The sequence below is a fragment of the Fistularia commersonii genome, chromosome 17, assembly GCF_037954325.1.
Source record: "Fistularia commersonii isolate RoL2024-O1a breed Wild chromosome 17, RoL_Fcom_v1.0, whole genome shotgun sequence".
Taxonomy (NCBI): Eukaryota; Metazoa; Chordata; class Actinopteri; order Syngnathiformes; family Fistulariidae; genus Fistularia; species Fistularia commersonii.
In genome coordinates this window covers 15,836,113-15,980,291 of record NC_141300.1, presented here as the reverse complement: position 1 = coordinate 15,980,291, position 144,179 = coordinate 15,836,113, and the positions used below count along the sequence as shown (strand labels likewise).

General features: G+C 44.4%; 2 protein-coding genes and 1 long non-coding RNA gene across 17 annotated transcripts; 1 reads left to right on the top strand and 2 right to left on the bottom strand.

Moving 5' to 3' along the window:
* Nucleotides 1-39,006: 39,006 nt before the first annotated feature.
* Nucleotides 39,007-70,427, bottom strand: mctp2a (multiple C2 domains, transmembrane 2a). Of its 4 annotated transcripts, none has more exons than XM_086163865.1 (23): nt 70,289-70,427; nt 68,858-69,898; nt 67,668-67,727; nt 67,481-67,577; nt 64,996-65,138; nt 64,816-64,892; nt 64,100-64,214; nt 63,960-63,983; nt 61,462-61,635; nt 60,637-60,767; nt 60,352-60,538; nt 60,032-60,125; nt 59,834-59,936; nt 59,637-59,739; nt 59,404-59,505; nt 59,228-59,302; nt 58,859-58,978; nt 49,158-49,277; nt 48,100-48,141; nt 43,383-43,492; nt 43,170-43,279; nt 42,002-42,099; nt 39,007-39,852 (listed from the first exon to the last, which is right to left on the bottom strand). In XM_086163865.1, exons 2-23 carry the CDS (start codon nt 69,884-69,886, stop codon nt 39,793-39,795), a joined length of 3,174 nt encoding a protein of 1,057 aa, XP_086019991.1. In that variant the 5' UTR covers nt 69,887-69,898; nt 70,289-70,427; the 3' UTR covers nt 39,007-39,792. The 4 variants fall into 4 exon arrangements, 3 of the variants coding, with proteins under 3 accessions (XP_086019991.1, XP_086019994.1, XP_086019995.1); XM_086163868.1 differs by having other exon boundaries at nt 61,462-61,632; XM_086163869.1 differs by having other exon boundaries at nt 67,481-67,574.
* A 2,424-nt stretch (nt 70,428-72,851) lies between these two features.
* Nucleotides 72,852-137,931, bottom strand: mef2aa (myocyte enhancer factor 2aa). 12 transcript variants are annotated; one of them, XM_086163864.1, is made up of 12 exons: nt 134,839-134,993; nt 115,351-115,548; nt 103,930-104,133; nt 89,250-89,381; nt 89,048-89,182; nt 87,397-87,619; nt 84,520-84,579; nt 79,790-79,974; nt 78,394-78,417; nt 76,936-77,065; nt 76,637-76,760; nt 72,852-76,436 (listed from the first exon to the last, which is right to left on the bottom strand). In XM_086163864.1, the coding sequence occupies exons 2-12, from the start codon at nt 115,402-115,404 to the stop codon at nt 76,100-76,102; spliced, it is 1,608 nt and encodes a 535-aa protein (XP_086019990.1). In that variant the 5' UTR covers nt 115,405-115,548; nt 134,839-134,993; the 3' UTR covers nt 72,852-76,099. The 12 variants fall into 12 exon arrangements, with proteins under 12 accessions (XP_086019990.1, XP_086019980.1, XP_086019982.1 ...); XM_086163854.1 differs by lacking the exons at nt 89,250-89,381; nt 134,839-134,993 and adding an exon at nt 137,713-137,931 and having other exon boundaries at nt 72,852-76,439; XM_086163856.1 differs by lacking the exon at nt 89,048-89,182 and having other exon boundaries at nt 72,852-76,439.
* LOC147225359 (uncharacterized) lies at nt 102,858-107,572 on the top strand. The gene is made up of 2 exons (XR_015107416.1): nt 102,858-102,888; nt 106,881-107,572. It is a non-coding gene; the product is annotated as an uncharacterized LOC147225359 (long non-coding RNA).
* Nucleotides 137,932-144,179: the final 6,248 nt, after the last annotated feature.

The following is a 144,179-nucleotide window of genomic DNA, read 5'->3' as shown; positions in this document are numbered from 1 at the left end:
CCCCTTCGGCAGGAGCCGAAAGACATCATCCGCTCGCGTACGCGGCGAGAAATGATATCCCGACGGGTGACGTATAGGAGATTCACGCGGTACGAAAGGTTCAACGCTAAACGACGAGCACCGTCAGGAAGCATTACGCCGGCGTTCACGGGAAAATCGACACAACATCCGAGTGAAGGGCGTGGGCTGCTCACCTTTCTGTTGTTACAGATGAGATTGAAGTTGATGCTATAAATGGGGCGGGTAAATCCCTTAAGGGAGCTTCAGTTGACACGTGTTACTAAATCTTACAGAGATGCCATCTGCCACTGTGCTAACAGTTGGGAACGCTGATCTCCGCAGACACCGAGGGCAACCAAAATCAGACCCGGAGACGGAGGGATTTAAAAATAGTCTGCCACTTTCTTTGTTTTGAAGTGGTTTGATTTCGCGTTCGTGCTTATGCATATAGCGTCGTCTGAAAACACCGCGGTTTGTGTACCCGCGTTCGTCCGTGCATCTTTACGCCCTTTGGAAAAACATGCTAGCGGTAATTACAAGAACATAATAACTTCCTTCCTCTCAGCGCCTAAGTATGTAAACATCGTTCGTATTTATTTGTTTTTCCTATTTTTTTTTTTTTTTTTTTTTTTTTTTTCCAGCTGCTCAAAGTGTTGGAAGGAATGTGTTGATCAAGTCCAGACTGTGTAACTGACACTATGGGGTTGGTTGTGGGAGGATACACTTGCCTGGAGCGTGGGGTCTTGACATTGACGTCCCAGGCCTCTCTGTCCTTAGCAGTGTGTGACGTGAGGAGGCAGCTCGCTGATGCCTTTCACGTGGGAATCACAGCTTGCGGCGAAACCGGAGCAAAAAACGTCTGCGAGACTTTGTGGGAAAATGCAATTGTGAGTTTTTATGTCCCTTAATGTTTCTCTTACAGTAAACTGCTGTCCAAAGTTTATTAGTTCAGATAACATTTTGGTCCAAAGAAACGAGCAGCTGTGTTTTCTGTCCTGCCCACGAGGTCACCAAACAGACAGCGACTATAAATAACTCCATCGCCAAATTTGTTGTTGCAACAATTGTCATGGACTCCGAGACGCTGTTTATTTCACATTTTTCGTTTGTCATCAAAGGGACGGTGTCCGTTTGACCGGAGAGATTATTACACTGATGACACTAATTTAATGAGGGGATTCTTAATTACCGCCAACAGCCGGACAGGACGGAGCGGCGACATCCGGCTGAAAGAACAGCTTCAAAGCGTCGCGCGTCCTCCAGGCGTTCGACGGTGAAAGCGTCGCCCGTGTCGGCTGGATTGAACCGCCGCGCGGCACTAATCAGTTCGAGAGTATTTGGAAGTTCTCCCGTCTGCCGAGCGATATACCGCGCGCACCTCGGTGACACCTTTCCTATGGAACGGCGGGGGGGGGGCGCTCGCTTTACGGTTTGCAAGTTCTTCACTGAGCCTTGCGTCGAAGTTTGCGGGCTTATTACTCAAGGGGGGGTCTTCACTGTTTTCCTTGCATGTCCCATGGGTGTCTTTTTCAGCTGTAATGAGGCCTCCTGGACCAGAAAGCTCTCTTTAAAACAGAGAGTAATGAGTCCTTGTTGGCAGAAAGAATGGGGATTTGCACTACTCAATGGAAAGGGAAGGTCACGGAGAGGAATTTTATTTTTGGAAACTGTCTTGTTTCTGAACTAAACAAAGCTTAAAGGGAAACACTACAAAGTCCTCGTGCAGGAACTGACTATAAAATGGTCTAAAGGCAATTCAACACCTTTGATGCTCCAAGGTAGTCTTGACAGCTTATGTCCTATATCCTAGCCCTGATGGCAGAAATGATTACAGCTGGCAATATCACTTCGCGGTGGAATTCTGATAACGCGCCGTACTTTTTGACGCGCGTGCATCTCGCCACATCTATGTAGATGTTTGCCAGAGATTGACGAATCGAAGCCAAAGTCGACAGGTCCGGTTTCTGCCGAACGGGAGATAAAAACGTCGCGTCCGTCGCAGTTTCATTTCGAGGTCGGCGATCTTTTATCGCTTTGACCCGAACGGGTCTGAGAATTCGGCGCGGCTTGCGAAATATCAAACCATTTGCACCGATGTTTGTGGAACTCAACGTCTGCTATTTTGCGGCGGAGAAAAGAAACGCGAGCGATTACCCCATTTCATGTCGGTGCACTCACGGCGCAAACGTTGACTTTTACATGTGTCAAGAGTTTAAATAATCACATAAAATAGGTCCCGGTTGAACACTCGGTGCACACTTTAACCTGAAAAATTACTCGTAGCCTCACATCGACCTTGAGGGGGGAAGAGCGAGCGCGAGCACCTGCGAGCCCGGGAGAGGCCAGGCCATTTGCGGCCGCCTCGCGTCATGCCTGTCCTCCCGTAATAGCAGCGGCGCGGCCCGCCGCCGTGACACATCCGAGCATAATTGGCCCTGACAAGAGGGCAAATCATCAACGCGGGCCGGATAAGCATTACAGCTAGATGACAGCGTACAGAAGTGTATTAGCAACAGTGTGACATATCACATTACGGCCGTGAATACAATAAAGGAGATACTAAACATCGTGGCGGCTTCAATGTCCGTCCGTTTCTTCCTTCCTCCAGCCCAGCCATTACGCCGCCCTATTTTTCCATCGCTAATTTGTTGCACGGATTTGTGTCACCTTAGACGCACTGGAAATGTCCTATACATCATGGCGACGCAGCAGATAAGCAATTAATGGATGGAAGCGTTCGAGCCATTCCTTTCGTCACGCCGTCTCCTTCACCTGACCTGAAGGTTAAATGTTTCGCTGAACATGGTGATTACTCTGTTTTTAAGGCACGCGGCACATAGGAGCAGTCGTTTCCACGAACGCAGATGCTTATTTTTACATGCACCGCATCCAAAATATGGATCGACTAGGTCGGCTATATCGTCGGCGCGTTACCACTATTTTCCCGTTGTTTTTTGTTGTGTGAAAATTACCGTTATGCTTTCAGCATAACGGTAATTTTCAGTTTCCATGCAGTGGATGCAAAATACGGATTTACAAAGTGAGCGCTATCATTTTCACAGTATCACTGTTTTCTCGCTGTTTTCGGTGCGGCATTTGACCGATTTTTACCTCAAATGCTCAAAGTTGCACTTTGATCCCGCACAAGGTCTCGTCGAGGACAGATTTTGTTTTTAAAAATTATAATCAATACGAACGGCACCTACTCTCGGTCTCGCTCCTCACTTTCTCAGGGGCCTTTCATGCAGACTGCGTCGTTGGCAAAAAGTTTTGGCTTGAGCTTTCGCTTCTCAAGTGGTTGGCATTAAGCGCCAAGCATATTGTCATTAAAATTGCCGGGCTATATATAAGTCACGCTATTATACTATGTATACAAAAGATCTCCGTTGCGTGGAAAAAACAACATTTTTTGCTTACAGTTCAGGGTTTTAGTTGAAGTTTTTATGACTGCCTTCAAATGTACTTACTCTGATTGGAGCTTTTATGACGGACTTGGGAGACTGATTTCTGACATGCAGACATTGGAAAATCCATTTCCCTTAATTGTTTTACCTCGTGTATTAAAGGCAGTGCCATGTGAAACAGGAGCCTTCAGATATCGGGACAGGTCCTGAACCTGATAAATTGTACATGTTTTATAGCTGTTACATTATAAATTATTTCCAGAGACTGGGGCCTTGTGGGATCATATTCTCTCAGCTTCAGTTACTGGTAACATCTTTTAATGATATTAACAAATTTGCAGCTCTAGTGTTTCAGCGCTATCTGGGAAATCTTAAACGTCTCCATGGTAAATACTTGGTGATGATATTATCTGGCACAACCCATTGCGTGCCGGGTGGATCATATGGCTATTAAAAGTGGGCCAGCAGTGGTAATAATTAAGCTCATAAAGGCCGGTGTAGCTTACGGCCCGGGACGCATTTCCTGTTGTAACCCTGAGATATTAGCTGGAAAAACGCAAAAGAGCACCAATCTTTCATGTTTTCAAAAGGCGGCCTTTTTTTTTACAGCTCCGCGGTACTTTGTTAAACCTCTCATTAACCTCGTTTTTTTTCCCCTTCCGCCGCTATATTCGGCACGATATTGCAAAACTGCAACGCTGCCACTTCTACGGGCTCCCATTCTACCAGCCTTTTGTGATTTTCAATAGATATATCTTCGTTTACGTTCGAACGCTCCCTCCAGAGGTAGCCACGGCAAATCAACCTTCTCCATCTAACCCTATTCTCCGTCGTGTCCTCTTTCACTCCATCCATAAATCTTCTCTTTGGTCTTCCTGGAGACCAGGGGTGGACAAGCTTTTTGACTGGCACGCCACGTCGGGCTCTAAAATTTAACAGAGGAGCCGGTCCGGGAACAGATGGATGGACTTTTTGTGTGAACTAACATAAATGACATAGAAAGAATAGCGGCGCATGGAAAAGCCATTACATGAAAAGATCTGGGCTTTTTAGCAAAGCGCGAATCTACAAGGCTTGTTTTCCAAATGCACTGATTTCATAACGCAGTAGAGAAACTCACATTCAGTGGGAACAGTGTTGTCGAGCTCCTTCTTCTGCCAGCGCATGGACGTCTGGAGTTAGTTTTGTCGTGGCAATTCGAAGGATGGATCCAAGGTGTTGGTCGGTTAACTTGGGACAAACCGCACACGTCACGTGGACGACACGGACAATCGTTTTTACATGCAAGACAGCAGAGCGGGTATGACTTGCGACCGCTTTGGACGAGGAAGTGATACGAGGGCACTGGAAAGATAGTGTGAAAAGGCTCGGCTTCTTTCTTGGGTTTTAAGTAATGGCGAACTTGCGTGGGTAAGAAGAGCGAGCCTGTCGGGGTGCTGTCCCCTGGTGTCGACGAGCCCCTCCGGTGGCAAAAGGTTGCTTTTGGGAAACAAGGGAACATTTATTGGGTTCCTGCAACAATTGGTCCGGTCTAACTTGGCAGTGTCATGGGGATGACGAGACCCGGCCCTTATCAGACCGCCTCTGTTTCCATCTCAGAATGCACTGTTGTACTGAGGTACATAATTCTTCGGTCAATATGCTGTTTCAACGTCATGAAATGTCCTTATAATGCACCACTGTCTGTTATGTCACGTTTTGTTGATTATGGGTTCCCCCCGTCATGTGATAATGGTACTGTCCGCCTCCTATATGTTTGACAGTCCGGTGCGACAATTGGTTCTCCGCTTTCATTCGAGACCGAGGAAGTTATTTTTGCGGCCTGTATTTTATTTTGTCCGGTGTGTTTACCCTTGCGGCATTGTTGTTCTCTGTTTATATTGGAGACTTAGCAAATTTTGTTTTGGGGATATGATGACAGTTTGACCTGGGTTTTCTGGTAATAGAAAATTTTACAGGAATCTCTCCTCTGCATTTTTGGCTGATCCGCCATCTTCTGGCGGTGTCCGCTCACCCATCCCGTCACCGCGTTCATGACGCCGAAGGTCCGCTCACATATGTAGGTCGAGCCAAGGCTAATCGCTAATTTCAATGCCAGCATAAAACTAGCCCAGGTTGTCATAGTTCTCAGTGATTATTCCGGTGGTTCGGTCTCATCTGCTGATTTGGTCCACCCGGATGCGCAGCTGCCGATCGCAAGCGATCAGCGCGAACTTAAACCCCTTCGCTTCCGGCCCAACTGGTCGTGAGGAAGTCCGGCTTGCCATCGTAGACCTCCCGGAACAAACCGCCTCTGTCGCCTCACTCCCTCGCCAGACGTCACTCTTACCCGTCTTCCAACTTTACCTTTCTCCGATTCCCCTGCTTTGTGTACGTTCTGCTATTATGATCTGTTCCCCCGATGCCAGGACATCAGTAACGTCTATGAACCCTTTCTCTGTTGCCGTGGCGTATCGATCGGGTCCGTATCCCAAATGTTGCGTCGGTACTCGGCTCTTTAATCCGGGTTTTCCGGCGAAAAATGTTTTGCCGTCTTTAGATCAGCCGGCAACCGTTCTTGACTTGACTGCTCAATAGCATAGCTAGCATGAATTTTGGCAAAGTGACGGCTGAAATTGTTTTATTTGAAAACCGCAACACGCTCTCGTTATGTCATGCGTACAACCATTGATCAGACTTTGGTGAAACTATATTTTGTTGTCCACTCCTTGTTAAACTCTCAATACTTTTCTGTGATATGTTCATTTTTACAGAAGGGTTCAAAGGGCAAAGCAAAAAAGTTTATTATATTAAATTAAAAGCATTTCAAGTTTAGCGGGCCGGATAAAAGCCCAGAGTATACGTCTCGTGAGCCGGCAAGTCCAACCCCGGCATCCTTCTACCAATACATTCGCCATCCCCCCTCTGAACCCTCTCAGTCTGGCCTCTCTGACCTTCTCTGCAGAATGTCTAGCGTGCCGTCGCTCTGATCCACTGATTCTGGATCCCATCCATCCTTGCGATTCCCAAAAAAAACCTCAACAGCTTCATCTCTGCAACATCCGGCTTTTCCTCCTGTCTTTTCTTCAATTCAATCCCACTGTCTCCAAACTGCACTCACCCTTCCTTTCAGTCTGGCTGATAATCACACATTATATATCTATATCTACACACACACACGCACACGCATATATATACACATATATTCTATGTATACATGCATATATACATAGAATTAGCTTCTATATATAGAGAGGGACACTAAGTCTATGTATATGTACAAACATACCCTCAAGTACTTGTGCGTGAGTGTGTGTATATTTAAATATGTACATGAGTACATATAATTGTGTATGTGGGAGAGAGAGAGTGTGTGTGTGTGTGTGTATATATATATATATATATATATATATATATATATAAAGCATGGATTCCTATTACAAATTCTGTCCATTTGTTCCATGTCTTCTCATTAGCTCCATGTGCACAATAAGGTTTTCATAATAGCCGCCAATAAACCAGGGGGTTGCAATCAGAGGGTTAAAAGTACTCTATAATATGCCATTTAAGCTGGCATATGATTTGAAATGTTGTGTAATGCATGTAATTTCATGGAGCAATAAAATCCAACGGCTCTGATCGAATAGAAACAGTTCCCACACCGTTTGTCTTTTAAAAGGGTGGGGACTTTTGGCTAACAAGGCCGTGGAAAATGGAACGAAACAGTGTTCAGTATTTAATTTTGTCTTACATACAGTGTTTTATTTGAGTTTATTTGACACTGTAATCTAGACCAAATTTGAAATTAGTTAATTCTTATCTGATTTATATCTGATACTGATGAAAATGTGCACGGAATAATGAGCTGCCAGATTATTATCCTAAAGAGCCTTGAAGACTTACTCTACCTCCGCGGCTACACAAGACATGACAACTTTTAATCTCAGCATGGAACTATGCCAAAGCCCATTTTATCCCAAAGACAGGGAGAGGGATTTGCTTCCACTAATGGAGTTCAAAGATTGGAGCATGTCAGATAAGGAGTCATGGGAAGTGAGTGACAGCGCTGGATATGAAGGGAAGATGAATATGTGCACAGCTATGTGAGTGCTTGTGCTGTGTTTAAAAGGGTTTTTCCTCCATCGCCCAACAGCCACTATTTTTTTTTTTTTTTTTTTCGCCGCCACCGTTTTGGTTTTTCGAAAGACTAACTGATGACGGGGAAATGTTGTACCAAAACCGCTCACGGTCTGACTTGAAGGGCCACCGGTAGCATCACACCGGACAGATATCTATGGGAGATGACAGTTTGCAAATATCTCAATCTAGGGGAAGCCACTCGGGGTGACAGAGAGGAGTGCCGTGAAATTGGAGGAGTCAGCAGCCAGCATTTATTTCATATGACTTTTTCCAATGAGGTGGAATTGCCTGACAGCGCGAGGTTAGCGGTGGAACACCCGCCGGCCAGCTCACCAGTGATATCGGCTTCCCCCCCCCCTCCCGACCGCTGTATTGCACGAAGAGAACGCCCAAATCACCGGTACACAACGGCGATATCTAAATCCAAGTTAGCTGTACCGTAGAACAATAACTGGCGGCGTTTGTAACCCCGGGTGCTCGATGGGGTCGCGCAAGGGGCATTTTTGAATAGGCGCTAAATTCGCTAAATTCAAATTCTTTCGCTTTAACACAGAACTCCAGGGTATCGACGAAAAACATCTAATCGCTAATCGGGCTCCGCTTTTTTCTAAACAACATGGAATATGCTGATTACGCCCACCGTGCTAAAATATATCTCTTCCTTCATGAAAAAAATATATCGCTTTGCAAATGCAAAAAGGGCCCTTTCATTGTTGATGTCGTCCGTTCACAATGGAGACAAAGAAACAGCCAGGTGGGCGGAACAAGGTAGCAACGCAGCTGCGATGAGAGGCTACCTGAAAGACTGCTGAAAAGGAACCAGTCGGTCGAGAGGGTACTCGGAAGAAAAAGATACCGAGAGGGCAGCGACGGGCATAAATATCGAGCGCAAACAGTCTCGGCGTTACGAAAAATGAATGCAGATTGATTGCTATTGACTAATAAGCAAAGGAGACCTTGTGAACGACTATTAATTTCACATCATCGTTTTAGAAAGCGCTGCGTTTACCAGCGGCAGAGCGTATACCGGTATTGTTCGAATGTTTTCCAGCAACGTTTGCGATGCGCTCTGACAAAAATAGACGACGAGATACCGTCGGCCACAGAAACGAAGGATGCGGTCACGGTTATACGCCGGAGAAAATCGTTTTTCCAAAAACGTAACACGCGACCTATGACCTACTTTAAAAGCTTTGCATAATAACGTTACTTTTTACGGTCCAGGAGTTGTAAAGAAACCGAGATATACCCGATCGGGGAGGTCATTTGAATCGAATACGCCATAATCAGAATCTTCGAAACATCTTGCGTTTTATTTATAGTATCCACGGGACTTTTTCGGCAGGTCGCATTTCAAGTTGTAGGTTCAATCGAACCCGTTGCTGAGATGAAAGCGCGGCCGCGGCCAATGACCGTCGAGAAGCGTGGATTTGAAAAGACTGGAAGCCGGTTCGCCGGCAGGTATGCGGTGCAGCTGTACAAACAATATTAAACAAATAGGGGGAAATACTTTAACATGGAAACCGGAAACGCCCCCCTCCGAAATTAAGGGGACGAGGTAAGGCTGAGGACAGAAAAGACCGAAACGCTTTCATCTGAACCTCCGCTCGGCGACCCGCGTCGATTCCGACTCGCTCTCGTAAGGTTTTTAAACCAAACCGCCGGCTTCTTTTGAGCGTACTCAAATGACACTCACAAAAGTAACTACGAAGTAAAAAAAAAAACACCTTGAAGGTGTAATTATACTAAACGCAGTCATATGGTGAATCGCGGGCCCACGCTAGGCAATTGTCATTTCGCTGAACTCTGACCTTTAAATGAGCCCTGGAACCAACTGATTACATCAGCAACAGCTGCATTTTTTTCACGACCCCTAAAACGCTCGCATTCCGAGGAGGCTCGTATTTCTGTCCACTTGCGCGGGTCGGGACCTTTCTCACTACTTTTAGCTTCAATCTTTATTATTTTGACCTGGATTTAATTGAGCGTGGCAGTGTGTTTGAGACAGGCTGCATACAAGTTTTGGGGCTTCTGATGTCAGTGCGGGGCTTTTGGGTTTAGAAGCTGCAGTTACCAAAAAAAAAAAAAAAAAAGGGAAAAAAAAAACCTCTACGACCTGTGTTGAATTAATTTTTTCGGCTGTAACTTGCAACATGTGGTCGAGACAAAATAATGGGACAGAATATCCAAAGATTGGTTTGTACTACTTCCATGTTTATACATATAACCGTTTAGGATGATGAAAATACCTGCTGGTGTTCACATCTGGTACAGGCAGGATTGCTATGTTTTTAAATAAGTTGTTCCTCAATGGTAAAAGTGCAGGTTCCTAAAAAAAAAATAAAAAAAAAAGACGCATACTTAGTAAAACAAGATTTCATTACATATTTTCATGTTATATTCTCTGTTTTTAATTATTTTTCGGGGATTTATTTGGTTCAATGCCACAGTGAACTTGTTAGCTCAGCGGCCCTGATAGCAGCGATGGAAAATGAATATTGAAATCAGCAGTATGAATGTATTTTTTTGGAAAAAAAAAAAAAAATCACAAATGCACTCGTGAAATATTAATTGCATTGAAAAAAAAACTGCCGGCCGGTGACGCGCGCGTCTTATAATACACGTCGAAACCGACTGTCACCCGTATAAAGCGATGATAAAATAATAGACAAATAATGGCTGAATATGAATCAAAACATGGTTCTGAGTATCACACATTTCCCACGTGACATCAAACGCAAGTCTTTAGGTTTAATCAGTTCATTTTTGATGTGGAGTTTAAAGCAAGGTCAAATAAAGCGCTCGGCGTGTTTTCACAGTCGGTGAAAGAAAGAGCTGATGTAAAGCCTCCCATTTAGGAGGGACTGTTAGGTGATACTTTTTAATTGCTTCAGACAAATTTGTTTTGAGACGAGCATCAAATTCAGAACATTAAAGTGGATTTCAGTGAATGAGCACGTAAAAGGCGTATCCTTGGGGAGCACTGTGATGTGCCGGTAATGAGTGGAGGTAATGAAAGTCTTCACATAGACAGATGTATCCATTTAAAATAGTAATAACTACAGTTAAGATGAGCAAAGAACAAATTGCGTGCAACTTTCACCAAAGCACGTGTTTATCCAGCCTCCGCGGGGACCTGTCATTTCTACGCGGTCCCTCGGAAGTTAGCGCGCGGCTCTTGATGACTCCCATTGCCCCCGAAACAAGGTCAAAACGGCGATAGAGCCAAAATGACAAGCGCTACCGGGTAATGCACCTCCGAGACCGGGCAGAGCTTAATGCGGCGCACATCCTGCGCTGTATATTGAACGCGCACGTCGGCTGAATTTAAATGATCTTGAAACACGCGCCGCGACGGCGCAGACTTCGCCGGGAGATTAAACAGTCAATTCGGTATTCGATGATCTATAGAAGTTCCTTCGTTTCTCGTAGTTTTCGAACGTCCGACTCCGACGCCGGCCCTCATAAAGATGCCACTCGCCGCCGGTCGCGACGGACAAAAGACATCCATCACCGATATTGAACCCGGGTCCCGGACGGCCCGCTCTGCACACAAAGCGTGCGTGACCTAGAGAGGATACGTGTCCATCCATATGGATCGTATCCGCCGGCTGACAAGGTAAATGACACTTTATAGAGCCGTGTCGCTCATCGGGCTACATGTGCGTACGGGCGCGCGGGTTAGGCCTCCCTCGCCTGTTGTCACAGCTACGGCCCGCCGGCTGAATCGCCAAAGGTCAATAGACTCCAATGACAGCGGCGAGCACTCCTTCATCCCCCGCGCTAATGGAGAGCGAGGAGCAAGTTAAAGAAGACCGCCGTTTGACAGCGAGCCGCCGCTTACCTGAGCAATCGCTCGTGCGGCGTAATTCCCCCGGCGCCGTGTCACCGGGAGGCCTCACGCGCGCCTATCGAGGACTCCCTCGTGGAGTCGCGCGACGTGATGGATAGCGCGCCGCTGGATGACGATGGACCCCCACCTGTTTGGGAGAAGGTCCCTGCCCTATGTGTGCTTATGCGCCGCCTCCTCCTTGTCTCCCCTCAGAGGAAACAGCCATTTATCCTGATTTGGTCCGGAGCGGGAACATCAGTACTTCCTCTCTGCGGCGGACAGAGACGGATATTCTGCCTCTTAGAGCCTCGGCGGCTACAAATCTACGGTGTAAAACTGAAAAATGCGAATTTGGGAGACGGATAGATAGAGACAGAGAGAGATGGCGGAGCGTTTGTTTGCGAAAGCTGTTGCCTCTCACAGTCAGCATGTGTGTAGCCCGCCTGTGCCAAGACAGTTCTTCCCACGCAGCTAATGGCGGGGATGCGGAAATGAGCCACCGGCCGGGGCGGCCGAGGCAGGGGATGTGTTAATTGAAAGTTAGGATCACTTTGTGGCCATTACAAGGAAACCCGAAACGTGTTAACGCAACGGAGTTGGGCAGCGCCTGCTGTCACGAGCTAATTGCGTTGGGTTCGGTCGTGTCTGTCAGGAACGGGGTCCCGTCACGTGTTTGCCTCGTGTTACAACTGTATTACCGCTGGAGCCCGGCGAACCCGCGGATCCTCAAAAGCCGATATAAATCTAAAAAAAAAATAGGCCGTCGTCGGGCGATTCCGTCGCGCTCGAACTCCGACGGCACGGACGAGCCCCTTATCCCGGGCCGAGCGAACGCGGGAACCTTTTGCGGCGTTAAGCGGCGATTTTTCCCGTGCAATAATAATCATATCGACTGACTGAAAGAGCGTCTGGTAGGAAAAGAAAAACCAAGCTGTGTTTCCAATTCATCCTCACTTACATATGCATCAGTCACAAACCGGGGTGCTGTGCAGATGACTCACTGAGGAGACATACTGTGCTTTTGAGGACCTGCTAGGGGCAGCAATGTATAATCTGATTTAGACTAGAGCAACCTCCTATTTATTTTTAATTGTCCCACTTTAGCATTTAAGAGCTATTGATCCCCGGAAAAGCATTAAGTGACAGAATCACTATTACTGTTAGTGCTCCCTGCTTGGGGAAGGCACATCAAACGACATTTTAATGTCACCGACTTTCTGAGGGAATTTGATGCACGGTTCTGAGCAGGCCGGCCTATTAATGGAAAGGACACATAATAGACAAACGCAGAAACAAACGTGAGGGCTAATCAAAGAAGAGCCGGGGATTGATTTTCACTCTCACGCAACGTGCGCGGGGGCAAAAGATTTCTGAGAATAACATTTAAATTAACAATGTTATGTTGTCCGATCGGGACAAACAGACAGAAATTGACAGATATAGATATTCGTGTACACATAGACGGGGATGTGATCGTGCATGATGACGCCGAACACCTACAACAAAAGTGAGCGTTTTGCGGCTGAAACACGACGCACAGTTTGCCGTTCCATTTTGCGACGAACGGAAAGATACGCTCTTCCTCCTCAACGCCACTCGCCGTGCAGCCGAGTCTAGATAGATAGATAGATAGATAGATAGATAGATAGATAGATAGATAGATAGATAGATAGATAGATAGAGAGCGTATTTACCGCGTCTCTCTTGCGTCGACTCGACTCAGAAAATGTGTCCCTTTCAAGTGAGACCTCCCCCCTTCTTCTGCCACCGTCCCCAGATGTTTTGATTAGCGGCGACTCGTATGCCGGTCAGATCCCGGGATTAATGATGGATAATTTGCCTCAGGTTGGCACAGCACACTGCCACGCTGCCAGCCTTTGGATGCCATATGGGCAGAAGCAGCTGTTTTCATTACTCTCCCTTGCCCAGATGTGTCAAACAGGATGCTGACATCAATCCGCAGACTTGCCGGCACTTGGTGGGGGGTGCATTCTACTAGCTTGGCGGCTAATTACTTTAATGTAGCCGAGTACGGAGGCCCCGCGTGTTTTTTTAAAGGCCTTTTACAAACAGCTGAATGCCAGCTGTCACCTCTGTGCACAATGAGGGAAGATGGATAGGCGGCCGCCGCCGATCCGACGAGCGCCGACCCCGGCCGGACCGAGGGCATCGCGGCCTCCGCTCACGAACAGCGGGAAGGTTATCCCGCGCGTCGACGGCGGCGGAGACGCCTCTAACTTTTACCCAAATCTGCACTTCAGATGCGCGACTTGACCCGCGTTGGCCCGCGCGGCGGCCGCGCCCTCTCTCCCGCCCGGCAAACGGCGGCCGGGTTTCGTTTAGCGGAACGACGGTGGTAATGTAAGCCGTCGAGGTGCGGTGCCAAGTCACAGCAAAGACCACACGCAGGATAAGCTGGCACAGGAAGAGGGGATGGCAAGTGAAAACAGAGAGGAGGATGCTGCCAGAATGTCAGCTGGGTCTTTACATGAAATTGCACACACCACGGAACACGTGTTCGGCGTGTTCCGTTTCCCGCCGAGCGGCTCTGTTTTATTGTCTGGTGATAAATCCCCGAGATTTGTCACGACCGCCGCATTGTCCGGGGGCCTCGTGCGCCGCCTTCAAAAAAAATGCATATAATGCGCTTTTGGGAGATTGACACCAATCACATCAAACCGCGGCCCGACGTCTTTTTTTTTTTTTTTTCCCATCGACTCCCGTCACGCAGCCTGAATAATGCAAATGATAGCTTTGCGCGTGCAGTCAATTCCATCATTACCGCAGCGCGGGGCGTCAATAAGTTTTCATTACGTTGAGACGCCGTGTCTATAATATCACTTAAACGGGCGTCGACGACACCCGTCCGCCTCTGATATTTCCATCGACGGCGCTCGATGTTTCCAAACCCGTTCGTCGTCTCAACAAGGGGTTTCCTGCTTTCAATACGCGAGGAGTTTGTTTTGAGAAGATGACGAAAGCCTGTTGTTGTCAAGTGACCCGAATATTTTCTTTTTCTGTTTTCTCGGGCGAGGGGGCCGAATCCGAGCATCCCGAATCCGGGGCATTGCTCATCGTCTTATCGACGGACCCGAGAGCACAGGCGATGCGGGGATACAGGCGGCGGCGGCGGCGGCGGCGGCGGCGGCGGCGCTCCCTCGCAGCTCAATCCAACAAAGTCACAGGGGTGTTGTTTTGTTGCTGTTGTTTTTGTTAAGTATTGATCCTAATGCTGCGCTTCATGTTTGGCTTCCATCGGGGGAAAAGATGAGTAAAGGGAACATTTAGTGAATCAAAAGCTCTTTTAAAGCAAGAGTACCAAATGTTTTTTTTGTTTTTTTTTCTTCTCCACTCCTCCTTTCTTTGTGCTTTGAGTGACATTTTGTTCAAATTACTGACAGTGCCTAGGGGAAGGTGAAGCCAAACCTCTAAACTGTTATTATTGTGTATACAAGCTCTGTTTTATTTCCACAATGTATTATTCAAAGTGATGTTTGTTCACGGAGGCTCCCTCAACACTTTTCTTTTTTCCCTCTTCTCTCTCTCTCTCAGTGGTGTGCATCCCTTTCACAGCACTTTTATAGTCATGCTCACTTTTGGGCCTCAGCCTCTTCTCCCACAGGAGCCTATTATCCTTCTTAACATATGCAAAAGCTTGCTGGATTGTGCATCATACTCACTTAGGGACTTGACACGTGTATTATGAGGCTGGCGCTTGTGTGCGCGCTGCTCGGCGTTCCTGCAGGGGTGCTCGCCGTTCTGCGGCGCCGCTCACAAAGAAAGTGAAGTTCGGAGCAGACGCGAGGGGTCGCACATCAGAAGGAAGGCGCGTTATGTCTTGATCAACCCGGAAAATCCCGCAATGTAATCACCAGATAGCGGCTAGGTGTGTTTTTATTAATTTTATTCATAGTCGGTGTTTATCCTCTTTTCTAAGGTTAGAGATGTGAGGCAGGACCTGGCGTTCAAGCTGTTTTCTACCGAAGCCCTTTGTGTGTGTGTGTGTGTGTGTGTGTGTGTGTGTGTGTTCCTTCGTATTTCATTTACCTGCAGACCAATGCATTCTTTGTACGTGGAAAAATGTTCAAAATATTCTAATTAGATTTGAGAACACAGGACAAGCTAGCACTTTTTCCCATCAGCACGTCTCCTCTGAAAGCACACTCTCACCAGAGATTGGGGCACCTCAGCAGCGCTTTGATTTCAGCTATGAAATTTTAATTTGAAAAAAGAAAGGAGGGAACATATTGCACTCATTCAAATCTAACTTTGTTCCCCCAAACTGGAAGATTGGATTTTCTTAATTAAATTATCCCCCTTGTTCACATACTCAAGGGGGCCATTGGCTCAAGGCAGTGAGAAAAATGCGCCTGGGTTTTTTTTTTTTTTTTTTTTTTTTTTTCGGTTGCGCGGCTGGCATAATGCTGGTTTGTGAAGAGAATGAAATGTTTTGTTCTGGTTGGACTCCTTTTTTCCATTCCATTTGGACTCCTTTTTTCTAACTGGCCGTCCCCGCTTTCTTCTGTGCTCCTCTGTGTTGTGCCAGCATCGGCCCTGAGCCTCTCACCGAGGGGACGCTTTGATGTGTCCCCGCCGTGCCGCCGCCCCCTCTGCGCCCTGATTGGTGGATAGCAGGCGGGGCCGGCGGGGCGATGTGGGAGTGGATGGGGGATGAAAGCGAGCGGGGCAGCGAGGGGGCACCTGCACACAGAGCCTCGCCTGTGTGTCTGCTTCATCTTCAACTGCTTCCCTTGACCGCCGGCTGAACTCCCGTGTCAGCGACCATCACACGGTCGCCGTGACCTCCCTCTCCCTCTCTCTCAATTTATTTCCTTTCTCTCTCCCTCCGTATCCTCCTCTTTTCATTCGCCGCCCCTTTGTCCGTCTCTCTCTCTCTCTCTCTCTCTCTCTGGGACGACAGGTGAATCTTTCACCGGCTATCGAACGGAATACGAATCGAATGAAAAGCCCCCCCCCCCCCCTCCCTTGTCTATTCGCCCCGATCGATTTCCGCGAGGTTAGAAAACCGGTCTCGCGTTCGCGACGATCTCGAAACGGCGTTTTTTTTTTTTTTTAGGCGTTTAACTACATCTGTCAACTTCCAAAGCGCTCCCCCGCTTCTCTCTTTAGCGGGGATTTGATTAACCATAAAGCAGAGCATTATGTCATTCATATTTGTGCCTGTTCGTGTTGCCAAAGGGTCGAAGCAAACCGACCTTTTTTTTTTTTTTTTTTTGCTTTTATTGAGATGCCCCGGCAATGAGTGCAGTGTTTGGGCACAGCTGTACGCCAAGACCGGGCCATCTGCAACAATGGATGTGTGTGTCTGAAAGTAAAAGCTGGATAGAAAAAAAAAAAAAAAAAAAAAAGATAATTTTTTTTTATGTCATAGCTGGCGTAGGGCCGGCCCGTGTGAAGGCGTTTAACGCCGTGCCGAATTAAGACCGAATTAACCGTTTTTTTGGTTTCGGCACGGGTCGGATGAACATCGTGCAAACTGGGGATCGGGTTTTCTCCGATCCAGTTCAGAGTCTCGTCCGCGCCGGGGGTGAAGTCCGACATGAATCAAGAACGCGCCGCTGAAACGGCGACGAAAAGAGACGAATCTTTGCCGGCGTTTGCAGATCTAGAGCGTAGTACAAGCGCCTACTTTTGCCCTTTTTTGCTTTTTTTTCTTGTAAATGTAGGTCCTGGTCGTAAGCACATGTCTTCGGCATGTCTTTTCACGTTGACGGTTAGTCAAGGTATGCAGTGTGTGTGTGTGTGTGTGTGTGTGTGTACGTTTGTGTGTCTCTGTCCAAAAAAAAAAAAAAAACCCTCACTAACCCAAGCTTACTGTTCTGTATATTTCCCGTGCATCGTGTATTTGCAAGTGTATTCGCAGTCCCTATGTCCTCTATTGTAAGTCGCTTTGGATAAAAGCGTCTGCCAAATGCAACGTAATGTAATGTAATGTAATGTAAAATCGCCGAACCGTTTGAATACGACGCAAAGATCGAAACCCGATCGGCGGTTGGGGAAAAACATAAAGAAACACAAAACCGCCTTCGCTCGGATGACGACGCTGCTCCCAGAAACAAGCAAATAAACAAGGAACTATTTCATAGCTTGTTGTGACAGTCGTATTTTTGATGTGGAATATTAGGCACAGCGCACCCAACTCATTACCTGTGGCGATAATTGACCTTAGGTCTGCGTACGTGCGTGCCCGCCTTGCGTATTGACTTCATTTTTCCTTTAAGAGAAGCCGTCTCTTCGGCTCCACTCGCCGCATTACATTTCTCTCCCCCAGGTTGTGACCCCGCTTTCCACCGCTGCCGATACGCAGTCGTGTTTCCACTATTAGGAAACACGATATGATTAGGATCCGGACGCTTTTCGGAGCCGTTTGGCGCGCGGGGATCTCAGCTGACCCTTTGTAAATGCGGTTGTTTCAGAGATGACCCGCTTGTAAATGAGGGTCACGGTTCAGGTGCTAAAGGTCACCAGGGTTCACGCTCCCTGCGCACCAGGGCACCTTAGCGGCGGCCGCCGCCCGACCCCCCGAATGCTGAACGTGCATTTGATTGCGTTAGGGCCAATAACGCGCGGCGCTCGGAGGCGACACGGAGGTCACCTCCGCGCCCGGCGAGATGTGAAAGGTGACAGGCGGCAGGGTCTAAGCCAATAGAACTCAAAGAGCATCTGTCAGACGTCTTCGACCGCGCTGAGTGTTTACTCAGCAATCGGGAGGCGTTTCTCCAAACACGCGCCGGTATTTGCGGGAAAGAAAACACAGTTTAGGATATAATTAAACGCCGAGCGATTTATTTGTTCCGATCGACCTTCGTGACTGCCGTCCGTTAAATGGCAACCGTGTTATCGTTTCAGCGGAAGCGGAAATATTTGAACTCCTTTCAGCGGAAGCGCGCTTTCCGATGATTCGAAAACTACCGTCGCATCGAAACGGGACGTCATTTTCGAACATTTCGTTCACCGAAGACCTTCGAGAAACGGCGAGGAATAGCGCGAAAGGCTCCCCCCGTCGCTGGAGAATTTCAAAAGAAGGCAGCATCACAACACACATCACTTAGGCCAAATCCCAATGGCCATGACTGGCGCAGCGTGTCCCACATTAGCTCAACCACAGCTCACTGAAATGGACTCGCCTGAGTGGAATGAAACCCATAAGGCACCACGCACACCACGCCGGCGGCTTTATCAGACCGAGATCAATGAACGAGAGCTTTCGCCCCGAGCGGCCGAGCCGCCAGGACAAATACAGTATCTCGGGAGGGTTGTGCGAGTCATTGATAGGCTTAGGCTGTGTATGTGTGCGTCTCGCCTCCTTTAATCAGGTTTTCCAACGGCAAACACTGGGTGCCAAGTGATGCGTTGCAGCCAGTGAGGCCTTTCAGGCTGGACAAAAGGTGGGAGAAGCCGCGGGACCCGGGGCCCGGCCCTCTCGTTCGCTGAATGTCTCTGGGTTTTCCAGTAGAGTTCAAAGGGCCTTTGCCCTTCCAGCTGTAAAATTGGCAGACGGGGAGCCTCGAAAATCCCCCGCTACTGTGAGTCCACACAAAACTGCAGCGTTTACTCTGAATAAGCTAAGCAGGCTGTTTCAGCCCTTATTAGACGGTGGTGAAAACAACTTTGTATTCATTTTTCTTTTTTGGTTTTTTTATTCAGAGTATAGCAATGAATTGAATGGGGTTTCATTTTTTTTTTTTTTTTTTCCTTTTTAAGGGGGGGGGGAAACCGCATGAAAAAACTTTTTTTTTTTGTTGTTGTTGTTTGGATTCACTTTTGTATAGAAAAGAAAATAAGAAGGCCGAGGTGCTGGTTACGCTTTTTGTTTTAACTTCAAATGGAGCAAATTATTTTAGAGCCGTCGTTAACAGTTTGGGTCGAATAAATCAAGTGAATCCACATATTGCGCTCAAAACGATACCGGACGGTCAAGACGATCGGTCAATCGAGCCGGGGGTCCATCTTTGTTTTCGTCAAATAGCTAGCTCCGCGTCGCTTCGGTGGTCATCGTGTCGGAAGCCTCCGAACGCGAGAACGCAAAGAAAACGGTCCGCACTCAGCATTGTTGCACATCCCGAGCCGGAGCGCTGAATTAAACTGAAGCCGCAGTCCCCTCGCCGAGGAATATCATTTATTTATGAAGCGGTCCGTGACCCCAGAGCTCTTAACTAGGATCGCCGATCTTATGAGGGATTTACAACGTACACTGTAACTTAAAACAATCGGCGCGAGAAATACCCGCGAGAGTCCGAGTAATTTGGACTTTGCAGGTCCACATTGGGTTTTCTATATTTAGTCCGGGATTTTACTTTAACGCCTGGACGTAAACATGTTAAGCGGGCCGGAGTTCATCCGCAGACGAGTTCAAAGAGTGCGGCTTCGTTCCCGCGGTTGTTGACGGGCCGCTCCGCTTGTGAATTTGTTTGCCGTCGCCGGCCTAATGGGATACGATCCGAAGGTTCACGTCATCGACCGCATTAGAGACCTATCGGCCTAATTGACCGTCTGAGAGCACGGCGTAGGATCTGTGGAAACATTCGTGGATGCGCTTTTCTTATTCCACTCAAAGGCATTATCAGAGAGAGAGGGAGAAAAAAAAAAGCCTTTAACACTGACACCATGACGGAGAGGACATCTCCACATGACCACTAATTAAAACAGTAAGTGGTCTTTTTTAACCTTTCGCAAACGTACGAAATTGGCTAACGACAAGCTTACGGCGTGGACGTCGGGGCGCCCGGAGGAGCCGAGGACTCCGGGCGCATCAGTCAGGACCCGGCCGTCTTGTTTACACGATTCGGGATGCGGCGCTCATCACGGCCCCGTGGCACTCTGTCAGGAAAAGAGTGAAAGGATTGTAACTTTGGCCCTATTGTTTAACAGCTTCCAAAGACAGAGGACACAGAAATTATTCTGAAGAGCAGGAGGCACACGGTGGAAAATGACCTTTAACTGCACTTCCTTAGCTGAATCTCATCCAATTAGAGGACTGTATATTTTCCCTAATAGCAGCTGATGAGGCAGGGCGTATGAGCGAGCACGCCCGACCGGCGTTGCTATGCAGCGAGATGGCTGCTTAGCACCGGAGGAGCGCTAGGGAATAAGTGAGCAGAGAGCTTTAATTTGATAGGGTTAGAATCCTGCAGGCTCCAGGGTCGCGGGTCACCAGGAGCTCGTCTCACACTGAATATGAAGAAATCAGAAGTAAATTGCTTACATCTGCTGCCAGTGGCTGTGAAGGCTGTGATTGGATCCCAGAGGTGTGCACTATCTAACGCAGCCAGCGGAAGAGGGCCTTGGTGCAAAGAAGCCTTGTAATTGGAGTAATTCTGCATTAATAGATGTTAAAAATCCTCCAAGCAGCTGGTTTGAAGAGAGAGCGGCTTCGTGAAATGCTGGCGGATCACGGTTTATGCTTTTTTTTTTTTTTGCTTTCTTCTGTACACATCCGTGCAGCGCAGCAACAGCCAGTTGCAAATGTCAGACGACAGCGCGGATAAATAAGGCGGCAAAAGTGCCGTGTGAAAATGACTATACGTCGACGTCGTCCCCAGCAGGGAATCGGAGGAAATAGCGTGTAATATTACTGCCAATGAATAATGTTATACCGGGTCAAAGATTGAAAAGCCCCCGTATTGCACGGCGCCACGTTTCTATCGACAGAATCTATAACCGTATCCGGCTTGTTTGTATTGTGTTCTTCGTGATTGGGGATCAGTCTTTTTTTTCTTTTTTTTTTTTTCGCTTGCCGAATATACCGTACATTTTCAGCGGTTCGTGTTTCTCATCGCGGCGTCTACTTTGGGACTGTGTCCAACAGAAAATGGGACAGGCAGTGAATTATCACAAATACTCTGGCAAATGACACTTCATTGGAAGGTCTTTGTCACCAATTATGTGTCTATTAAGAAACAGTCAATCAGTCAATGTGCAAATAGCCAACCCTCCAAGGGCTCGGCTATTGACGGGTCGCTGTCGATAGTCCATCTGATATGATTTAGCTGCGGAAGAACTATGTGCTCACCGCAGAGGATTGACAATACCGCCGTTTTTCGAGGCTAACTTCCACTCTCGCTTTGTTTATTGACCGACGATTACTTCAACGAGCCTTTTAAACATTTATTATTTATCATTGGCATTGGATCTGCCGAGTGCTTGCTTTAGACCCTGCGATTGCGAGGTCCTTCCCTGCGTCCGCGGCTCGTTTTTAATCGCTCGGTCCGATAAAAGTCTCCATTTCGCGTCGCGACCGGAACGTCGTCGTCCCCGCGGCCCCCCGGCGTGACATACGGCGGCGCGTTCGACTTGACCAAAACACAAATCGGGTGTCTGTGGAGCTAATTTGATTCCTCCAGAACCCTGTAACTGAACCCCTGTTAGTTAGCTGGGATGATGGACGCTCATATTGTGTTTTCAGCGTGTAACTGCAGCCCCGCCGACCATCCAATACCAATCAAAACAGTTGCTTCGGAAATGTTATTGCATTACGTTGCCATTTTCAGATAAATGGCAGCTCCGCCACCGCACTGATACACATGCGTGAGTACATTACATCCACCGTCACGCCGGTTCCATCGGAGTCGTGCAACCGTTGAGTGGTCGAGATAACGCCGTGTAGAACAATCGCCGCGGGTCAACTGAATGCGATAATGATTTCGGGGTCCGAAATTTTCGAGTCGACCGTCGAGAAAGGAAAATCCGTACAAAGAGAGTTCGCGGCGCGGTCGGACATCGACGAGAGAGACGTCGGCCGCCGGTAAGCAAATTAGAAAACGAGTGACGATGCCGTGACATCGCCTTAACCAGTCTGCCGGTTACAAAAGCCCCGGCTCTGACTCTGACACAGGCTGACGGATAATCAAACGTAGCGGCTGAAAATAGCCGCGGGGCGTACGCCGATGCTGCGCCTCAAATACAGTTATTCCTCATCATAAAATGCATGGGATTTGCCACAGCTATTGCCATTAGGTAGATAAGAGCATGTTTTCAATTTTCCCAAGCTCACTGGAGACTCTTTATGCCCAGGATAGATCAGACTGGCAGCGAGCGAGCCGAGGACCTGATAGTCCTCAACTATCCGCCATAATTACCGTGACAGACTCACTTAAGCTTCTCCTCCATCTCACAACATTACTGACATGGATAGATCTCCAGATTCTTGTGTGCATAATGGTCATTTGCCGCCAGAAGAAACAGAGAGTGTGGTTTAGAGCTTGTTCGTGTAATGAAATGTGTCACAGAAATGTAGGTGGACTAAATTCATTCACGGGAGGTCGAAGGGGGCCGGTATGGATTGATTAATCATAGACCGTATACGGGGAGTCAAACGAATCGATGCCTTATGGGCATCTATTTTTGCGGAATGATGAAATAAAACGCCAAAACAAAAAATGAATTAGAAAACACGTCTTCCTCGCAGATTTTAAGAAAACAAAACTTCTTTTCTCGCGTTCCGTTTTAATAGCTCCTTTGTATTTCCCAACAACGGACACCTCGGAACGCTTGTTTTTCGCTCCCCGTTCGACAATTACTTCCCGATTTCCTCCTTTCTGATTTTCAAGTTGAAAATAAACATATAACCATTATGTGTCCGGCTCCTAAATCGGCGCCGGCGTTCCAGCTGAGGTAGCTCAATAAGCTTTCCCTTAAACATTGTCCCATGGTAATGGGAATATCTGAGGGTCAATCGGGGTTAGGCAGTCTTCCTCAACAGGAAATGAGCTTTTGGCGGGCTGTGTTCCCAAGGTAATGAGCGTATGTGTGTGTGTTTAATCTTAGCTAATATTGTTATAATAACCGGATAAATTATTAAAAACAAGCACATGATAACACTCTAAAGACCACCAATGAACTTTGTTGTAAAACCTGACAACTTTTCACGGCGGCACAGAGTTTTAAATCTGCATATTAGCACGACGCCGGTGTTCCTCACGTCTTCAGGTCGTGTCCTTTTTCTGAATCTCCGAAAGGGACATTTTTGTTTTGTTTATTTATTTTCGGAGAATTTTAGAGGCGGGGGGGGCGCCAAAACATCGCATTCCTGAGCACACCCTCCCCAAACACACACACACACACACACACGCTAAATCTTTGAGTACGGTGTACTAATTTCTGTAAACGTTGAACTATTTGTTGTTTTTTATTTGCTACGCGTGGCTGAAAACGGGCCGCGACGGCAAGTGTGAAACTCCAGTCCCGATATGCAAATGAGTTCAGGAGCGTTCCTCGTGCACCTGGCGTGATTGCGGGCAGCGCGGGACAAATCGTCCTCGTCCGTGGCGTTTCGCCGTTCAGCAAAAGCTAATGTTGACGAGCGACGCCGTGCACGGAATCACCGTGATAGAAGCGAGCGTTAGCTGGAGGGGGGGGGGGTGGAAAAAAAAAAAAACGTTATTTTCCCTGCAATGCTGACTTTGTCCATAAGTCAGAGAACAAATGCATCAAATAAATACTTTGCTCGCACGGAGCTAATTTCACCGAGCCATTTTGATCACGTCATTCCCTCTGGAAAATTGCAATTAAGTTTGGAGAGATAAAACATGCCAACTACTCTGCATTTCAAGGTTTGATTGGCCTATCAGCTAGTCAGTATGCCGCCATGGTTTTCATCACTGTTAATTGATCCTTTCTTTAATTAATCTGGAAAGGAAAGCCCATATCTCTATCCTGTCTGATCATCCCCTCTGTCTGTCATAACACAATAAAGGCCCGATCCCAGCGCTAGTAACTCTGCCTTAGCTTCGCCGCCTGGCTCTCGGCCAAATGGACTATTTATGGCGCACCTATCTCGCCACGAGCCGCTGTATGGAGTTCAATGGCCGGGTTCATTAACGCCGCTTTACCCGGCTACTTCTAATTTGCATGCGGTGACACCTTGCTTTTAATATGGATGTGAAGGTTAGCGGTAGGCCGAGCCACTTTCTCCACGACTATCGGTCTAAGTATTGTTCCTCCCCGATGTCGCCGACGCCGCCACGTTTTCCCCCCTGATTCAATTAGACGCCCTCCTTTTTTTTTTTTTTTTTTTTTTTTGCTCCTCCGCCGGTTCGTCTCCGAGCGTAAAACCGCCGCCAGGACTTAAATGTTTGATGCGGAAAACACTTTGCGCTCGTTTGTTTGAGTCCGTTAAACGGTGACAAACAATTCATATCGAGTCGCGTATCTTGAAAAAAACGATGTTTAAATCATTCGGTATTTGAGCAAATAAATAAAAAACGCGCACACGCGCGGTTTGAAAAGACAGAATCGCCGTCTCGCTCTAAGTTTGCGCGTTTATATGCAAAATACGGGTCTTTGTTTGAGGAGCATGGGTGTGGTCTGCAAGCCGGAGAATAATGGTCGCCTCTAGGAGGTGCGAAACGAGGTCTTAACATTTGGCTTTTCACGAGGAATACGCGCTTCTCTCGGCGCTCAAAGTTAAAGTTACAATTGGACCGTAAAGTGCTTTTTCTTTTTTTTCTTTTTTTTTTTTCTCCCCCCCTTCCCCCTCAACAGACTGTAAAGAAATGGATGAGAGGCAGCTGAGAAATGAACATGTGAGTATCTGTTTCTGTCTAATTAAATCCACAGAACAGCCTCGAGCCTTCCTCTGCCAAGGCTGGATTCAGACGACTCGCAGACGGCGTGGCCGCCTTGTGTGGGAGCACACTGCCACCTATTGTTCGGAGCCCTCACCTCTCCCTCCGACACCTTTGTCTGCAACCTCCCTTGATTGTTGAAAAGACAAGTTAGCTGGTAACAGATAACTGAGGATAGTGACATCAGTCATCTGCCGGGATAAAACACCCTTTTAAGATCACATGTCTCTTTTGAAGGCTTCTTTATTACTATTTGTACAACACATAGGCTACCTCTAATGGCACAAATCATCTGAGCGGGAGCGTAATGCAACCCCGGCTCTTATGTGTTATCATTGTGAAATGTGTTTTCTTAGTGTGGGATTCTGCAAAGGCTCATTTGTTGTTGTTGCTCTTGAGAACAAAGCAAAAGAAGAAGTGGCAGCTGGAGGAGCAATTTTTGTCCATCAAGGGCTATTGAGAGTTCAATTATTTATCTTGTGAAGTATTCCAAGGATGTGGTCAGCTCATCAGGGTTATAATGCATGGAGCACAAGGAGGAGGATGTTGTTGTAGTCTGAAAAAAAGTCAGCTAGAGCTTGTTTCCAGATACCGGTACTCCCACGCTCTCTGCAGCTGACGAGGACATGTTTAGAAATGGACATTGTTCATATCTCTGCCGGCGAGGAGGACACAACTGTGAATGTTCGACACTTGTATCGGCTTCGGCTCGCGACATCCGGGGCCCTTTTTTTTTTTTTCGGAAAAAAACGTTTTTTCAGGGCGGGAAGTGAAACCGACTTCTGGCCCGAGACGGTTCTTTGAAAAACGCCAGGCTGAACGTGTTTCGTCGCGCCGGTAAATAAAGAGTCGGTATAAAAGTGTCGCCGGCTTCCAGTACGCGCATGTTTATATAATATCCACCGCGAGCTCAATTATTGCCATTGCGCAGAAGATCGGGAAACACGGGACAAACGGCGTATTTCTATCCGCCCGATCTGGGGAATAAATCGCGCTTTGTGTTATTTTTAACCGAGCGATGGATTAAATCGATTTACAGAAATCATTTTTGCTCTTTTATTTGTCCGAAACGGTGCTTATTTTATCAGTCTTGCATATCAAACTTAAAAAAAAAAAAAAAAAACAACCCCGACAATTCCTTCGATATGATAATACGTGATTGGTTAAATTAGCTTTAACCGGAGCTTTTAGGCAGAAAAAAAAGAGAAGGAATAGCGTTCGTCAGGAAGCTGTTTTCCACAACGAGGCGAATCGATGACGAGACTGTATTTTTGATGGAAAAAAGATGGGGCTGAAATGTAGTCTAAATAAAGATAAACGAAGCCAAATACGCTCTCCCCTCCTTGATAAAAGAAAGCAAACAATGAAGTACCCTTTTAGGAGTAAGCTTGGAGAAACTTCATTATTTCATAGAAGCCAAACAACTCTTGGGATAAGGAGACAGAAACAAGATGCTTGGGTCCTCTTACAATACAATGACTGGGAAAATGAAAAAAAAAAAAATCCAAAGGGTTGTTTGTGCCAAAAAAAATGCCTGGTGAGACATTAAAAATCTGAAGATGCGCAATAAGACTCCACAAAAACAAAATGAAGCGTTGTAAAAACGTCTGCGACAAAATTGGCTCGACAAACTCAGCTCGGAGGTGAACAGGGACGCACTTTTAGACGTCGTGACGACTTTACCTTTGTTAGGCTACACCCATCTGGAGCCTGTCGGCTTTTTATTTAAAAAAACAAAAGGAAAAATAAAGGGTTTTCCAAAGGTCGTTGTTCTTTCCTTGAATGGCAGCTTTGTAAGCTACCATAACAAACTCTTGAATTTTGTTTTCCAGGATCTCGATGGAAAAGCCGTCCAAGCCGAGCGCACCGAAACCCGCAATAGCGCTTGAACGGCGGCCATGAGCTCCCGGACGTTTGACGTCGGAACTTTGGATTCGCCCGAACCGGACGTAACACCTTCTCGACAGCTGTGAGATTTTTTTTTTTTCTTTTTAAAAGATATTTGGAGCGGTTTGCGCGGTACGTCTTCGCCGTCCGACGACGGCGCTTGAGATCTTTATCGAACCGAACTGGACAAGTAACCGGACGGAATGAGTCGGTAACTGGGTTCCAATGAAACGTAAACAGAATTAAAAATAGCGGAAAATATCAAGACCGGCTTTCGGAAAGATCCCGCGTTTCTCAATCGCAGACGCGAAAAAAAGTACATTTATTTCACAATGGAAATGAAGTCATGAAATAAACCTCACTGTCGGTTAAGTGTCCTGAAGTTTTGACGACTTACCCGCTCTACGGTTTAATAAATTAATCGCGCTCCAACGCTAAATAGAAAACATTGGCAGCGGCAGAGGGAAATGCTTAACCGATCATAGGAACAATTTATTGCCTACACTTTAAGCCGGGGAACCTTCGGCCATAATTTTCCCGACAAAGATACACAACAACTGTTAATGGAGTGCGGTTGGTGGGCAAAAACAGAAAATACATTAGGTCCATAAACAATGTCAAACTCCCGGATGACATAATTGAATGTTTCTGCTTTATCTTGCCGGGTACCATGTAGTACGATGTAGTACTGAGTACAAATGTATTCCCTACTTTCGCGCAAACACCGAAAGATTTCGACCGCCGGCGTTTTTTTCGGCCCTCGAAATCACGTGAGGAAAACCTTCCCGATCTTCGCTCTTTGACAGTTTTTCCAAAGTAAAAAATGTCATAATTTTGCACGCCAAGGAAAGGACAAACGTGAAGTAAGATCCATTAAAGTGCTGTTCCAACAGCGAAATCCATCACTAGTTTATCCAAAAATGGATCACTTTCAGACTTCCTGATAATGTTCATCCATTTCTCCCAGTCAAACAGACTCTGTAAAAGTGACTGATTTTACACAGAACTCAATAATCCCGAGCCGGCGCAGCTTAAGCCACGAAGCTGCAGTGTGCGCATGTTAACACCATTAAATCACCTCAAATGTCTCCGTGATTCAATCTTTTTCACAGTGGACGACAACCGAATTGAATTTCCTCAAAGTGGCTGTCCATTTCCCGTCTACGTGTGACGAGTGGCTACGGTTGCTGGGGAATTCAAATCCACTCTCCCGTTCACTTAACGTCCATATCGCGTTTAGCGCACGGTTTGAGGCTCCCCCGTCTTTTTCCGCGAACAAATTCCAAAAGATGCTCCGCGCTACGAGACAAACTGACGATTTCATGTATAGTTTACGTGAGATTTTTTTTTTTTTTTTTTTTTTTTTTCTCACCGATTGAATGTTTTTCCTCGTGCTATTTATTTATTTATTCAACAGCATGTGAATATTCTGAAAGGACTCCGGTGTTGTTTTTCATTCGGGCAAAGATGTTTTCTTTTTCTACAATGGGTTCAAAAGTAAACCATATTCAGTCCTTAAATTTGGTCGCGGTAGCCAGATGATGCCCTGGCCTTGTATGAGCCTGTCACTGGCATTCTATAGCACAGCAGCTCTTAGTGGCCGTGACTCCGTGACCCGCTTTCCCGCTCTGTGGTGAATAGCTGCTGGCACCTCTCTCCAGCCTGTCTACTAGATGAGAAGCCAGAATAAAGAGATACCAATTTTTTTTTTTTTTTTTTTAAGCTTCCATTACTTTTTTTTTCCCCTTGATTATGTTATTATTATTACACAATGCTACGCCTGCTTGGCTCCGCACAGTTTGACAATGCCCTTAAGGTCAGGTGTAAGAATCACCGAAAGACTGTTTGTGTACCCCTATGTCTCCCCGATGCAAGTGCTCAGCAGGAATTAAGAAACAGAGAAAAAAAATATGTATATATATATATATATATATTTAAAAAGCCATTAGTTTAAAATAAAGTTGGCTTTGCACTGCTATGTAATGAGTTTTGTGATGGGAAAAGGCCATGAGGAGACAAAGAAACAAAAAATACATGGGAAAAGGCGAAGGAATAATGGAAATGTAAAGAAGGAATAATGGAAAGTGCGCCGTGTGCAAATACAGATCTATATATTTTCAGATTTGACCAGCGCATGCTAAGCAATAGAGCTAGCATTTTCCTGCAAAAAAAAAAAAAAAAGCGATGTCTTTGGATTGATTGAAAGATTCAAAATCAACATTATTCAAAAAATATAAATGGAAATAACAAATGAAACCCTTAGATTTCGGGCCCGGATGAGTTACTTCTGGGGTTTGTGTTAATTTGCAAGTTTCTAGTTAACCGCATGACCAACTGGGTAAATACATCACAGATTGCATGTTGGTAACCAACACCAGCGGCGAAGAATAAAATCTAAAAAGGGGGAAAAAAAAATAAACAACTTAATAGCTGCAGCAGAGCGCTGTTAAATCGCTGTTGATAAAAACAAAATGTAAAAGCGGGCTATCGATGGAAATTCAACAAAAGATAAAACCAAGTCTAATAACCATAAACTCGTAAAGATGCCGATGACAACGCGCCATCCTGAAACATTGAAATTGACCTTGAAAGAGAATTAAACATTTGTTTTACTCATCAATATTATTCTATTAGATCATAGCAGCGAGGCATGCTAGCATGCTAGCCTTACCACCACGTGCTAATGACTTTACAGCTTTGTAAAGCGCGAACCCGTTCGGCGAAAACACAACACTTTGGGTTTTGCTCAGTGATTATTTTGCAAAATTTTGCGGCTGCAGACCGTCGCTCGTGCAAGAATCGGGCGGTTCAAAAGGGAAGCGGCGTTCATCCGGAACAGCAACGCCACCCAGCGGCGCACGTTTGTTTGCAACATGCGGCTAAAACTGACAGCTCCATCCCAATGACCTTTACATTTCAATGGGTTTCAGCCGGCGTTTGTTATCCTCTAACACACATATTATACACATGTAAACCACAAATGTCACCATGAAACACAAAAGGTGTGTTGTTTTAAAATTAAGAAACGAAACTTTACATCACAGAAGTATACCAACTCATTTGAAGCTGTTGCAAATGTTAGCCATAATTGTCAGCAGCGCCGAGCGAAACCCGTCTCACAGTGAAAGAGGAAGAAGTGAAGCAAATTACGAAACAGATTTTCTTTGCACAATAAATTTCCCTTTATGAAGAGTTCGATTTAGCAAAACTGTTAGAAAAATTGACTGTATCAGATAAAGAGTGGCTTATTCACCATTTTAATGGGTTGTGTTCAAAATCTCAGCTTTCTTCGCACATGCTAACTTTAGCACACAAAAAAATCACATTTAATATAAAAAAAAAAAATTTAAAGTTATTTTGGTCTTTCTTCCCTTCTGAACAAAAGCATTGATAACTTAATTATACAATTTGTCCTTGTCGTCCTTCAGTTAAAAAACACCTTTTGGTGAAAATCACTGATTAACATCATTTCATTCTTCTTTTTTATTTTACATTTTTTTCTTTCCAAGACTGGCAGGTGAGGCACGACCTCTCCTGCCTCCCCTGCCTGCACGTCACTGCTATTCTGAGGTATTTGCATTTTGAAAAAACACTACATTTTCGTCCGTGTCGTCCGCTTTCTAAATCAAACGAACATTCGAAGCGTGCGGGACTTTCTCGCGCAGGTTTTTGCCGCCGCAACAGTTTCTCCTCTAAAGTGCGAAGCGTCTAATCGATAGCGGGATAAAACCCCCCCTGCCGCGGACGTCTGATTCCCTCTGACAGACCGGGCCTGATTACTACCTGCTTAATCCTTAGCATTTTAAAACTGTGTTTGGAATAAACGGACTGAAGGGAATAGAGCACCTCGGAGCTGGAGAACCGGGCGGCTCTACGGGCTTGATTGGCAGGCCTTGTCGGTAAGTCTCTTCCAGTAAGAGGCACCTGCCTCGGCCCCGGTGGGATTCTCACTCCGGGCGCAGAGGCATTGTCTTAATTATCCCCGCCCCCCTCTCTCCCCGCCACAACAAGAAAGAAAAAAAAAAACACAATTAACAGTAAGCATTTAGGGGAGAGGGATTATTTACTGGGGCTCATCCAGTAGAGACAGACGCTCGGCGGTCCTGGGAGACGGACATGTCCATCAGCTCGGGGAAGCCGAGCAATCCAATTAATCAGGCGGTCCAAAGTAGACATCTTTGAGGCGGTCAGCGCGACGACGTCGCCGTTCATTATTCGCCGGATATTTTTGTAATAATTTCGCATGCTGTTTTAGATCACACGGCTTTTTTTTTTTTTTGTAAACGGCTGAAAAAACATCAGAGGGGCGTTTGAAAGCGGAAGAGACCTCTGAAACCGCGGAAAAGCATCAATGAGTGGCGCTTATTCATAATAAGCCGGTGTTTTGCCGCGATGACGTCGACGGACGTCGGACGCTCGGCTCGCGATCGAGGGGGGGGGGGGGGGTTCTCAAGTCCAACGACCGGCATGGGAGGAAGCGACGGTACTCTCTATTGTACGGAGGCTTCGCCCCTGCGGGCCGAGTCAGAAAAAGAATGCAGCGATTCAAAGAACAGGACTTTACTTTGAGCGAGGCAAACCAAATGAGAATCTGGGCCTCGGGTCCCCGGGTCAGCTAGCAGGTGGGAATGAGATGAAGCAGAGCCGGGGGAAGGAAGAAAAAACAGGACGGCGGAGTGGGGACGTAACATCTGGGCCGAATTAGAAAGGTAATACGGCGGGCCTCGGAAAGTGTTTGAGGATCTGGGAGGCAGATCTCCTTTCCTTAGGAACAGCAGGTTAGTATGTCAGCGGGGAGTCCAGATGAGAATGATTAGAGTTGGCCTTTGAGGAGCAGGTGCCTCTTCAGCCGCCGCTGCTTAGCACTCGATGGACCGTCATTAATCTTACATTGTCATAAGGCATTTAAGAAGATGATACTTCGTAAGCTTGTCAAATCACGCCGCGTATGTGGTTTGTTTCAAATGCCGAATTTTTCTCGCATTCGACCCGTTACGCGGAGGAGTCCTTCATCGTAGCCTTGAAGTCGGAATCGGCGGCGCGAGAGGGGCCTCTTAATCATCCTTAGCGGATTACCTCACCCCAAATTACATCACGGCTGGAATCGGCCGGCGCGTTATTCGCCGATATCGCGGTATAAAAAAAAAAAAAAAAAAAAAAATCGCGTGGGTTGGGGATTTAAAAGTGATGAGCGTTCGCTGCCAGCTCTTAAAAGCGGAGAAACGAACAAAAATCCCGCGCGAAGCCAAAAGAAACAACAATGCTTCCCAAAACGGTGTCATCGTTTCCCCTTTGGCATCGCGGCGCCCGCCGTCTCGGAACCCCGCCTGCGCCGCGGCGCAGGGACAGGCATGTTTGAGCATCGATTCAGCGCTACATTAGATAATCCGGTAATCGTTTACACCGACTTGCTTTTCCCCGAGAAACAGAAGCGTATCGAACCGGCGTGCGTGTCGCCACGAGGGAAACGCAGCAGGTCCGGGCGCAACGCGAGCGCTAGCCCGTTCGGACGGCCCGCGTCGGGGTCGCGCCCTTTTCTTCTTTTTTTTTTTTACCTCCTCCGGCCGTACGATGAAGCGGAAGATCCCCTCGCTTTTTCGCCGCTTCCGCACGAAAAAAACAAACGGTTAAGCCGGTCGCGAGAAGAAAGAGCAGCTGCGGACGCGGAACCCGGCATGAGAACTCCGGTGTAGGTGTTTCTCAACATAAAAAGGCTCCAGACAGACATAGATATTCCTTGACAAGTTTAAAACCACAGAGAGGCTCCTCGCTTTGTTATTCCCCCGTGCCGTCGTGCGCGTTTTCGGTCGACGCAGCTCTCTCGACAAATACTACGGCGCCATTGTACTTTGACGGGTTTTTGCACGTGTGTGCCTTTGTTAAGAAACATTTCGGAACATGCCTTTCTGTGTCGAACACGAAAACCCAAAGTGCTTTAATAAGGAGTGTATGGTCTCCAGCTGTGAGCTATGTCAAGCCTTAAACCTCGGACAAAGATGGGGGGAAATAGAAGAAGAAATCTCAGCCAAAGGCGCTCGGCGTTTGAACGGCTTTGCAGACTTTCCTCGGAAAAGTAAAGGAAAAATTGTTACTTTTCACCTGACTGTGTTTTTTTTTTTTTTTTCTTTTTCTCGCTTCCTTTCTTTAAATCCAAAAGGGTTTGCGTTTCCACGCGAAAAAAAAAAAAAATCCCCAAAACTAGAAACGGCCGTTTTAATTCCGAAAGAGACGAATGTGGTAAGCGGCGGTTATACGACGACAACTCCTCGCCGCCGTTATCGGAGGAATTCGACTCGAGCCGGCGAAAACTTTTGCCCAAAGTGCTCCCACTCACCCCCTCATGCAGGTTCCAGACGGAAGCGCGGCGGCGGCGGCGGCGGATCGGTAATGATTTACAAATAATAAGCGGAGAATGAACAAATCAATAAATCAGTAGATCTCTGGATATTTGCGAGGCAACCTTATTTATTTTATCTTACTTTATTCATCTAGGTGTTTTATTTGTTTTCAGCTCTCCAAGGCAGGAGCAGGAATCCCAAATTATCCGGGGGGTTAGGGGGCGTAGCGCCCCTGAGCCCCGAGCCCCATAGTGGAGGTAACATATTCAATGGCCTGGGGCGAGTGGAGGAGAGGAGCGGCCCTGCTGCATACTGATGGCAGCCGGAGAAGCCAGTAATTGGAGCTGCAGAGAAGAGGGGAGAGGAGGGCAAGCACTGGGAGATGATTGCTTTGTTTTCTCTCTTCCTGTCTGTGCTGCTCAAACTCCTCCCCCCAGACCTGGCTCTCTCTCTCCCTCGCACTCGCTAAGTAGAGATATGGAGAAATTGAATAGAGATACTTGCTAATTGGTCTCTTGCTGCTTGCTTAAAGGACCATAGACATTCTTTTTCATTTGCCTATTGAAACTAATAAACGATGTCTTTCTGCGTCCGCGTGTGTGCATCTGCGCATGTGTGTGTGTGTGGCGATTCAAGGATTACACGAAGCACCATGTGGTTAATGGAGAAAAGAGGAAGGTGTGAAAGATTGCTATTCCAGTAGTTTTAAGAATGGCTGTTATTGTTATTCCGGCCGAGCGGAGAGGGCTTCTCGTGAAAACGAGCATGTCCTTCAAAAAATCCCGGAGCGTTTTATAACGCCCCGCCAAAAGCCCGGCTGGGTTGTTTGCCGCGTTTATTTCCCCGTCTCACGGCGGAAACATATGCATCGTGTCCAGGAAAGCCAATTTTAAACCCCATCGCCGCCGCCGCGATGTAAATTGGTAAATGCTATTTTAATCAGAGCGCATCACGGCTAATTAAGTAAATTGCGTTGACAAACGGTTCGAAAGCCCGAGCCAACAACGCGATCGGGGCCCGTTCCTTGCGGCGGCGCCATCTCACGTGAACGCCGTTGCGTACGATTTCTAGCGAAATCCCGCCCGTGGAGGTGAAGCGGCAGTTTAGACGCATCGGAAACCGTTGACACCGTTAACCGATACTTTTTTTTGTTTTTTTTTTTCCCTGAAGCGGGAAATAGCCCGAGAGGCAGAATAAAGGTGGCTCCGGTGGCATGTTCGAGTCCTCGCAGTTGGCCGGTCGGCCCCCGAAAACAGGTTGGAGCTCACAGGTCACCAGAAGGACACGAGCGAGAGGAGCTTTCCAAGTCATCGGTCGCGGGCTAATTGGGCCCCGGCGGGTGACACCGCAGCATGATAAATAAAACAAACACCGTCGTGGTGTTTCTTCCACTGGACTCTTTAAACCTTCATCACAGAGCGAGCGGTTCTGATGAAACGCCGGGCCTAATTACTTTGGTACAGGGCTGTTATCTTTTCTGCCTGTACTGTAATTGATCCCTTTTTTTTTTTTTCCCCTCGCCTGCACGCGTTTATGTTTTTAATCACAAACGGGAGAGAGCATGCATTGCCTGAGAGCATGAAGACCTTGTAGGAGCCGATAATTAGCCGCTCCGGTTAATGGGCCCGGCTATGCTCGCGCGCTACGCGACTCTCCAGTGTCATAATGTGGCAGAGCGTGGAGGAGACGGCGCTCAGGGGTGATGCACACGTGATTAGTCCTCTCGCTTTGCCACCGTCCTTTTCGCACCTCGGCTTCTCAGTCACGATCACCGCTGTAGAGACATGACGCATCCTAAACCGGCTCGGCGTAAACTCTGACTGATCCGCGACCGGTGTCGGGAGACTAATAGTTTCCCTAAAAAAAAACAACAAATTCCCCCAAAATCGCTTTGTGTTTTTCCAAGATAGAGGAACGTGTCAGATAAAAGTAGCGATAGGTTTGTGTGTTTGTGTAGCAGCAAAATATGCTAATTTAGATAAATATACAACTTGCCCCGGGCTGTGAATTGTAAATCTGGCTAATAATAATACACTTTCAGTCACTTGCTTCTTTTAAATTCACATCGGATCAAAATACATCAGCACCGGATTGTCATGTTGTGCATTCTTCATTCTGCCGCAGATTTCACTTTGTTATTCAGCCGGTGGCTCCTTCCTTGGGACCATATATCCATATTCATTCAGAACCTATAGAATGTGTCAAATAGAGGTGTCCTAATTGTGTCCTTGATGAAAGGCTATTAATATTGAACACTTTCACATTCACCCGCGTGGTAGCGCCGAAGAAATGTGTTGTCCCTTTCTCTCAACGAGACAAAAAGCAGATCTGCTCATATCTCTAATGATACCTGATTCCCCGCGGGTTAGCGGCGAGACTCGCCGCGGCTTCGGCAGATTCATCAAACAAAATATAGCGCTCTTTCCTCTGGAGGCTGAGAGTCACATTGCGTTATATCACTGTTAATTGGAATGAAATATGCGGTTCAATTATTCTTGTATTGTTTTCCTGACGCATGTGCTTATGCTAACTGCAGAGCATTGACTTTACACCGAATGCTAGAGAGCAACGGTTTCTATTTCTTTTTTTTTTTTCATGTTCGTCCTAGCGGCGCGGCGGCGGCGGCTCGCTATTCGTCATACGGCTAAAACATGCAAATGAAAATAAGGGGCTGGGGACGTTCGAAAAAAAAAAAAAAAAGCATTGGGTGCCTGCCACGAGTTAAGGCACGGTATCCGTAGAGCGCCCGTTTCCCAAGTGAGGGTGTTTTCAAGAGTCTTCATGTGGCCGGCGTCAGCACCCGACAACCTCTGATCCTGCAACGGCAACTGTCAGGCCTGCACCTGCAACACCGAGACCTTGTGCCCCTCTTGTCCGCAACGCAGGACTCCGCTTAGACATGCTTTGCATCTCACCGGCGCTCGCCGGCCCAGGCAATACTCCTGAGACTGGCCATGATCCCAGCTGTTGTCTTCATTTTAATGCACTCTGAATAATATTAAAGCGGAATCAGTTGAATTTATTAATGCAGCTTGCCCCTTAGAGAGATGCTTTTAAAGGCCAATGATTTAATTTCAGCTCTTAAAGGCCATCTTCTATTCTCGATGCTATAAAGAATTATGGCTTTTGCCATGTCTTAACACCAGTGTGTACTGTAGGCCACGAAATGAATTATTAGTAAACCGGAGCCACTGAAAAGAGCTGCTATTAAGCAACCGTTTTTTTTTTTCCTCTCTGTTATCGCAGTCAAATTTTCACCCCTGGTCCCAGAGACAACATCAACCCTGGTAAACCGGGATTTTAAAATATAATGCGGAAGCGTGCCACATCATTCTGAATAGTCTTCGTGAAGCTCTCTTAGTACGACGCGGGCATAAAGGGAAAACCAGTTATCGCAGCGGAAAGAATCTCGCCTCTCGCGTGCATTGTGTTTCCACTGAACTCCGGCTCGGTGCGCCGGGCTCCCTGATAGCATGCATGTAGGCAGGCCGTCACCTCTGCACCGTTAATTCAGTCCCGTTGGAACTCGGGAGCACGCCAAATACGAACGCGCGGCAGACCTCTAACTCGCGTAACTTATCTATGAATCTAGCTTTTGTTACTTTTTTTTTTCCCCTACACTGCTCATCGTATGCCTCTCAGGGACGGGGTTGGAGAACCTTACAGTGCGGCGCATGTACAATTACGAAGGAAACACTGGAAATAGTCGCCTATTCAAATAATGAGTTGTTTTTTTTTTTTTTTTTTTACATCTGATTTGCTTTTCCTTGTAAAGAGCTGCGAAAGAGAGAACGCGTGCGGTGTTCTCTCTTTCGCTCGCTCGCTCTCTCGCGCAGCACTTGGTAGTATGATGCCTGCTCCGGGGCTGAACATCAGAGGAGAGGCTGCTGAAAAAACAGGTTGTATGGGTCCTTGCACACAGCCTGCCTGTGGTGCTGCCTGAAGGACTGCCATGGAAACAAGGAGTGTGACAGGCTCTGGGGGGATCCGCTACAGCTGCTGGCACTTCCTTTTTGACAGTCTGATGAAGACATCACGGCCATGCCATGCACAACAACAACTACTGGAGGAAAAAAAAAAAAAAAAAAAAAAAAAAAACGTGATCAGACAATGTTAACTGCGGCGTGGCTCAAACGTTCATTAGCGAGCTTGTAAAACATCCGGGGATTTTCCCCCGCCGCATTTGGGGACCATATTGCGCGGCGACTTCGTCCGCAGAGATTCGCCACCTTCCCAGGAGGAAAAACATTGATAAATAATTCTTTGTATACGATCGCACTTCTTGAAAGAGTGTCCGCGCGTGTAAGCGAATGTGCACCGGTGCGCGCCGAGCCAAATCAACAATTATTGTAACCTTGTCAGACTCCTCTGTACGATCCACCGACTATGAATGATACCCGGTACGTCCGCGTCCACAACCTCGGTGCCACGGATTCAAACATTTGACAGCTTGCAGGCGGGCCGGCGTATTCTCACGCGGCTGCTCGTAACGCTACCGGCAGCATTTCGCTCAATAATATATCCGTCCGTGTCGTAATATTATTCCGACTAAACCGCTCCCGCTCTCCTCGGCGACTTTATTCGTATCGAATTTTCACCCGAGAAGTATCGTCTCGCTAAAAAAGGAATTAGTCGTCCTTCCCGCGGTGGTTCGTTCGCCCGACAGCCGAGTGAAAACACGCCAGGAATATCGCTCGATTGGTTTCACCTCTCGGGGACGCTTCGTCAGGTACCGCCGGCGGGTACTCCGCGCCCCCCCCCTTAACTACCAGGTACTGCCATCCCTCCTATCACAGCAGAAACCCTGCCCCAGTAATGCCAAGAATGTTGGAGGGTTTCAGCCAGTGTGTGGGATTTAACTCGTCAGAAGCTCAGGGTCACCTCCACACCCTCTCGCTTTGAAATGGACCCCTGGTGCCAGTTCCTGGGAGAGCCCAGTGATGTCTCTATCAGGCTGTCAAAAGAGATAGCCCGGGGCTCCGCCGGGTCCCCCTGAGCCAATCAAACTCTTCACAAAGCACAGATGGATGCTCTTTCACCAGCGTGCCACCGCTGAGGCGCGGGGAGGGGGGGGGGAACCCAGACCGCGATGCTCCGTCCCCCAATCAGCGAGAATGAACCGTCAGGGTTCGAGCCTCGGTTCAGCCCGTTCATTTCTTGCTCTGTGTATTTTCACGAGCCTCGTGTCTATTATGAGAGAGACGGGGCGTCCGGGGGTTGGGGGTACTTGTACTTTTGTGCTACATTAAGCTAAATTGCGTGATCAATCTCGGTAGAATGAACCGTAATTTGTTTTACACCAGACGTATTTTCTCTCGGCCGTGCGTTAAGATATGAACGATCTAAAATTCGCCCCGGTGTTTTTTTTTTCGCGAAAACTCTAAACTGCTCATTATCCGGCTAAAAATGGAAAGGGTCATAACTGCATGTTTCTGAATGGAGAAGCAGATGGATAAGGAGGGGTTCGGGGGGGGGGAAGGCGTACATATGTGTGTATGCATGGAACCATTAGATAGACCAGGTGATTTTAGTGCAAATGTAAAGCGCTAAGTGCTAACGACAGAGAACGTACAATCTGTGAGATGAGCTCTCTCTCATCTGGACCGTGTTATTGTGAGAAGGCAACAAAGCAATGCATTAGGAAGCACAGTGAAGCCACACAGCTTTGATGTGAGCTCGGCAACCAAAGCGCAGCGGTGGCCGGGGTGTGAGCTCTGTTCCAATGGCTGTGTTGTGTAATCAGATGTGTTTACTGTGTATTCAAGGAAAGAAGTGGTGTAATCCATCCTCACTAGAGTGCGGTTATTGGAAAACACGGGCGAAAGCAAGAGCTCTGACTGATCAAGATGCTTTATTCGGAGTATTTTGCATTTCCGCGGGATGACGCGGGGTAAAAACAAAACTCTCAAATTGTTTTCGTGCGAGTCGCGAACTTCGGGTAAAAAAAAAAAAATTGAAATCGCTGAAAAATACGAATGCATAAACACAACATAAATGGCGCCGGCGTAAACTTGGGAAAGCCGCCGGCGTCGTACCGCTTCGGGTGAGCCTTTGCCGGAAGAGGACGATATATAATTCAGAACTCGATCCTGATAAGTTGACGGTGCGACTAAATTAATCATCCGACATTATTGAGAATACACATATTGACATATATTTCTATTAGCGCTCGGATAAAAACACGTTGCAACAGTTCTTGTTTTTTTTTTCCATGAATTGTTAAACTTGTATTAACTTTCGCTTCGGGCAAAAAAAAAAAAGAAAAACAGCAGAGATCTGCGGTAAGCCAACCCCGATGCTTTTCATTGCTTTTCTCCATTTTATTCAAAGATGAAGGCAGAGCCTTCCAGCGCTCTCTCTTTTCTTTACCTCCAGGCTCGTGATTGACAGGGCCATGTGCTGCCCTCCAAGCCGCCGCAGTTCACGGCCCCTTTCACGGGGGGGGGGGGTGGCGAACACGCGGGCCGGAGAGCGGCCGGCTGACCCCCGGCAGCGGGAGGCAGAGTTAGGATGCTGTGTCGGGGTGCGCGGGGGTCACGGGCTGCGGTGGCACTGAAGCGTTGTTGTCGGGTGGACTTCGTCGCGCGGATTTGAGAGGAGCCTTTCATCCGGCGTGTCGGCCCGGCTTACTTTTTCTTCCGCGGCTGGCTTTGGCCGGTGGGCGCTCTCAACGTGCTGTACTGCACCTGTAAAAACAAACAGGAGTTTGGTCAGAGGCAGGTAATCCGAGCTCAGTGGAGCGCACGGTAATGGCTCCCCCGAGGAGAGCTGGTGCGGCGGAAAGCGAGGCGGACTCGCCTGTAATGAATCATTTTTTAAACACAGGAGCAGAGGGGATTAATCACAGGGAGGAAGGATTTGAGGAGTCAAGAGTTCCGTACCAGTGTACGCCCCCCTCATTGTGCAGCGCAATCACAATATTAGAAACAGACATCAACCGTGGAGATGACCTACCAGGCCAGACGGGGAGTTGCAAACTGCATAATCTCTCACCGCGAAGCAACGAACGTCCCCTCGGAGAACTTTAAGTCCAGGAATAGTACAAAGCCCATGTTGTTCAGGTTAAGACGTTCCCAACATCGCTTCATGTGTAACTTTCTTCTTGGCGTCTCTTTGCGTGACTTTGATTTCTCTAAGACAAAATCCCGACCCCAAATGTGGCACCTCGAACTCGCATCTGTTTTCTTGCCTTTGATAAAGCTCGGAATTAAGCTTGAAACGCTCACGACGCCAAAGTTTGCCGTTTCCCTTTTTTCTCTCCGGAATTCATTGATGCACAAAAGAGTTTGCGAGAAAAATTCACGATCGGAAATCATGTTATCTTTTGACATTCCAGAAATTACAGACGGTTGTCCGTTTTTTTTTTTGGGGGGGGGGGGGGGGTTGTTTTAAAAAATTGCCACCGTAATCCTAAAAAGACTTATCACGGTATAAATTGAAAAGGAGAAGAGCTGGGATTTGTAATCTCGCGTTTGAAGCCTTCTTGCTGAGCTCCAACAATACAGCGAATCTGTTGAATAAAGGTAAGAACTATGCTAATTAGATGGTCTCCATTATTAGAATGGAGGATGGAATGTGGGAACAAAGTGACTGCCTCCTGCATCAGAACATGAAACTGTCCTCAGAACTGACAGATGCTTCTTATTTCAGACAGACACAGTGTTGTCAGAAGTCCCCGTTTGAGGCACACTTTGTAGATTTGCACAGGCACTAATTGCCAAGTCACATTTGCAAGAAAGACAGGAGTCAATTTTCAGCCTTTGTGGGGTTTTTATGTCCACACCTATCTGAGGATTGAAGTTCTAAGTCAACAAAAACAAAATATGTGGTCTATTGTTTTGGCTCTCCTGTGTATATGATGTTAAGGTTATTTTTTTCACGGTCCATAATGAAACATACTTATGATGAATCTTAAGGCTGTTTTGTTTTTCATGACTGGAGCTATTTTCAAGATGTACTTTCTCTTTTTAACCCAGCTAAAAAGTATTGTCTCCATGGGATTTGAAAGTGAGTCATTTTCAAAGCTCAAACATTGTGTCCCAATGGGGAGGAAGACATACAAAGGGATTCTGATTCAAAATGTATTCACCACCTTGTTTTGCCAACTCAGTCGGCCAAATCTCAAACAACACAGGCTCCCTCCGACATCACAGGGAAGTCAGCGATGGCTTGCTGCAAGAGGACATCAAGGGCGCAGCAGAGGAACGGACCGGGTTGAGGGTGTCTTTCCAGATCCAGGCTGTCGGGTTTTCTGACCGCATTCTGTCTGCGGAGTTACCTGGGAGATGAAGGCCTGCGCGCCACTTCATTTCCTGGCCGAGCAAATTTCTTGGTCGCGGAAGTGTAAGCATCCGGCGCCCGACGGACCCCCTGCCCCGGCCGTCCTCTGATGTAAATGCAAATGGCGTATCAACCGTGGCCGATATGTAATCGCATATGGCGCCTGGCAAGATGACTACATTAATTGACTCCGCCAGCCCCGAAGAGACGGAGGCCACCTCGAAGTCCCCGCAGTCGGAGATGTCGGGAGCCCTCTGACCGATCGGCGACTCCGAATGTCACGGCGCTTCGACCGAACACGCAAAATGACTCATGACGCTCCGAGGCTCGGCCGACGCGGCCCGCCTCGGATTTGAGCATTTCCTCATTCCGTAGCTACATGATGCCGCACTGAGTAATAATTGGAGCGGGGCTGCATTAAAGGTGAGGGTCCATTAATAATCAAACAAAGCCCGAGGAGATATTTCCCCGACACTCGGGAATCGTGGAGCAACAAATAATGCGGCTGTCTCAGGGGAATCTCCTCCCAATCTGTATGTAAAACTTAACCCTTACCTTTTCGATATCAGAAGGCACCCTTCTGAGAAAATCCAGTATTTCGTTGTTGTCGATCGCATACGGGTTCCAGAGCTTCTTGGTAAATTTCTTAACGCCTGTGAAAACAAGAAGGCAGTAATGAATTTAAACGCCGATGTGAGCAGCACCATTTTGCAGGTTTACTGTTCGAAAACTAAAACGTAAGCTATCTCGAGCTCTAATAATCGAATCGGTTAATTGCCGGTGCACTTCGGCTGATCGGTGGAAATTAAATCAAGCCGCACGGATACGACGGAACAGGCGAGGATACGGACGGGTTCGCCCGATTTAAAGAAGCGAACGGCTCTTTTCACCCTCGAATCTGACCATTTTCCAATGATCTAGCTTCGCCTTCCACATGGTTGTATACCACGGAGAAAAAAGAAAAAAAAAACATCTCTGGAGTTTTGTAATGGGACCATTATATTCACAGCTTGGTACTGCCTTACCTCAACATACAGACAAAGAACCTAAGGACTTAAATATGTGCAAGCAACTTAAAAGGCTTGCCTCGCAACCACAGAGATGGGGGTTAACTGGGGAGGCAGAGGAGTGTCTCAGACTGTGTGTTTTTGTTTGATACAATGGTTTTTTGGTATTGATTGTGTTGAAGGCAGTGCGGTGGTACAGTGGTTGTGGGCTTGCAGCTGGTAGAGTAGAGCCTGTTAAGGGCAACATATCTCCCTGACCACTGAGATGACTGTCTATTCTGTATGACTACAGCAGATAATGAGAGGCTAGACCAGGAGCCTGTAGACTGCCCAAGGACATCATGTATTATATACGGCTCTCTACTCTACCTCGGCTTTGTTTTCGCACAAACCCTGGGCCCTCGCCTCTGCTGGATTCTGCCGTATCAGCCCACACTGAGTGGAGCGAAACCTCTGCAGCGGTCTGATCTCTGTGCATTTGCAGAGGTGTAAAGATGGCAGGGAACTTAAACGGTTGCACTTCATTAAATCATGATTTTGCAGTCGCCGAGTCTGTAAAACAGCTGTGTTTTAAAACTATGTAACGAGAACCGGTGCACTTTCCGATGGGTTGTTTGACATATGGAACGCTCGGGCAAAAAAATATGAAGGGTAAAAACAATACGGCTCTGCTGGTTTGCAATTTTCTGATTGAAATTTATGGATGTAGAACTTACCCCATATCAGCACAATATATCGCAGTGGAATCAGATATAATAGGGATGCTGCTACAAACAGCACTAAGAAGGACAGGCACGATAGGAATGGAACAGACCAGTTGAATACGCTGTGGAGAGACAATATTTCGGAGAGAATGACATAAAATAATGAATAAGAAAATATGCCATCAAATAATGAGTGTTCCGTAAAGTAAAATGAGCTTCATTTACTTCTTTACTCGCTCGCCGATGTTCGCGATTTCTCCCAAAACGTTCTGAACGGTCAGCACGACTTCCTGCACCATATGTATCTTATCCATCAAACTTTTTTTTCCTGATTCCTAAAACGACAACAAAAAAAAAAGAGAAATAAAACAATAAAAAAAAAATGCTCCGGTGAGGTGCTCTGCATGTCAACTGTTGTGAGCAAAAGAGCAGTTTATGCAGTATAGCTGTGCTATTACGGCTGATTTATCTATTGAATGGCCCATAATGAGCAAACACTGGGTTTCTTTGGACTATGCTTTTGAAGATGAGACAGTCTCGGAACGCACAGGCTGTTATGTGGATGGCTGCGAGATTTTAGCTTTTGCCCACCTCGCACAATGGAGCTGTTGCACAAGTGCAGTACAATCAAGGCACTCAGGCAGATGAAAAGTACACAAAATGGCCATCTGCAATCAGGCAGACTACATGACCTAGACAAGAAGTCCGTGGGCCTCGCAAAGTATTCCAGCAGCAATAGGACAGTTTTGAAGACATTTTTTCTGTCACCCCCCCCTCCCCCCTATTTCTTTAAACCTATTCTATATCTTTGTCTGGAGGAGAGAAAACCTCCATATCTGCAGAGCGCAGCTTGAATTCACACGAATCTTTTCACAATAAGTGCTGTACAAGCATTATTAGCTTCCATACATTGACATCATCATGAATAAGTGTGAACAAAGCAATGTGTCAACACGTGACGGGGCGGGGGCAGGGCGCGGGGGGTCCGAGTGTCCGTCTCCAAATGAACTAAATGTGATCACATCAAGGCAAGAAATAACAGCGAGTGTGAAGTCTTCCAGAGGGAGAGGAGTGCTCGGAGATAACCCAAGTAACACAAGCTAAAGAGGCCTAAAAACCTCACATCAAAAGGAGGAAATAATGACAGGAGTGATGACAGAGAGCAGGGAGGGAGAGGAAGCGGGAAGCGGAATGAGAGTGTTGGGGGGAGGGCGCTCTGATGGACCCTAACAGGAGGCTTGAGGATGTCTATATGTTTACGTTACAAGTCAGCTAAAGCCGCAGCCTGTGTGCATTGACGGGGTCCAGGCTGAGCGCCTTTATCAGAGCTTCACGAGGCAGCCCCTGGGAACACACTGTCTGCCAGCACAAAGAGACTCCCCACTGTCAGACCCACTCTCCTCCACCAAAGGCAAAGCAAGAGAGCAATTCCCAGACTTGCAGATCCTCCCCCACTGGGCTGGGATCTGGACAGGCACCGGAGGCTCAGCACTGTCCAAAAAAGGAAAAACTATCACAAATATGCTTTCTTTGAGAGTCACATCCTTGGTCTCATCAAGGGGATCAGTGTTTATGCATCATCTTATGCTGCTGCTTTTTTTTTTTTTTTTTTTTTTTTTTTTTTGGGGGGGGGGGGGGGGGGTTCAAAACCTGAATCATAATCTTGGAATTTACTGCACGGCGTTAATTTAGTTCCTTATCCAAAGTTTTGTTTGAAAACATGGACTATTAGTGTGTCTCTGAACTGAATAGAGGACCTGGAAAACCTCACACTGGGGCGCTAGCTTTTATTTAGCATTATGAAGCTCAATCAGGAGGCTTCACAATCCTCTCCATGCGCAGTTAAAAGTACTGAAAACATGTCTTGGATTTCACAGGTATCGACATATTAGTGAATGGACTACAACGGAAAGAAATTAAAAGTGAAGGTCATGCGAAATATAGATATGATATGAATGGAAATAGATGTTTGATTTAATTTCCAGTGAAAAATGGGAACTTTCAAGATCATCATTATTTATTCCTCTGCATTTTTAAAGGCCCCAGTCACTCGACAACCATCCTGAAGAACATTATCTATCAGTTGCTGTGGGAAATGTATTATCTTTGTTCTTTTCTCTTTCCGGCATGTCAACATCTGTAAACAACAGCAACAAAATAAACAGGAATAAGGAAAGGAAAACATTGTGGCTAAACTGGGGATGGGCTAAATGAATCCTAAATGACTGGTGATTGAGAAAAACCTGTGTGAAATCATAGTCTCATTTCAGATAAAATTGTCAAAGCTTCCTCTAAGGTACGGGTAATAGAAAACCAATTTGATCACCTGCACAAAAGTAAACATACTCTCAAAAACATGTAGGGTGTTTTCAATCCCCAGAAAAAAAAAAAGCTCATTTAACATTGTTTTAATTAGAACGGTGCTGGTGTTTTAATTCTCTGACTGAATACTGTCCATGGATTTTTGGAAAAAACATTTGAATGCAGTGAACACACACACACACACACACACACACACACACACACACACACACACACACACACACACACATACATACATATATATATATATATATATATGTAGAGAGAGAGAGAGAGAGCAATAGATATGAAAGAAATGGATCAAAATTCAAATAATGTTGGTTTCCACAAAGGTCAGGGGTTTCTATGTGTGTCCCTGTGTGTCAGCGCTCATAACGCCACAGACGATGACACGCACAGTCTGTCCAACCGGTGTGTTCAATGAGACCCGCCGCTGACCGTAAACCATCGGGGGTGAGAGATGGAGTGAGCCCCCTCCCGCGCCCCCCTTCGCTTCCCCGACTCGTCTACCATCCCTACAGCCACCTCCTCACACTCTCTCCCAGCTCTCCCCCGGGCTGGGCTGTAGGAGCGAGTTGACGCCAGACCGGCTCTGCGAGCCGGGGGGCACGAAGGGGCTGTTTCATCTCGCTTGTTCATTTCTACTGAAGATCTATGAACTTGTTTTGCCTCTCTGTTTCTTGATGTTATGATTAAATATTGTCTATCTGCACAATTGATACCTGAGGCCAAAGGGAAGTCACTTTGCCCACACATAATTTGTAAGCTGTCTCTTTCCCCGAGGACAGATTTGTTCACAGACTGAGAATCTGTTCTGTATTATCCCGCTGTAACACTGCTTTGCCTTTCGACTCTCTTTAACATCATGCCTTCACATTCTTGGTGCTCCTTCTGAGGTTTACATATTTCCTTGCTCAAGGAGGAAAAAGGGGGGAGAAAAACATATTTGAGTGGTAATCATAACCTCCTCTCAGGGAAAAGGCTACATTCACATGTTAGAGAAAGGACTGGGGAGGGGGAGGGAAAAAAAAAACAAAAAAAAACCCAAAACCTTTGAAGCCATCAAATTGAACACTGATCACTCTTTAACCCCAAATATTTTAAAGAATACTTTGATAAGAGGTGTAAAGCTACACTGCTTGATCTAGCTGCATGATATCACATTCAAGTGACAGCACGACCATAACAAGACTTTCAAATAAGCCACTTTAAATTAAAGCTGACAGCTTAAAACAAACATGGGTGACTGCTTAATTAGTAAATGAAAGGAGATATTTCATTTTTCCTCGGAGTGTGAAAGGGCTTAGAAGGCTCATGGAAAACCTTTCAAACAGCTTTAAGAGGCGAAGGCTGAGTCCGCAAACACAAGCGGCGCATGGAGGGAATCTTAAATCTTCCCCTGCTATTTCTATACCTGAAAGAAAGGCTGACATTCCCCTTATCATAAATTGAGTTTTCAAGGCAAAGACAAATGTAATAAATATCCTGTCGAGTAAAGATGCTAAACTCAGTGCGCAGATTCAGAAACACCGAAAATATTCTCTCGGCGATGTTCTCGGTGTGGCTTCCCACTCGGCGAGAGCGGAGATATCATGCGAGTTTCATCTGTGAATTAGCCGATCCTTGCAGACAGGACTTGCAGAATGTGCCTGTGTTTTTAAAAGGGAGCGGGCTTTTTTTTTTTTTTTTTTTTTCGTAGCCCGGGGTCATCGCAACAGAATATATTGAGCGCATTATGGATATGAATCCCGGGCCTAGACACGCAGCACAAGGGTCATCGCTTGAAGGCTCTGCATTAGTTCCACACTTCATTGCCATAAAGCAATAATACACATCCCTGTTAACTCCTCGTTCCTTACAGAAAACAGCGGCTTGAGTATAATTGAATATTATGTGCTGCGATTTTCCTGTTGTTTTGTTTTTCAGGAGACACCAGAGAGATATATTAATGAACATCACTGCTGATTTCACACAAGTGAACAAGTGAAAATGACTTGTAACCCTTTGGGCAAAGTTTACGGCTTTGTTATTATTCTGTTTTGTTTTCTCTGGTATCAAAGACCATTCGCAGTCACTCCATTTACACACAGGGATGAAAAGCGGTATGATTTTTCCGTTATCCGCGGTCCAATCGATTACGCTCCTAAGCCAGATTCTGAATCTGTTTCCCTTCATGATTGCTGATCAGGTCTCTGTACAAAGTATGAGCTTTTACAGGTTTTTCAAAGTCGAAAAGTTATTCAAACGGTGTTCCTTATTATTTAGGTTTTTTTAGAGGATTTGGTGTGTTACGCCACCCGACAAAAATGCACAGTAAGATTTTATCCACTGACACATTTGCAGCATATTTTCTACATGTTTCCGTTCAAAGGAGTCACTTGGGCCCGACAAAAGCTGACAGGCATGTTGATATAATACATAGTTATCACTTGATTATTCGTTCTAAACTATTACGACACACGAGAAAAGTATCCGTACACACGTGTGGCATTTTAAAATCAACCAGCGCCGATGGCAAATATTTAAAAAACAAAGCAAAACTTGCATTCATTGTGACTTGGTCGCCTTCCACCGTAACATATTATCCCCTAGAATTTTGGAAAGAGACAAGATAAAATACCTTCTCGTCGTCCTCTTCGTCGTCACCCATGCTCATATTCACCTAAGAGAAAATAAAGGGTAGAAGGTGATTTCAAACGAAGGGGACATGTGGGCACTGGAGCATTTTTAACAAACACCTAGTAATGAAATTTTCTTTGAGTACATTCACCCCTATTGGGAGAGGCTTGTTTCCATAGAGACTGCATCACAGGGGTGACCTCACACAAAAGGAGAGGTGAAAGAGGGCCTTCCTCACAAGAGCACTGTCACACCAAAGCAATCTCATTTCTCCACAACATAAACACACGGAAAAACAGAAAGAGGAAAGAAGAAAAAACACATTTAATTCAGATGCTGTTGCCTATATCACTTTATATCAAGTCATCCCTGACCCGACTGTGGCGCACATTGTGACATTGCCTGGAAACAGAGCTTTGTCACTGCGGGCCAGAGGGTCACAAAGGGGTGACAGAGATTCTGGATATGAGGGTGAGCCTGGGCTTTAACATTGCCCAGGGACAGCATCTTTGCCAGCAGCTATAAACACAATCTACAGCGAGGGGACATTGCATTGGGGAGGGCGGGTGACTGGGCCAAGCCCCCGGCTGGCTGGTGAGAAGACTTACAACACAGAGAAATTGGGGGGCAGTCAGGAGTGTGAACAGCATTAACCTTCACAGACACATGTAGGGCAAACATAATTTCCATAACAGCACATAGTTTGGAGATAATGGTACCTTCCAGAGAGTGAAATAGGCTTGTCTTTCTGCGCGTGGTGTTAATAGATAAACAAACGATAGCCTACGGTTTACGCTGATAAAAATCTAACTTGACTCTCGATGATTGAACTTTTATCATCTGAAGACAAAGTAGAGAACTATTTTACAAGCTGTGCATATTCTGAAGTGCTGACATAGAGGAAAAAAAAAAAAAATCACTCTATGTTAAGTGATTGTGAAGGTTTTGAGGCCTTTCATGGTATAGCGCACCAAAACATTTCAATTTTAAACCGCGTGAAATACGAGTGACAGACATCTGATGATGGAAACCAAAGAGTTCGAGAGCCCCGTCACTCACCAGGTCCTGGCTGGAACCGCTCTTCCCTTTGGAGAGCTGGGTGTAATTCCAGGCGATGAGCAACAGCAGGAAGAGGGGCAGCATGTAGAGTTCCCAGTTCCACACCGTCAACAGGAAGATCTGGGGAGACGGGGAAGTGACACATGTGCTGAGCTTTAGCTCATATTAACGGACCCTCATGCGACGTCTAAATCTCAGCGGGACGGTTTTCTAAACCAAAGTATAAAATGGATTTAGCTATGTTTTAAATCTCATGAAATGCACTACAAACTGTAAAGCCCCTGAGATTTACAGCCAGTGGAAACAGATTTTATTCTGAGTGGTTTGAAAGTAACGTATTCATGGAAAACTTTTAATATCCTCAAATCCTATTTATACACACCAGTAGCACGGCGCTGACAGAGTGCCTTTTTGCTGAACAGAAAAGTATGACACAGATAAGCATGGTATACTGTCTTTTAACTAGCACATCAAATCCTCTTAGTTTCGGAGGCAGCGAGGCTCTCTGACAAGGCACATATGGCAAGTGGAGAAGCATTTGCAACATTTACCCCCTCCGTGGTGATGATACTGAGAAAAGCCAAGACCCCTGGTAGAAATAAGATGGATCACACTGAATGAGTAATCCCTCATAATTCTGTAAAGGAGTGGTGCTAAGCACATTGCACAACACCCACTGCATTTCACAGCAGAGCACTAATTGGACGGCTGCATTTAAACCCATTTAGTGACAGTCTAATGAGTCTGTCTCAACTGAAATTATCAGGAATGTGTGAGGAGGATCACACCAGCAAGTTGACAGGGATGAAATAAAATGTCCCCCACAGCCGGGTAAATCTTGAAATCTATTATAGCGTGATTATGTGCGAACATATGGTCCTTTTTTTAAATTTTTTTCATTTACCAGTACCATCTTTCACCAGGTAGATATACACACACTTTATATAACAAGGTTTTCTATAATTAATGCGTCTCTAGCATCATTAACATGTATTGCGCTTGCTGAACAACTCCCTTTTTTTTTGTTTTTTTTTTGTTTTGTTTTACATTTCTTCAAAGTTTATTTTGAAACATTGGCCATATCCGCTGTGCTGAACTCGCACGATGGTAGCACTGTGCAGGCGAGGTTAAAAGAGCTGGAGGCAGCTCAGAGCACAAACAATATGTTTGAGTTAAGCCTGAGACAGGATGTGAAACACTGGGGCCTTCGGGCCTCAATAGCAGGCCTGTAAACAGCAGACTGAGCCTGTCATAGCAACCACGCGGAGCCCGTTGCTCTGGGGGCTGGTGTACCTACTGTCACACCAGGGCTAGGTTCAAGCGGGCCACCAGGAAAACACGAGCAATGAGTAACGCAGACAGTAATGTGGCCCAAATGCCCTGGGCTTCACCACTATAAGACTTATCATCCCTCGGTGCAGCAGCGGGTGTGCCGGAGGTACAAGCGGAAACAGTGGGATTACCAATATGTTAAGATATGAACGATATGCTTCCGTGTCTTTTTTTTTTTCTTTTTTTAATAAGTACTTATCTGAATTATGTGTACAGTGACAAATTAGCAGGAGCGGGGGATAAAAAAAGTAAACAATGAATATGCATGACGCGCAGAGGTAGTTGCAGAGTATCTGATCTATGTTATGAATAACCCACGTCGCGTGTTGTCACCTGGGTTCCCACGAGACTTATTCGAAAGCGACCGTCCCCACCACCCCGGAGGGATTCAGTAGGCTGGTGGACAGGTAGCTTGTCATATTCCCAGTATTCTCATAAAAACTGAAAAAAAGGGAAAAGGGGGTGGATGTGCTGGGAAACTGACATGAGCCCAGCAGGAATGTTGAACCTCCTTGCCCTCCCTGCAAAAGCTGCTACATTAACCACTAAAGTCTAATTGCTTGGTCTCTGTCTTCCTGTGCGAGTCAACAGAGGGAGCCAATTCATTTCCGCCCAGGGAGCCAGCAGAGAGAATCTGTCAGGTATTCATAATCGCCCACTAATGCAAATTTCTGCTCATCGCGTTCTAGCTCAGTGGACAAGATAAAAGCCTACAGAAATACAATGCCTGGTGTCTAAACTGAGTGCTTAAATGAGGGTATAAACCAAAACTGTCAGAATATATTCTCAATTCCTCCCTTATGGTATGTCAGCCCATGTGTTCAGGATTTACATGCGTTTTTAACACTAATAAAAACGATGGAGGGAAACATCTGGGAAAAGCTCTCAGATTACTTCACTCAGGTGCACAGACTAACTCCTCGCCGTCAGATATTCCACAGTAATGAGCAGAGACATGACTATACCTTGCCCATGTGTACTCCTATTCTCCAGAGTTCCAGTGGAACACAGACGGATGTAATTCCCAACTAAGTGGCTTATATTTTATTAGCATCCAGCTGAGTGATTAAAGGACATATTAGACACAGAGCAAGCCTGCCACGCAGGAAGTGTAAATTTGTATAAAAATCATCCACATTTTAATTGCCATCAAACGTAGCCTTGGCTCTGGCTGTGGGAGGCTGAATGTGAGTTTTCATCCATCGGGAAATTAAATGTGACGACTGAAACCTTGAAGTTTCTTAACGTGACCATGCTAATATGTTGATCCTGCGGTAAAAAAAAATTGCTATGTGATAAACACAAGAAAGCCTGTAACAATTTATGACATACCTGAGAATTTAGGGGCACAAAAAGCAGAGCGGGATTACCAATGACTCGTAATTGAACAAGAGCTACTATATGTCTGGGAGGGGTGTCTCTAATGTAGAGAACCTCCCTTGACAAACACCATTTAGCTGAAAAATGACTGTATGATTATGCACCAGGCGCCTAGGGAGGAAAAAAAACAATGAATTAATAAAACTATTAGCACATGGTGGAGTAGATGATGGAGATGCACTCTCCTTAGCCACCTGTAAGCGCTTGGAGAAGGGGGCAACCCTGGGCAGAGCAATTCTGCTAGCAGGGTTAAGAACAGCCTGACAGATTTGTTTTATAGTGCCATTAATATGATTCCACTAAATGCATTCTGCACCTTCTCATGCAGATCCTCTGGCCAGCAGAATCCGGCACCTAATAATAAAGCACTCAGCGATTAAAAGTGTGAATAAAATAACTTAAAGCTGAGCAAGCATGGCAGCTCCCACCACCCACGCTCTCCCGGGAGAGAGAAGAGATCGTAGTGGGAACAAAGGGACAAAGACACCCTCTGGAAGACTTTCTACCATCCTGTAAATTGATTAACAGAGGAGGGGGTGGCCAGGTCCACCCAACCCAAACTAATGACTGGCAGCCTGAAAGATTGCCAAACGGTCGCCGTCTACACTAAAAGAGATAACAGGCTATAAATATAGGCATAACATCAATATGATACACATAATACAGTTGATGAGCCAGACTGGTGTAGTGTCACAACACATGGGGCCATATAATAGCATCGCTATTAGAACGGGGGGGAAAAAAAAGAAGCAAAAGAAACAACAGCACGCCATGTGAAAATACTTTTCACAATGCATGCTCACGATGCAAAAACAACCGAGATTTAATCTTACTCGAAGCTTCACTACTTTCTCTTCAGTTGCATGCCATTTTGGAAAGCTAAACAAAGCATGGAGTGCGCCAACAAGCACTTATGGGGGTCAGTTAAGGGGGCTGTGGATGGATGCCAGATTACCTAAACATATACTAAATGAATTTAACAAGCTGCAGTCTCTCTATGAACCCTGGGTTTGTTTATTTGAGTGAGTTACACTAAAATGACTAATAATGCAAAGAGTAAACTGGACCACATATATACATGTGCATTTTCATCGAATTGGATGCTCCCTTTGCGGGTCGAATTCAAGAAAAAATAAAACAACTACACATCAACTTAAATAAAATAAATATGATTAATATCAATTGCAGGTACAAGTGGCAGCACGGTGCACTCGGGTCTTTTATTTTCCGTCCGGGCAGTAACAGAATCTGCTGCTGAGGGCTTCTGCTGGGGACAGGAGCGGCAGGTTTTTAAAGTAGCTGTAAACGCAGAGCAATGAGACATGTAATTTGTGTTGAGCTCGGGCCAGTGTAGGGACAGGCTTTGAGGGGGTGTCGGAGGCAGAGGAAGCGCAGATAAGATTTCTCTTCGGGGCAGGTAGAGTGTGTGGGCAGCCATGGTGCTCTGAGCAACCGCTGAATAAATATTTCACATACGCTCAGCTCAAGTCTTATCGACTGAAGGGTGGGGGATGGGAGGGGGGGGGGGCTACATAGAGGCTAGGTTTGAATGAAAGGAATGAAAAGGGGAATCTCGTGCCCCACTTCAGCCAAGGGAAGTGAGTTTACCAGATCTGGTGTGTGATGACATTAACAAAATACATAGCTAAAATAATGTTATAAAAATGAACAGAAAATGTGTGGTTCTAGATCCAGGTGGTGTTTTAAAATTCACAGGTACTTTTACCGCAACGGTCGATAACAGGCACAAAAAGTTTTTCCTCCACACAAATAAATATCACCGACGAGTACCACTACTCCGGGAACATTAAAAACGAGATTTTAACGAGTATAACAATACGTATTCGCTGTTTTGTTAACAAAAGACGAAACAAACAGCCACAGCTTGGAGGGGCATCTGCACGACGATAGGAGCTTTTGATCGAAACGCAGAGGACGAGCGACCGAGTGAGGGGGGGAAAAAAACATTAGCATTCGCGCACGGGGCCATTGTCTTCTGGCCGCTGCGTCCCCACCTGTCTGACACATGCCAGGGCCAGGATAGCGCCAGTATGAAGCTGAAGCAGGGCAGTCAGCAGGGGACCCTCGGTGCCTGTCAGTGGTGGCTATACTGACCCTGCACGCCGGCACTGGCCACTAGTGTTTAATCCGTGTCGGGAGCGTTAACACTAAGCGACCTCCTGGGTGACAGATCTGCCATGTGAGCTTTTCCCCCCCGAGGAGGCGGGGAGGGAGTGGCACGGACTCTCTCTCCCTGTCAGCTCAGCTCACACACACGTTAACACACCAGGGCCGAGACCGGCCCCCGAACAGCCACACACACACAGGGGCTGACAGGTCACCGCGTCAGCTGCCTGGGGAGAGGTGTCTTCAATGAATAGGAAGGTGGTGAGTATGTTAAAGGTACCTATTATAATGTGGCACACACTGCTGGGTTAAACGCAGAGCATACCTCATCCAGGCAGAAGCCCTGAATGAATACACGAGATGTGCAAATAAAACCTTCTCAGTGCCACGTGTTTATTAAGTGTTGCGAATTAAAAGTTAGTTAATATGGGTTCATATTTCCAAACAAAATTTGTGATGAATCCGGGGAGTTTATGAGACCCGCTTCCTGGTACGGATGAATTCATAACCAATTACACAACTAATGAAGAGACATCTTATCAATTCTACTAGTCAAGAGGTCCGCGTCAAGGTCACACATTGCATTCAGCAAACATTAGGAGCTGTTGAGGGACAACTCTGAAAGAGTTGTTAATGATAATCATAATAAAACTGTAATGCGGCACTGCAATAATGCTGCACGTATTTCCAGCTTATCATTTAATAATTAATGGATCACAGACCGGAAACCATGAATGCACACTTCAACCGTCACAGCCATCATTTTTTACGACTAGACACATTCCCACTGCATGGTCTGTGAGAACTCCCACCGCCAGGGAGATGTAGTGTGCAACCCCCATGAGACTGAAGAAGCCGCTCCTTTGAGGCCTCAAACTTTTTCAAACAGAGGGAAAACAGATGCAAAGCAGAAACAAGGGAGACGATTCACAGGCGTGCACGCCGCTTTCACAAAACGTCGGGCTTCACTGCAATGCAGCAAACCGCAATTGGGTAGATCCAAGACTCACAAAGCATCTCGTTTTCAGGGACAGTGTTAACAAGAACAATTATGACAACTCTGATTATATCTTTGATCCTGGCCAGGCTGTTGCACTGGTTAATGGGCCCGACTGCCAAGGTTCTGCACAGGTGGTCACCCGAGACCTCTGGAGCCAGATCTGACCCTGCCCTGCCCTCATCTGGGGAGATGATGATTATATCAGCCCCCCAAAAAGCAGCAGTTGCAGCTGCCAAGTGTGTTTACAGCTGCACCGCATCAAACATTCATCAAATGCCATCTTTACAGTGTGTGATGTGAGGCAATCAGCATTTCACAGGCTGTCAAATGATGTCTAAAGCGGTTGCTACCTGGCAGTGTCAAAAAGAAAATGGTTCAAATACTCACATAAGGTATACATGTTTCTTTCTAGTCTAACTCCTGACAGATGAGCTACCTCGTATGTTTAAATATTAATTCTACTTAAATACTTAAAACAGTCTAATGACAGCAAAGCTCAAAATCAGCTTTCAAGTGTAAATTATCCCTTTTCTTTTTTGCAACTCTCATCCATTTCATCTAAATCAAAATTGTCCTCAACTTTAAAGTTCTGAAACAGATTAATTTGCCTGGCTAATACATGCTAATTTAGCTTTTTTTTTTTTTTTCTTCATCTTGTGTCTCTTGGTCTAATGCACAGAATGGTGGATTTCACTTCAAGTTGTTCCCACGAATGGCTCCTGTAGGAAGAAGTAAATGATCCCCTTAGCGTCGGCGATCCCCTTTCCAGCAGTGCTGTAGCTCCATCTACAGGTCACAGGCTTGCATGCAGCAAAGAACTCTGGGTGACCCCTCTGCAGTCACTGCTGATGTATAGCACATTCATCTCGCTCGGTCTTAGTGAAAAGCACATCTAAAAAGCCGTTATTTTATGAAGATTTTAGCTGTCACATTTTCTGTCTCCGAGAGAAGGGAACATGCTGTTGTCAAACTCTTGAAAAGAGCAGATCCTAGGCTCATTACTGTAGCATAAACAAACCGAAGGGGGAAAAAAAAAAAAAAAAAATCCAAATTTTTGTTTGTATTTCCATTCACTGATGAAAATGTTTATGAGCATTTGCCAGAACTTTGTTTAAATGCATGAGAAAGATTTTTTTTCCCTCTTTTTTTGTTAGATTACCTAATTAGAAAGACTATTTTAAAACTGTGAGCCAATGGTGAAACATCGAAGGCAACTTCAAGCGGTACAGACTCCGCTGTCGAGCTCGCACAGTAAAAACAAGTAGCACCTTCAAAATGTGACAGTCAGAAACTCTTCCCAGTCTTTCAAGAGTTTTATCTCGCACAAAAACACAGACTAACAACATGAGACCAAATAAACTATTAATCTGTAAATCGTCCGTTCGCATGTTCCCGGACGGCGTTTCCGCTCATGAGGAAGAAGCTGTCGAGCGACGGGCAACGTTTTTCACTTTCACTTGTTAAACATGAACCGGGAGTGATCCCTCATGCAAAATATGAATACCTCACATACCACATGCCAACAAGCACTTCATAATGTATACATGAATCTACATAAACAGAATAAAAATGGAGACTGCCTGCTGTTTGGAGGTCAGAAAATTGGCCTGTGGGACTGAATGATATAATGGCTAAGTATTCCTGGTAAAGCACTACGCAAGCATCCCGCAGTCCCAGTAGAAACCGCAGCAGCGATAATGCATTACAGGATGTATATGGTGTAAAAGGCTAGGACTGGTCTGCCTGCATGATAAATAATGTATTGTAATGTATATTAAAGCTAGACCCTCAGCTGCAGTGTTTCCTACCGGCATACCCTGAGAAGCCCTGCGCTGCCTGCTACTGTCGACAGCAGCAGACACTAGTGGTATAATTATGCACATCTGAGAGGCAAGTAGAGGCCATCTGTCAATGTCTGAATCAGTTACCTTATTACCACTGCCTAAAGATATAAAGATAGGAGTGGGAGCCGCTTTTATTAAGGCACATGGTGGCATGCTGCTTTGAACAATTCCAAACACTGACTTAATTACAAATGATGACTTGGAGGAGGACTTGTTGTACGGCGGCTGGCCGTGGAGTGGGCAGGGGCACTCGTGTGGCATAATGGTGGCACGTAACCGCAGCCGGTCAAGGCCCGTCGTTACCCTCTCTGCCTGACTTACTTATGGAAAGTGGAGCAAATGTAGGGGTTTTCCTGTAATTATATGCAATATTTACATGTCATTATGTGTGCTGTGAATTTAATGATTGAGAGCATAATCACCGGAGAAAAGAGGGAAAAAAAAAAAAAAAAAAAAAAAAGGGAAGAAAATGTCTCGTCTCATCCGGCTGATGAGTGGGCGAAGCACAGACAGCGGCAGATTCACTCCAGTCAGACCGTTCCCACCTGGCACCTTCGACACCAAGACTATTTGAAGCGCACCTCGTTGCAAACAAAGGCTGACTACTCTGTGGCTGTCTGCAAAATATCAAGCAGCGTGTCGGCGCCCATGTCTGAAAACAGAGCAGTTGTTTAAGAAAAATAAGGAGGGGGGTGGGGGTGGGGGGTGACCAAGAGGGGGGGGGGAGTCATAAGAATGACCGAGGTCGGGCACTGCAAAACAACGAGAAATATAAAGATTTGGGAGCTTCCGGCCCCTGTATCAACAGCGATGTTGATGAAAGAAGTGGATGTGTTAATCCTTTTCCTTCAATCTAGAACCTCTTTTTAGTGCGAGTGTGTGTTGCACTATTGAACAGCATGTGGAGTAGAAGTGGAAATGAAAGATTAGAGTGTGCCACCACACACTCCAATCGCCTGTGGAGGATCTAATTATAGGTGGGAGAAGACGGCCCTATCCCGCTGACCTGTCACCTGTCAGCTTGCCATTCCTCCTGCTCTCCTGCCCGTATTCCTGCTCGCCCTCCCGCCTCAGAGTCCCTTCCTATCTGCCATTGTGGACCGCACTCAAACTGTCTTCCCCCATTCTACGCTCAAACTTTCCTTTCCCAGATAGTAGCCTGCCTCCCACTCTGTCATTATACAATCGCCCGCATTGTTCTCGGTCTTCCTGTCTGTGTGTCCGCCTGCTTGTCTGTACATCTTGCTGCTCAAAAGGCTGTGATACATTGTGCCAGGCCATTGCCTGGGGGGATTTGCACCTCAGGATCAGTGAGAAGGGCTTCTAGAATACACCAGGTATGAATTGCATGTCATCCCCAGACAGCGCAGACAGAAGAAAGGTGGTTAAAGGAGAGTTCTTCACACACCCTGTCTGTGACCGCTTTCTCACCCTGACACGGCACTGGCAGGGCTTTCACGGCAAGTGTACACTCTTAATCATGACATTACATGTGCAGGACTAAGGGGGATTCACCGGGTGATTTAAGATTATTTAAGCTTAGGACCTTAGATCACATACCCTCATTAAAAACAGCTAAACAGAGACATTTAAACAAAGTTCAAATCTCAGAGGCCGGCTGTCACTCCTCCGCCCGAGGAAGCGCAGAGACTGTGATCCCCCTTACACCATCCCCTGGGTTAGAAGGCTTTGCTAAGAAGTCAGATGTACAAACACCAAAAACCCCACCCCTTCAAATACACTCTAATGTCATCAGAAGTGAAAGAAAGCCAAGTGGGGTTTGAGTTAAAGGATGAAGCACATCCATCACATACGCGAGGGATAAAAACAGAGGGCAGCCATTACCTTTCATGGGAAAAAGACTAGCAGACAGCGAGAAATGGCTAACCCGAAAGATTCCCCTCCAACGTCTAATTCCCATAAAGTGAAAGAGTTAACACCGGGCTGCAGTGAAATGGGACAAAACTTGTTCGCCCCGAGGCCTAAAGAGAGTTCATTAACGCGAGGCAATGACTTACCAGAAAGGCTATTATACTGCGTTGTGTGCTCTCCCACTGAAAACAGCTTTTAATGTACTGTAACGTGTACAGAACTGCTGTGCTGATTTTTCGAACCCGATATATATTCCGGGCAAGAACCTGATGGGAAGCAATTGGAACATAACACCAGTTAGTATCACTTGATACCGGACATATTCTTTATGACCGTACAGCAAGGCCAGATTGGCTTTTAAATCCCTCATGAACTTAAATGTTAAAGGCAAACCAAACTAAAGACTTTGACCGAGGCCAATCCAAATTACGACGACGTGTGTGCTTTGTTTGTGAGCGCGCACGACTGAACGCTGTTCCATCTCCCCATTGTCTTAAAACATAAAGAGAAGTAACCTTTTTGGAGAACTTTGGGTTATCCTCCGTAAATTTGGCTTCTTGTGGCTTGAATGTTCTGATGCCGGCTCTAACCTGGGTGAAGAGGAGGAAGAAATAAGCACCCTCGGATAATTTTACTGCTATCGGTCTCTCTTTAAAAAAAACAAAAAAAAAAACAACAACAAAAAGCTTACTTTATTGTAGATAACCTCCAATACCAGTGTGATGGTTCCCTTTGACAGACCGTTCAGATCCTCTTTCTTCAAGAACAGACACACCTGCTGCTTATTCTGCACCTATGAAAGCAACACAGCGCCATCGTAATTTGCCATTATAGACAACCACAGCTCACAAATAGTGTGTATAGGACGTAAATAAAGCCGAGCATTCCACATCAAGGTCTTTTACCGACGGGAAACAAACTCACCGATAGTAATGGAATGCATAATTTCCCCAAAAAGTTTGGTGCTTTTTCTCCATTTTCGTCTAGCACGGTGAACTCCGCCACGTCATGAATGTCCCTAATGGGCCTGCGACATCGTAGTACCAACGGTGTTATTTTCACTGAAGTAAAGAAGATTAAATGCAATCTAGAGATGGCGGCTCTTTTGCCAGATGTCTTACAATGTAAATGCTTTGTTCCACTCCGGATTGAGGTTCTTGTAGATTGTATGAGTTTGAAGTTTGCTGTTTCTGAGCTCAATAACACAGAAGGGGTTGCTCTTCCCTGCAAATCACAGATCCGTTTTAATATCTAATGAGAGAAGGTCAGTGACCGTGAGAACAGACGGAAAAGAACCACGGACTATTGTTCCACGTTACCGTTGAGGTCTGTTGCAGGAAGGTCATTTGCCTTCATGACCTTTACCTGGAGGAAGCCTACATCCCCCACACACTGGTACGAGTTCTTTAAGCTCTGAAAACATGAATACAATTACAATGTTTTACATTCCCGCCACTGTTTAGCCGAGCGTAGTCAAGGTACCGTAACAAATGGTATGCTCGACACTTACAACATTGGTGTGCATTATATAAATGTATTCCTGCAAGGGAATCATCTTACTTAGTACACTCTCTTGCTATAAATGTGAATAAGGGAACTCTCTTTTTAACAAAAGCGATTCAAAATAAAGGGGGCTTACAAATTTCTCCATTATCATCTCTCTCTCCTCCGATTTATCCAAGATAGCTGTCTCGCTGTCGGTAATGGAGACTCCCCAGCAGGGTCTAAGGGTGACCAGAAACACCAGGCTGCCCTTTCCTGGATCCAGCACATGAGTGTAGAGCTGCCTCTCCTTAACCGGAAGTCTCGAGAGGTCAATTTCGAATCTGACGGACAAAAGATAAAGCGCTCCGTTGAAACACGGCTCGTTCTGAGGAGGAGCAAACGTGAGCGAAATTAACACGACCCACCAGGAAATACTCACATTCCCCATGATTCCACACCTTTCCTCCCTCTCTTTGCAAGTACCTCCACCTGCAGAGGTTCCTGGTTATCTGCAAGCTGATTGAAGTCAAACTGCTCTCTCCACCGGGGATTGGCCTGAATGCAAAGGTTCTGGGGGCAGTGAAAACACAGACACCGCTCATACAGTAAGGTGGAAAAACACACCCTTCGACGCAACGACAAGTTTAATGCATGATCAGACTGAGCGACTCCTGCGTGACAGGTGGATTAAGTCCTCATTGAGTCCGACGAGTAGGAGACAGGAGAGGAGAAAGAGAGGTGTGCTGTGTGTATATGTCTCTATTTGTGTGTGCTTGTACGTGTACACCTCAGTAGCCTCTCTGGGATTGTAAACACTGACAGCTTCCAATTAGAATCAGCTTTGTTCAACAAACAAACAAACAAGCAGAGAGGTTTACAAAGGAATGACACGACTACACAAGACAAGTGCGCCATAGAATCATCAGGGGGGAGGCAAACAAGTACAGGTAGATGAACAGGGCATGCTGGGTATGCAAATGAAGGCAATGAAGCCCAGCACCCGAAGCACAGAGAGAAGTGAGTGGCAGCCTTGCCCAGTCTAATGAGCTGCCTCTGCCATGGCCCAGTGAGCCAAGGTGGAGGTGAGTCACCGAGAAGCACCCGCGGAAGGGAGAAGAGGGGAAGAGGGAGATCGGGGCAGGGAAGAAAGACTTCAAGTGTAAAGAGCAGATATTAAAAAAAAAAAAGGTAAAACGCGAGAGAAGGGAGTAGCGGAGGAGCGGGGTGAAGGATGAAAAAAATAAAACGCGTTTGAAAATCCAACCTTGCTCTTGTACTTCTGGTCGCCGAGTCGAAAGCGGACATAAATGTCTCCTTGGCCGTGGTGGGGCAGATCCAGTCCCTCCACCAAGGTAATTGTAAACACCCCGGTCCAGGTCTGGTTCCTTTGCAGATTCCTCTGCACCTCAACTGAGCCATGTGATGATATGACCTTCTGCTGCGGCGAAATGATACATACAAACAAACAACATATTTTCAGCTTTGTGCGCGGTCACTCTTTGTGCTCCCTACTTGCTGGTAACTCAGCCTGGCATCTTTTCATTTGCACTGAGTGCACAAAAGTGGGACAAAGGTTTACATAGAACACCACATCTCATTCGGAGCACATTATCACATCTTTTGTGACAGGCGAGCCACACCGTGGACGATCCTGGAAGGAGAGAGAGAGAGAGGCCGGGAGGCACGTCAGCAAGAGGCCAGATGTCCCTGACTGTGACAGGCCCACTCATCACTGGCTCTCAGACTGAGTGAAGGGAGGCAGGACACTTGGCATACTGCAACCAGGGACAGCAGGCGGCACTGAGTAATGATGCAGACCGCACAGCACTCTCATCAGCAAATTGTACATACATGCAGTATGTATGGCCAGTGTCGGATTTGGCTGTTTCCGACGCAAAAAAAAAAAAAAAAAAAAACGTAACCGGCGGAACGACTGAGTATTCTCTACCGCGGGTCAACTGACAAAAATGCGGCGCGCTTTGTTGGAGAACTCTTTGAAAATGAAGGACGAGCCCTGAAAATTCTGTTTCTGCAGGGTGTCAGGGAGGGAGTGAGAGAGAGGCATTGATATGTTTCCATGTTAGAGTTCCCGTGAGGCCGTGCGGTGATAGGCCAGAGCTGCAAAAACAAACAGCAGAGAGGTTGTGTAGGGCTGACTGTAATTAAAGAGCAGGACCGTAATCTTCTCTAACCTCTTTGATTGCCCGGCTCCTTCGGCTGCCCCGGCGACGCCGCTTCAAACAGCCCCACTACAACTCCCCTGCCACTCCGGCCCCTCCTCTCCACTACGGGGTCACAACCCACATTGCCACCCAATCCGAAGGGGATCAAAGCACATCTCAGGGACCTGAATTAACATGGAATACCACAGGCACAGCCCTATAAATATCAGCCCCTTCAAAAGAAGAAGAACAGAGGGAGTGGAGGAGCGATATAAAACAGGCCTCAGCCAAGTCATCCCAAGTGTTTATCTTGGACACATTTCTATCTCAGCGGCCAATAAAACAATTCCACTTAACTGTAAGTGGCCCCTAAAGAGAATCTATTCCTGGTCCTAAAAGGGCTGCGCGATTGCTTCCATATGTTGGGACAGCATGGGGACAAGCACGACGAGCTCAGACCCAGGTCCATTTGGCTGGTACCTCAGCACTGTCCATCCACAGCTGTGATATTACTTCCTAACATCTGGGTTATTGCCCACTATGCCTGGGAATTATCAGCCTTGCCGATCTTAGGCATCCCGCACTGGCAGCATGCCTCGAACAGCAGAGCAGCCCCCCCGCCCACCCACCTACCCCCCGGCCTCCTGTTTCTCCCATGCGCCCCCCTCCTGCTTGAAACACTATCACACAGCGGAGTTTTACTTAGGCACTTGCCATTCCCTGTCTCTGTGGTGGTATAACAGAGGGAGAAAACGATGTGTGTGTGTATGTGTGTGTGTGTGTGTGTGTGGAGGGGGGGGTAGAGCTACAAGAGCTGGCCATTCAGCACTTCCAGGATAGGTGTTAAATACAATAACATGTTGTATGTTTATCAAAAATGAAATTGGGAAAAAAAAATGGCATTGTTACATTGTTAAATTAGCACTGTGACTTAGGTAGCAGAACGCTGTGCACAGTCCCAGTGCACATTTCTGCCTCTCTTTGAGCATCTTTAACCATCTGTAGTGGATAACCCACAATGTTTATGAAAATGGCTTCATTCCTTTGTCATCTAATTTCAAATTGAGATTGTCTACTGGACCATCAAGAGACTGAACAGTGCTGAACAGTGGCAGATGTAGTGACTATATAGGTGTGAAAATAAACCAGTTCGTTGCGGTGCAAGTCCCAAACAGCCACCCAACTATTTCACTCTGAATCTAATTACAGCGGCAATATATTGAAACCCTCTTGAGAGGAGATGGAACTTTGTTTACTACAAAACCAATTACTGCTCAATAAAACTCATCTCGTTGCTCCGCCATGACAACATATTTGGTCAGTATTATTATCCTGGTTTTGATCAGAATGTAATATTGTGCCGTACTTTTTCAAGGCAAACGATACCTCCGAAAGTAATGTGCATTGCAAATGAGGCTCACACTGAAACCTCAGAAGCGATAGGTTACAATGAAAACTGAGTTCTGAGCAGACACCTTGTTCTTTGTTGTAACATAGAACAGTCAGCTACTGCCCCCTAGTGTTACATCTCAGAACCAATAACCACAACCCAACAATTGACAATAAATACATTGGGAAACTTTCACCGTAAAATCTGTACCTTATTCTTCTTTGCCGGCCATCTCTGAAAACAGGGAAACAAACAAACAAACAAACAAAAATTAGTGGAAATTAATTTTACAGGGTATTTCTGTTTGTTTTTTTTCTTCATGAAAAAGTTTTCATACATGTAATACTTACAGGGCTTCTTTTGATGGTGGCATCTCGGTACATTAAGCAGACATCTACAATAATAACGCCAATGTCATCGTCCTTATTTTTCGGAGGATCAAGACGCAGCTCCATTTCATAGGTCCTGTGCAGATAAAGAAACAGCAAATAAAACAAACTCCGCTAACAGCTTGTGGATATCATTTTAACAATCAATTCTGGGTTTTCCAATTCTAATATTGCCATGGAATGTAATAAAAATAAAACCAGGCTTTCAGTCACAGGTCTGATTATCACACGAGGTCAAGTATTTGTCCACATTGATTTCTTTTGTTTCGTTTTGTTGGTCAGAAACCGAACAAGTCTTTCAAAATGTGATCCTTAAAACAATGCAGAGCAAAGTCAGAAATGGAACTGCATCCACATCACCAATAGCAAAGTAGGGAAATGTAAGAGGTTGAGAAATAAAGGGAAATCATTTGAATACACAAGAAAATAATGCAATACTGGAGCAAAATATTTAACGTCATCTAACCAAATATTCACATGATACTTCCACTCAGATATGTTTTGGGATTATCAGTGAAATGTAAAGCTGACAATCAAAAGATGTTGTCCACCTCTTGTACCCACGCGGTACCGCTGTGAGCCACCAGGGGGACACCATTTATACTCTGAGGAATATAGGATTCAATTCATTGTGTGCAATTTGTAAATATTGAATAATTTATTTGCATAAAACTTACTTGTATAATTCAAGACTTTTCAGGGAAATAACGCTGGAACCCATGAACTCATCCGCTGTCCGATTTTTATCATACACCTGCAGTAACATTTGGGAAATGAGGACCGTGAGTATGGCCCGATGGGAGTGTGATGAAGGTGAGTCTTACATGAAGCTTGAGAAAAATGTGCGGTTCTCCTACCCGAACTTCCACGGCATGTTCTTTGTCTCGCAGCGGAGAAGAGAAGGACTCGTTCCAATGTGGATTCAAGCTTTTATAAACCACTTTGCTTTTATACAGCTGTTTTCCCTCAAGTTTGAACTTCACGTAGGGATCAATGGTACCTACAAAAACAAAATAAAAATCAGCCAAAAAATTGTTGTGGGACATGTGCAGTGATTACCTCGGGACGTTGGGTTAATACGTTGTCATTGTACAATTACAGTATAATGAGATTTGGCAGAATGTTGAAAGTTAATTATCTAAAACGCATTATGTTCATTTTGTGTGGAACAATGTCTTTTTAAAGACAATACTTGAAAAGACACCGATGAACATACTCATGCATGCACACACACACACACACACAAGCGCGCGCTCGCAGATGTACACACTCTTACACACCCTTCCCCCAGGCTGGCGGTGTGAGACACTGAAATATGCGAGGAGGAGGTGCATGCCACACATGGCATAAACAGAGGGATGTAGCTGTTTAATTGTGAAAGAGTAGAAACACTCACCAGCGTGAGGCAACCAGAAACTAGAATCTAGAAGCAACCAGTGTTAATCTCCCAAGCCTGTTAAGAAAGTCTGTTTGTGAGAAGGGCGAGGGTATGGGACTTCTTTGTTTCTGCAATTGCATGCAGATTGGCCAAAAAATGAAAGCCAGTTCCATGCCTTCATTTGTATAGGGGAATAAAGGGGTGCTTGAGAGAGCCTGCAGGGAGGCTTGAATCACATGACAAAGGCCCTGTGGGGATGGGCTGTCAGGCCTGTCAGCTCCCCACTCCAAATGAACATCTCGCAAAGGCAGGCAGGACCCACAGCAGCTCCACCCTGCCAGCCTGTGACAGGGAAACCTCCAGGCAACTTGACAGGAGGAGAATGTGGCAGCTAGCAAGGAGAAAAGCTCTGGCATGACTGAGAACGGTGACGATGGAAATTAATGGGAAAAAAGGACAGAACAAAACCCGAGGAGTGGGGGCTGGTGGCGTGGGTCCCTTCAGAATATGTAATGACAATGTATGCCATTGGTGGCCCTTTGGTACAGTGTTGATTGTTGGCCAAACAGTGGCGAGACAGGGGGTGTATGTGTGTGAGCGTTTGGGGGGGGAGGCGGAGGGGTTGCATCATCATGGTGCCATCTTGTCAGGGAAAGTAAGGTCTCAACTAGTGAGTGGAGCATCGGGCCTGCGGGGTCTCTTGGCACCAATCAGGGGGAAAATAAAAAAAACACCCACTGATATGCCAGAGCAGGGTCTAACATCCATTCAGACCATGGCACCACCTGAGAATTTACTGTTTCAATTAGCTGCGTTTGACACGGCTTTAAAGCGAGCTTCGGTCCCAGCCCTCTTTATCTGCTGATCCGAATGGACAACTCTGACAGACGGCGGCTACTTCAAGTGTTAAAGAAGAGGTAGAAACGTCCGACGGACAATGAACACGCAGACTGGAAAGGAATTCTGCATGATATCTTCGTTGCACTTTGATTTTCAAAAGCTAGGACTTTCTCATAGGAGGCAAGGATCAATAAAAACAAATGCAAGAACACAAGCAAATGTATTTGTGTCTTTGTCTCACAGCCCTAATACATTTGTCAGTGACAACTAGGTTTTTTTATCTGATTTAAGATATTTAACCGATCTTTGTGGTACAAACCTTAATAACTCATTTTATCTAGTACGGGCAGCTGATTAAAATAGGCTGTAATACCAAAAGTTTTGTTTTTAATCGCTTTCACTGTTGTGAGAAATGATTTTACGTTTTACTAGTCCAACCGCATTCTGTAACACGCTTTTTCCCCTTTGCACCAAAAGACCTTGACAGGAGATTTTATCCCCACACGCAAACAGAGGCATTAACCGAGCACCTCCCGTCACGCCTTTATACAAATATTTCCAACACAGACAGACACACATATTTGTTGGTCTCATCTTTGGACAGTCTGATCAGTTAACGCAACGGGATTAAAAACACGTGTAAGCTGTGTGTAAAAGTTCAGCTGTGGCCAAAAGCCAACAGATGAAGACAGCATTGTACAAGGAATGCACAAGGAAACTAAGGAGGTATTTTCTGATTTCCATCCATGCGCCCATAAGAAGGTGTGTGAACCTCCGCTGCACCCTATTCTGATTACATGAGCAACTATTAAAAATATGCACTGTGAATTGGAAACATGCATAACAATGTTTAGCTTAGAATAGAGACAAAGAGATTTGAACCGCTGTTGAGCATAGAGCTCACTGGTCTGCATGAGAAAAGAAAAGATAATTTTCTGTTTAATTTAGCATTTTTTTTCTGCCAGAATTGAGTTCACGCAGTAAGGGAGAAGAAACCGTAAGAAAAAGTAAATAACTTGCTATGTGTCACATATTTATGAATAAACTGTCATGACCACATCACCTGGACATTAAAATGAACCATTTAATTTGGGTTTGCAAAAGTTTTCAACCGTTCAACCTACCAGAGCGCTTGTTTCTCATGCACAGGTTCTTTCCCTTCTTTAGGTTGATGGATAAAAGATACCGCTGAAGCGCGACAGGCCCCGCTGTAGTAACCTGCTGTAGAGAAACAGTCACATGTAAGGGGGCTATCTGCGTATCTGCAGCATAGCGTCCTCCAGTGGGCGCAAAGATGAAGTTCGTACTCACAGACAGATCTGACGGGTCTTGCAGAGCTTCCTCAAAGATGTCGAATGATTCACTGGGTATCTATGGGGAAAGGGTTGAGAACAGATCAGAATGCAAATATGTCAAAATTACTTCTTGACATAAACAAGGAAATGCGTTTTAATTACATTAGGATACAATTACTACTAAATCTACATACAGGTGTACATAAATGCATCTAATGGCTATAACTTGAGCCAGTAAGGAGGCTATTTTGAAGATTTTATTCTCCTTTCACTCAACCCTGAAGCTCTGACTAGTGGAACTAGTGACACAAGTTTAAGGTTGATATTCCTGTGTGAGAGGTATCTAAACAAGGAAAAGAAAAAAGAAAAAAAAATCATCAGCTTTGGTTTCAGTTTATACCCAATGCTGTCATAACTCACGTCTCACCTGGTAACTTTACACTTAATAGCAGCCTTTTTGGGCTGCTTACATTTTTATTTTATTTTATTTTTTTTTTACAATGGGTGTATGAATAGGACTTTATAGATAGGACTGTTTTATCTGATAAGTATATGCTGCTAGAAGCGTAGTAAAACCAAAAATCTGAAAAAGAATAAACCAATTAACCATATAAGATGCTAGAGACAACTATTACAGTCAAGTTGTGAAAAAAAACATAGCATATTATTTGAAATTATCAAAAGTATGTGTGTGTGGTTATGGCGGCTGTTGATAAGGCATCAGTCTAGTTTATCTAACTACGATAATCAGGTGTGTTATTGTAATCGCACCACGTTTTGTAAAATAAGAGGAAATTGTTGAGGGAGTCCAAAGCCAAAGAGTGTTTGTTTTTTTGTCGTAAAAAAAATCTCTAACACAAAATCTGTGACAAGTGAAAACATGATAATGACACACACCTTTAACACACATTGTAGTGATTTGTGACTTGGAAACTGCAGCAAAATGCAATGTTGATGGATTGTGCAAGCTTAGTTATTGAGATATATTATTTTTTCTACAAATCTATAAATCACATAAGCCTGCTCTAGAGACATTTATGTGTAAACTTACAATTGTGTGTATTTCTTCAGTTATATATATATATATCAATTGACAATTTGGTCTATTCGGTTTCTCGCGAAGTGTGTCACACTTATCTTAGAGAACATGCAAACCCCAATAAATATATAATGTTCAATGTGTTTGTGGACAGACAGTAGTACAACCTCTGGCATATCTTCAGGGACTTCCTCAGCCTGGAGTCTATCAAGGAGAAATTCCTCAGTGCTGAAAACGCTCATCATAAAGGGAGTGACGGGCTCTTGGTCCAGTCCGTCTGAGTCGTTAGTCCATGGTGTGATGGCTCTCTCCTCGCTGGGAGTTCCACAGGTGGAGGCCTGAGATGTACCATCTATGCTTTCCACAGCTGTAAACTGGGTATCTAAAAACATCCTGTCAGCAGAGGCTTTTGCTTTAATGGCAGGCGGAGTTCTGTCAATCCTCTCCATGAACGGGTTTGGCTTGATGGCTGGTGTGGTCCCTTTTCCCGGTGACATCTTCCCCTGATCAAGCGGTGTGCTCTTGAGTTCCGTGAGGGAATTTATTTTTCCCCCCTCTGACTTTGAACCGGCGAAAGCCGTAGTGACTGTGCCTGGAGAGGCTCTGTCACTTTCAGAAAGTCTCTCTCTTTCCAAAAGACCCAACCTTGGTGAACTGCAATGTGCCTCAGTGTAAATAGATCTCGGAGAAGGAATGGGGTCGAAGGTAAATTTTGGCGGTTGTTTCTTGGTTTTATCTATCTGTGCATAAACAGGGTCTTTGGTAATATTCACCTTCCTCCAAGAACCCTGACCATTCAAATGAGTTTCTTCATAGGTGGTCCCTGTCGGGGCACTGACTCTATTCAAAGCCGGGGGTTGGTTGTCTGGGTGGATTCTGAGCCTTGTTTCTGAGGCTGAAGAAGTGATTCTGTTCACATAAACCGGACCGTCGGGGATAGAGCCGCTCGTAACAGAATCGGAATCACTCAAACCAGGGGAAATGCCAAAAGAAATGGCATCTGCAGCAGTTGACGCCAGGGCACTATCGGGGGAAAAGGCTTCGTTGTGCATTATTGTCAGGTCCGGTACAGAGATACTGCGTCGGTAGGCCAGCATTTTTCCAGTCTTTTCAGCTGGCTTCTTCCCAGGCCTTTTCAGGTTGGGCAACTTTTTGAAGCGAAAGTTGCCAAAGAAGTTCTTCTTTTTTCCATCCATCTTGAGAAATTCCTTTCAGATAAAAAAAAAAGGGGGAAAAGTCAATATAACCAAGACATTGGCACAATGAATGCTTTGTACTATCATTTTATTAAAATGACACAGCTATTGACCGCAATCTAAAGGTTACACACGCTTTCGCTATGAACTTAGCGATAATCTCGAGTGGTATTTTTAGCTCTGACGCAGATACTTTCTTTTTGTTAAAACCCTCCAATCCATAGAGACTCTGTCTCGGTTGTCTCTTCGGTTTCAGTTACATTTGACGGCAGACCGGTAGATTTTTGACCGTAAACCTCGAACAGGACCATCTGCGTGACCTCTGGAGTTCAGGTTAGACCGGATCCTATCAGCCTTGAGATAAATTATTTAGAAGAGGAAGGAAAAAAAAAAAAATTTTACCTATCCAGCAGATTTCTGTTGACAAGTTCTGAGAGAAAGACACACTAAATCCAAAATCCAATCGGCCCAGTAAATTTCACCAGCGGCAACCAAACCATTCTAACTACGCTGATAGACTGAAGCCAAAGGCAACGTGCACGGTTTCCTGCTTGAAGACGCGTTGCTTGTGGGAATTGAAACTAGCCGTACCTGTCTTACAAGGTGAGTTTCAACAAACATGCAAATGCCAAGCATATTAGTCCTGCCCAAGTCTGCGATTCTGAAAACAGCTGGAACAAGGGGGGGGGGGGGGGGATTTTTTGATTAATTTTTTTAAAGAATGGTGACAAATGCTGTGCGTGAAAACTGTTACAAACATCCCGAAACCCTGAGGGTTTTAGAAATACACTGAATAACACAGCTTGATCAGTCTGTTCTGTGACTGTTTGTTTGTTACTTTCGGGTAATCAATAGGATTATTTTGCAGTGCTATTTGTCTTTTTTTTTTTTAAGTCTTTCATGTTTTACACTTCCTCTAAAATCAATTTCTCACAGGTCCTGGTTTTAAAAACAAACTTACAAAACATAATGCTATAATCTATCCTAATTCTCCAACACTCCTCCCCATCCCTCCCCGGGTCTGCCAGTCCAGAAAAGTCCCCCGAAATGCTGCTGATGGATTCTGCAACATGTCTGAGCCATATGAAACCCTGGCGACCGCCTCTCTTCGCTTCATCCCCCCCGATCATCGAGTTCGGATCTGGCGTTCGGTGGCCGCCTTGTCGACACCCGACGCCGGCGTTTGTTTGCCGCGGGGACGCGGGTTTTAGCCGACGCTCGTCGGAAGTGGCCATCGGTGTTTGCCGACGCATGAAACTCTTAGCTTCCAGTCAACACACCGAAGCTACAGCGACAGACCTACCGGTGTTCGCCCCCCTCTCCCTCCTTGTCTGCGCCTAACAGTGGAGACTATATGACAACAGATGCGTTTGAGTCTTTTTCAATATTTACCGATGTCTTAAGGGGATCAGGCCCACATGAAAGAGCCCAAACTTGGCTTCTAGTTGAAAGGCGGGATGGAGGGATCCAAACGGGGTGAGCCCCCTACGGCAGGTGGCCCGTCGCCCCTCTCACACACAAATCAAATAGCCTCCAAAAAAAAAAAAGTGGGGGGAAAGCAAAACACCAACCCAAAAGAATAAATAAAAACCACACGGTTACTCGAAACATACACATTGGACCTGTTCCCACCTGCTGCACAGCTGGTCCGGTGGACGGAGAGCCAGGAATGCACAAACTGGGACGGGTAAAAAGTGCGAAGGGACACCGGGGAAAGAGCCCCTATGTGCCGCTGGATGCCATACTCTTCCGAGACTAATCCAGCGCGTTTTTTTCGGTCGTGAATCTTTGGAGTAGTTAAAAATGTGACTAAAAGTTAGTTAAAAAATAAACTTCGACAAAAATGCACTTTGACCCAGTTAGAGATGCTTAAGGTTTAACCTTCAGCTAGCTTTTAATCGGTCGTAGCATGAGCATGTTAGCAATGCTACATCGTGTTTTGGGTGGGCTTATAATAGGAGGATATTAATGAATTTGAATTTATTCGTAGAGAAAAATAAACGTTTGTTGCCTCACTCATTTAACCCGCACGTCATTCGAGAGTGGTGACATATTTTGACAAGTACTATCTACCCCCCGGGCAAATGCTAGTCAACTAACAGGTAGGTAGCGATGACGCTTGTTCTGAGCCCCAGGCTTTTTAGGCGATCACATAGCTCGACTGCTGCCGAGTTTGACAGCAGAGAGGCGGCCTGATTCGTGGAGCTACAGCGGCCTCCTCTGGTGATCGTGGAGAAACACGCCGTGGTGACTGGTAGATACACGTACTGCCCTTTTTTGATGGATTCTTATTTTTGAAAACATTTCTACTTTGAAAATCCTCATGAAGTTGAATGTTTTTATCCTTTTCTTGAGTTATCTGTCCCCGGATAAGTGAAAGGTTAGAGGGTTTTTATACGAGGGCCAGTCTTTGTGATGTGTTTCACTGGAACTGAATCAAAAATACAGTCAAACAACTTTTTGTTTTATGGTCCAGAAAAATTATTAATTGCCAAAAAGCTTGACACATAAGGCTGCCAAGCAAAAAATAAAATGGAAAAATGTAGCAGTGATCTGAGTTTTACTTTTTTTCTTTCATTCTTTCTAGTTTCAAGTAGTATTCAGATAATAACTTGCATTTATCTGTATAACTGTAACCCATGTCTAGATAATGTCCGTACGATTCGCCATTTAACAGAGAGCGGTTTCACTGTAACTTAGTTAATTCTGTTTTCAAGAGTTCGACGGTCAGCAAACGATGGAAATGTTTAAAATAAATAACCAAAAAGCTGCCTACATTTTATGGCATCAGTTATAATAGCGCCAAAAAAACATTAAAGATGCGACAACAAATGGAATATTGAAAGCAGAACTTTACCCGTTGCACACTGATGGGTTCTGTGTTTAAAAATCTTTTTCCAACATTAAATAAGGTAAATTAAACATTTACTGGGCAAACTTCAAAGATGAACAGGCGGAGATCTGGTTGAGCATACACTGATGTGTTTAATAAAGTTGACAGTTTTCTACTGTTTGGGACTTCACAGGAGAACAAATTCTATGTCAGAGTTGTTTACTTCATTTTATACAGAGAGATAACCTAAATTACACATTAAAAGCCAATAATTGTACTTTTCTGAAGAATACAAATTTTGTACAACAATATCTAGCATAGTATCTTGAATGTTTAATAAAAAGTTCACTTGAATATTTATTGTATGATGAAAATAAAATAACAAATCCAAGGGCAATAAATGTAGATTAACTTAAAATCTCATTCAATTTCGAAACAAATAATTTCATTATTGGCAACAAAGTCCAGCTTGTGCCGCCAAACGGTCTGAGCATTCAAACCGAAAACAGCTTTTTAGTTAAGTGAACTATCAACTACAAACACTTACCAAACACATATTTCTGTTTATAAAAGCCATGAAGCAAAGCAGTGTACTCTTGCACAGCAAAGTGAAGAAAGTCCTCTACAAAGGTTCATTGATTACACGTTCCTTTCACATTCATCAGTTCTGCACAATTTTCGACAAAGATCAAAAGAGCAAAGTGTACCACGCCGCATTCACCGTGCATTTTCTTGTGTGACTCCTTTCTGAGAAGAGGCAGATTTTGACCATATACTCAGTGTTGTTGTTGTTGTTGTTGTTGGGTTTTTGTTGATCATTTTACAACTGAAGGTGAGGAAAAAAACAAACAAAAGCGGTGTCATTTTTCTTTGGGATAAGGCATTTCCTAACTGTGCATATAGATAAACTACAAAAATTCCCTGATATGTTATCAAGTGCTAAAGTGTGTGCTCAACTATGAGGTGATGCTGCCGAGAGAGGCAGTTTCTGTTGTAGTCGTTTGTTATTGCTATTTTCACCTGCTTTGTAAAACCTCATTAGGTTATAAATCACTATACATCATGTAAAGAATGTCTACCCATGTTTATGAACATGAGGCGTGTCAGGGTATCCGATAAATCAATTGATCAAATGTGTTACTTGTAACCTGCTGTCCGGCGACCGCCGACTGTGGCACTAAAGAAGAAGAGGCGGTCGACCCTTAGGTGCGCTTTCTCCTTCGAACTTTCACCTGCCATGACATCATATTTATCGTTTGAACTGGGGTAAAAACTGCATAGATTACTCTGGGCGAATACTAAGCACTAGCGTGATGATGATGGGGCGAAGAGGAGAGAAACCTCGGGGGGACACGCAAGACATGCGACGGCAAATGCAGAGTGATACCTCCCTCGTACAGCAAACGTCAAATACAAATGTGTGCAATCCAGCAGTGAGATTGAAGTCAAGTATTGTTGTTAGTATGAATTAGCCCCCCCTCCCGTCCTCCCCACCTCTGCGTATGGTCTGACAACACAGACATCGATCAGCCGTGACGCGACACTTTCACCTACATGACTTCAACACATTTGGATTCGGACATTTCCGGTTCTACTGGTTCTGGGGCGAGTGGAACTCTCGCTCGAAACGGGGCACCGATTATCAGATACAATTTCCGGAGCGGCGATGTACAATTTCTGGAGCCAATTAACAAAACGCGTGAGTGTTTCTCTACATAATCTTATAACTGACATTTCAAGTGGACAGTGATATTTACAACCACCTGTGGCCTGCAGACGAGGTTCGCTTTTGTAAGGTCGGCAGCAATGCTGCACGTGTAAAACGCCAAAGAAACCGTGAGCGGAATTGTGGGTGTTATTTGAAAGGTGACATCTCTTCCAGTTGAGCTACATGCAACAACAATAGATTATTCTGGTTTTGTTTGGAACCGTGGGTTTGAATGTTGGCAGTGAATTCTGCAGCTGCTGGTAGACAACTTACACAATAGGAGGCAAGAAACCCAGTTTCCCCCCAAGCCTCGTCATCATCCTTCACAAATATGACACGAAACGAACTTCAATCTCACGGCGTTGTTTTTAACATGCGGTAAAGTCTCGGGGACAAACTGTTGCCCCTGACAGAGTGAGGGGAGAGAGAAAAAAAATGAAATAAAATGGAAAAAAAAAAAAAAAAACCCAAACAAATTGACCACCTGGAGCTAAAAGACATGGGAGGATCTGTTGATAATTTGATTTAGGAGTGATTACATTAAAATGAATAAAATAGCAAATATTGACCAGTGAATGATCTACATTTTAAGGGTCTACACTTGTAAACTTGGCTGTAATCCACAAAAATATACTTTTCTTGAAAACGGTGATCGCACAGTACATTCAGAATGTACCCACACCCTGGTGATATATATTAAAGTTGCTATTTACATAACAAAAGAAATGTTTGGCTCAATTTTTCAATTGTACAAAGAGAACAGCAAATGTCCATGGCTTTAGATATCGAGTCAAGATCCGGTTTTACATGACTTTACACTGCTTGAAATAAAGCACAATAAAAAAATTAAAAGTATGACAAAAATGGTGCATTTGAGTGAATTGTAGGAAACCATAGCAACTGTACAAAACAACACAAAAGAACAGCTTTGGCTTATATTACTGATGAACTGTTACACAAATTTCTCACCAGTTCAACTGGACAGGTTTCGCATTATCTTAATTGCACATTTACATATCCTACTCTTTAAACTTATTGCAATAAATTCTGTCATTATCTTGTTTTGACCTTCAACTGTACTGGTTTCGTAGATTCAGCAAGTCTTGTAAATGATTACATATGATCGAAATTCCTTTATATTCTTAATTAACTCCACATTCTACGCATCTCCCGATCGACTGAATCAATAAATTAAACGAGGCCACCGGAGATAACGGTGTGGTTACAGCATGATTCGAAATGATAGTTCTTGCAGTAAAATCGTATGTGAGGGTCCTCGGGCTGTAAGCAACACAACGTTCTCTGATTGTTTGCAATTTGCGAGCACAACAGCGAAACAGCAACTACATGTAAGTGCCTGACTAAACCACTTACCACAACAACCTACTGCCTATTGTTTATCCTTTTTGAACATTGTTCTTCCGGAGAGATCATCTGAATTGCACCAAGTAGCCGATACCGCCCGGTATCGGATTGAGAATTTACTTTTATTAGATATGTCCTGACTTTAATATTTGCCACCCGGTCATCCAAACTGGACCGGAGTAGAACAATAATAATAATAATAATAATATAACGGTAGCTCTAGGGACCCCTGTTCTTTCTTTTGTCTCCTCCTCTAACCCCTCCCTCTCTCTGACTGGCTGGTGACTGGAGGCTTGACCTGGCTTCTCTATGTCACCCAAGTGTCCATGCGCAAGCGTTTGACCGAGGGGCTCTCCCTGTCATCGGATCCAGTCGGGGGTCTGCCCAGCCCGAGCGGGGAGTGGAAGTCTGGCCGGTGGTCCTCGCGATCGCTGCCGTCGTACGAGCTACAGGAGGAGCTGAGGCTGTCCGCGGGCGATCGTCCTAGAACCTCCTGCCGGCTGGATCCCTGCTGAGGCTGCTGCTGCGGGAAGCCGGAGGGGGTGACGCGCTCCCGCGGTGGCGAAATGGGCTCGGACTTGATGTTTATGCTCTGGCTAGTGTTGATGGAGAGGTTGGAGCCCTGAGGTAGGTGACCTCCACCGCTGCTGAGGAGACAAGCACGACTAAGTGAAAAAAGGAGTCAATAACTGTGAGAGGCAACAAAGCCCGCGGTACGGCCATGTGTGATTCAGCGTGACATCACAGATCGCAGAGCGGGTGCTGCTTTTCTATGGGGGTGCCTGGAGTGTGCTTTTCTTTTCTTTTTTTTTTTTCTTTTCTTTTTCTTTCGAGAGTTACTCACACCAAAGAATTGAGGGCTGCTTGGCCCAGTTGATGCTGTTGCCATGCTGACATGGAGCCCAGTGATAGCCCAGGAGAGCTGAAGCTCTGCAGGGAGGAGATCTCTACACTGCCCAGGGAATACTCTAAAACACACAAACACACACACACACACAAACAGCAACATACAGAGAGAACGTGGTCACTTTTCAGCTCCGACACAATGAAAAACGGGCAGGAACGATGCGATGTAAAAGCTCTAATGACGGCAAAAGATTCAGGATGTGAGGGAAAGGAAAAAAAAAAGAGGGTCGGACTCACCAGCGGGGTTGTAGGAGCTGGGCATGCCTGAATAAACCAGGCCTTGCGGGGGTAAGCTGGGGGTGGTGACGGACACTACAGGGGTTGCAAGTGGCTGGGTGGACTGGGAGTTGCTTATCCTCTGAGTATTCTGCAAAACAAACAGAGAGAAAAAAAAACAACAACAAAATGATCAAATCACTGCATACAACCAGTGTTGTGCATATGTCTTTTTGCTTTGAGTGTCATGCTTTTTGTATTTCTTGCACGGTGCTGGTTAATCAGTCAGGTAATCTGGTGTGTTTTCCGTAGCCACAAGGTGGCGGTATACACTCACGGCAGTGGCGCTCTCTTTCTGATCGATTTAGTCACCACATTACATAAAAAATATGTTGGGGTTCTTACATAAATGTCAAGATAATGTTTAGAGAACTCTCTAGAACATGTGTGTGAGATGAGTTTACAACCGCCCTCAGAGGGATTTGAGAAAAATGCGTCCCAGACAATTAAGCGCAATTCGTATTTCACTTTGTGTAAAAACCAAGCGAGTAACAGTCATTCAACAATTCTCAGCTTTGTTAGAATTGAAAAGGGTGTTCAGTGAAAAATAAAACAGCATCTGGTCTCGTGAGCTCAGGTGAGAAGGTACGACCGGATCATCTCCGTGTCCGAGTCGTGAAGCTCCGGTGTTTTTTGTTTTTTTTTCAGTGCGCAGTCACTCTCATGCAGTCATAACAAAACCCATTTACAAAGCACGTTTGTGGTCATGCGGTAGAGTACGATGGAAGCTGCAAAAAGTCACACTCCCGACCAGGCCAATCGAATGTGGACAACATGTGGAACAGAACTCAAACAAATCTCCGGTTTAATGAAACAAACATATGTGCGTCTGCCAGAGGTTACGTCTGAAGCAGCGTTGCATCATGATCTCGTTGACAGCTTCCTTTCATTGTTCCAACTCTCTCCAGCCAGATGACTTCACCCAAACCCAAGTATCTCACAAAATGACTTCATTCGAGATGATGTCATCGTTTCTTCCTTTGAAAAAATACGAACCATTTATAATTTGCGCTCGACTGACTCTTTTTTTTTTTTTTTCGTTTGATTATTTTCTTACTCATTTTCGCTCTCTTTCTAGCCCCATGAGTAACTCGTCTCATCCGCTCTTCCTATCACACACACACACAAGCACGCGCTCACACACACACACAGGGTTAAGTAACCAACATTAACGTGTAGGGAAAGGGATGAGCCAATTGAACAGGCTGAGGCAGCTTCCACAGGCCAAACCCAAACCATGCAGTGACAAACTATTTTCTTCTTCTCCTTTTTCATAAGTGTATTATTGCTGGCAGGGCCGAGAGCCCGAGAGCCCGAGAGCCCGAGAGCCCGAGAGCCCGAGCCTCGAGTCCAGCGTGTGTGATTACGAGAGGTGTGTTCAGGTTTCAGCCATTAACCCAGGCATTCGTCACAACTCACCAAATCCATTTCCTCCTCCTCCGACTGCCCTCAACAGAAGAAAAGAAGAGAGGAGGGGTTACAGAAAATAGGTAGAGCGACTATTAATCGCCCGAGAACGTATCGTAGTTCCACCTACTAAAAATAAAGTTTGGATGACTGCTGCCGTAATCCCGGTCATTCATGTTTACTCACGGAGCGTTTTGTTTGAAAGCGCCACATGAATCAGCCCTCAGACACGTGGCTGAAATATTCTGGCAATGTGTGAATAATAAGCCGCCGTTTAGTTCTTCACCTGTAAACAAAGAAAGGAGGTTCTCCGAGAGATCCTCGTGCAGATGGCAACGGAGCGAACAATGGGGGAAAACGGTTCCGCGTTTGCCGGCGCTCTCTGAAATGACAGATAAGGCTTCTCCGAGGGTACCGGTAACACGCCACATAATTTATATCCACCTTGTGCTCGCAGTTCATCGTGCCAGAACCAGGTGCCAATCTTCCATCTTTTCCGTGCCGAGGGACCCGCGGCTGCGACCGGGCCGGGCCCGTCTTAATACCCGCACTCAATCAATAGCAGCGGGAAGACACGACAAGGGCGTCAAGATATTATCTGGCTCAAACCCGGGCCCCTGATTAAGTCTTCATCTACACGCTGTCACACTGAGATGTGATTAATTTAATACCATTACGGCCTAATGACAGGCTATGCGCCGACCTCCTGCAGCCAGCAACCTCAGCAGCTCGCGCCGATCTGAAGCGCTCGGTCGTCTCGGACCACCCGGACCAACTCCCTGACTATTCCGGGCCTCGCACAAAAAAAAAAAAAAGGAAAAACAGGCCGCATTGCTCACTCCAGCACGGCTGTTTGTTGCATCACGTATCTTAAGGTCGGACACAGGTGGAGGAGCATCCGTAGTTACCCGCCACGTATTTACAAAACAGTTACAGCAGCAACACATGAAGCGGGGGAACTGTAAATTTGCCGGGTCGCTTTTGCAAATCCTCCGTTTTCACGATATCGAAAAACGATGAAGAACCAGCGTAGCCCCGGGTGTTCACCGCGGTCAGTGTGCTTCGTACCTTCATTATCATAATAAGAGAAATCCTCTAAGCATCATGACACGTGGGCTGCAGAGTCTTGGCTCAGGGTAAAGTAAGAAGAAAGCGGCGGAGTGGAACGCTGCTCTAATGTGGCCCGAGTGGTAAATAGCGGAAGAAAACATGCCCTTAGTGAGGTGACAACCTCACGGGGCAGGCACGCCATATTGATGTAATAAAACCGGAGACACGTGCGTGTTTTATGCAAAGCACGGGGCAACGGATGTTTACGTGAAGTCGCCCACTTCTGCCCTTCGGAGAAAGACGTTTAAGGCGTCTTTAGCGAGCGACGCTTGTGCGCAGCGGCGTGCTCTGTACTCACCAGCGGGGGCATCATCCCTTTGCTCGACGGAGGGATAACGACCCTAAGGTCTGGCTTGCGGCTTCCCATTCCCATGGTCCCTCCAGGGGGTGGTGGAGACTTAGTAGGCATGACTTTGCCCAGGCCATTGCCGCTGGGTGCGCTGAGAAGGCCCGGAGAGCCCCTGGGGTTAACGAAACCGTTCCCTGCAGTGGCACACGGCGACAGAAACACATCATCAAACCACAGACTGTGACTGACAACACTCCTAGTCATCAAGCATACCTCTCACACGCTTTTGTTTTCCAGCTTGGTTCAGCACACAGCATTAAGTCTTTTTAACCCTCTGGGAAGTTTTAATAGACTTGTATAATTATCCTGCGTGTTTACAAAAATAAAATGTCCATTTCGAAATTGATGAGCCTTTTATTTTTATTGTAAATCACGTCAAAGTACATTCTTTGCATCGTGAGACAAGAAGCAGTTACCGACAAATGTACTGTGACCACTTAGAAGAAATAGCTGAACTCATTACAGTTGAATAAAAACAATAAAAACCTGAAGGTTTTTGTTTCGCACCGTGCACACAAGGAACAGCAAAGTGCAACACGCTGCCTTCAACACTCATGCAGCGCCGCGAGAATGGTGATTTGTCATTTCGTTGTTTTTTTTTTGTTTTTTTTAAGATCCCCAACTTTGTACTTCAGAGTTTCAATTCTGTTCACTTCCAATAGCAAAGTGAAACACTGCATAACATTTAAGTAACATTAATTGAAAAAGTTGTCTTTATGAATGTCTTTCTGTGCAATAAGCATATTAAATAACCACTGTAAAACCCCATGTGCGGTACAATGTTAGTCCGCTAACTGAATTCAACTATATTAAAGAACTGCACTATCACATGATAGCACAAAAAAAAAATCTTTCTTGATGTTTATTCACCTCCGATACCTTTTATTCGACGTGCAAAACGCGACACGATTTGTCAGAACAAAGACTGCGGAGGAGATTCTTGCAAATTCCACGGAAATCCAATCTAATCAAAATAGAGCGCTGTTATGAAAAAAGATCCGTCAAAAATAACATTCGAGTGAGCTTCAATTTGAAATTCAATAAACTAGTTAAAGTAAAACTATACTTCGATAATATACTTCATTCTCGATGTGAAAACACGTCGGGGTCCTGAAAAGGAGGGAAAGAAGGAATGAATGGTATCTCGCACTGCATCAGCAGATCAGTAACACTTCAACAAGTTGCTGACTTCTCCATTGTGTGCAGTGTATCCCAGTGAAACATGAAGTGTGTGCACGACGAGGAGGCTCTTGCGTAGGAACATAATGGAACAATAGACCCTCTGACTACAGATAAGGACACCAACAATTCACGGTCAAATAAACAGTTATGAAGCCCACAATAGTATCTCACAGCTGAATCAACAGTATATACAAGCAGCTATCAGCTTTAGCTTTGATCATACAAGAATTGGCAAGAAAACAGTGTTTGCAGAATTAGCCGCGTAAATGTCTGCCGTGCTATTAATAGCAAACCTGATTAAAAAAAGCCAAGCAAGGTGCTTTTGCATTAAGAATTCAATGTAAAGGAACCAGTGCGGGTGATAAAGCGTGTAAAGGATTTTTCCGAATATAGTTAGAGAGCATATTCCGCTTTGACACGACGCCTGTGCAAACTATAAAGATGTTATTAGGAAAAACAAGGCGAGGGCCTCCCACAACAGACAGTTTGGACGGTGTTCAACACACACACACACACACACTCGCTGGTGAGAAATATAATGAGATTTCAGATGCTTTTGAATTATTATTTCGCCACGCAGCTGCTCCACACCTCAAAAAAGAGAAATAAATAAAAATCGATGACTGCGCGATTGATGCTTTTAGACGTGGCGTCGACCGAGCCTCTAAAGCTCAAAATAGAAAAAACATCCCTTCATCTAAGTTTACTTGAACATACGCATCTAGACAATATAAACGCACAAAATGCACGTCAGAATACGAACTTGTTACTTCTTTAATTTGTCGATTTTTATACGTTCCTCACTCATGTATAATTACGTGCACGCGCGCGTATCTTTCACGATCTGAACAAACGCAAGAAAATTCCATCGAGATATTTTTTTTTTGCCGTCGCAGTGCTAAAGCCGTTGTTTTGTACCATCGAAAAAAGGAGCGAAAGCGGATAACAAACACGCTGTAACACACTGTCTATACTAATATATTCTGGGATCAAGGCAGCGCAGCACCCTGAACACACTGCCAGTTCGTGAGAGGGCAAAGGGAGACAGACACTGTTGGCTAATTTACACTTGGACTAACCCATTCCACTAGTGTATCTTTGGAATGTGCCTCTGATTATGACTTCAGATGCCATCAGCCCCCACATTATCTCATTTTGTTAAAATACGCTGCCAAGACAACACTTGTTTGAACACAAACTTAAATCATGCATCTAATTTTTGGCTGAGGCGGCAGCTACGAGTTGAGGTCCGGTCTCTCTTCGGCTGGTTTTCCGCATGTCTGATCTCACGCAACTAACAAAGGACTTAGGAATTATAACATTAGTGTTGTAGATTAAAACCTGTACGTGTCCGAATCATTTCTGACTTCATTGTACTCCATTAGCAACTGTCTGGGAGGGGAATTACATAAGGGTGTGAGTTTACAACAGCAACATTCTGTTTTTACTTTTGGGTATGTATTAAAAAAAGGTGCGGGGGGATTTATTGTGCCAAAAATCCCATGGGTTTCAGGGCCCTGGCAAATACTAATATGTCTGATGAATGGGAACAAATAATAGACGTGAATCAGGGGCCTTCAAAAAGAGAAAACAAGTCTATAAATAGATCCTCCACACAGGCCGATTGTTGTGTCTATGAAAAATAAGGCCAACGAGGACCGGCAGAGTGATTTGCTGGGACAAAAGATAGATGGCAATCAAGAGAAAAATGTCAGTGTCCCTCAATCGCTTCCCTTAAGGTTTCCATGACAGTGGACATTTTTGATATTTTTACAGGCAAATCACTGCGCTTTGAATACAAAAAAAAGGTACACAAGGTACATAAAATAACAGAAAAACACCTTGTCACGGGGAGAAAAAGGACTTCACACGAAAACAAGTTATAAGCTGAGCTGTTCAGAAGCATGTAATACTGTGATATTAGTGGATTCATGTGTCAAGCTTGGAAAAATATTGCATAATCACCCTTTTAATACCTGCTTGTTCACAGCAGCATTCATGCTAAATGCTTACCACTCAAGGCCACAAGCTTGTAATTAGGTATAATTGTGTGAGTTGTTTAGGTCTCTTACAGAACTGCACGCAAGGTTAACAGAATAAAATGAGACTTGAGGCGGCGGTTACTCGCTGCAGTGCCACGGTCTGAGCTGCAGACTAAACCGGAGAAGCAGCAGGTGGCCACAGAAAGGACAGCTGAACAGCGTTGGCTGGGAGAAAGTCTGAATGTTCACCTTAACATCAACATGCTTGCACGTGGGGACGTTTTTGCAAGGATTTAAAGAGCAGCTCCCTCAGACCTCACAGGTAAATCAGTAGGTCGTCATTACCTTCAACGAACCCGGAGGTTGTTTTGTGAAAAAAAAAACAAAGGCCCGATTTATCATGTGTATAAAACACACAATGTCTCACCCACAATTGCTGCATGTGTCTGTTATACACCCTATAGTGACTCCATCCAACACGGAGAGGATATCATGTCACGTCTTCCATCTCGCAACTTTGAAGCGCTCCTCCTGTGGTCATAGCCGCCACTTGTGAAAAAGCGCAGCTATGTCGGGAATGGTCATCTGACAGCAGGGCTGGAAAGGTTTCTCCTCCCTGTAGTCTCTGCTGTTATACACACTTGGTACAAACAACAGCTGCAGCATACTCACACACAGCCAAATGCTGATGCAAATGCTGGCACGGGGTCTTAACTCTACCCCAATCACACCCCAAGCGTAGAAGTTATCCAGCACCTCCCTTAAAGCGCTACCTACCAAACCGACCCAGGGAGGCAGGGGAGGTGAATCTAATTTCATTTTTCATAGAAAGCTTAAATGCACGTCACCGTTAAAAAGCCGGGAGCCTTTAAGCTCGTGCCATTTGGTGACGGGAAACCGCATTTACTCAGTATTACTACCAGCCGATTGACAGAGAAAGGGTTAAACTCCACCTGCCGTCGTCTCTCACACAGCACATTGCTGCCATGACAGGCTGTCCGGTCATTGTGTACCAAAGACTTAGTGGGATGTCATGGCCCGAATACCTACAGGGTTATACTGGTTTAGGCATCCTGCAGACCCTCTCCGGCCTTATAAGGGCTGCTGGGGTAGCAGGGGAAAACAGATGCACCTGTCAATAGAGGGAAGGAAACTGGACGGGGGAGGGCTATGTGGAGGTGGCAGGTTTTAAGGAAACACTGTGTTTATTTACCTACTAAAGTGAGTCGGAAGACTAATTTTCTCCCAGCACGTTTTTCCAGCACAAATATCACATCACGTGAACGGTGCTTTGCCTTCTCTAACGCGTGCATTCGACGAACGCGGTAAGGTAGCTCCACGTATCCCTATCGCATGCGGTGAAAGTAAAGTCGGGCCAAAACACCATCGGTCGATGATAGTGACAGGGGTCTCGAACCAATCACAGATGGATAAACAAGTATCCAGCTCGTGCTAAGCAGGAGGCCTATTGGGCAGAGCTACAGAGAGCTAATAAATCTCTCCAGGAGGACTTACCCACTGGGCTGCAGCCCACACCACTTGGCACTGAAAGGTCTGTGGTATCCAGCATGCCACCTAATGAGATGCACAGAGTGACACGATTAACCATCTGCATCCTTCCGCAAACCATCAGAACATGCGATGGAGATGTCAGACCGGACTGAAAAAAATAAATAATAATAATCGCAGTTAAGTTTTACAGAGCGCACTCGAGTGAGGCGGACTCTTCTCCTTGGCGCCGACTTGATGGGAACGTTTTTGTGATTGACGGGAGAAACATCTCGCTATATTCTGTATTGCTGTGTTCTATTGAGCGTTTAAAGCCTACGTGACACATCGGGTCGTGTTCGGCCGACGGTCAGTGTGTCATCGTCCGTGGGCGTCCGTGGCCCTCGTCTTTGTGAAGTGTCAGCAGTGTGAAACCCCCTGGCTGTGGCTCCAAACATTAAGCATCATAAAGTGGCAGAAGGCATCACGAGAGGATCGCCTGGGTCGCTCAGCCTGAAGAAAAGAAACTACTTTCCCTTGTGAGCGTTTTGGACGAAATGTTCAACTAACACTTCTTGACAAGCCCAGACCTTTTTCCAAATTTCTTTTGAAATACTCCAACTTGATGGAGCTAGAGCCAGTGGAAGGGGTTTGAAAACGGTATTCTGGGGTCCCATTAGGAGAAAAATGGACTGCCATCACCTACTGGTGACTAGATTTATGGACACGATACCTTAAATAAAGCGACATGTCATTTTCTTCAACGAGTATAAATCTAATACCTTTGCTTTGAAATCTACCTCCCTGTTTCATGAACACTGTTCCAGAAACCTCCTTGTGATACTTTTAAATCAACAGTATACGATTCAATAGGGAGGCTATCCAAATTGTTTTTGACGGACTGGTAGGGAGTCAAGAGAATCGAGAGACAGTCGAGAAAAAAAGGAGTTGTTGTGAAACAAATGACAGCGTAACAAATGACTGTCGCCTCAGATATGTGGTCACTTCGGATAAAGGCGGAGGGGCAAAGTCTTTTAAAAAAAAAAAAAATCAACCTCAATTGACAGAATGAGATCAGTCATACAAGTACAAGGTTGCGCTCATATCATTCTTTCACAATGCGGATGCAGTTCGAGGTGCGCTCAGAAAATAAGGTGAGAATCACCTTGTAGAGTAACTTTATGAGCGCTATCGAACCTAAGCCAGAGGTAAAACCTGATACGATTTAGACATTAAAAAAAAGTGTCGACTAAATTCGGAAGAACCACATAAACCATGATGATGTGCTGGTGTTGAAACCTGAGAAAATGCATTACTTTGTAGTCACTCTCGAACCTTATCGACAAAAGAATTACCATCAGCCGCATCCGGCAGAATAGCGGTAGAGATCAGCCGGTTCTTGCTAATTCTTTTATACAGTTCATCCGTCCAGAAAGAAAACAAATATTGTAAAATAGCCACTAACAAAACTGAGTTTACTCGGACTCAGGAGCCAGCTATCCACCCTTGCGTGTATAGGAATAACAGTTGGAAATGAACATGCATTTTATTCTTTAGGTTTTATTTGTTTACTAAACAATTAATTTATACAGGTATCAATGAGATACGGAGTCCAATATTCAAGAGAGACTCGAAATAAACAACGCAACAACACAACACAAAAGTCACAGACAATGAAATTCCGTAACACCGCAACTACGGATACGTATGTACAAAAGTGCCAGGTAATAAACAGTTAACATGAAATAGAATACTCGGAGCGGGAGGGAGCGAGTTCCCAAACGCCCTCTCCGGTGACTCTAAAAGAAGTTTAAATCAGCTTAAGGGCTCAAGCTAGACAGCTTCAGAGTCTCCCGCAGCGTGTAATGATTACAATTACAAGCCATGACTGAATATTCTAATTGATGATTTACAACTGTTGATCTAAAGTCTGGTGAGAGTTTGGTTTTTGGGGAGCTTGAAAGTTCAGTTGTTAACAGAATGACTGTTTACGTTTGCATCTGAGTACTCGCATATTTCCCCGCAACAAATGGCCATACACGCTAAACGTGTAGGGGAAACGGCTCTAGCTTAAGTTAACGCGCGAAAGAAATGGCTTTTTTTATTTTCACATAGTTAAACATAGAGCGAAACATCAGCGAACTTTAGCCACTGCATTTAACTCATCATGAGCAGAAGGCAGCTGAGGTTAGGAGGAGCCGGGAATCGAACCAGGAACGTCGGGTTGCAAAGACGACCGTTCTGACCTTCTGCGCCGACCGAACAATGAAAGCGTAATCAAAGTCTATATAAACTGGAAGGAGTGCAAATGACCACATGCGCTCAAGTAAAGGAGCTGCAACTGAGAGCCATATGGAGGCAAGTTCAGGAGCTGCGTGCCAGCACGCAGAGAAGCAGCACCAGTTATTATTTTTGCAAGAGCTTTCATAGCACTGAAAAACAGTGAATACCTCTGCTGGCCCGAGCAGTATTGTGGCCAGAGAGGAGGAAACGTGGCTTTGAGCATGCACAGAATCCAAAGCAAGCCAGCAGTTGTTATCGTAAGAACTCACAAACACCACCGCTGCACTTTGTGTCTCAGTGCGCTTTGGGGTTCAAACCGACGTTATTTTCAACGTTGATCACGCCCACGTGCGTTCGGGTCTTTTCCTGCATTTCAACGCATTTGATATCTTTTAAAGTGAGTAGACTCGCTGCGCGCCATTAGTGTAACACCGACCGTCCAATAGATTTGTGTTCGGCCGAGATTCGAAAACAGACTTTGAGAGCCATGGCTTTTTCCCCACGCGATCCGAACGAATCACAATTTGTGATGATCGAAAAGGCAAAAGGGACCTTTTTCGTTCTTGGTGCATTTCAATACGTAAAGACTTGAAGTCGTCACGTTGCGTGCCGTCCACTAACCTGCACTGCCTGCACTTGTGGGCCTCTGTGGGACTCCACTAGAGGCCACATTCCTGTGCAGCGAGGCCTGCGGAGGGGACAGCATCCCACTGTCACTCATAGAAGCCGTGGCCGCCGCCAAGTTCTGACTGCTGAGAGCCCCCCCTGGCTGGTACATGGCATTAGGATTGGATACCGGCACGGCCACATGCATGGAGAAGTTCTGCTGCGGCAATGCTGTGGGCTGTGACAGGGAGACAAACACATTGCTTTATTTACAAACAAACACGCAGAATCAGATGATGATGATGGGTAAGTGTCATGGTAAAATCATCAGTCAGCTACTCTTAATGGTTAGTAAACAGAGAACAAAAAATGGTCGAGTAGATCACCGAAACTGTAGGAGTAAAGCAAAATATAGCACGTTATTAACACATTATAGTTCATGCTCTTAAGTCGATTACATGAAGGAATATACAAAGTATATGATTGCCCTGCATTGCAATGCGTTCTGACGCCACAGTCCAAAAATCACAACTTTTCAGTATGAAAAACATCATATAGGGGAAAAACACACAATTCATCACCAGTGCGACCTCAGCACACACAGAACATATAGAGAATAAATAGTCACAAAAAACATGCACTCGGGGTGATCACTTCGGCAGGGCGGCAGTCAGCACTGCACACGTTTTGTGCGACGGAACACAAGTGTGTGATGCATTCCTCAGCGCGGCGGAGAGGGGTAACAAAATTGTCAGCTACAAGAATCGTGACTCACATGCATTTACCTGCAAAGTGCTGACTGTGCAAGACGTCAGTGAGAATGACAGGTGGCAGCGATAACGTTTCATCATATCGTTATCCAGTGGGCCAGTCAATGTGTTTCCATTAGTTTGTTAATGGTGTGTTCAGAGTGATGCACTTCATGTCAGAAATATAGAGGAATCCAGCGCTTAGAAAAACCTATGTTCTTGCACAAATCTTTTACTGTCACGCATGATAAGATCACAAAAGTTCTGGTTGTTTCGAGGAGTCAGATTGTGATATCAAATGAAGAGGAAGACACTGAAAAGTTTTTGTGTTACAAAAGTGGAACTGTTCCTCAAATATAAAAGATATTCAACACTAGAAGGCACTGGGAGGTATTAACGAGAGGAAATTTATTGGAAATACTTTATGAGGGAACGTGAAATTTGTTAACTTTGTTGTAGTTCATTTTATTGTAAATGAGACGGGTGGGGGTGGGGTGTTAAATCACAGAACCTGCAAATCATTTTGATAAACACTCAAGTCTTAAACTGCACGTGCAAATATTTACTGCAAGCTCCTGCGCTCTAATGGGCACCGCTGTTTTGTCGGTTTATGACGGCACAATTGTGATACAACGGCGCAATCATCCCAGCAGAATCACGCAACACTTCACCTGTTAATGAAATGTGATCTTATCAGGGTGTGCCAAAATATCAGTTGTGGTACAAATCAACAAAGCAAAACTACACCCAGAAGAGGGGAGCATTTATATTAGGCCAGAGTAGTTCTGAAAAAAATAAAAATAAAAAAAGTTAATTTCTGGGAGGTGGTAATGCAAAGAGGAAGAGTTAAATGAAAAGAAGAGTGAAAATCCTTTGTGCCACAAAGCCAAGCAAAACATTGCATTTACAGTACTTACGATTTTATGATTTCTCATCATATTATCAAACTCCTCATTAATTTTTTTATACTTTTCTTCTGTGTGAGGAGTGAGGACATATGAGGCATCAGGGTCCGGGCTATCACAACCTCTGTGTTCTTTCTTGTTTAGCGCCTGTAGTGAACATCAACATAAAGACAGGAATCAACACAAAACAGTAAGGGACAAAGGAAGTACTTACACCACAGCGCTTGTACAATAAATCACTCTCTTCGCTTAGTTTGCCGAAATGGTCGTCCATGAGGGGGCTGTGCCCAAAACAGTCATCGGGATCAGGACTAGCACAGTCATTATGGCCTTTGTTTCTCAATTTCTGAAATGAAATTACACAGTTCAAAAGACACATTTTACCAGATGTATTTGTTGGTTTGTTTTTTTTTTTTTTTTTTTTTTACAAATGCATTTCTACAAATCTACCGAGAACGAAATGACTAAGTATAACCACCTTCAACAACATGCAACACTAAACTGTAGCTTAAATGGCTCCCTTTCTAACAAGCGGAAACGCATTGAAATGTCTTCATTCTACATTTTGTCCTCCAAGCGTTCAGAGAAACGTGTTTTTTTTATCCTCCTCCAGATTCCTCTCCTTCTTTCAAACTTGTTTGCCGTCTGTTCCACTTTGTTTAAACCTGTCACTCTCTGCGATTGTGCGTTTGAAAGATTTTTTTATTATATCCCAGTTACCGTCAGCCACCCTCTGGAAGAAAACCTTGCCGACGTGCAAGTCCGTCGTTCATTACGGTTGTCGGTTGTGGGATATTACCAAAGTTTATCAAACGGAGAATAAAATAAATCATCGAAAGTGGCGAAAGACACACATTTGAGCATGAAATTGTGGATTAATTGGTATCACAAGGAGATAAGTGATTAAAGCGGTGAGTTGGAGTGTTATAAAGAGCTTATTCTATCTCCGGGTGAAAACAAACATGCCATAAGCGAAACAAATAAAACCTGCGCGAATTTGCTTCCTTTAACGCAGACCGTTCCTCATTACAGCTCCGAATACTGAGCGCTAACAAGACTCGCTGACAACATGTGACAGCTCGTGATATCAAGGCAGTGTACATCAAAACATGATTTATGTGTGGCTCTGGAGGCTCCTCTATCAGGCTGCTGCAGGCCCGCGGCAGCGCCCTGCCCTATCTGCAGGCTGCCTCCGAGGCCTCGTGTCTACAGGAAGGTCACTGACTCCAGTGGATGAACCTACACGGACTAATGAGACCCGACTCTCTCCTTCTTGTCTTCGGCGTCCGACCAGAATGGAGACCGCGTGAACATTTGTGTGTGTGTGCAAAAGAAAGAGCAACAAAAAGCAACTATACATGTAGGAGTGTTAATGGTGTGGGTGTGAGAGCGTGCAGCTTTGTGTGTAAGAGGGGAGGGGGTACTTCTACAGTTGCTATATCCTCTGACAGCGATGTGACAGAACACTTGTCTGTGCAGACAATGCGGCTAAACCACTGCTGCTCACCACAACCTCACTGTTTCGGAATATTTCCTAAAAATTCAGCGCCATCGTTTTAAGAGGCCTCCTGCATATCATCGCTCATAAAAACCAGATGACGGTGCAGCGCTCGCTACCCCGTCCTTTCTGTGCTTCACATGCACAGCGTTTCAAAGAGATGCGCATTTTCCGTGCAACGTTGAGTCTAAAATAATGAAATTCAGCCATGCACCCACATCTCTTCAAACACAAGTGTCCCCACAAGCCAGGAGAGAGAGAGAAAGAGAGAGAGAGAGTCCTGTGGATAATGAATGGCCAGCACTGTACCACAGATGCATTACAGTTTGGTGTGGTACAAAGCAGTGGCATTCTTCTCATTCTAAGAAAACGCCTTGCTGGTTCATTTCCTGTTTACTGAACAAACCCTCTTAAATCCAGGTCCTTAAGGCCTGTGTTTACTGGGGTTAAACCATAGACTTTCTCCACCAGTGAGCCAAAGATCTGATCTGCAACTGCAAATTTAGGTACCAACCTGGTAATTACTGGAATATCTTGGCTGGACTGGTCGGGCAACGCTGTTCTAGTTTCACAACAAGCCTGGCCAGCCTTCGGTACGCTGCACCCACTGGCCCGAGCCATTTAGGGAGGGGTCTCAGAAGGAACGAGATAGCGGCATGCAAGCACGAGCCGCAGTGAGGACTTTATCATGTCACATAACACTACAGTAAACTACGATATATCTTGGAACTCGTTTTTTGAACCTGTTTTTTATGACTCCAAACAAACACAACAAGAGTTAGACAGAGAAACCCTAAGGCCCGGGAACACTTGTCGTTCTTGCAATTCAAGCACGCCGGCATCTTTTGGGCGTCCCACGGATCACAGACACTGCCCAAAGCTCCCGGTAAATGGATCACTGAATCAGCACATGGCCAAACAGGTGTCTCTCGGCTCCAAACACCTGTCAAGCCGCGGCTGCCCGCGCCCGTCGATCGGAGGCGGACGCGAAGTGACACGGCCATAAAAGGGGCCGCAAAGCACCCCGAGGGCCACCCGACCCCGAATCAACTTTGGCCCTACGTGTCAAGACTGCAAGCTGGTCCAGCAACCGCGGTCCTCTTTCGCAGTCCCGTCCTACGGCGAGAACGCAGAGGAAAAATAAGCCCTTATTTATCGTAAGCAGGTTTAAAACGCCTCTCAGGTAACAATAACGATCTAGTTGCGAGGTTGGTCCGCCGTGAATTGAACATGGCAGCGTGAACATGCAGCCGAGGGTTCGTATTTTCAGCAGCGATTCCAGCGAACGATATTAAGTGCATGTTGGTCGAGCCGGGCTATACAGAGGGTTGACAAGGAAAGTTGTATAACACAAGGCCCTGAGAGGCTCACAAAGATGAGTGGGAACAAGGCCAGCTGCTATTTTCTCACAGCAGCCCAAACGTGTATTGACAGAAATTTGGCTCTTCAAATAAAAACGAGACGGTGACAGACCAACCAGACATTATTGGTCACGTATGCCTGTCCATCAGTTTGGCTGTTTGATACTTCAAGCTCTGTTCAACAAAATTTTCAGCGGAGAAGGCCTTGGGATGTCATTGTCCTTAAGAAACCAATCTATTCCTCGTTTCCACCTGAGCCCCGATGGTTAACCTAGCTGTAACCATGGGAAACATTCTGCAAAGTAATGGCCTCTCCAGATTTCAAGTATATGACCAATACAAAGGGATGTAATACCGTGAATGGGAACATTATGTACCATTTTGTTTGGTTATACGCCTCCCCCCCCCCCCCCGAGTATTTCAGCAATTACTCCAGCAATAACAAGAGAATAGCTACCAAGAAACTTTACGGAGACCGATACATATGGAAGATACTGAAATGTAACCCCTTCACATCAACCTGAAACATCTCAAGCTTTAGATCTCACACTGCAACTGTCCTAGTCCGGATATCTTTGCAACAAAATCGAAGCATACGCCAGTCCGCGGATTAAAAATAAATCTCCAACCATTGCATAAGCCACCTACATCACCTGTTCCTTGAGAAGTACTTTCAGTAAAATGGGGCCCGAGCAATTTACTCTGCAATGTGTGTCTTGGAAAACCATTTCACCCTGATGCTGTCCCTCCCTCGTGACAAGAGGGCTTTCTGAATGTAACTTATTCATGTACTGTACTGTAAGTGAATACAAGGGAGGGGGCTAAGATAGTGGTCATAATGCCAAACTTCAAAAAATTGTCGAGGAGACCGCTGAAAGGAAGGCACGAAGAGGTTGTTTGTGCAGTCTCTTCCATTGTGCCACGGTAACAGCTACAGGCTATAATTACAAAAGCTTTCACTATTGGTAGACCACCTGACCTTTGACTGGCGCACCACTGCTCCGGTTCCAGGCCCCTCAACTACAGCTCCTATTGTAATGGCGATGCAGCAGAAAATTACACAAATTCGAAGTGCATCACAAAAGTCGACCGCGCGCCGCGTTTACTGCGGCGTTTTACAAAGTGTATAAAACCTACAATTTAACGGGCTGCCGTGCAGTAGGCTCCGCTCACCCCCGTTTCAGCCGCGTGTCACAGCCTCTCACCCTGCAGTGCCGTGAATTAGTCCTCGTGCATGCTGCTACAATATGCAAGGTAGCGTGCTAATCCTCATGACATCACCATTGTGTCCGGGCCGTTCCGTCTAATGTGCTTATCAAAGGGCTTCTTTGAATGTGAACACACTATAAAATCAGCATGGGGAGGCAGCTGATAGGAAGGCATTTATCTACTAAGGAATATTTCTGCTCTTATATAACATCTTAAGAGACTTTCACCACTGTGGTGTTCGACTCCCCCCCCCCACGGTGATCTCCGTTTAACTTTTGGGGAATAAAACCCTCTTTCAGATGACTTTGGGCTCCGTATGTGATGTCTCGCCATTCCTCCCGACGGCTCCGCCCGTTTCTCGGCGCGTACCGCGACGATGAATTACGATGAAACATGCGACGCCGATGGATGCGTAATTTTGTTTATGGCCATTGTGGTTATAGTAGATTGATAGGAGGATATGAGGCAGGATTCATGTCCTTCCTTTGGCTCATTCTATTGTGTAGATAGTTAGTGGAGAGGAAGAGCGGTGGGAGGGGGCAGGTTCTCGGCTCAGTCGCCGGTATTTTGTCCTAATATTGTGGTCTCGCGACAAATTTAAACACGGCAAGATGCGACCCCGTCCGACAACAAAAACAATGGACAGGTGACAGAGAACCGAGGGCTCGAATCAGTCTCGTCGTGGCCCATTAATACGAAGCGAAACGTGTTTTTTTTTTTTTTTTTTTGAGTCATAGCCACTTGTGTGAGAAAAGTCATCTCTTCTCTTATTATCTTGTATAATGGAAAAAAGAAGAAGAAAAAAACACCTGTGCTTGACTGACGAGCTAGCCAATTAAATATAGCCCACTCATTTGACTGAATAAGAGGCAATTGCTGTGCTGTGAGAAGTCCCTTCTGAGCTTTCTGCTCTGAGACGGCGGTGAACGACTGATGTGACAAAGCTATTAGCTGCCACAATCAGGGAGAACGGTCTCAATCAGCAGACTGCGTATTTTCAGTGTCGACGAGAGGGAATAAAACTACAAATTGAGGATAAAGGCAATCCAATGTCATCATTATCTACAGATTTAAAAAGAACCGGCGCACAAAGAAAAGGTGGTACGCATTAAAAAGTGATCAGAGCGAACGACGGTCAAGACAACACCGCGTGCGGCGTTAAAAATCTTTCCAGTCATTTTACTCTCTGTCTCCCTGCAGCTCTCTCTGGTCATTGAGTGGATCATTAGCTGTCAGGGCCCTTGAAACCATACCCTCAACCCTGAACTCCCATTCCTGCTCGCCTCTAAAATATTCATAAGGGCAATTAGGAGTTCCGATAAGGCGAGTATGAAGAGCTGGGGGGGGCGGGCAACACAGAGGGCAGGATATGCCAGCAGGACGTCTGTTCTGCAACACTCTATACCCAGACCACAGACCTGTCCTCATCAATCTGAGATCCTGCACCCTCCCTTTTTGGCCCCAGTCAAACCGGGCAGCCAGTGGTAGGTGGCGCGTTGCCAGCCAAGTCCCGGCCCCCCCCTCCCTCCCTCCCCTCCCGCCCACCCCCATCCCAGCAGGCTTTGCAGTGTCCTCGCCCCTGGGCAGGAAGGGTTGGCCACACAGCATGCACAGCGAGAGGAGGGGGGCACAAGGGCAAGCTGGTTGTTGCACGAGCTAGCTCGCCGAAGCCGCCGTGCATGAAAGCGATGTCCCTCTTCGGTTGTTCAACCGGCGAGATCTTGGACATGAGAGCCGGGCCCTGAGCTGGTGATTTTAATGATCTTTAACTCAGACGGTATCACCGTTGCTCCGTGGCTTGATCAAACCGAATTGGGTCAGACCACTGATGACCTACTTTGCGTGCTACATACCAGACAGGTTCATTGTTGGCTCTCAGTTTGGGAAGCAAGCTATAACTAGAATGAGATCCTACCATCCAATGCACCGCTACCGTGTAACGTCGACAAATATTGCTATTTTCTAGCCATAGCGAGATTATCGGTTTGATGAATCAAATCACTACCATACCTGAGCCACTTGTTTTTACTGCTGTTTTATTCATGCTCAGCCTGGTGAATGTATTTTGTCCTTTAAGGTCCGGTCTCCAATATGCAATAAAGTGTCACTTTTTGAAAGGTTCTATCCTCCTTTTTTTTTTTCAATAATTTTTAGATTTTTTGACCCCAGAATTGACTTTAAAAAATTGTGGTTGTCATATTGAATCCCTGTAGCTTTTTCCATCTACCAGTTATTATTGGCTGTTCACTAATTTAAATGCATGATCACATTTCAGCCAAGTGTTGTAATCGTCTAAATAATTCTAAACTGCAAACCCTAATATATCAATAATATATAATATAATATAAAAAGTTTAACCAACAAAACTGGCAAGTGTGATTGAATCCATATCATCGTGACCTTAAAATAGTCACCTCAGTCATTTTTTCAAGTTTTTCAGAAAAACTGAGCTATATGTCGAATAAGGAGTTGATTTAGGCAAAAAAAAAATGACCGTACTTGAGCAATTATTTAATAACTGTTTTGAAAAGGACACCTGTTTCCAACTGTGCCAATTTCCAGTTCAAAACTGTCTTTGGGAAACAATGTTTGTTATTGAACAGCAAGTTTAGCATGTTTCATGAAATGTGCTAAACTTGTGCAACTTGTGCAACCATCCGATAACTACATAGGGGATATCAGATTTCAAGACGCTTGATGCAGTGGTATGTAAATTAAATAAAACATAGCTATGCTGTCTTTATTTAATGAACTACTGTATGTGTTGAATAAAGAAAATGATAAACCATTTTGTCTATCAACAATCATGCGAGCATTACTGGGGCAACTAACAGGATGAGGTTTTAAGCCCACCTTAGAGGGTTTTGGTCACATTCTGACTAATGCTCATACCATGACTGGGAAAATTATACGTTTTTTTGCAATTTAGAGCAGGGACTTTCACCATCTGTGTGGTCTGGACGGTTTTCAATATGACTGGTCCTTCAGCCGCAGTGCACTAGCTGATGTTCTGATAGCAAACTGGTAAGCAACTGGGCAAGTGCAAGTGAGGGGTTTCAAGACAAAGGAATGCTGATCTACAAACAAAGTTTAACCTACAAACGGAGGTACATAGATTATCATTCACATTTCTGATTAAAAATGAATTCTTTAAAAATCGAGGTTCCGGGCACCTGTGGGCACACATGTTGCTAATAATGGTGAGAAAAAAAATTGGAACTTTTTCCACATCATTGCCCAGTTTTTGCCTTGCAGATGAGAGTTAATGGTTGTTTGTCTTATTATGTGGCCCTCGACTGGCGATCGGTCCAGGGTGGACCCCGCCGCTGGCCCAATGGCAGCTAGGAAGGCTTAGCATCCCCGTAACTCTAAGTGCAGGATAAGCGGTAGATGATGGATAGACGGTTGGATGGACGGATGGACGTATCTCTTCAATATTATCAAACCGTAAAAGTATGGTTTCGGAGGAGGCATCATGCACAGTGGTCTTTTGTTGCCGTGCGTCCTTTCATTATGCTCTCTCTAACAGACTCTCGATTTGAAATGAGACGTTTTCAACATTAGTTGAGAGAAAAAAAATAAGCTCTGACGTCAATGAAGCACAACATGTGCCAAAAGCAAAAATCTCTTAGCAGTAACCTGGTAACAAGCCTCACACACCGGAGACAAGAAACATAATAAAGTAATTACAAGTAAGCCAAAATGGGCTGAAAATGCACAGAAGACACTTTTCCTTCACAAAAAAGACGCCATATATGGCACAGGATTACACTTGAGGGAGAACATTTTCTCCCTGATTAAAAAAACAACAAAAAAAACACGTATTCTTGGTTTGAGGATCAACAGACATTCAGCTAGTAATGTATTTGCTTGCGAGAGAAAAGATTTACAGAAGACTCCCGATGTACGCACATGAGCAATACTACAGCCGTTTCATTACATTGAGAAATCTACAAAAGACGACCGGTGACCCTTTTTCACTAAAAGCCCAGAGGAAAAGGAGTCCTTGTCCTATAAAAAGGGCCACTTTGAAACCCAGCATGTTGCTAGCTTCAGAATACTTTAGTTCTGCTTCACCCGGAGAGATGACAGATTAGTATCCTAATAGATTATTCAGTTATTCAGTAAGACAATATCATTGGGTAGCAAGTTTACATGTCATGGCTTTACCCTGCAAATTTGTTTCTCTGCAAAAGCAAACAGGAAAAATGAAAGGATCATTTATAATAAAAAAAAAAAAGACATTATTTTTCCCACTTTTGAATATATTGATAATTTAATACACAGTGCCTGGTTCACAGTTGTGTGTGGTTTTTGAACCAGCAACACGAGACAACTCTGGAGCACTGAAGGCCTGAAAGACATAAAGGCCGAAAGGTGAAGGAAATGTTTGACCTATCGTGAAAAAAATGTAGCGCAACTAGAAATGAATGCTTGCCGATATGTAACAATCAATAGATGGGCTGGAAAAAAAGTAAATAAAAAAAAAATCAAAGGACGCAGCTTCCTCCTCAGTATTAAAATCACCGAAACATATGATCAAAACTTTGCATCATTTCACTCAGGTTCACTTGGTCGGATTCATCTTTGTTTGACCTACAGTGAAAATGAAAATATACAAAATCATATTAATATCACTCCAGTAAATCACAGGAGCCTGAAAGTGCACATAAGATTAAAATTGGACTGGCAGGAAATTTCATGTATATTGGAAAGCCCTGGAAAATCAACATCAACCCAATAAGTCTATGTCAATAGCAATGATATTTGAAACAGCTTAAAGGGGGAATCTCGTCATTGCTGCAGCGAGCTGGTGAAATATAAAAAGAATCTCAATATGCTAATGCAACCATGGGTAGAAAGACGACAGTCTTAGTGATGTATGTGGCATTACATTGTTTCACACGATATCAAGAATGTTAAATATAAGAGTATGTGTGCGTGTGTTATATAAAAAATATATGTATACACGTAGTATCCTTGTCATTTACAAATATTATCAAATGTGAAGTAAAACGTTCATCGATCCCATACATTTTAAATCAAACAAATCCATCTGAACCTGTTTCCGTGTCTCTTTGTATGAACCAGGTCTAAACCAGGCTGGCAATATTCTTACCTGTCAGCAGGGATTAGCTGGCCCTGGACCTTCTGTCTATTCCTGTTTGTTATGTGCTACATTTGACGTGAGGGTGTAACTTGGACATCTCTGGCTGAACTTAACCGTCCGAATCTAGGGAGGTGGATCTGCGGTTAACTCACCCGCGGCCCACTGCAGAGGACACCCTCAACCCGCTCCACTAGCCCGGGCCACCGTTCTGTAGCCTGACCGAGCCCCGCTTCCTTCATCCTGTCCGCAGAGAGTTTTCAGGAAGCGCTGCTGCGGGATGTGGATTTATTTTGCCCGAGAAAATGTTCCTCTGGAAGTGACTTCAATGTTTAAATTTATAATCAATTTAAGAACAGACATTGAAATTGATATTTTTGATCATTATGCACCCTCTATGTATCTTGTGAAAACTCTCTATCGACTAACACTGACGAGCTTGTGTTTGAATCCACGTTAAGAGTGAGATCTGTAAATATTTCAAAAACAACATTCCCTTTTGTAGCGTTAAAGATGGATTTTTAATATTCTGTGAACATCAACTGGGCATATTGTAAATACAATTAGTGGTTGCCCCTGTTTTAACCCCTAAAAATGATACTGTCCAAGTATGCAATTCCATTTTTATAGATTTTTACATTCGGCAGAATCTAAAGTTAAAAAATGTCTTGAATGAGCGGTTAAAGTTAAGGAAGAAGCAAAGTAAATTATTTCTGGTTATTCTTAATTCTCAGAATGGCCCAACTTTTAAAAGAGATTTAAATAATTTATTGAGGGTATATTAATACCCTCAATAAATTAGGGATTTTAGGGGGATGTTGCTGTCCTTGCCTTCCTTCAGCCTCCCCGCTCTTACACCTCAGCAAATGTATCACAACATTTTTGTAAAATGGCATTTTTTTTTCCCCCCAATTTTTTATTTTTTTTTTAAATAAGAAGCTTTGTAGCACTAAAGTGTGCATGTTATTAACATTTTCATCTTATGAAACAAAGACAGTGTTTCATCCGGTGGGGGCTACATGTTTACTTTATTCCCATCACTCTCCAGCAATAGCTTCTATTTCAAGTGAGCAACTAGCGGGAAGATAATTGATCAATCATGCAAATTTAAAAATCCGGACAGTGAGCCCACCATAGCAGATGTGACAATTTGCATTGATTAAAGTAGAAATTAGTCTTAATAACTGCTCGGGGTTTGATTGACAACATAAATATCCCCCGTCCTAAACTCAAGGTGCCAATTCAACCCGGGGCTTTGCAACAAGTTCTCTCCCATAACCTGGCCAACGTATTTCTTTTTCCATCGGATTCAAACCTGTAATCCAAAGGATCCTTAATGGTAAATTGACTCCATTCATACAATCCTTTACCAGTCCATTGCCATGATTATGCCGTACATTTGGCACAGCAGTATAACCAATAATTTAAAATGCCAACCTTTAAATGAGCGTCAACGGACCGACCGACGTACAGCGACCTGCTTTCCATGTGACCCGACAGAGAACATCCATCAGCACACTTGAGTCGGATTGGATAGACAGCAAAAGCTACAAGATGGTAAAAATCTTGGTATATCACATGTTAAAACCAAAAAAATGTCTGTTAACACCAAACACTTCACTGTTTGTTATTGTTGATGCAGATTCTCTGTAGTCTCGGTCACTGGATATGTTTTGATTGTAACAACAAAGTGAGGAAGTGATGTTAGCAGCAGTTCACACGGGTACAGTCTCTGCAGGTATCTGTCGAATTGACCTAAAGCGTAATAAAATCCAACACAACATGGAACGCAGATATAAATCCTCGCGTATCCATTCCTTTGTCTTCAAATTACACGTGTTCTTCCATTAGCTCACATGCAAGGAAACACAAACTGAGACACTCGCTATAAAATACACATGCTATTTTTCTTTAACGCTGCACTGAAGTGAACCCAACCTCTGTCTCCAATAGTACTTGCTATTGATATTTTCATAAAAATAATTATAAATTATAGTCATTATTTGTAGCACACAGAAATTGAAAGTTTACTTAATAATGATAAGGCTGGTTTTACGGCTGGCTATCCCCCCGGCTTTCAAGGCGGTGCTCAAGAGATTTAACAGATTTCAACTTAGGTTAATCGAAATGACAAATGTGTCTTGTTTAGATCAACCGGTTAAAAAGCAAAATTGAATGGTCGTTCGCAAAGATGCCCGATAAACATAAGACTATCGTGATCAAAAACACATACAACCGCCTCGTTTGTTGAAAACGTAATTAAGGCGGGTTAATACGTCATTAAGATAATACGGGAGTCAGTATTTGCGACAGTCCGATATGGCGAGGGCGGTGAAGGGAATCTTGGAAAAAGAAAGAAAAGTTTAACTTATTGGACTGAGAGGCACACAGGGACCTGACATTCTGTAATGGTCAAAATTTACATTTCATATTGAATGATTAATACAGCTCCTTTATAACAAAACGTGATAGTGATCATGAAATTAAAACTAATGGAAATTACCTGATAGGTTTATGCTCATTTCCTCTTACTGTAGAGGTCCTGTGAAAAGGAGACTGTCCCTCAAGAAGAGAATGAGCTGTCTGTTTCGCCTGTCTCCCATTAACAATAGCCTTTCCTATTTATGATGAGGAAGATAAGCAGAATTTCCCTATGAATGATATGAGGATGTTTACGCTCGCAAGGATGAAAGAATAATAAAAAAAAAACATTCAAAAGAGCATCAAAAAGTCAATTCTCTGCATAAGTTGCAGGTAATCTCTTTGCAATGATAGACGATTGGTATTCGGCTCAAATCACATTCTGTAACTAGGTTTCAAGTCTATTCAAAGCCCTGAATTTTATGAAATTAAGTGTTGCATTTATGTTGATTCCATGTACTTGTTAACTTCATTCATCCTTATCTCTAATATATACCTTGATTGTGTTGAATTACTCAAAGGGAAGGCGGATAAATGCTGAATAATGTCTATGAAGTTACTACTCCTGAAGACAGGGGTTCCTGTGTGTGCTCGGGAATGGTGTGAGGTTATAGTGGATCATGAGCAAAATCTCATTAGCTTCACTAGTGGAAAGGGGAGGAAGAGTGAATATTATTAGATTAATCTAATGACCAACGGCAGCATTTTCATTTTCGGTAAAAAAAAAAAAAAAAAAAAAAAAAAACACAATAGGAACAACACCATAAAAAAAGCAGTCACAAATACTTTGCTCCTTTCAAACAACACGACAAAATACTGAAGTGACTTCGGAGGATTACTTTGTTTTGTTTTTTTTTTCCCACATATGAAGATGTGCTAAGTTGTTTTTTTTTTCCACAAAGGAGAAACAGAATAATAAGCCTTGAAATAACATATTCATGTTAAAGAAAAGAATATAAGAAGATTTGAGGTGACAGATATAGGTGACTGTGATGCGTGTCGTCGAGACTAAGACCACCACACACACACACACACACGCACAAACACACACTCACGCTCACCGGGCCTATTGCTAAGCTTCAATTGCCAGCCAAGTTTGAGACAAAGTCCATAGCCCTCCACTGGGTTATCAAACTGTGGTCCAGGCATGCGTCCATCTGTGGAAAACATGGAGACTGTTCTCCCACACTGTACAGCCCAGCCTTTATCTACAGATGGTACAACTGAGCAAGAATGTGACCTTTGATTTAGTTTCTCACACGGAAACATCTTCCCAATGAAAAGTGGGAGAGTATTTTTCCTCCCAAAACTGGACAAATAAGCACATGATTGTTAGCATGACAAAGATTGGTTTAACGCAATTTAAAAATTTAGATAAGTGTCCAGGAAAAGTGTCCTCATGTGAGGCGGATTTCGCTTGATGAATGGGGGAGGGGCGAATTCTTCCTATCATTACAAATGCATCAGCTCCGCCATGCAGCGTATCGAGATGGGGACGGCTGCAAAGAAGCGCCCCGGCGGGAACGCGTAGCTGGTGAGAGGACAACATTTTTCGCGATGAAATAAGAAAATCCGCACTTCAAACGTTATCAACTACCTTTGACACCGAGTCTCTGAATAATACCGAGGTTGTGCGGTGATGATGCTGTGAAGTGGACTGGGTGGGTTACTTCTGCTCTGCTTCTTCACTTCTGAGCCTCGTCCGCATAGCTGGCAGGCAGAGGGGGGGGCGGAGGGGGGGGGGGGTTGGGCGAATCTGCAAAGATGCTGGACGAGCGAACGGGGACAACGGCGCCTTGTTCTCGCCCTTTGTGCAACGGGGCAGCTTCCTTGAGAGTAGCCAGAAGGGCTAAGCGGGTAATCGGCGCGGGTCTAGTGGCGCTACATTATGCACAATGTACATTCCAATTACACCATGCTGTCAACGCAAACATGCATTGGTCAAGCGCAAATATGTCACAGAACAGCCAGAGGGGAGTGACCAAATTGTGGTGGTGAAAACCCCGACAATAACTCTGTATGTATGCGGTGTTGAGTTTGCAGCAGAGTCATGCTCGCGACTAGAAGGCGACCCATCGCAGCAGAAAAAAGTGAAAAACAAATAAAAAAAAGGCAGCCTCCGTTACATAAGAAAGGAATGTATCCATGTATTTTTTATGCAGGTGAGCCCCTGCTCAGCTAGGAGGGCCCCTGATGAAGGAGTGAATGCATGAGTCGACTGGATGCCAGAGCACTCTTCTGCAGCTCTGCCAAGCAGGTAATTCACAAGCAGCAGCCTCGGCATGAATAAAAGATAATAGGCCACAGCTGACTCCTTTATGCTGCATGTAATTTCTCTAATTTCTCCAAGTGGACATTTTTTTCTCCTTTGAAAAAAATGATTCTTGATGGATTTCTACGCTAAACCCTTAATACCTTTTATTTTTGTACTCGGAATAAAACCTCGATGTGTTCATGGGCATATTATAGTAAAAATATTTGACTCTTAAGAAACAATCTGCCCAGTTCGATAAAAAATGATAGCAGTTACAGAGATAAATACACATACGCGCACACACACACACACACACACACACACACACACACACACACACACACACACACACACACACATACATATATATGTAATAAGTATAAGTGCAAATTTCACATATTTTCATTGACAGAGAATGTAGGTAAAATCTTAACCCTGATTAAATATGTTTGGAGAAAAAAAAAAAAGAATTTTCATATTAGCAGGGTTCGGCTTTGGCAATTTCGTCTTTTCCGGCATATAAAAAGTCATCTGCTCTTCGGCAAGTGTCTGGGCATTGCCCGACCCACGGATATCGAGGACTGTTACTGGTACAATCACTGGCCGTCACGTGAAATGGCAGGGGAACTGAGCCCTACAGGTACAATATCTACGGGAAACAGGGTCATCACGTTGGTCACCAGCGACTGCCCCAGCAGAGATAGGTTCTCCACGTCAGTTAATGGCCTCCAGAAAAGCTGAACTTATCAGCGCGTGCAGACCTCTTGTGACATATCTGAATGATGACTAAAAGGAAACTGTTACTCGCGCTAAATGCCTGAATCATTCTCCTGCAGCATTTTGCAAGCCCGCTGAGACAACAGTGTGTTTGGGAAAGTCTGAATATCCAGTAGTGGGATGACTTGAAATTTTAAAATTCAAACACATGCTCTGTGCGGAAAATGAAGTAACCGGGCATCGATTACGACGAAGGTGATACGCGAGGTGAAAAGTTTTCCTAAAAAAAAAAAGAAGAAAAAAAAAAAAACGTCGGCACTAGCTCACCTCTACGATGTCGGAGTTGGTTCTGCTCTCGTGAGGCTCGTTGTACTCTGTGTATTTCAGCAACACTTTGTCCATGTCCGTACTGGCATACTGGAACAGTTTATTGGAGCTGTTGAAAATGATGAGGGCTATCTCGCAGTCGCATAGTACGCTCAGCTCGTAGGCCTTCTTCATCAGTCCGAACTTCCTCTTTGTGAAAGTAACCTGCGGGACAAACAGAATAGAAAACAACCGTTACGGAGTTTTCGGAGTTTCAAACGTAAGTCAAATGAGGGGGAAGCGACCGGGGCTGGAACAACTACAATCACATGCATGTTAAATGAAAATGTAATTTTGTATCTCGGGCCCCGCGCTTATGAAAAACATTCGCGGAAAGAAAATGCGGTCAATGTTCAAAAAAAAAACTTCACCTTAAAAGAACTGAGAAAGTTGAAAAAAAAAGAAAAAGAAAAAAAACAAGATGCGGAAAAAGATGAAAAGTTTCCTCCGTTTTCTAAATTCCGTTTGTCTGTCTGACTGATAGCAGGATTATGCAAAATCAATTGCCCGATCGAATTTCACAAAACTTCTGTAGGGCCATGAATCACGGGACAAGAAGGACGTCTTGGAATTTTTCGGAGACGACCGAAATTACAGGACAGCCGCAGCATTTTCAAACAGAAAGGAAAGTTTTCGGTGGAACGCTGGGAAGCTGGCGTGGGTAACATCTGACAGGGAGATGGACAAAATGGGAACATTTCTTTTTTGACTTATTCTCTGGTGGCAGGTAGAGGTAAACTAAGTAGGTGAATTTTAACTGTTTGAAATTCACTTATCTTAACCGCATATCTTTCACCTCACTAAAAAAAAAAAAAAAAAAAAAAAAAAAAACCAACAAAAAAACAAGATGCTTTTTAAATTTACGGTGGCGAGGGTAACATCTGACAGGGAGATGGACAAATTGGGAACATTTCGTTTTTTGACTTATTCTTTATTCTTTATTTTGGCAGTTAGAGGTAAACTCAGAAGGTGAATTTTAACTGTTCGAAATTCACTTTTCTTAACCGCATATCTTTCAAAAAAAAACAAAAAAAAAAAACGAGATACTTTTTAAATTCACGGTCTGTCTGTGTAAAAGTTACAGCATATTTTGCCATGGGAATCTCTAACTGTAGCCCGCTGTTGATTCAACACGTAAGACTCTTTTATGCCTGCGGTATTTCCCAAACATAAATCGGATCAATTGAGCTTTCATTTAAATCACGGGATTTTTTTTTGGGCTTGTTTATTTATTTTGACACTGCGTCAGCATGAATGCGACTCCCATTCAAAGGGGGCCTCTAATTTATAACCGATATGAAATGTCATAAAACAACGAGTCACAATTATGTTTTGGGTTTTTTTTACGTCGAAATATGTCGGTCGTCTTTTTAATTTCGTTAATTTGAATTGATTTCACAGGAAATATGACTTGGACCTTGACAGTGGTATGATGACTCCGGGAGCACTTTTTACTTGCATTACTGAATTATTAACATTGTGTCAGCTGCATTTAATTTGGAATTTATTCATTCGGTAGGGTAGCATTTGGCGGAAGGTCAAGAGGCTAATATTTAGTGTTGTATACAAAGCTGTCAGATAACTCGCGGGGAGAACAAACTGTGTTAAAGTAAAAGTGTTATGGAATGCCATCTGAATTTGGTTCTTCAATGCCACCGACACTCGCGGTCTACAGGAAGACGTGTGAAGCGAACGCCGGGCTTCATAATACCGAATCAATTCATTGTGCGACGACAATAACGCTTGATATTTGTGAAGAACAAAATCATTCCCGCTTTGTGAAATGATTGCAATAACACGGTGCGTGTCTGAAAAGTCTAGTTATCAGAGGTCAGGGGTAGAGGCACTAGTCAGCAAGCTGAGTCAGAGCTTTGGCAGCAAGAGTGGTCCATACATTACTGTAGCCCCTGACTCCATATACGGAAAGCTATCTCAGTAGTGCAGCATAAGCCCTGTAACATGAACCCTCAGATGGGACTCCAGGTCATACATCACTCCGGTGGTAATGCAACCCTCTCTGCAAAGTGACTTTATGTCCTGTATCTCTGCAGCTCTGTCTCTGTGGTCATCTCGGGCCCCGTGCGTACATGTCATTACGTTACACCGCCACTTTACACCCATTTCTTGGGATAAAAACATAACTCACAAATTGGGGACTGTGAGTTCTCCTTTTGGTTTCGTAATGGATGTTTTCCAGACAATAGTTAGCATTTGGTATATTTTAAAATCCTTTGAACCTTAATTGGTGTGTTATTTGCTATTTCAAGTGCCGAGTAAAAGCCGTGCTCGGAAAAAACACCGAAGCGTACATCTGGACATCTTCCCCGTCACTTCCGCTGAGCAGAAGAGCAGGCTTTATTCAACTTGAACGGGCTACAGCTTCTGCCTCCTTTCTAAGTGGTATAATGTAGTATATTTCCGTGTGTTGCACAGTGTCTACGTAACGGCTCAGAAATGGGGGTCAGTCTAAATGTGATAAATACATTTTAAATCCTCCAGGTTATTACACAGAACCATTATTGCTGCTCTAGACACGGAGGAGCCACCTTCATTTCATTTCCCACCCGATGCACCGATGTGAGTCAAACTCGTAAGAAGGGCTCGATTAAAAATTTACATTTCGCCAGATTAATACGCGTGAATACGTGAGACGCCGGATCGAACGTTCGGCCGAACCACAAAAAGCACGGTTGCTCGGGGTTAGCGCACGCCGCTAAGGAGTTGCCATGACCAATATCTGGACCGTTCATAAGCACCGAGAGCACACGCGGTTCGAACCGGCTCCTCTGATTAAACACCGAGGCCGCCTCCTCGGTCATCCACCTGCTTGCATATTTGTTTGTTTGCTTAACCGAGCGGAATATAGGGACTGTCGTGTAGGGAAAATGATTAACAAATTGTGCACTCTTTAGCAGATGAATGTGGCTGTTAAGCCGTGGAGATGTCACCTTTCAGCAGGAAGCCCTGAATGAGACAGTGAGTGAGGACTTTGTTCCACCTGGATGCATGGCAGAGTGCTGAGTGCAGGGCTGCTGACCCAGGCATCGCTTCATTTCAACCCCAGCAGCAGCACTGGGACTTGATCCCTGGCCCAGCCACAAAAAATAAGCACCTTAATAAAAGCCGGCTACTGCTATTAAAGATGAATAAAAAGAACTCCTCTGTGCAAATAAATATATTTAATTGAGAGAGAGAGAGAGACGAAAAATGTGTGCGTTTTACAGTTTGCTTGATTTGGTATTTCATGCGCCGCAGGAGTGCAAAGCGCGCATACCGGAATTGATACATAAAATCTCCATCTGAGAACCCGGACAAGCTTTCTAAGCCAAACAACCCTGTAAAGACTCCCCTTTTTTTCTTTTTTTTTTTTTTGAGTGTAATACCTACTGCAAGACGCCATGCGTTTATCGATTTGTATCACTTCTGATTAAACGATTCGTCTCCGATCCGTCTCTCGAGTTTGTCACTCCGCAAGTTGCGCAGATGAGCGAACGCCGCTCTGACAAATGAAATGTCAAGAAGATGTGACGCGGCATTTAAATGTACAATTAACTGGAATGATTCCAACTCTCAATGACCGCGGTATAGTCACCGTATGAGCTCATTCAATAGCAGACAAATTAGGGACCGTACTTGAATGTAATTTAGCCTATTTCAGGTCAACGCTGACCTTTTAAGATGCTCTCGTAATGTCTGATGAGGTGGTAATTCCACTCTAACATCAACTCCCAACTTCTTTCCCGAGTGCTCCCAAATAACAGAAACCAGATATCCAGGGAGGTGTCAGGTGCTTTTCCCAAGCCAAAAATGCAAAAGTAGAAAGATGTCGGATACGGATTGATAGTGTGGACCACTTGCTTGCTGTAACGGGAGACACTATCTCCGGCTGACACTCGGGGTAATCGGTCCATAATTCGCCCTTCTTGGGGATTGTTATGTTATTGTGTCCTGGCACTGAGATTTGTTCCTTTCGTTTGGAATATGAAAATAAAGAAAACCTCATCTGACTTCCTGTGAATGTTATATTAGCTCGCAAATGGCTTTCCTTCTCGGCTACTTTCGTATTTCTGGAGTTGTAAACCAGAATTATGTTTTATATAGGAAATCATCTTACATACACGGTCAAAAACATGTTGTTATGGGAAAAACATAGCAACAGTCACCTGTAGGGCAAGTTGTGTGAGGAGGAGATGAATAATATTTATGGGATAAACCTCCATTTGAGCACATAAGGGCAGTTTGTAAATGAATGGAATTAATATTTACCAGCAAAACTTTGGGTGTAGATGTCAGATTAAATAAAAGTGTTGTATCCAGGCTGTTAATGTTCTAATATTCAATTCAAAAAAAAATATCTATGAAAATAAAAGAAGCAAAATCAACTTTGAATATGACTTCACGGGGGGAAAAAAAAAGCCTGGCGTGCTCAGGCCACTACTTCAAAAACCGCTGTAGTAAATTCTGAGAAATGCCGCCTGAAACCTGTGGCAAAGCACATGTGCCTTCCATGTTCTCATCGCTGAATTCAATTAGCCTTTTGGTGTTTTCTTGACAAGAAAGACCCTGCCGCTGAAAATGTAAGAGTGTACAATAACGTGACCCAACAACAGGCCCGGCGAACACATTCACTTGGAGTTAGCGCGTCAATCAAAAGGTCTATCAATGTCTGTCCTCGGGCAGAAGTGCCAAGATGACAAACAAGACATCTGAGACTGTGAGTGCAGCTGTGACTGAAGCATGGCAGGAGATGCCTGAGTCTCTCACACCTTCAGAGGGGTGACGAGCTAGAAGCCTTATTAGAACATCATGTCAGCTCTGAAGGCCCCCATGGCAGACATGAGAGTGGGCTTGAGAGACAAAAAGGTCTGGCACCAGCTGGCAGAGTGACCTGGGCCCTGTGGCTGCTGCCCTGGCTATGCGGTGCCAGAGTGCAAGGGCCTGGGAGACAGGCTACAGCCACCACGACTGTCTGGCTGGATCAAGTCTTTGTGGAAGAGAGGAAAGCCTCGGGATCCTATGTGGACGACTGAGAGCACAAAGGCCTTGTCCAAGGTGGTACTGACCTTGAAACCCTGCAGATCCTGCGGATTGGGATGTTGTGGTACATTGTGGACAACTGTGTACCTTTTTTTTTTTTTTTTTTTGAGGAGGGGGGGGTTAAAAATTATTCATTAAACAAAGTATTTCTGATTCTGGATATGCACGGATTGGCACGATGCAATTTTCAGAAAACTTGCTCCTACTGGACAATGACAAAAAAAGGTGTAGTTGGCTTCACATGCACTTTCCCACATCTATGACTTCACTAAAATGTAATATCATAACCATGTGATATTCTGCTAACACCTCCATGTGGTCTCCAGTTGCTGAAACAGCAAATCTATATAAATGGAAGCATATAGTTTAATGGAAATTATGTATGCTCGTGAAGAATTATAATACCGCCATGTATGCATTAGCTGCCAGTTTTTACATTGTTACAGCTTTTCACCTGTTAAAAACATAAAAATGACTGCACGGGAAGCTAAGAATACGGTAGAAGTTGGAAGAAAAATCTCTCTTTTCGGATTGGAAAGAGAGTCGAGCAGTTCGGTGCCTAAAGGCATATAAAATGTTGGGAACGAAACTCAGAAAGACCAACAGCGAGGGAAAGTTACTCTCTAACCAGCAGCGAAAATCATCAAACTCTTAATGATGTGCGCAATTAACCCTGGTGATCCTGCTTAATGGCATTCAGAGGACACACTGTTTACTGAAGTGGTTGCCCCAAGTGGATGAAACAGGGAGGGCCGTACCAGAAAAATGAAAAATGAAGCCTTTTTAAAATTAGGCCAAAATGTAATTATTTTTTGATAAAGTTATCTTTCTAGATTTAAAACATCAACCTGCATCGTCAGTAACAATTACACTTTGTTCCCGAAACGAGCTTATTTTAGCTTGCTTGCTCACATTTTTTATTGTTGTTGTTGTTGTTGTTGTCGTTGTCCCCCCCCCCAAAAAAAATGCAATTCTCAAAGTGCAGACCGAGAGAAACTTCGTGAGGCAGCCGGATTCGCAAGAACCGATAACATAAGAATCCTTCTTTCCAAGCGACGAGTTACTTTTCGAGTGAGTCGGCCAGTTAGCCGTGGACACCGCCCAGAAGTCAGTGGCATCGTAAGTGGAGAGTACTTTTCCACCAAAAGTGCAAAGAATGGTAATGAAGGCTTTTCTTGATGGAAAAGATGTTTTTGCTCTTCTCCCGACTGGTTCTGGGGCGGCTTCAGCTGTGAAAGGCAGATGGTTCGTTCAATCATCTGCCAAGGGTTTTTTTTTTTTTTGTTTGTTTTTTGCTTTCGTTTTTTTGTGAAAGTGCCCACCCTTCTAACAATTTCTACAGGATCCTTCATAAACTCTTCTGTGCAACAAACCATCTGGCATTGTAAGGTTAGACTAACTGACAAAAAGTCCTCGAAAAAAAACAAATATAACAAATAAAAACGTGAATTCCAGGGCAACTCAACTAACAACAATGAGGCACCCAACAGAAAATGTGGATTTACCAGCTCACCCAAGAGTGACTGGGTGTCCTAAATGCATTTTGCTTCTCCCTCTCAAATGAGTGAATTAATTTGTTTAAATGTCAGAGTCACTTGAAACAAAGGCACTAGACAGCAGCACATCAAAATCCGAGCTGATGGATCTGACAAGTGTCCTGGGGGGGCGTGGCTGGACGTGACCAAAGCAGCGACTGGGAAGAACATTGGAGTGACTGCCCTGGTAAGACCCAAATGCAGCTGCCATAAACTACGCATTTCAGCAAAGGAATAGACTTATGCGAGTTTATTGGGTGATCAAGAAAATTACACCTGCGACGAAATTCATTAAATAATCTATCAGGCTTCGCTATTGGTTAATCTTTTGCTCGGCTATTGTCTTGCAACCAGAAAAGATAGTGTAATCTCTGTTCAATAGAGATGTAAACCCTACAACGACGCGTCTTGTAAACCTCTAGCTGATCGTCAGAAGGAGAGAATTATATTTGAAAGAAAACATACAGTGCTGCATATTTTCTGGCTCAACATGCAAAAACAGAAAGTGCCAACAGGAATATTTGTGGTCATTTTTATCTGAGCCATTGCAAATTCCACCTGCACCTTCGGTTAGGCACTAGGCTGAGGGGGAAAACGGACCAGTGCAAACGAAAAGGCTCGTCTTTCAGACCAGAAACAGAAAACAGAACATTTCGGATATGACAAATAGAAAAAGAAGATAAAATCTCATGAGCTCATTGATGTCTTCATGCTGCCAACGGGCCAAGACACCTCCTTTATTGGCACACCTAGAGAGCTGATGTTCTGCTGAATTTAATCGAGCAATTACTGATGTGAACCATGTGTCTGGCCAAACTGTCTTTTTTTGGGGGGGGTGCATTCTTAAAAGCAGCGTGAAGGAATATGAGCACACTGCGAAACAAAATCAAAATAAATCAAAACATGAACGCCACAACACACAGAAAAGAGATGAGACAAAAACTGATGGCGGTTTAAGTGGGAATAACATTTTCTTTGCTACAACGTGATGAAAAAAAAAAGGTGGAAATACACAGTACTTGGAGATGAGATCAAATTTGCATTTGAATATAAACTAGAAAAAAAACAAGACACTTTTCAATGTGGACCACTTAAATGAATGGAGGGCTAGCCTCAGGGTTAGCCCCCTTCAATTTTACTAGTATCTATTGATTGATAGAGATGTTATTTCAGACTTCAGCAGAAAGCTCCGCTGTGCTCGAGCTGCAGAAATGTTCGCCGGCGCGCGACCTTTCTCTCTCAACTCCACCCTTATGCACGAGTATCTTGCCATCTCCACGAGCGCGGCGTTTTCTCTTCACGAACAAAGCTTCTCGAATCCCTTTCATTTACCGAAGCCATTTCATTTGTTGTTCAGTTCCTAAAGCAACTCTAGTTTCTGTTCTGCACTCACAACTTTGGGGGGGGGGGGGGGGGGGGGGGGGGGCGGCGGAGGAAAGAAAAAAAAAAAAAGGTTTTAAAAGGCAAAAAGACATTTTTAGCAGTGACTTGGTACAAGTAAGGGGTTCACTCTTGGCCTCCCATGATTCCAGTTTTCTCTGCCTCGCTTGTGGCACCAGGGTGCCCAAGTCTCCCGTGGGAAGGACATTGAAAAAGAAGGAAATATTTTCACATTTTTCCGAATTGGTCGAACAAACTGGGCTCCGTTTTAAGAGCGCTCACAAGGAAATACAGCCTATATGTGCGTACGGGAAGTGTAGGGCGCCGATGCACACGAAGCGCGTCATACGGAAACACCACATCGATCTCTCGCACCAGCAATATCGCTCATAGTGAAAAAACATTCCCATGTTGTTTATGTTGCCGGATGAGGTTTGCATACAATCTAAAGACAATTTGACTCAGCTTGACTGTTTAGACAGACTGAAAACAAATTATTTATCCTTCCTATGATTATTGTTGCATTTATCCAGAGGTGCGATTTTGCTGATGTTTTATATATGTATATATATATGGTATTGCATTAAACAAGAGTGATTTCTACAGGTAAAAGACACAATGGGTGTCAAAGCATTATTCAACAGCGTGCTTAATGCTTTAATGTGAACGCAAGCCACCACAAAAGCACATGGAAACACTACTTTGCTTGCACAAACAAGAACCCATAGCCCTTGATAATGGAGCATACTTCAAGCTGCACACAAACAGCCAATCATTTAATGGGTGAGTTGTTCAGCTGCACATCCAACAAAGTGTCAATGTTGATGCGGCAAGAAAACAAGATTAAACGGAATGGCGTTGAAACAAAATAAATTTATGATGCGTCAGCATTGCAGTTTAAGTCCATTTAAGCACGAAAGCGCTGGGTTATGGAAAAAGATCAAGGTTTGGGTATGAAAAAGTAATGCTGCATCATTCAGGTCAAAACTACAGTTTCCTGCTTTGTGACACACAAAGTATAGAGGCAGTGTGACGGTGGGGAATTTGTTGAAGGGGTCAAACCGGCTCACAAATACCATTTTCCTTCCTCATTTTTACTGACAGGCAAATCTCTCTATCAAATCTAGGCGAGAAGGTCAAATTAAAACTTTAAAACATATCGCCTTCATAAACATTTCAATCTTGTGAATTACTTAAATGGCATTTTCCTTTGGAGTTTCGATACACTTCACAAAGATTTTCCGGGTTTTAAAGGCAGCGTTTCACTGGTTGATGCAAGAACATTGGCAAGAACTGGTGCTGTTTGTGTAAGAGAGGAGAATGATAAAACCAAAATGATTGGAGTCTGAATGGACAAGAGAGGATTGATTTTAAGTCCTACGTGTTTTACCATTTGATACGCTGTCAGTATGATAGTAGCTAAAATGAAATCCCCATTATTTTGATTTATCATTTCCCTTAATCACTTCGATCAACTCGATTGCGGATGACGGCGACTTTCAATTGTATCGGTCAATAATAAATACTCCGCCCCCAGGAAAAAGTTTATTCATAATTGATGTCTGTAAAAATCATAAAAACACCTGCAAAAATCACCGTCTACCTGACCGATACCCCGCCATCAATCCAGGCAAGTTTAAAACCCTGCCCCCCCCCCCCAAACCGCCCCACCCAAAAAAAAAAAAAAACAAAAAAAAACAATATAGCAGTAACTCGCACAATTAGCAACCCCTTTAATTTTAATGACAAGAGTGAAGCTAGCTTGCAGCACAAAAAAACGTAGATAAAGACTGAAATTGTCTCCTGACAATGGGGACCATATGCTAATGACTATTCCCTCTTGGTTAGGAGCATGCCCCAGGGAGATGGCACTGTGTGCTTCGTGGCCCGGAGGAGAAAAACGAAAAAGAAAAAAAAAAGGAAAATGACGCACACACATACATCACTTCAGACTAAAGCTTTATTTTAGGACAGCAGCCTATTGTCTTAGAAGATTCCCCGCTGAGCCAGCTAAAATCAACCGAATGCAAGCTAAAAAGGTCTGTGTTCTGCTGATAAACTTTTCTCCCCCAAATTATGCTATGAGACATATAAAATGTGATGAAAACATCACTTTAGGACACACATTAATAATAACTCTCTCCCTCTCCGCGGCTTCACTTTTCGGGCAAGCAAAGGGGGGGAAAAAGGGGGTCTTTCCTCGCTATCGTCGCAGATGAAACAGGAAAGGAGTTAACTCGCTCACCAGAACGCGTTTTATCTCGTTTTTATTGTTTTCTTTCCTCTCTGCCAAGAGCGATCACGGCACATGGATACTAGAAGTTAGCGAGGAGCGACTCCTCCTCTGCCCTCCCGTTTGGATGGCGCACAGAGCCAGGTGCTACGCCGGTAATTGGCGCATAGTGCGGTTCTTGGCTCGACCGCTCGCCCGACAGTAACAGAGAGAGGCGCGGTAACCGTTAACCGGAGTAATCGGTACACGAACAATTGAGACGTAAACCCGGAAAGGGTAAGTTCCACGTCCGGGTGGACAGTTGTACTTGAAGAAGAACGCTAATTATATTTACATTAAAAAAAAAAAAAAACTACGATATAATTTCGCCCGACAAACTGCGGCCGCGGCGCCTCAACTTAGCTCTCAATTTAAAAGGAGCGTAGCTATAAAAGAGATGCAACTAGCATCTTGGCTATAGATATCCGAACCTGTTTTTCTTGTTACATACAAGACCCGGGCTGTTTTGTACAGTGTTTTGCTGTGTAGGAGTTTATTTAAAGTGAGCAGACAGAATGAATTCTAGCTCTCTCCCTCTCTGTGGCTAGACAGGACCAGTGTAGCCAAGGCAGAGAAGGATGCTGTGTGTCCTGCTGACCCACCCTGCAAATGAGAGGGTGCTGTGGTGCAGTGGCTGCTCATAATTACAACCAAACAGCTGCAAACACATAGGGCCATAGCTAAGGGGCCCAGCCATACTGCCAGACCAGGGGACAAGCCCTACAGTGTAGGAAAGCCACAGGCGGCCCGCTGTGCTTCTTGCTACCCTCCCACGCCATGAGGCTCCCACTGCAGCCCAGCACTCCTGCTGCCTCATCAAATTTGCAGGCTGAAATTGCAGGCTGGCAAGGGAATCATGTCTGTAAATACTGCACTGACAAAGAAATGTCACGGTCCCTGATAAGCCGGTCGGGACTTTGGGGAGCCAGGTATGTCTGTTTAGATCCATGCACGCAATGACAGCTGCTGAACTCTGGTCCGAGGCAGGATGGAAAACGGGAGCGTGTAACCTTCAGACAGGTACAGAGGAGCCTACTTTCGGTCAGACGCGAGGTAAAATAAACATCAAGTCTTGGTCTTTTTTTTTTAAACCTTCAAAACACCGAAACGCTTAAGATAATAAGGCGATATAATGTAGGTTTTGTTGTCTTTACTCACCTGCCTGTTCCTTTCATCCATGATCCGGGTGATCTGTATCTTCTTGCGCCCCATTGCTGCGTCCTTTCCCGTGTCTCTGACACTTCAATAATATCAGAAAAACAGCACACTTTCTTCCAACACTCTCCTAGCACATTGTGCAAAAGTTCCTCTTCTTGTATACACTCTTTCGACCTTCTCGGCGGACCACGGCGAAACCTGCAAAAAATAAAAAAATAAAAAAAACACAAAAAGAAAAAACAGAGAGTCCGTGAGAAAGAGAGAATGAAATACAGAGTAAATCTGACATTCAATAACGTCTTCTTCAAAAGCACCGGTAGGCTCGGTGTTCCGTTCTCAAGCATATTCAGTGCGAGACCAACATGTCACGCCCCTATCTCCTCTCCCGATCTCCTATACTTGCTGAAAAATGCATTCAACTATAAATGATACAGCACCTGACAATGCCAGAGAGAGGCGGGAATAAACATTCGCCCAAACCAAATGTAATTAAAAAAAATCTAAAAAAATTTCAAATCTCAGTCATGAATGAAACCATGTTTTTCTTAATAACTTTGACCCCCAGATGATATGATAATGGTGCTGGAATCTCCATTTGTATTTAATTGTGCCGTTGAACGGACCCGTCTTGCCCCTTCTCGTACCCAAAAGGCACATAAACAACAGCCCCATCTGTGAATAACCAATAAAGGGAAACTTGTGAATGAAAAGTGTCATTAACTCCATTTGCGCAAATTTGCCCATTCCCAGTGCACCGATCCAAGTAAACGCAGATTATTTTGTATTTTTGACTTAACTATCCAACTAAATTATTCCCAAGCCTTGCTATGCTTGTAGGGATTGCTGGTTAAATTCATATTGAAATACGCATTGCCGGTATTAGCAGAAAATTCAAAATTCTGTGCAATTACTTCAAAGATAAAACCATGACTCGATCCAGAAAAATCCAGATGTTATGACCGAGCTTATCATCATGAGACGATATCCGCTCTAGAATAATGGCCATTGGAAAAAAAAAAAAAAAAATCTCCACAGTGCTCGGTTATGAGCTTTCTTTTTTGCCCGATACCAGGTTGGATCCCGATCCCGTGATGTCGGCCCAGGGGACTCGTCCCTTTCTGGACCGTCTCTTTTTATCTTCCCGTGATGATTCCATCTAAAGTCTCATACGGTGTCGGGGGGGTTTGACACTTCATCATCATCTTTCTTTTTCTGCGGGTTATTGTTGTGTCTTTTTGCTCAAGTTGTCCAGACTGCATATCTAAATGCCTCTTCTTAGGTAGTGAGGCTGACACTTAATTAACTGCAATGATTTCACATTGGAGTTAGACAGGAAGATTATGTTGTTTTCTCGCCGTTGTAGCACTGAAGAGCGCCAGAGAACTGTGAAAAAGATGCCTTTGCCTCGCTTGCTTTGACATCTGGATAACATCTGTACATGTCCTTTTATTTATGCTGCAATTTGTGAAACGTGTTTGGTAGCGTGGACAATTTTGTCTTCATTGATAGCTTTTGTGACACGTCATCTACATAGTTTAGATCATCTAGCCGTATGATGGCCCTTCACGGAATTAAAATAGATTTATTTAGGAAATCACAGTGTACCCCTTTACTTCACACAGCCGTAAACACACACACGCCCTCACTCTTTTTCTGTCATTATAATTTTTAATCCAAGATAGTTCTGTGGAAACCCATGAATGCATTCGGGTTTAACTTAAAAATGCATGATTTATCGCATGTGTTGATAGTGAATTTTAATTTACCTTTCTACTCTTGCACCAGAAAAAGCAGAAACTATTCCTCGCCCTTCCTGAAACGCACCACCCCGATGCCAGCTTCGCTCTTAAGATGATTAAGAGAGCACCGAGTCTGAGGATGACAGTAGTGAAAGTCTCTCGTGCAGGAGGAGTAGCCGGGGAGATGAGATGGGTGGGGGTTTATTCCCACGTGAGCCTGTAACCTGCCCACTGGTTCTGACCACACTGTTCCCCTGAGAACATCCGCGTCTTTTCTATCCCGCGTCTCTGGAAGAAAGATGCGACTGCTTCCCTGGAGGCGCATCCATCACTTACAGCCAGCGAAATAAAAAAAAAAAAAAAAAAAAAAAACTCTAAACAACTACATTTTTCCAACGAGTATAAATGTAGAAAGGTTAACAACTCGGGCCATTAGATGCAGTCAGCAGTGGTGAAACAAGTAAGCCATGGCTTTCAATTGGCATTGAAAATGAAAATGACCCGTTCCGATGGTTACACGGTCATTATGGGTTACAGATAGACTGGCATTATGGTGTCTGGCTGTCTGATTCAAGGCACCACTGTAGGCAAACTTCACTTAGATCACCTTGCTATCTACCCACGCATAGCTGTCTGAGCTACCGAAGTTACCGCCTGAACCCTGAGCAAAGAATTTCCTCAAACCACATCAAAATAGTCCAGGGAGAATGACGACGCTCTTTTTCATTTCACACACAGGCGGACGGAGTGGTGTTCAAATTAGTGGGGGGTCAGGGGGTTCAGCTGAGCCGGGAAGTCATAAACTACAACAAATGCGGCACTAGCGTCAGTTATAGAAAGTATAGAACGCACCCCAAAACATTTCATCAAAGTCCACCCAGCAGCCAGAAAGATCTGTCTTCTCCTTTCTTCAGTTAAATGTTTGTACTTTACTCCGAAGAATGATCAATGAGGAGTTTGATATTAGAAGGCTGTTTTCACATTATTTCATCCCTCACAAATTTCTCAGAGCCGCTTGATATTTGAATCATTCGTGACATCACCAATACTTCGAGGCCGATCCCCACCCGATATTCAGTGACGGACGACTACCATGCGGAGACCTGACCTATCGAGGCCAGTGGTTGTTTGAAATTTTAAAATATCAGCACACGGGGTCTCAACCGTTTTAAAAAAAATGATAGTCTGTCATCAGCTTCAAGCTAAGAAAGATCACATTTCTGAGCAACAAACAGAAGTATCAGTGCACAACCAGCAAACAGTTCAGACAGACAAACCCAGTGACTCATATAACTACCTATTGCTAACTAAATCCTGCTGGAGGTAAGAAAAACACTTCTATCGCAAAAGCAAATACTGTAAGTGATTTGTTTTTAAGGTGGATGTATTGCCCATCATACAAAAGACTGGTCTGGGTGCAAGGCTATGAGGGACAAGGACTTTATTGTTGTTGTTGTTGTTTGTTGTTTTGAAGTTTATTAGGACAGTGTACAAATACATTAAGCACAGAGGCAGAGATGTTTGTACCAGATTATAGCTCATAGCTAACGTCCATCTGTAGTCCTGGACAATACAAATATAAAACTGTATAAAATAGAAAATATATATAAAATATACAGATAGGCAATAAAATAACTATACAATATACAAACAGGCAATAAAATATATATTTTGTAAGTTGAAAGTGCTATTGTTGTGATATTGGATTTCAAGGACTCAAATCTGTACGTTCACTGTATGTTTATGCAAACATGTGATTGTATAATTTGTTGATTACCATATTCACCATTGATCCCTTAATACATCTATGCAGGGGATCTTTCAAAGAATAATTCATCCAAAAACCAATAATGTACCGTTATCTGTTCGCCCTTATTCTGACTAACAGTTGGATGAATGGTTTTATGCCACAAATGCATTTCAGCGTCAGTGAAAATAAATACATGTTTGCACATTTTGCTAAATTGAACAAAAGTGAACGGAAAAAGGTTAATATACATGGCCCATTCTAAAGAGAAAAAGAGGACACTTCTATGCATAAACTAAAACAAATCAGACAAATTGTGTCTTTTACTCATATGTTGGGATCTTCAATATTAAATCAAATGTAAAAAAAAAGGTTCTTAAAATGATGGTCTTATCAAAATTAATTTGTAACATAGTCAAATAAAACTGTCAAAGTTTTTGCTCTCAGGGAAACTACCGAAGCTTGTTACAAAATCAAGCGGCACAGAAAGCTTTATGATACCTGAGCAAAGGTTAGGAGTTAGTTGTTACACGCGTTTTCTACAATTACTATCTGGTCGTCAAATATGCTGAAGACTTCCTCATTAAAATTCACAGTAATACAGTACATCATACGCCGCTGAGACACTCACACATGCGCATCCGTGCACACTTTACTTGCTGTCTTTATGCAGCGGAGCTGTCACAGCGAGACAGTTCAAATCTCGAGGCATAATGGACTGTGTCGTGACATTTCTCTTATACAGATATGAAATGACAAGCTGAGGGCCATCAGACTGCAGGTGAGCTACACTTTAGATTTAATGCCAATATTAATCAAAAGTTTGTCCACAGTTTAGACAACCCACTGACAAAACCTTATTTTCAGAAGTTGAAGGATCCATTTAATCTAATACTGCAGATGAACATATCACGATGTGCTTTGGCAGAGATAACAGAATTTTTATCTCCAGAAATACAAAATATTCATTTGCCGGCATTGTCTTGACTGACATATCTAAAGAAAGTCACACAAAGGACTCCAGTAAAGTTTCAAGATGCTTTGCAATAAGTTTTGCTACCAACTCTCAAGTGAGTCGAACGTACTAATTAGGATATATAAAAAAGAAATAAACGGCGAAACTCCAACGTGGTCAGATGGTAACAACACAAGAGAAAACAAACAGTAGAGAAAAAGAAAACGTGAAATAAAAGTCGGTGGTGATTTTCAATGTGTGGAGTCAGTAATGACAAACTACATTACTTCAATCTGACTTGATTCTAACCTCAAATTTATAACCAAGACTCGGCCATCAAAGAGGGGTTACACTCGTATCGGCAACTCGGTTCACAATTAAAAAAAAATTATAACCGATAATTATAGTGGGCCCCAAATACTGTACGTGATTTAGGTCAGTTATTCCCAGACTGAGGTGCAGGATCCCCTAAGGGCTGATAACATCATAATAACATGCTTACTGGATAGTTTATTTTGTACAAATATCCGTATCTAATATTTTCAAAAGAAGCAAATATAGTTGTTATTCGAAAACACCGGCTAAACCGCCTTCTTTACAAACGATACCATAAAATGACAAATTTGCCTCAAGGGGTTTTCAAAGAGAAAACATCCTCAGTAAATAATCACACCAGCGCGGCTGAGGGTCAAAATGGCACACTTAACACAGCGACACCTGAACTAACTCTACTTCCTGTTGAAGACGCGCAATATGGTCGAACACATGGTGACACGTAGCGGCCCGGTGACGGTCCGACTCATTTACACACAACTCAACATTGTTTCCTTTTAGTCGTTTGCGCCCGTAATTGATTCGCATTACATCTTGCACTTGCCGGCGCTGAAAATGAGCCACCATTAACCAATAAGAGACGAGCTCTGACCGGTTCACTTCGAGCCTAATGCGGTTGTTATTGCACGGATGATGTAACGAGATATACGGTCAAGTCTCTACGTGGTCCGTGTTATTTTGAAACTCGATCCCGCTCTCCCGGCGGGCGTGATCAATTCCGTTCACTTAAACGGAGCGCGCGTATAAAAAAAAGACAAAGTGAAAAGGAGTTTCTGCTGAAGATCAGCGCTGAGAGGAGTTTCTAGGGACATTTGCGAAACGTCTGTCTGGCGTGGCGTGGCGTGGCGTGGCGCGGCGCGGCGGAGTAGGATGGACGGTATTGTCTCGGGTGGCCGCGGTCGGCTGTGGCGGAATCCGCCGGTTAGGCTTAGAATTGAATCATAGGCCTTGGGCAGACAGGGCTCAACTTCCTGCCTGTCCATTTCCTGTAATTCATCTGCACTTCTGCATGCCCTCAGCAGGGAAGTGAGTGGGAGAAATGGAGGAACAAAGGGAGGGACCACCTTTGGGACACCCTACCCCTCTGATCCTTTCCCCTTATTACCATCAGTCTATTAGACTGAGACTAAACAACAACAGAGGCTCATCTCTTGTGGCTTCATTTTATGTGCTTATTATGTTTACTGGAAGGATCATTACACAGCATGGACGAAATGCACGGGCTGCACTCAGCTGCTCACTTAACAATTAGCAGAGACCTTTTCTTGTTATTCAAACACACAACTGGTTACGTAACACTGAATCACGGCCAAAAAAATAAATAAACGAATAGGAACATTTGAAATGCGGCGCGATGGCACGAGTGCGACATTCCCGACGTAAAAAATTCTGCCAAACGATCCATGAATGGTGTTTCGAAAAACTTCCCTCGTCACCGCCGCGGCTCCATTATGAGTCGCTTCGGGCAGGTTGGAAACATAAAGCCAAGCGGCCCAAATCCAGTTTTACCAATTTGCGTGAATGGGGCTTGGACAGCGCCGCGGTAAGAAATGAACATCCACCTCTTTGTTCTCCCTTTCATCAGGAGGTGCCGTACCTGTAAAAAGGGGCTGTTGGCCCGAGGGGAATGGAGGCAAGCCAGACCTCTCACACACTCTCTCTCTTTCCCTTTTGTAAGTGTGCTTATCTGCCTCTCCAACAGTGAAAGGCGGGATTGGGGCCCCAGCAGCATCACCAGTGTTAATGTCTCCTGATGCTAATCTGACATATGGCTGATCCCTCAACAACCACTTTCTCCATACCTTTATCCAGTCTTCTTTTTTTTGTTGGTGGCAGGGTGTGTGTGTGTGTGGGGGGGGGGGGGGGGGGTTCTTCTTTACATGATTTTCCTTTTTTTTTTTTATTTCTCCCACTTTCTTTGAACTCATGTTATACATTCCCTCACCTCAGTTTCCAAGGCAACTAATGAGATATAATTAATAAGAGCTATCACAAGAGCATGGGAACAAAAACGAGAAAAAAGGGAGGATTTGAGAAATGTAGGGAGATGTCGAGCGGTGTGCAGAGCGCCGACTTTCTACAGCTATTTAGCTTCATCCGAAACACCGCTTGGGGTGATGTTTCTTGTAATAGATTACATTAAATAACATTTTTAAAACGTAGCTAAAATAATGATCATATGACTATTTTAGTTATAAGTGTGCCGTTAAGCCCAATCTGTCACCTCTCGAGATTTTAAAAATAATACTCTGCAAATGTTATTACGCTGACTGCAGAGGTCGGCAAAAATAAGATCGCTGCGGTATCTTTCTTGTTTTAATTGAGAAATAACTACTCCATGATATTATTTGATTGCATTGATTTGGTAAGGAACACAGAAGTATTGTTCACAAGGAGGCGGGGAGCGAGACGAGGCGAGCAGACAGAGCTTCCGCCCAAATGGCAGCCAAGCAGACAGCGAGTGGTTAATCTGCCCTGATGACTGGTAGCTCAGTCCAACTCTCCGATGACCCAGCTGTAATCCCTCACTGGATCAATGCAAGTTCAAACAATCCTCCGCGCTGCTAGCACCTTGCTCGGGCTGGTTGACGGTGCTGTAAGACGGGGACCGGGAGACGGAAAGCTACTTATCACCTCCAAAATGACATCAAACGGCGAGGAAAACCCCACAGGATGAGTTGCGCCTCTGGAATAAATTGTTTAACTCTTGGCCGTATTATGAAGCCAGCTGCGGGGAAATGATGTCTTCGGATAAATACTGTACATGTATCCAATCTACCGGTGAAAGATGATGAGTGGATAGAACAACCGATAACCAAAGGACATCATATGCTGACAGCATTACCAGACAGACATCCTCCATCTCACTCTCACAGTACTGTCAGGGGATGAGAGGACTATGCAAGGTGACTTTGACAAAGTGCCTTGGGGTTTCATGAGAAAACGACACTACATTAATTTCATGTCTCTTTTTTAACTGACTTAGTACCACAGAGCCTTGGGTAGGGGAACAAAAATGAAACAGGCGACAGGGATTTATAGAGGCCAGGAAGACAACACTGACAAATAGGTGACACGATCGGCAACCAACTTTTTCCCTCGCTTTAAGACTCGCTTAACCGGGAAAAAGAGAAGTTCACGCAGACGTTAGTCAGAAACTTTCCACCGCTCTTCGCATGTGTTTGGATTTGATAGCCTGTGTGAGTACAATAGAGACAGAAAGAAAACAAGAGGGAAGGGGGCGGGCGGTGACTGAAAAGAGGGAGGGAAAGAAGACAGTATGACTGTGTTAACTAAGTGGAAATATGTAAGGGAAACAAGACTAAAAGAAGCATCCCGCGCCCATCCCATCCCACCTCTGTGGTAGTGTGTGGCAGCGGCGTTGTAACATAATTACTGCTGGGACACTTCTATTCCCAATGATCCATTTGCGTCAGTCAGGTTCTCAAGCCCAGCCAATGAATGGATTCTCAGTTTCTCAAGGATAAAGAGATGACCCTCTGCTAACAGTTATATCCATTTCATGTAGAAAAGCTACTCTCCTTCTCAAGGTAAATCCCTTGATGTGCATTTGAGTGAAACTTTCGTGGACGCAGAAAGTAATGATAACTTCTAAGATGCATGTGGAGGGTGATAAATTATGTCTCATTAAAAATGAATGCAAATGAGAACCCGCCGACGTATAGTTTGCATAGAGCCCCGGTCGACCCACTTTCCGGTTCTCGTGCCGTTTCGGTCAAAAATCCAAGCATCTGATTTTGACAAAAACTACATTTCTAGCCATCTAGACAGCCATCTCATAACGGTGACCGACTTTCGGTTTTTGCTGACCTTTAATCAGACTTTTTAATTCCTCTTCCCTCAGCCGCAAGGGAATCTTCAAATCTTTGTACTTAAGACCTTAAAACACTTGATAGCCTTAACCTTGACAATTTATATTTCATTGTATTTCTTATTCTCCCTCCTTCCTACTATTATCTATTACTGTTATGTTTTTGCTCGAAACTCTGGCACGACAATTTCCTTCGGGATAAATAAAGTTGTTCTCATCTCTCATCTAAAAGTACGAGCATCGACGAATGAAAATGCATACCGTTCCTGGATTTATATCACAAATGAAAGCTGCAGGAAGCAGTGACGTGGCCCCCATACCAAGACATGTTGGCGTGTGCAGTAGTAACTGTGTTACCACAAAAAAAAAAAAGGAGGGCAAACCTCACGATATCTGTCTGCGCCGTGGTCAGACCGAGGTGTTTTCTCCTCGGCGGAGCTAGAAGAAAGTGCTGAAAACAACCCAGCGAGAACCGCGTGTCTCCATTGGGTGGCGCCTGCCGATGTTTCCGAGCCGGGACTTTTTAAATCGAGCGTCTCAAGTTCGAAAACGGATCTCGCCGTTTCGAATCAAGTTACGACCGCGTTCTGTTTCCTGGTGAAACATTAGATTTCACCGCCTCATCGAGGCCGCATGCTGTGACAAAAATCTCACATCCTATGTCACACGTCGAGTCTTTCGCCCGAATTGCCGAGAATGTGATCGACATGCAAGGAGGAGCGAATCTTAACACTGCAATTTCCCCACTGGATGCACGAGACCCATGACAAATATAAATATTCACTGGAAGCCGTGCACGTACCAAGTGTCTAGCGTGTTCCAGCCACCACAACATGTTTTTGTCAAAGGAAGAAGACACTGGGAATTCTTTCAGAATCAAATGAGCATTTACTTGGTACTGGAACCCAAGATATGTATTATTTCTATCTTTAAATAATATTCATTTTGGGGATTTTAGCTGATAAATCATTTTAATAATGTGGCAATTGAAGTTTTTCCATGTGTTGAAGACTATAAAAATACCTTAAGGCCATTTGTAAGTGTTATTAAAAAACACTGGGGATTTTCAAATATTTTAGAAAATTGAGGTTTGGCTAAAAAATATTTTGGTAATACATGAGAGGGAAATACTGGTGCTGGAGTCCTACTGGAGTTTTAATCTTTTAATATCTACTTAATTGCTCACGCTGAAGAATTATTTTGAGTCAAGTCAGTGCTAAAATTCAATACGTAATGTTGAAAAAAAAAAAAAAAAAAAAAAAAAAAATCACACAGAGCAGGACAAAATGGGGTTTAGAAAAAGGCTGGCCTTTGAACGGACATATTTAAACCATTAGGTGTGAATTAAACTTAAAATGAAATTGTCTCCGCATGATTTGAAAAGATGTCCAAGCATTTATCTTCTCATACGATGGAATACAGTAATAAATGACCTTTCCGGCTTTCCCGACCGCTTCTGAAGTCTTCTCGACTAAGACAGAGAGAGTGGATAACATCACTCCACTTTTAAGGTCTGTTCACCGACTAACTGTCTTATCAAAGAATGTAATTCAAAATAGTGCTGTTGGTTTATTGAGCAGTGAATGGTTTAGGGCCAAAATAAATTTCAGATCTGCTGGTACATTATGAGCTGTCCAGACCCCTCAGGTCGTTCGGGACAGGTCTGCTTTTTGTTCCCGGACTCAACACCAAACATGGAGAGGCAGCATTGAGTTTTTATGCTCCACGTATCTTGAAAACAAAGTTCCAGAAAACAGAAGATCTGCTGCAAATCTCTGCTCTTTTAAATCCAGGCAGAAGATCTCTGTGTTTACCGCTGCTTTGCATTAAACTAAATATAAAGGCACTGATTCATTTCTTGCATTACAGAGATTTTGTTTTTTTTTCTTTTTTTTTTTTCAACTCAAACTTTTATTTTTGTATCCAACACCAGTTTCATCCTGTCTTGGCTTGTTCTTGCTTTATGTTGAACCCGAATTTGTCCTTTTACATTCTTACAGCGTTTTTCCGTAACACCTGGTCTTCATGTTTTCAGACGTATTTTGTCCCGCACGCTTAATTGCCTTGCTACACAAAACAAACTTTTCATGCCTCGGTACCTCTATTAAGTTAGCCTCTTGACCCTCGGAAAATAATTTCTAATGAGTCATTCAACGCTATGTCATGCTATATCTGTAAAATGCAATTGACAGACTAATAGCTAACTACTCACTTCATATTAATGCCAATGGTTTAACACACTTTGTCTCTGAGCAAAAGCCCTCAATCACCAGCATCCCCTATGACAGAGTGTCAGCTTAACAAGTCAGTGTCTTGACATGATACAACATCAGAATTCAACAGTCTTTACGGATCAGCATTGTGTCACACTTAGCTCTCGCTGAAAACCATATATTTCTCGGTGACACTCGTTTTATTTTTCCATTATCTTTTGCTTCTTTGCAGAAGACTGAAAGAGTGAGAAGTTGAAAAACATCAACAAAACAAAACAGAAAAAAAGAAAACCCTCATGAATTTAGGCACATGCTGGAAAGATAATCCATGCATGGTCCTACAGGTTTATAAATTTGCATGGCATTGCAGTTTGGCGCGGTGGTCTGGTACGGGATGAGTCCATTTGCATGGTTGTTTATCATCAGATGGAATTCTCATCAGGGAACAATAATAATGCCAATACCATAGGGAGAATCAGTCCCCAGCCTCCCAGGAACCCTGCAAGCTGTGTTAAGTGCCATGGCAGCCTTTTGATGTTGCACAGACTGCAACCCAGAAATGGTAAACAGCAAAGATGAACCAAGATCTTCCTCCAGGGGGAATCCACAGTGTAAGGATATTAGAGACGTCATGCATAATGTGTCTCAGCAGCAGCAGCAGCAGAGCGTTTACCCGATCCCAACACATCTTCGGAAACACTGAGGGTCCAGATTAGACATTCAGATTCAAGATATTCACTACTCCCACAGCGTTTGATGATCAACGGGCAGGTTTTTTTTTTTCTCAAAGATAAATAGGAAGTGCTGTGGAGAGCAAACAGTTGTTGGTAAATAAGGTACATGTAGTCCGTATTGTTTAAGATTATAGTTACTATGCGCCTTGAGAGAATGCCTCATTTTAATGGGAATAAAGTGAAAGGCTTGGAATAAATATTTGATTTTCTCTTCCCGTTTTTATCTTCCACTCAATGCCTCTTTCCCACAGTGTTCCATTACATAAAAGGTTTATGCAATCTGGGCAGTGAGGATGGCCATGAGTCATATCAACACTGAAAGAGGGCTAGCTAAACTAGCATTGATTTTATTTTTTTCCTGTTTTGTTTGAATTTTTACATGGACGAGTAAGTCTGACAGTAATCTCAAACAGCCATACAAGCCCCCTCATTTTATTCTGTTTAAACAGCTCATCAAATACATACAGACATTGGAGATGACAATAAAACTTGTCAAAGATAAGCTAACAGAAAACAAGTCTGTGACTTCATTTTTTTTTTTTTCTTTTTGGAACGTTGCAAATGTTTGTTTGAATAATCTGTTGCTCTAAACTACATAGTTTAACATTCATCAGTATGGTATGAGAATGTCATTTTTCGGCTAAAAAAAAAAAAAAAAAAAAAAAAAAGGTTTTATGGGTATAAATTTGCAAAATCCGATACGAAAATACTGTGAGGGAAGGTCTTCTGCTACAGGCCGGTCTTTCCCAAATCAGATGATGTGTGCTCTCTGTCACATGAACAGTGTGTCCAAACACTGTGATAAAAGAGAGAGACCCCCACAGGCCTTGCTGCTCGCCTCACCACCAATCTTTTCTGCAAACTCTTTTCTTAAGTCTCAGGAGCGAACAGTGTTGTGAAAATCTCCGCCGATTGAACCGCGGACAGAAGCCGAAGAGAAGGGGAATACAAAGTCAAGAAAGACAATTTGACATAAACTAGGATGTTGGGAGACGATAAGCGAGCGGAGGCACAAACTGCTCGCTGACCCAACATGACACGAATGGCCGCGATATTAAGAGGTGCTACGAAAGCGGCAGCTCCAACCAATATCCTTAATAAGCGTATTGTAGGGTTTGTTCAAAAGGATATTTAGTTTGTAAACCTGGCTTTGACAAAAAAAAAAAAAAAAAAAATCCACATGAACTGGGAGGGATTTCCCTTCCCTGTTCATTTGGCTGATGCGTGCTGCAGAATAATGGGAGGAATTACAACCCCCACCTGCCCTGTCCTGGTTCACAGGCTTCTCAGACAGACAAATAACAAGGATATCACACGTCGGGCCCCCTTCCTGCATCTGGACCAGGGGCCGGTCGAGCAGCGGGGGCTCCAACTCCTGCAGCAGCCGCTGGGCTCTGTCAAATGGGCGAGCGGCAAGAAGCGACAGCAGGATCTCCCAGCTGTATTTACGATGCCGACTATTGATAAACACTTTTTACGGACTCTACTTATCGCCGTCATGGGTGCCGTAACGGTAAGCTAGATTAAATGGCGACGAGGTTGATGCGAGTGATGTCTCAGCTTTCCTATATTTGGATTCACGACAACTCTGCAAACAATATCTTCACAGTTCGTTCAGACTTTGAAAAAAGTTCACTTTTCAAATAATTCAATTCTTTGTGCACAATGCTTGTTCTTCATCGGCTCAATACAAAGCAAGAGAAGTTAAATCTCTAGCGTGAGATGCTTTTTAAGATCTACAGTAGAGCATCAGGAATTCAATACAGTGGGGTATATTAGCAATCATGGGAGATCTTTTGATCTAGTAAATTAGATTATAATATATTCCTTTGATTTATGTTTTTTAAAGTCTCATTAAAATTCAGTTAAAATGCAACTCAGCAAATAGATGTCTTTCTTAACTTCCTTTTCAACTATCGGGTTATACATGCTAACAGTTTTTAATATGATTCAAATGAATAACATTACTACAATATTGTGCAGCAAAGACACAAAGGCAGCTCTTTCGTCTCAATGGTGGGAAATGGATGTTGTTGTAAACAATACTCAGAAGAGAAGCAAGAAAATAATGACTAACCCAACCACAGTACTGACACATCTGGGGGTTTCTGTCCCCTAAGTGAGACCCGCTCATTTTCCAAACAATGCACATTTTGCTTCTGTGGTCTATTTGCAATCCAGACTGACGAAGAAAAGAGGTGGCATCTTAGGAAGGTGTTAAATGACTCAACTTCTCAAAGTCGTCACCTCTATTCGCCACGTGTCCACAATCTACCCTCCAAACCACAGAGCGCATGTGTGAATATTTCAAGGGACTGAACCAGGTAACCTGAACCGAGTTGAGAGACAAACCAAAGGATGCAGAAATGACAAACGGTGCCTGGCGGACACGGAAACCAAAACGTAATACAAACCATGATGTTACTTTAGTCACGATTACATTTTACATTTAGCTTATATCCTGTTTGTTTGTATGCAAATGCATCTAGTTTGGCTACTGACTCGAGCGCACAGGCTCGGGTGGCGACGGCGAAAGCAGATTAACGGCAGATTTAGAGCGCGGCTCTGCTGGAGGATCTTCCCACTGATTCTCCTATATGGTCCAGGTGGACGAGGTGTGGGGACCTCCGGTCAGGCCTCATTTGGAAGACCAGAGGAGACAGGAAAAGATGGTGCGGCCGTAAGCTGCTCTGCCCTGCTCAGCAGCAGCTCATGTGCTGAGTGAGCCAAACACGGTGGCTTACCACCAGAGGTCTCAGTCAAGGGCAGGACAGTTGAAAGGTCACTGCTAGCTGTCTTGCTATACAAACAGTGCCTCAGCAAGTAATACATTCACCCCCTGAGCTTACAACTGGCTATTAAAAGAGTTTCTACTGGCCAGAGAGGTAGATAAACACATATTCCATTTGATGTTACTCTGACTTGAAAGAATTAAAAGCAAAAAGATCCTTTAAAAATGAAGTATTGTTGCAATTAGCATAAGAGATTGTGGACAGCTTCATTTTAATTAAGAATTTTTTTTTTATTGATCCCAAGGAAACTGAGTGACCACCACGTTTAAGCCATCGTGGAAGAACCGCGAGCTGTGGGCAGCCGCTGATCAGCGCCAGGGGAGCGATTTGGGGTTCGGCGTCTTGCTCGACAACACTCGGGAGTGCGGGAATCGAACCAGGAATGTTGGCTTTCCAAGATGACCGCCCTGACCCCCTGAGCCAAGCTGCCCCTTTCATATTCTGTCATAAAAACAAGATAAGCCAGAGCCAAATTCGGCCCGTTTTGCTTTTTTTTATCCGGCCTGCCAAACTACTTTGTTTGAATATTTTAATAAGTATTTTCAAGCAATATTGAATTTAGAAACTCCTTTTTTTTTCCTTTTGTTCAATTTTGTATGGATGATTACATACAAAATAGTGTCAGTACTAATGATTTTAAAGTTGAAATAAAATGCCAAAAAATTAAATATTTGAAGTGCAATTTTCATTTTGTTCAATTTACATGATAACAAGTTGGCCCGCTCATAAAAATTAGAGATTAAGAAATGTGGCCCGACAGCCAAAATAATTGCCCACCCCTGATATAAGCTGTATTCTGGCCTAATTCACGAATAATCACAAAGTATGATCATTTCCTGTTTAATTAGGACAAGACATGCAAACACTACGGCCACAAAGAATGACCTGTTTAGGATTAACCAAACAGAAAACTCAAAAAAAAAAAAATTAATTTGTTTTTAAAAATAAAACGTACAATTTCTTTGCGAAACGCTTTAATGTATGAATATTTATAAACTGTCTAGAGACTGTAATGAAATGTGTTTAACGTATACATGTTATTAGGTTGATTTTTTTTTTTTGTTTACCAAAACAAGGTGTACAAGTTTTTGTCTACAGCTAACTGCGGTCTAAAACATTATCTACTAGGCTCAAGATTCTGCATCTGACCTCCAGGTCTCACAGGAGAACGCTGGAATCTCCATATTGATGATGGAGCTCCAATAAACAATGAATCATGTTTCCAAGATGCTCTTGATAATCAAAGGCAGAGCTGAATGCTTAGTGAGTGATCTTGCATGTTGTCATGATCTTGTGTTTTCTCATGATCCTAAAAAAAAAAGAAAGAAAAAGAAAAAAAAGCACCAGCACAAGTATGCTTGAGGTTTGAAGAAGTATCTGTGGCCAAAGAAGAAAATGTGTCTGTTCTGCTAACTAATAAACTCATCGCAACGTTTTAGTAACTCCGTAATAATAGATGTGCCAAATAAGCCGAACAAAACCGAAACGTCCGAAAACTAAACTGAGCTCGAACCGAGTACAAATGGATGTGAGAGACAAGACGTAAAACCTCACGCGGAGGTTTGTACTGTTCACGAAATGAACAAGGCAGTATAAACTACGGCACGGTTGAAAAGTGATTCACAAATCTTCTGAAAACATGTTAAACTGCTGTAACTCTTGGGGCAATTTGAGAAGCTCTCCCTTCAAAAACAAAATCATGCTACCCTTTTTATTGGACGCAGAATATGTGGCTTCTATGTCTCATTTTTTATTCAGTGCACCCCTGGCTTTCAGCTTTCTGGTGTTTTGTCCTCCTTGGAAAAATGTCCTAGGAGGAGAGGAGTGGAGGAGAAAGAATTTCACTCAGTGATTCAGAGGCATCGTGTAAACGCCAGCATTCTCTTTCTGACAACCGGCGTTAATTGCAGATCCGACTCACCCACACACTCCACATTTCTCCTGGAAGGAGAAGCTGAAAAACTGAGATTGAAGTGGGATGAAGAGTGCAGTAAAAGATGCTGCAGCTGCCCATTCCTCACACCATCACCACCTCTCATTTCTCCCTTTCCACAGTGAACTGCAAAGACGCTGACACATACTAATGCACATTTGCACAGACAACTGGGGCACACAAACACAACATGTAATAAAGCTTAAACGTTTAATAAACAGATGTACTCATCGTGGAATATCTGCCATCTATCTCGCACTCTATGTCATCCCACCCTCGATCAAATGATACATGGCGGAATCGAAGTCATATTATCTGAGAATTTGTGTAATGGCAGAGGCAGAACATTCGGGGTCTCCGAGGATAAATGCATGAGTGAGAAAGACATTTACGACGGCAATATCTGCGTCTCCGCTGATATCGTATTCATTCCATTGACTAATATATGACATAAATTGTTCAAATGAGATTCATTTCAGTGGTGTTGAAAGAATCCCTCATCCACACATGACACATAAAAGCTCACGTGATGTGGATCATGAGCAACAAGGCCCATTACTGGCAAGACCCGGGGCAGCACGGAAGCTAATGACTTCAGATTGGAGAGTGCTTTACTGCTTTGCTTTTGAAATCACTGGCAACCAGCTGGTATTGTACATGGTAATGTACATGCCATCAGAATTGCAGTAATATAAAATGGAACGAAGGAAAAAACACGTCGGCTTAATCCCACTGCTGAACTCGTACCTTTTAATAACTGCATTAGTGAACGCGATGTTGTAGAGGGGCTGTGATTATAGCGTGTACCTCAGCATAGGCTAAAGAAGTACAATGCCCGTTTTCACCCAAATCAAGACTTGCCACAACATTAAACAGGTTGTTATGCTGTGTAAGCAGTTTCTCTCCACCTATTTTCACACATGGCTGCCAGATTTGTCAGCTATTTGTCTTTTTAAAATGTTTTCGCAATGGACAAACAAACAAAGAAGAGGAAAAACTAGAAAAAGCTAGTGAAAAAAAATTCAAAAGGTACATTTTCGTGAAATGCTTTCAAATGCATCGCATACTTGTAATGACCGTCCGAACAACTTCATGCTTCACGCTAACTTCATTCTTTCGCCTATCCGCGCTTTACGAATATCAGGATCGGATTATTCGATCGAAGCAGCTGGCGGCGCTAGCATCTTCGGTCTTTGGCTTTAGCCCGGGTTCACTCGTAGTCGTGGAAAAAACAGTAGCTTATGTTTATGTAAACATGTCTCGCTCGAACAAAACTTTGATTTATTTCTCAGAATTGACCACATTGTCTCAAAATGTCCCGGGAGACCGTGACAGCCTTTATCTTCTTCTTCTTCTTCTTCTTCTTCTTCTTCTTCTTCTTCTTCTTCTTCCTCTTGAAGTATAAACAGCTAATCACTTCTGAAAGTTAGAAGACCGCTACGTCAGACTACATTCCGAGAGAACAGTGATTGTTCTATTACGGACATTAACTTCTTTTCAGGCAAAAACCACCTCCGACAATTGCATAAACTTTTTCTGAGAAAACAAGATCGGTATTTTGACGTTATACGTCAATCTTGTCCTTTGAAATCATTCCACACGGGCATAAAAATTTGTTAATGGAAACACAGCTTATGATCACCGAGGGATGTTCTCAAACGGTAAAATATTTACAGTTGGGGCTGAGGCAATCCGTAATAAATTTTTAAATATGTGTCAACACTATTAAATTCACACTGATTATGGATGCTCATAAATATTACGGGTTCCCTGCTGCTTCAAAAATAAGGGTGGACTGCATCTGCACAATTCATTTTACAAATGAGACATGTCAGCTCGACCCGAAGATTTTTTTTTTACCGCCTTCAAAAAAGGTTCGTGGGTAAATAGGTTTCATAATACATTGCTAAAAGCAGCAAATTCCTATTCATTTTTACATTTAAGGGTGCCTCAAGTACAGTTATCAGGGCAGGTCAGGTTACAGCTGGTCTTTGTCCAGGCTGGTCAAGGGTTAATGCCAAGAGCCATCAGCTCCTAGTGTCTGTTACAGAACCATCCATGGAGCTCATCTCGAATGCACTGTTCACTGTCCCAGAGCCTGTCACTTCACATAAGAGGTAGAGATGTCAACTGCTCCGCTCATACAAGACAGACTTTAAAGAAAAACATTACCTCGCTCTGTTTTTCCCCACCGAAATGTCAGCTTTTACCGTCTCTTCGCCTCAAAAGGCCAAACTATCATGACGGGATTTCGGCTTCTTTATATCAAGACGATGACCAGGTTTAAACAGTTAATTCCCGAGTAACGGGGTTTGAATGCAGCCTGATGTCATGCACATCGTTGTTTTGAGCATTTAAGACCTCCTCTTGTGGAACTACCACCGCCTGCAACGGCAGACACTTGGACAGGACGAGTGTCAACTTGGAAATGCAACCGTGGGATGACAAAGTGAGACGAGCACCATCTTGATCCAAACAAATAACGAGATCAACCAAAAAAGAAATGGAAAAAAAAAAATTAAAAAATAAACAAAAAAAGTTGCTCTTGCAAAAAAAAAAAAAAAAAAGGAAAAAAAATAGATAAATACTTGCAACTTCGATGAAAGGGTGGCATATTTTATAATTCATACAATTATGAGTAACAATTCTGCTCATAGACATTTACTACTTGTTTACTCCAATACGCGCCCGTTTTTGTTTTGATTTTTACCAAGTATGGTCTGACATGTCACACTTTTTGTCGAAACGCAAACTCCCCACGGGCAGTGTGGAATTAGCGGACCCTAAAGAAGAATTTGTATTAAATCTGATATTAAAAACGACCTTCTTTTTTTTTTTAAACCGTGATATATAAAGAAAAAAAAAGAAAGAAAAAGTTTCCCCCGCTATTATTGCTATCCGCGGGCGCGCGCGACTGACTCCATCCTTTAACACTGGTGGGGGAAAGACGTCATTAAACGGCTAACGCTAACGGCTAATTTGTCCATTTCTCTGTTTATTTCAATAAAAAAAAAAAAAAACGTTTCCACCCCAGCGTTCCTGTCGCTTCCTCGAGTGTCGGACGAAGGGGTGAGATTAAGTTGATGTACTTTCAACGTCTCCCAAATTCACTCTACGCCTCCCTCTTGCGCTTTTCTAACGTTACTCTCACTCGCCGTAGCCGCCGCTGCCGCGCACCGCAACATTATTGTTTCTATTTCCGTTACTCACCTTTACTCCCGAGTCAGCCGCTGTATATAGACACTCTATATCGGTGGCTCCAGTGGATAAACGTAATTTCGGTTCACATTTACACGCCGACTGCTATTTTAGGGGGAGCTGACAAACTCAGAAAAGCCAGTCTCCCTCTTGTCAGTGAGAGACTCCTCCCCTCATCTGACGAGCCACTCTCTCTCTCTCTCTCTCTCTCTCTCTCTCTTTCTCTCTCTCTTTCCTTCCCTTTCTCTCCCGTGCAGTTTAACTAAACTCTTATGTGTTTATGTTGGAAACTAAGAGCCCACGGATACATGCGAGAAGCTTTGTTTTCCGGGGTGTTTATGTGCGCGTCACGTATTTTAGCGACCGTACGTAAACATTAGTTTGTTTGTTTTGTTTAAATATGGTGCGGATACTTTCAGCTCGGTTTGTTGGTTGACAAGGTAACAAAAAAAAAACAGTGACTGAAGTAAAATCACTTGTTTAACGTCAAGCTAGATTTCTAATTTTTACAACTACTTTCCCAAATTACTCGGTCAGCCCCATCACATTAGATTCATTTGACGTCACATCTCTAAGACAACAGAAACGGAATTTGATTTGACGGGCGGGTTCGCTCGTCCAATTAGCGCCCGCAGCGCCCGCCGAGCAGCCAATAGGAGCGCGGGGGCGGGACTGAGCGGAGTCGCAGATGAACGTGTCACGTGTACGGAGGGATCAACGGAGGTGTGGTGCCTGTTTTCACTTGCATTTGCAGGCAACGGGTTGAGACCAGGCTTAAAGTTGACCTTTTTCATGTTTATTTTTATTTGATTTTTGAGTTATTGCTAGTAAGTGCTAAGTTAACATTTCATCCTCTCAGAACTTATTTTCTGATTTTAAATTTCCTGCAATGGAGCGCCGTCATACAGCGTCACATTCCTCTGTGCATTGTACATTTGGCGATTTCAGAGATTCTGATTCTGACGTCCCCACAAAAATACAGCAAATCGACAGAAGTGCCCCACGTTATGTCTCCCGAAAAGTTTGCGTGTATACAGACACCGCCATAAATACGTTGTCCTTCAGTCGGTTGTAAACTGTAGTGAGATTGCTCCTTTAACGTTTTAGTTTTCCATCCAATGAAGTTTCAGCTGTAGGCGCCAGTTAAAGAGAGGTTCGAGGCCATTATGAATTGTTTTATTTTACTTTGTTTTTTTTTTGTGGACAATTAGGACAAGAATTCCCTTTTCTTACGACCCGAACGATTAATCCCGCTCCCGGAGGTTCCACAGTGGTGTGCACAGCCTTATTAATTTTATAGATGTTATTTTAGAGTCTCTTAGTTTCACATTGTTGAATTTCAGCATAGTGCTAAAAGGAATGTATATATAATTTTGCCCCATATTTTTACACTATCTCTGGTCTGTTACCATGTCAGATGTGCATATTTAATGCGTCCCATCTTTGAATTAATGATTAAAACTAATCCCAGAGTACAGAACTCCAGCATAGGGCTGCTGGTGGCTGTTGCAGCTATACATTTGTAGCTCTAGCAACTCCGTTATCTATTTATTTGCCAATTTATTTGTCTCCCTCATGTTCTCATGTGATTAGATCAGCAGCAGGAGTCTGGAGAATTTTACATTAAGCTGATTATACTTGCTATGTTACACTATATAATCTCTTTGGGTAAATTCAGAGGCAAAAATGTACGTAGATGTTCTTTGTCATACACATTGATGTCTAACCCAGTTTGAGAGGCGTCAATGTTCATGAAGTACAGCATTGCTGCCCCCTGGCCATCTTGAAGTTGGGCAGTTTGAATAAAGTGGGAGGGGCCCTTAAGGGCACAGAGGCTTGTATTGGACAGAGAATGAAATGAGAGGCTGTTGAAATGTCCAGAAAAACATAACGAGGAATTTTGTTTTAATTGCATCTTCTGCAGGGCTATTCTTTTACGGATCGCAGGAGTTAAAAATAAAGAGGTGGAATCGGACCCGAGAACCTCCTTTGAATTAATGGACATATGTGCGTTTTCTTGGTCATGGCTCAAAGCCCGCGAGCGAAACGCTCTCTTCCTGTAGTTGCATCCGCCTTCTTCACATTATATACACACACTCATAGTTAGTGTGTGTGTGTGTATGTATACACTCCATATGACATGCATGCTGTCTTTTGCATTAGCTGCTCAAAATTATGCATGAGAAAACACAGGGAAAACAAAACAGTAAGAAACATCAAATTCATGACCCCAGATAATCTCTTCAAGCACGGTTTCATTTATCAAATGTTCCCCAAAGCGAATACGGTCCGTCCATCAGCGTGCTAATTGAATAGGATTTGGTGTTTAAATTGTCGCAACCCGTCACCCGCAAGGCGGAGACATAGTTAAAAACTCCGTTTGGTGGGATCCTTAATAATTATCATTTTTTTCACTCAACCGTCTTTTCCAAATATATATTTGCAGAAACAGCGGGGAAAGTCACGGCGAGTGACTCAAACCGCGGTCGTGACACTCGAAGCTCATGCACTGTTTCCCGTGTATTGCTACGTGTTAAACAATAGCCGTGCACTCCATCACTAAAGTGCAGTGGTTCCTTTTGAACCCGCTCTCAGCGAGAAGCTCTTTTCTGTTGGCAAGCACTTCAATATCCTCCCTGAGAGATGGCAGCCGCTGTGACGCTGGCCAAGGTACGACTGATGTCATGGCAATATCAGCATAGAAGAGGTCACTTGGGCATTATTACTCTGAATGTGGCGGCTTCTTTTCGAAAAAAAATGAAATAAAATCCGGCACGGTACCCGATTTAAAAATACGCCTTGAACGAGAGAGCATTTTTAACTGACTGTCAAGCCCCGGTTCCATGTATGGGGAGTCAAGACTTCTCCTGACACCTGTATTCTCACCTGTTTATTGTTCCCGGACAGAATCTGCCGTTCCAATCTGCGCCGCTCCTCCTCCCCCTTGACCGTCTGTAAGTCTTTCCTCTGTCTGCGCGTCTTCCCGCTCTTTCAGCTGCCTTTGTTTCACCCTGCCCATTGATTCACCTCAAAGCCAGACCAGCTGGCTTTGAATGCTTCCCTTCGAGCCCTATGAGGCCCGACCTCACGCCCTGTTCCTCCTCTTGTCCCTCGGTCTTTCTGCCTGCAGGGAGCAAGGAGGGGTGCGGAAGGGGGGGGGGTGGGCGGGAGGGTGCCGCGGCTTGAGCCCCAGATGTACGTAGACTTGTCGGGCATGCCTTATGCGCTGGGGCTTGGCTGAAGGCTCGCCGGAGCAGCCACAGCTGTCAATCATAACTCCGGCGGGTTTGACGGATTCGTCCCCCCGAGAGTCAAAAACCTAATTTGACCGTCTGTGCAAACATTTTCACGATGTTATCTTCTTAACATATAGCGTACGGTACGATGGCGGATCGCATGGAATATAATCTGAAACTGTAAAGCTCGATTTTATTGAAATGATAAAAGGGGTACGCGTATAATGTATAAGATAGTAATTGTATTTCAACAAGTTGCAGGGACAAGCCGCAAAACAGTTTGTTCCAGCAGGGCTTTGATGCATGACAGCTGGCATTTTCAACATTGCGCCACACCACAAATAGACCCAGACACTCTTTCTCTCCAATTAAAAAAAGGGCCTAAAACACACATCTCATGCAGGGAGCTTTATTAGGCTGTATAAGTCGAGTTTGATCCGCATTGGCGGGGAAAGAAATAGATGTTTATTTTGTAAATGAGAAAAGCACAAACAGATCAATGAGTCACACAAGTTTCTGAGACGGCGATTCGACCACCGAGCTCTGAAATAGCATTTCATTATCTGTGGCTCATTAAAACAGCCTTTCCGAAAAGCCCTCCGTGCCCCTCGCCGATCTTTCTCTGTCTGTCACGGGACGAACGCGACCAATAAACGCCACGTCCCGGTTTCTCTAACTTCTGTGATAACGATTACAGTACCGCCGATTAACCGACGGCGAGGTCGATTTTGACGAAGGCGCGCGTATTTCTCATTCCGCCGGACGAATGTTTCAGCGTAACCGAGAGCAGCTGTCACGCCCGGGTATTTCGAAACGTGCCGATGAGGATTCGAAAGCGCCGAAACTCCCCGTCCGCGGCGATCCGAATCGGAAAGCCGAATCGGAGGAGGCCGCAGCTACGTGTGAGATAATAAAGACGGAGGTCTAAAAATACATTGTGTCTCACGGTCCGTATTTCTTCTCTCATTAACGGCAGTAATTAAAAGTAACCAAGGCACGATGGCTCCAAACAGCGTAGAATAGCACGCAACTGTTAATTTGTAAGGAATGACACTTGAACTGAAAACCTGCACGATATCAGCTCGGCACGGCGGATTACACGGGAGTTTAAAAGAGCCGTTCGACGGCGTCCGGTTGTAGGTTTAACAGTCGACTTGCAGTCAAATGTTTCTCGCGGGGCTCAGAACGACGCGGTTTGGAAATATTTGTCATAAAGGTTTAATGACGGGAACGGCTGGTGATGTTGTTCTCCTGTTTATATCTCACTTCAGTACAACTTTGACACCCCGCAGTAGGTTTTGCTGAGCGTCTGTGCTCTTCCTGAGGCGCAGAACGACAGCAACAAAGTTCTTTATGATGAGCTGATGATGTCTCCAGAGATTCCTGTCTCCCGGGTTTTCGTAATTTATTCTTCTCTGTGTATCACAATGCTGAATTCTTATCAACTGCGAGGTGGAGTAGCCCAAGCGCGCACTCTGTCTTGTTTGCTTGATAGACTCTTTTCTTCTTGCAGATCTACAGAAATCCTGATAATAACATGCGCTCTTTAATTATCTACAATATTCGCCTGAGCCTATTGCTCCATTTATAAAATGTAGTCTCCACTGTACTGAGCTCATTAAAAATTGAACAAGGTCAGGAATGAAACTGTTCTTACCATTATTCATTTTGTCCATAATTTTCATGTAGTATTTAATTAATCACCTGGCGTGAGTGAAATAATTCATAACGTCACGGGTTTTCGGGGTGATATTAGCAAAATTAACGTACATGTGGGAGAAATAAGGTTCGGATATCAGCGGTGATATTTGTTTATGACCGAAAGGGAGCGGGAACGTTTACGGCGTCTCCTTCGCCTTTTTTTCCGTGAAAAACTTTTCACGGCGTCCCATTTCGGTAAATTCCTCGCGTGATGATCGCGTGGTAAACAAAAGCGGCGTCGCGTGTGCGTGAGTGCACGCGTGTGAGAGAGAGAAAGAGAGGCTGCAGAGAGGCTCCGACATCGCCAGTCAGCAGGTGCCATCACTTCTAATCCCCACCGTTTACAGTGTAAAGACATGTTGAGGACGAGCAGGATGGAGGGAGTCTGCCAAAGAGAACGTGTAGGAGAGACCACTCTAATTTCTGCCTCTCAGCTTCTTCCCCGTGTCATTTCACCCGGGTTTCCGCATCAAGCGAAACCCGCCGTAATATATTTTGTCATACTGTAAAGCAAGAGAGTCAAAGACGCCCTGATCTGTCGTCGCCGTTTGCCCGGGAGACGATCGCTATCCCACGCACCGAATTCCGTGTTTTCTTTTTTCTTTTTTCTTTTTTTTTTTGGCTTCTTCGGTAGAAACTTGGAATTTCGAACGATATATTTCAATACGCAGGTGGGTAACCAACCGCCTACATGCTTTTGTTCTTGCCGCCGCGCCTCGGTCCGGCTGCGGCGCTTCTCGCCTTTAACACGGAGAACAATACGGCGTGCGTATTCCCTCGCAATGCCCTGTTACCGCACAGCCGAATTCTCTAAAGCTCGACTCGATCTCTCAATTGTAGGTAGTAGGTGCCCAGTTCTCAGTGAGCATTATGACTCATACCAGACGTATACTGCAGCTATCCAACTCTAATCCACGAGAGATAATTTGGTATTCATGTTTTACAAATGTGCTTGAGAAAAAAAATCCCTAAATCTTTTTTGGCAAGTGCAGTCGAGAAAGTCGTGCGAGCATGTCATCCGCCGTGAAAAGACAGCAGGATGGTTGAGTAAAGCGGGGCTTTGTCTCCGGAATTCAGCCTGAAAGACACGGCCATCATCACCCTCCTTTGTTGCAGACTTTGTCTCTCCAGTATTTTAGTGGTTTCTCAAAGGTAAATAGAGGCTTGACTCGGCGGGGGCACATGCAGTTTTCCTACAACAGGTAATAAATTTGCATGTCGGGCCTGCGCGTCACAGATTAAACATGCTTTGTTTAGGATGATTTATGGGCGCGACGTCGTGCTGGGTGCATTCGTCTGTGAGGAGCCGAGGGGTTGACGGTGGCGAGGGGGTAGCAGGTGGGGCAGTGAGTTGGCGAGTGTCAGATTTGTCTTACAGGAAGACTGATCTGTAGCTGCTCCGAGGGTGCCCACTGCAACACGCACCTCCATCATTAATCACAAACAGCCTTAGAGCACAGAGCGCTTTGTCTTTTCCTCTTCCCTCACCGCTGCTGCGAGCTGTCACCGTCCTGAGAAAAGCTTACTTCAGGACAAATATCAAGACGCCTTCTGAAACTGTGGGGAATAAGTGCATTGCTGCGAGGAAGGAAATTGAGTTACAGCAAAGAACCTCATTTTTCTCAGTGTGAACCTGTAACTTTTTAATGGCCGTGTCGCAGAGTGTCATTCAAGTCCAACCTTAAAGCGCCTTTACGCCGTCATTTCGTCTAAATATCGGCCGGCCGTTCTATTCTTTCGGACTTCCCTCTTTCAGGGAACATTGCCGAGTACGATGATGATAATTCTAAGTCCAAATGCGCCAGGCTGAACGCAGGCGGCCCGGCTGAAAAATGCAGCCGACTCCCGATGTTAGGATGATAGAAATTATTGGTTGGAGACCTAATTCATCTTTGTAGAGGCATTCAACCACCCGTCTACAGCAACCTGTGAGCAACATTCGCCAAACGATGCAAAAAAGCCTTCAAAATATCAATTCATAACAGCCGTCCAGTCTTCCACTGACGGACGGGTCTTTCAGACGCAAAAACAAAATCGATTCTCATTTTCCCAACTTGTGTTGGAATACTTGGAGTGATTTAAAAAGGAATAAGCCAGAGTCTATCCCGGGCGTCATAAAGCGGGATTCACCCCGGACCGGTCAAAAGTCGATCACATATAGACAGACAACCATCCACACGTCATATTTTGACATACAACCATTCACCCTTTCATTCACATATCATATAAATACAAACCATCAATCAGATGTAATAAAGTCATACAACCATTCACTCTGTCATTCGCATTTTATATTGAGATCAGCTCGCTCTCTCGTTTAGACGTATAACCATTCACCCTCTCATCCGCATGGCATTTGGAGACGTACCAGCACTCTTATTTGCATGTCATATTGTGACATACGACCGTACATTCACCCTCATTTACGCCTCGTACAGAGACATCACCATTCACTCTCTCGTTCCCATGTCATATAGAGACGAGTATCCACTCCTTATCCTGCACTCAAGGTCGCGGGGATGCTGGAGCCTATCCAAGCCATCGGGCGGGAGGTTTGGTACGCCCCATACCGGTTGGTAGTCGATCGCAAAGCCACACATAGAGACAAACAACCATTCAGTGTCTCATCCATGCATTCACTTTGTGAATTAGTACAAAGTAGGAAGGATCCTTGCAAGCCTACATGTACTGACCAAGAAGTTGTAACCTGCATTATCTATAAAGATTAATGTCTGCGTGTAACCGAAGCCCGTTTTCTCACTGCATATTAATGTGCTCACCCCTCCTTGAAACTGTGAAATCCTAATGTCGAAACTCTTCGTTTCCTTCCCACAAGTAATAGGGGCTAATTTTTGCAGTGCACCCTTGATATCACATTAACAGTTTACAAGTTTTTTCCTTTTTTTTTTTTTTTTTTTTTAAATGTAACCCTAGGTGGTCAGGAAAGCGAGTAACGATCTGTCAAAAGAGAGTCCGGGTCCACAAAGCGCGCTTTCAGCGTGTAGAGCCGCATATTTGAAATGTATAATTGCACGCACTGTTTAACATTTATTACATTCAGTACACCATTGCGGTTTGTTTATCATAACATACCAGGCAAACAGAGTTAATGTGTGCCTTTGCAAATATTTGCAGAACTATATCAAATTCAGCTCCCAAATTAAGGATATCAGAGAGGCCAAATAGGGTCGCGCGAGAAATAACAGAGTTGTTAGGCCGGCCGCTGTTCCATACACAGATTGCCCTATCACAGGAGTGGCTGAAGTGAGTGCACACAGGGCTTTGCTGCCTGCAGGCTTATATATCACACTGTGCCTTATTAAGTGCTTTAACAAAATCTGGCTTTCACTTGCCCCCCCCCCCCCCCCCCCCCCACCACCCTCGCACCCCCACCCCTTAGTCACCACTCTGAGGGCAGCAGTCTTCAGGACCATTTGAACACAGCACCGACTAAACACCTCATTCGCCTAAACAGATTAGGGCAGTGTACATGTTCATGACAGATAAAAGGCCAGAATGGAGATATTATGAATGTGCTTTATAAACTCGCCGCAGAATGGGTTTAGAGGGATGTCTTTCTTCCCCCCCCTATCTCCCGCTCTTAGTGGTGTGTGAGATCAGACACACTCCGCTTTTTATTGGATGTCATGCCTTGATTGGATTCACAGTTATTTTTCGAGAAACCGTCGCTCTAGAAATATGCCATAAAAGCTACACATCATTCCGGACGATTTCAGAGAGAGTGCGATTTGACAGTCCACTGCCGCCGCCGCCGCCGCCGCCACCCACCCTCCTATTCGAATTCTCTTTTATACCCAGAGTGTACAAAGTCTGCTAACCGATAAGAGCGAGGGTATGCTAATATCTTTACTGTACAAATCCAGCTGTCAGCTAAGCAAGCCTTTTAGTTAAATTCACAAGTAATGAGCAGTGGTGCAAGAGAGTGAACCACTGACCCATAAAATGATTATCTACAGCTGCACACTGACCCACTGAAATGACTTCACTGTAATCAGGCAAAGTTATGATGTATTCTGGGTGTTGCCTGACTCCGACCTAGTCCTCCCATCACCAAAATAGAGGACTCCATTTTATCGTAGCACGCTGGGAATTCCCCTCCATTTCCTCGCGCTCTTGACCTCCTACCCTCCATTGTATGTGTGAGTGGAACGTCCACGGCCGGAGAAGCCCGTGCAGCGATGCCAGGCTGACGGGTCAGCTCGACGTGCCCTCCGCTGCTTCGTCTAAACTACGGCTCCATTGTTCTGCCCACTTAGGCCGAGCCGCTGGGCAACTCCTTACCATTGTGTTTAACAGGCTGCAACCTGATACCATGGCACCAGGCGCCTGCAGCGTCCCTGTGGAACGCCGCGGCGGAGCGCCCCCCCCCCCCCCCCATACAAATCTCCAGATCCA

What these genes read in the sequence shown, in the direction of transcription:
- mctp2a (XM_086163865.1), bottom strand. Translation starts at nt 69,886, where the DNA reads ATGGATGGAAAAAAGAAGAACTTCTTTGGCAACTTTCGCTTCAAAAAG. An exon ending in TCCCTGAAGATATGCCAGAG is followed by an intron (nt 67,728 to 68,857) that starts GTTGTACTACTG and finishes CTTTCCCCATAG; the next exon opens with ATACCCAGTGAATCATTCGA. An exon ending in GCGGTTCCAGCCAGGACCTG is followed by an intron (nt 48,142 to 49,157) that starts GTGAGTGACGGG and finishes ATTTTCTCTTAG; the next exon opens with GTGAATATGAGCATGGGTGA.
- mef2aa (XM_086163864.1), bottom strand. Translation starts at nt 115,404, where the DNA reads ATGGGGCGCAAGAAGATACAGATCACCCGGATCATGGATGAAAGGAAC. An exon ending in TGTGGGCTGCAGCCCAGTGG is followed by an intron (nt 79,975 to 84,519) that starts GTAAGTCCTCCT and finishes GTGCCACTGCAG; the next exon opens with GGAACGGTTTCGTTAACCCC. An exon ending in AGGAGGAGGAAATGGATTTG is followed by an intron (nt 77,066 to 78,393) that starts GTGAGTTGTGAC and finishes TTTGTTTTGCAG; the next exon opens with AATACTCAGAGGATAAGCAA.